The 144,179-nt window shown below is 43.1% G+C and overlaps 1 protein-coding gene across 1 annotated transcript; it reads left to right on the plus strand.

The window, feature by feature from the left end:
• The first annotated feature begins 20,921 nt into the window (after positions 1–20,921).
• Positions 20,922–112,412, plus strand: LOC126335110 (uncharacterized). Its single transcript, XM_049998053.1, has 5 exons — positions 20,922–21,592; positions 45,318–45,622; positions 66,639–66,783; positions 101,563–101,861; positions 108,736–112,412. The coding sequence occupies exons 1-5, from the start codon at positions 20,956–20,958 to the stop codon at positions 109,153–109,155; spliced, it is 1,806 nt and encodes a 601-aa protein (XP_049854010.1). The 5' UTR covers positions 20,922–20,955; the 3' UTR covers positions 109,156–112,412.
• The last annotated feature ends 31,767 nt before the right edge of the window (positions 112,413–144,179 follow it).

Genomic DNA, 144,179 nt, shown 5'->3' on the forward strand with positions numbered 1-144,179 from the left:
GGTCCGGTCCCAGGTCGACGGGCACGTGCACCTTCCGCCGACCACTGGCGACAACATCGATGTACTGTGGAGACCTCACGCCCCACGTGTTGAGCAATTCGGCGGTACGTCCACCCGGGCTCCCGCATGCCCACTATACGCCCTCGCTCAAAGTCCGTCAACTGCACATACGGTTCACGTCCACGCTGTCGCGGTATGCTACCAGTGTTAAAGACTGCGATGGAGCTCCGTATGCCACGGCAAACTGGCTGACACTGACGGCGGCGGTGCACAAATGCTGCGCAGCTAGCGCCATTCGACGGCCATCACCGCGGTTCCTGGTGTGTCCGCTGTGCCGTGCGTGTGATCATTGCTTGTACAGCCCTCTCGCAGTGTCCGGAGCAAGTATGGTGGGTCTGACACACCGGTGTCAATGTGTTGTTTTTTCCATTTCCAGGAGTGTAGATGGTGCAACAAAACCAGTATCTGACCGAAGCGTGTAGCCAATCTGTACTCATACAGGTTCGAATCCTGCCTCGGGCATGGATGTGTGTGATGTCCTTAGGTTAGTTAGGTTTAAGTAGTTCTAAGTTCTAGGGGACTAATGACCACAGCAGTTGAGTCCCATAGTGCTCAGAGCCATTTGAACCATTTGTACTCATACAGTTATGCATCTCAAAACTTCCACGCGCTCATTACGTGTTTCCCTTCTCACTGGCCAGCAAAAGGAAAGTATTTCAGCATTCAGGGACTTATTGTGATTATTAGGAATTCAGCAATCGGACTACTCATTTGTCAACAAGAACTTTAGTAACAGCAATCCAGGTAACAACTCATTCGGTTACAACGAGCAATCCCGCCATTCCACAACAAGAGAAATAACAGAATTGGTTCCGATAACAATTTTCACGGACATTCTAATAAGAGACAGCATTTTGATAACCAGTATACTCAGCAGCAGCAACAATACCAGAATTTTGACGCCGACAGTCCCAGCATCCAGCCGCAATTCTTGCCGAAACATTCAGCAACAATAAGGTCTACAAGTTCAACCGAACTTCAGTGTGCCGCCGCCCAGCTTTGCCAGTATAGCCCAGTCTAATAATTTTAAGCAACCGCAAGGGAATGATTTCGTCACATCGAATCGTTCAATAGCAAAGTTATTTTCACAGCAGTCTCAGTTCACTCTTAATGAACCTGATGTTCGTTTATATCCACCGTAGCATTCCGCGGACGAAAACAACCGTACATTACAAATAACTGAACTATCACAGCAATCTTCTGCCACCAACGAGCCCAATAGTAATGCATGACTAGAAGCTACCGACGTTGTTCAATTGGACAACGTACAATGCCATCCTGCTACTCATCATACCTTTCAGGAAAACGTCATAGCTTTCCACGACGTTAGGGACACACTAATACAAGAGAGACACCAAACTCAAAAGAATATTTCTCATAGAAAGAAAAGTGGGTACTACAAGAAATTCGATAAATTCTGGATATAAGATAAATCGCACAAATCTAAGGGCTGTCAATTCCACTAAATACCTAGAGATTATAATTACGAGCAACTTAAATTGGAAAGACCACATAGATAATATTGTGTAGAAGGCGAAATAAAGACTGCGCTTTGTTGGCAGAACACTTAGAAGATGTGACAAACCTAATAAACAGACAGCCTACATTACACTTGTCCGTCTACACTTGTCCGTCCTCTGCTGGAATATTGCTGCGCGGTGTGGGATCCTTACCAGGTAGGATTGAAGGAGGACATCGAAAGGGTGCAAAAAAGGGGAGCCCGTTTCGTGTTATCTCGCAGTAGGGGTGAGAGTGTCACTGATATGATACGCGGGTTGTGGCGGCAGTCACTGAAACAAAGGCGATTTTCTTTGTAGCAAGATCTATTTACGAAATTTTAATCACTAACTTTCTCTTCCGAATGCGAAAATATTTTGTTGACAGCTCGAACGGAAAGATTTAGGTGTTCCTTTTTCCTACGCGCCATTCGAGAGTGGAATGATAGAGAAGTAGTATGAAAAGGAGTATGAAAAGGGCTCGATGAACCCTCTGCCAGGCACTTACGTGTGAATTGCAGAGTAACCATGTAGATGTAGATCCCATAGTTGAAATTAAAATAGGCTTGAAGTTATTGTGTGCAGTGATTGACCCTGGATCACCTGTAAAGGTAATAAATGAAACAGCATTTCAAAAATGTAACGCCAACAATACCGGTTCTGCTTTTCCACTTGGTAAAACGAAAGTTCGAGGCGCTGCCTCCAAGAAGAGAGTAGATGTGAAACTGCAAACCCACCCGTATTTTATACCTGCTGCTCACAGATTTCATGCTAACATCTGGATCGTTACCCTCTTGACAAACGACGTCACCATTGGCATGGATTTCCTTGTCGAACGTGACGCTGTTGTCAACTTTAAGAAGTCGTTGCTTATATTTAAATCTGATACGCAACAACTAACTGTTACTTTTCAGAATACTTTTGTCAGCGGAGGAATAGAAATTAATAGAATAGTGGACATTTCGGCATTGAATGGTTCAAATGGCTCTGAGCACTATGGGACGTAACATCTACCCGAGGCAGGATTCGAACCTGCGACCGTAGCAGCAGTGCGGTTCCGGAAGCGCCTAGAACCGCTCGGCCTCAGTGATCGGCTCCAGCATTGAAGAATACCAATTGGCAGACAACATTTTCTTTCTTTTTTTTTTTTTTTTTTTTACAGACACGTATTTCTATAGTAACAACATCCCTAATAAATTTGAGTATGACGTTGTGCATACGATCAAAAATAAGGTAAACGACGGTGAGCGCCAACAGTGTTAGGATATTCTTTCACAGTACTCTGAAGTATTTAACGATGTACCATGTCCAGTTTCGTTTACCAGTTCCAAGTAAAACCGCGTGAAACATTTAAGGAAAAAGATTATTCCATAATGTTCATCTACAGAGATCAAGACATTGTCAACAAGGAAGATGACTTACTTCGTCTTAAGTTGGATTCACCTAAGATCAACGAAATCATCATTACTGAAACCGATGGTCCGCAAACGGTGGATGAGTTCTTGCAAAAATTCCACGTAACGTCAATCTATTCTAGTTTGGGCCTGGCTTCTGGCAAATTCAGCTATATCCTAATTGCAGAAAATACACTGCTTTCCTATGTTTCGGTAACTGCTACCAACTTTGTAAATTGCCTTTTGGTTTAACAATTAGCTTTATTGCTTTCATTCATGCGATGAATACTATTCTTCCAAATGAATTAAAAGACATCATATACATTGACGCTATTCTAATTGCAGAACCTTCTTGGTCGGAACATAATTCTGTACTTCACACGCTGTTGCAAACATTCTTGCGGAGATTGTCACCGTGAACCTTAGTAAATCTCGTTTTCGCAAGGCTTCCATTAAATTACTAGGTCACGTAATTTTGGCAGACAGCATTGACCCGATCCCGACAAACTACAGCCGTCCGTCATATTACAATTCAGTCTACCAAAAAACTACTTGGTAGCTTCCTTGGTTCGATCAACTTTTTTCGCCGTTTCATACACCACTCAGCACTAGGTACCCCTAGATTGTGGTAAAAATACTATCTGCTCGTTGGATGACCAAGCACAATCCAGGTTTCTCGATCTGAAAAATGCTTCACTTAACGCTCCACTTCTTTCACCTCCTGACTCGAAAAAGAATTTTGGGTTTTCTACAGGTAGCTCCATTGTATGCATGTCTTTCAGGAAATAGAAGAAAATGGTACAACTGTTAAGAAGAACATCGCGTTTGCTTGTCGCATCCTCATACCGACTGCAAGAAATTATTCTATCACTGAACTCGAAACATTATGTGTTGTTTGGGCTTTCACTAAATTTCGTCACTTTCTCTACGGGAGACATACAACAGTATAAACAGAGCTATTAAATATCTGTTATCAGCTAAATTCACACATGATAGACTTAGTCGTTGAAAAGTTTATTTTGCAAGAATTTGATTTTATGATTGTCCACATTCCGGGAACCCAGAACACTGTGGCAGATGCACTTTCACGCTCACTGTGCAGTAACCAGCAAGAAATCGCCGCTAATTTCTGTCAAACTAATTTCAACCTTCTTTACATTAAACAAGTAGCTTTTGAAAATTTTATTTCAGCATCATTAAAAGACATTGCCGGAGAGCAGGACAAAGACTACGTCCGGAAAGAGATCAAACTTCTGTAGCGTGACACGAGCCAGACAACAATTACTACACCGTGCACAATAATATTCTGTTTCGCTGCTCTCGCCCTGACATCGGTAATTGGACTCTCTTCATACCTGATTAACTTGTCAGTAAATCAATCTGGTATACACACCTGAGTTACGCCCATTATGGTCCTCGCAAATGCTTTTTGACACTACGACAGAACTGTTATTTCACAAATATTGAAAAGCGTATTCAACGAGCCTTGGCGACTTGCAAAATTTGGCCAACAGCTAATTCTTATACAGGATCTCACTTTGTCCCTCTGTACCCGATTGTACCCATGGAATTAAGACATATGGCAGCTGTTGATCTATTTAGATCCGTTCCAAGGACTAATAAAGGTTTCTGTTACATATTTCTTGCTGTAGAACTAACTTCAATATTTGTATCTTTCACTCCGTTACGAAAAGACACTGCTACAACAGTTTCTAATGCTTTTACTAAACATTTTTTGCCTCATGTTGGACATGTTCAGAAGATTATCTCCGACAATGAACGCTATTTCGATCAGTAATGTGTAAACGCACACTGCATGCTAGAGCTATTACACCCATTTCTATCTCCAGATATCATGTTGCTTCCAGTACAGCATTTTGCACGCGGAAAATATTTCAAGTTCGGTACAATGACGTTATCAACGACGATGTGGGCTGGTGTGGTTCGAGTGATGTGTGCCATCACCAGCCGAAGAGTCCTCCACATGTGTTAATCAGCGCGACATTGGAGGCGGTGTTCCCTGGTAGCAGGCGCGCCACACCTGCCTCATTTGGGAGAGGTAACGATTTGATGTCGGCTAAACGCTGGCTGTTGGGCAGAGTATTTTTGATGACTTTGTACCATAACGCAGACACATCAGATGACAAAACACTGTTACTGATATTTGACCACACTTACTTCCAGTTCACAGTGGGTATACGAAATTCCAATTTATGAACCGGAGGTCATCCCATAAATTCGACGTAGAGTGAATGTGCGGTTCTATGTGGGTCTGTGGCCACACAGAGAACATAACTTCTATTGAAGTATTCTCTGACACAAGACAAGTTGTAAGGGATGTCCGCCACTGATACAGGGGCACGCTCAGATTGTGGCCGGTAGGTTTTCGAAATAGCCATCGTCGACCTATCCAGGCTACTGGCCTGGAGAACGGGTGTGAGGTTTACCAGCAGCGCCGCACATTTGAGATAGAGATCTACCAGTCCAAAACCTCCCAGTGAGGGATCCAAGACACAGATTACCGCTCGCACTTTAAAAATTTCGTGGCGCCTGAGCAGCCAGTAACCTGCTTATGATATGGAGCGTCCCATTAGTTCCGGCTCACTAACCAACTGCGCTATGTACCATGCCTTCGAGAGAATGAAGGAACTGATTTCTGATTTAGCCACCGGAATGTGGGGGCGCGACAAAGGCTCCTAATGGTGGCAAGAAGCGACCTCCAAGTGCGAGCCTGCATGTTCTGTGGCGACGCAGCAACCTTCAGACCTATTATCTTGTGCTGGGAGACGACGCGGAACCATGGTCTTTGACAGCCTGTACCTTGCAGACTGTGAGTTAACGACCATTTCGCTCTCATTTAAGTTATATGGCCGGAAGAGACAGCCTTCCAGGAATTGTGAAACGAACCCTGTCGTCCAGGACCGTGTGCCACAAAGAGCGCAGATTCGCCACAAGATGGGGAAATTCACTGACGTCTATTGCGATGAATTAGGCTTAAGCACTGTAGTGTGCAAGCGAGACAGACGAGAACCTACGTCATAGGGAAACCCCTTAGAAGCTGTCTGTGGCCAGGGAGACGTAGCAGTGTTAAATATGGCGGACCTAAGATCGGCCATAATGGGAAGCATTTCCGAAAACTATTTAATTCTGTAGTAATTCAGGGAATGAAGCCATAGTAATTTTAATCTACCATCCTTCATAAATTTTCAAGGTGATCCCAATAAAACTTGAATATTGATCACATCTATAATAGTTTAGGATTTACTGTTAAAGTGAAATTAACAAGTTTTGTAACAAAGACCTGAATGCTAAAATCTGAATGCTTTGGTCGATCTTAACGACCGACATTTCATTTAAAAGCGCATCATTAAAATGACAAATGTTGTAAATATCAACTCTTTAACTTTATTTGTTTAATGGATATAGAAAATTTAAATTATCAGTACTTTCATTAAAGCATCTAATCATCATTTCCTCCACACAAAACACATTAAACGATGACAGCATGACACCTTATTGAATCATTAGGAAATAGAATATTTGTTGTAAAATTTACTGCACAACAGTTATTTTTGTTCTTTATTTGTTTATCAGAAAGCACACTGGTGCACGGCTACTGGTCGTGACATTCAAAGTTAAGAAGGAAATTGTATTGGTTTTATGTAAAAGAATTTAACGTTTGTTATGTAATCGATATTATTGTTACTTTATTTAGAACGTGAAAGTGGTCAAGCTTGGATTATTTAAATATGTTAAAACGTAAAATAATGTAGAATAAGCTGTAGCCAATCAGATGGACCGCTTAAGGAAACGGAACTGTCAGCTGAGCGAGGATGTTCGGCGCCCGGGAAACGCGGCCGGGGACGGGCTGAGAGACAGTGCTGGGGCAGACGCGAAAGCGGACTGTCGGCCTTTAGGTAGCTGGGAAGTGAAACGATTTAGAAAATTTCGCATTGTGTGGTATCGCGGGACTTAGTCTCTGAGCGGTGCGTAGCGGCGCGCCTGGAATGAACTCCAACTTATACTTAACGACGTGGAGTATTGAACTTTTAATTCGCGATGAGATTGTGAATGACCGAACTGTGTGAAATGGATATGAGCTCGTGTGTAATAGTAATTCTAAATACGACCACTTTCGCTATTAGTTTGCTTCCTGAATAAACATTATTTTAACCAAATCGGAATTGTGTGGCCTACATCTTTATGGGTCGTTAATTTAGCTCCCAATATTATTATTACTGTTGTTATATTAACGTTGTATGTTTCATACAGTTCCGCTGACTTGCCATCAGGCAGACAATTTAACCAAAGGGTCACAAATGTCTAATTTAGGTCGTGTAATTCGACACGTGCGGTTCAACCCCTAGACCAGTTTGAGCCAAGGCATTTCGACAAAGAAGAACCGCATGTGTGAGTCTGAGCATCTTTGGGATGTTAACTCGCAAGACGAAGAGGTGTTGCGGGAATTTAACTGAGCACCGGAAGCACGTTCATACCGGTCCAGTAACGGGCGAACCGTATCAGTGTCCTCTTCATGAGCCACGAAAACGGCAACGTCATCAGCATAGACAGCAAAATTAGGAAATACATCTCCTATTCGCGCTCCGCTGGTTTCGCGAACGAGGGCTCGCAATATCGGATCAATGGCGATCACACAGAAGAACACGGACAACGGGCAGCCCTTCAGAATAGACAGACGGGTTCCAAGAGGCTTTGTCGTCCATAAATTGAGCATTATAACCGATCCTCCTGTCCCCAGTCAGTAAATTCTTTACCACCACCAAAAACGGGAAATCAAATCTCATTCTTCCCATCACTCGAAAAAGGTAATCATGGCTAATACGGTCAAATGCAGTAGCTAAATCAGTGTACAAGATGTCTGCCGACTCTCCAGGGGCTGGCACTGAAGAAATGATGTCCCTGTGCGCAGAGATCGCAGTGAAGATGTTCCGACCCTTGACCCCACATGACTGATAAAGATCGTATCCATGATAAGCTTTAACTTGCCAACAATACGCCTCGAAACAAGTTTGTAATCTGTATTGAGGAGGGTTTTGGCTCGCAGGTCCCGCACACGACGAGCCCCTTTCCTCTTAGGTATGAGCACCCTGCCTTCTAAAAATCGGCTTGGTACCGCCACACCCCAGATTTCGTTTACTATCGTCGTGAACATATCCCCAATTATCACCCAAAAGGCGAGATAAAATTTATTTGGTGAGCCGTCAGGCGCTGGGCACTTCCCTTTGAGGTACATCTTCAGAGCAACTAGTATTTGCTGCGATGTCAAAGTCGCATTCAATTCTGCGCGGTCGCCGAGGGTTTAAAAACACTGAATTTTATTTAAGATGACATCGTTGACCACGTCATCCCCCACGTTTGCAGTGAATAAAGTGGGATAATAAGCAGTGACGTGCACAATAACGTCCTTCCTGACGGTAAGTTGTCCATCGTCATTCTCCCTCGGCAAGTAGTACGTCGTAGTGTCCTTTACATCGAGGACGCACAATGGGCGACTTCTAACAAAGAGACCCTCCGCTCTGTCATGGTAGATTGGAAGGATTTTGCTCTTGATTTTATTCAGTCGTGAACGGGGGGTGTCGTTCTGTCCTAGGTATCTTAGGCAGCCTTAAGAGATTGTTGGTAGAAGACAAGAGCGCAGCTTTTCGCAGCTCAATCTTGGAGAGTTCCGTCCATCAGTTAAAATGCTTTACACTACAGAATTTGAAACGGATGGCTCCCCTTGTTTCTTGGATTTGCAAATAAAAAGAACGGGTAGAAAAGTGAATATTGACATCTTCCGTAAACACACAGCTACAGACTGAATCATTTCGTCACACTTTTGCATCCTGCCGCCCATAAACGAGCACACTTCACTTTCATGTTTTATGCCATCGCAAAACTTGGTTTAGATAGCGATACAGCTGATGGGGAAATTGACTCAATCGTTAAGTTGGGATAGCAAATGCTTTTACCGAAAAAGAAATTCGGAAATTAAGTTCAAAAATATTTTAAAAAGTTGGAGAAGCAGACAGCCAGCGTTAACAATGCAGTTGCCCATTTCTTTCTTTCCTACGTTAGCAAATGTACCGAAAAATTGCAGATGTCTTCAGAAAATCTAATATACAAGTAGGTTTCCAATCAAATAATGAACTAGGACTAATCTTGTGTCACAACCTTGATGAGGATACAGAGAAATGCAGTAATATAAGTGTTTATAAAATAAAGTGCGGGTCTTATTATAGTTTTTGAATTGTCCAGAAGGGTAGAGAATTTAAGACACGGTTTAGAGAGCATAAGTATACCAGCAACAACAGCGGCTTTGCTTGTTACCTTAAAGAACAAAATCACTGATTGACGTCAATCGAAAATAGCCTAAGCATTTTGAATTAAGAACAAAAACGTAGAACACTGGATATCTTTGGAGAGATTGAAATTTACACTGAACGCCGTTTAACACCTCATTTAATAATAATTATCGAACAGGTTACCAGCAGTAGATAATATTTATTTAGCATATTTGACGAGTTGTTGACTGCATTTTCATGCTTCTGTCGGTTAGTTTGTGGTGTACGCTATATGGTTGATTTTGTATTTTTTATCTCACGACAGAGGTTTTAGTTTGATCGTTCTTTTTATTATATAACTTCTACATAAATATAATTAGTGAAAAAGCATGTCACTTTAATATTGTCTCTGTCTCATGGTGCCATTAACTCAAGTTGGCCTTACAATGTAAGAGAAATCTGTATACGTTTTGTGCTGAACACAGTAAGATGTTCGGAGGTTACCAGCTGGCATTATGTGTATTACACGTACGGCACCTTCATGGCATTCTCCATTAAAATGTTAACGTCTGTAAAAAAAGTAATATAAAAATCCCTTTATGTTTTCATAATTTGTCTTTGTCAAAGGTTGGCGTTAACGAAGTTGAGTGTTCAGTCTACCGAAAACAAGGGCTTTTTTCCATAGTTCATATGGGTTGATTGGGAGTCTCCTGCGTTTCTGTTGGTTTACCTATGAACTTTCAACAAGGCTACTAGTTTTTCCTATGTTCTGAAAAAAATGTGTTTTAGTACGAAATCCTGGATATATCACAAATGTGTTCTCGATTAAAGTAGTGGGTACATAATAAAAAATGCCTAATGGCGCATGTAAAAGCTTTTACATATCGACATAGGCTCTGTCTTTCCTTTTTCACTGTATATATTTTAAATAGTTTTATTGCAAATGTATTTAATTTTTTTTGAGCTGCCTGTTCTCATGTTGGCATAATCTAGTACAGTATATTGTTCAATCTAACGTGTTTATAAATTGCAAATTGTAATTACGTGTGAATCGTACTCCACAGCACCTTAGCACTTACGCTAGCCAGAGTTAATAAGAACGCTTTGTGAAATAAAAAGGTAGTTGACTTATGTTTGTCTTCATCCAAGGTTTGCATAAAAGATTTACTATTTATGAAAAAAATTGTATAAATTTGTAATTGATAATATTATTTCAATTTGTAATTATGTATCAGCCAAGTAGTTCTCTTAAGCGCGAACGGCCGCCAGCACACATGTTTAGTTGAGATCTCATTTTGTGTGTGGAATTGTAAAAAGTATTTTGCTTTTGACGTTACTTGACAATTTTGTGAAAGTTGTATGTTCACTTTGTACCAAAGGATACGTATTACGTATTAAATGGGTTATTGCTATGTGGTGCTCTAGTATAGGGGCTCCATTTATATACAGGTGTAATGATGCAAGACTGTGACAAACAATATTTGTCACCAGGTCATCCGAAGATGGGCAGAGCTCGAACCAAGTAATGAATAAAAAAAAGGGTCAAGAACCATCCTGTGACTAATTTCGCGACCGGTCAGCTATTTTAAAGCCATTTTTATTTTTGTGATTACAGTGGTCGCACACACTATCCCCGACTCTCAGTCACGTCTACAACGCCAGTCAAGCGCCGTAGGGTGCTTCCTCCACTTTCTGGATAGAGCATTCCCACTCAGCCAAAACTGTTGAGAGTAGCCGAACCGCTGAGAGATGACTCATGTTGAGCTTCCAGTGGCGCGGTGTGGGCGCCTATCCTGTAGTCACACGTCACAAAGCCACAGCGGTCGCTCTTCGCCATCGGCTGCCCGTCAACATGTTGGAGGACACACGCGAGGTGTCAAAAAACGTAAATACCACCAAGCCTACTGCCAACAGATGGTAAATACGCGTAAATACTGCGATACGAGTGTGAAAGAGACGCCAGGCATCGCACAAATTTCTGACGGTAAGAAGCGCAACAGGTTCTTGGCAAGTAGTGAGCCGCAGCATCCGTAACACAGTTGATGCCACCCCCTACAACAAACGGGCCACCAGTAGCCATAAAGGGGCAGATGTCGTTGCCAAAGAAAACAGAGCGTGCACGCATCTGGTCGGTATCCAGCGGTGCATAAAAGTTCGCAAGACGCACGACCGGTGGGCAACAGCTGGACATTCGCGGCTTCCAGTGTGTTGTCATAAAGGTGCCGCATTTAGTGCCACGATCAATATTATATATGACGTCATAGGCAGCTATGTTACTAAAAACCGTGTCAACCACCTCTTGCAGTAGAACTACGTCGTAATTGCTAAGGTTTAAAATATCGGTGAAGGATAAAATTTTATGCACAGCTGCGATTGTATTGATATTCAAAGTTAAAACCGAAAACATGTTCCTCTGTCTGTGCGTGGAGATAATTAAAGAACTTTGAAAGGGAGCAGTACAGAAAGGTGAATCAGCTGATCGCCCATATACCACAACCGTGAACGAAAAACCACCATAAAGCAACACGTCATAAACAACTCTGAACAGTACAGTAATGCAGACACTGTTGATAGGACATCATTAACGCAAAGCTCACGGCTATATAGCAAAAGCACAGCGCGACATCACGAAAATGTAATACCGTGTATCCAGTTAAAGCGGTCATGAATCAAATTTTGTGAAATGTGGAAGTAGGCTGTTTAGGTTTTTATGTTGGTAACGCTACGTAGCGCTCTGTATGAAAATCACTGACTGTGAGGTGTGCAGTCTGTGGCTGGTTGGCATTGTTGGAATATTCACTATTGTAGTGTTGCGCAGATGGATGTGAACAGCGCGTAGCGTTGTAGAGTTGGAGGTGAGCCGCCAACAGCGGTTGATGTGGAGAGAGAAATGCCAGAGTTTTGAGATGTCACTATAAGCAAACGATCTGGACGTCTGTCCGCCAGAAAAAGGAAATTTGTAAATATGGAGGTCATGAATTGACTTTTCAACATTATTAAGGTAAATACATTGTTTGTTCTCTATCAAAATCTTTCATTTGCTAACTTTACCTATAAGTAGTTAGTGGCTTCAGTAGTTAGAATCTTTTATTTAACTGGCAGTATTGACGCTCGCTGTATTGCAGTAGTTCGAGTAACGAAGATTTTTGTGATGTGCCCTAAGTGATTCATGAAAGGTATAGGTTATTGTTAGTCAGGGCCATTCTTTTGTGGGGATTATTGAATGTCAGACTGCGTTGCGCTAAAAATATTGTGTGTCAGTTTACTGATGATCAGAATAAGTAAAGAGAGAAATGTTTGAGTACGTTTGCTCAGCTGTTTGAAAATCAAATAACGTAAGAGGTTTTCCAGCGCAGTCATTTTTAAATTTTTCTAAGGGGACGTTTCAAACATCGGCAGTGGCAGTTCTTATGCGTAAACCGTTGTTAGTACGATACATTTTTAATGTTAGAAGAAACCACTGGTGCAAGGTGGTGGTGCACATCAGGTCTGTAGTCTTAAAGCACAGCCATCCTCCCAGTGATTGTAAACAGTTTTAAAAAAAATAAATAATAACGCGGCAGCTAAAAAGAGATGAACAGTCACGCAATAAAAGCTTTCGGCTGGCAAACGCTTCCGACCACTTGAAAATACTGCCGTGTAATATGCCACCACACACATCTCAAAGTAAGATCATGCACACTTAGAAACCATGTCACTAATAAAACTTCTTCTGCGGTAGTCAAAGTGAAGAGAAAGTACGTGAAAAATCATAAAACAATAACCCGATACGAATGCTAGCTTCTGTCTGGTAAACCATCCAAGCAAGTACATCATACTGATATGTAACGGAAAATAACAACATTGATACAGAACAGTTGTAAGATACGTATGTGCACAAGCTGCAGCCATGACACAGAAAAAACGCGGACGTTGGAAGTTGCGCTATTGAAGTAACCTGAGTTAATTCCCGCATGAATAATTCGACACAACTGTGAAACTTGTGATAATCAGAATAAACGCGTGCAAGCTACATGATAGTCGCAAACAACCTAAAAACCAGAAGCACAACTACCCGTTTTCTGCTAACCAAATGGATATATAAAACAACAAACCACCGGTCGTCAAAGTGAGTTTTCAGTTTGCAGCTGTAGACAGTATACTACTACCTAAGTAGAGCAGAGGAGGTGGAAGAATAGCACAACAGAATGTCAGAGACGACAAAGCAGCAGAAACTGAGACTAAAGAAGTTACTGCTCTGCGCGCACAGGGCGAAAGGGGGGGGGGGGGGGGTCGTCGCCCAACGCCTACGTGGTCGCTGTAGCATCTGCTATTTGCTCGCTGGCGTGCTCACTTGTGGGCTTGGTGGGTGCCTCACACTGGTTGCCCTGAGTATGCAACAGCATCTTGGAATGCTGTTGCATACTCAGGGCAACCAGTGTGTCTGTCTGCTCTCGGATCTTGCTGTCCCTAAAAACCTTTACACTGCGTCCTGAAGATACGGATTGTGATTCGGACTCGATCCCATTCTACGAAGGAGAGATGGACGGAGCTTCGCCAGATTTCTTGTCCTTATTCTGCTTTTCGCGTTGCAGTTTAGGTTTCACCGAAGTCTTTGATGGCGGGGGCGATGGAGGTAAAACAGCCTCCATTTGCTCAAAACCAACAACAGAATTCTCGGTAGGAAGAGGCACTGTAACGGTTTCCGGCGACAAAAGTGCGGGTTCGGATGTCGGAGATGCTACAACCTGAATTTGTTCAGCCTCATCGCCACTACGTGTTTCAGGAGGAACGGGATCGTCTGTTTCAGGCGCCGGGTCAGGCTGGGGGGTTGTGATTCCATGCCTGCGAAAACTTCACTCATTAGCAGCACAAACTGACCGCTAACGTCAACAGGGCGCTCTCGAGTGCATTCGTTCCTCAAATACTTATCGAAATGGCAAATCGCGCACGTCTGCGGGTGGGCAAAATAATTAACCTGGGGGCGACAGCCTCCGATTACTAGATAAGAAGGAACATGCTTCTTTTAAAATAAGTTTTAGCGCTTCGCACGCAGGTAACTCTTCAGTTGTTAACGAAAGAACAGTTCCTAACTGCATTAGAGCACGGGAAATGCAATCATTTGGACATTCCGACGGAACGTTAAACGACCTAACAGTTCTCACGCCATAGGAATAAGGCACAATTTGGACACCACTAACACTACCGTCAATGTGCCCATATTTGCGAAAGTCATCAAATTTTTCATAAAGTCTCTCATAGCTTTCAGTAGTGGTAAATTTCACAAATAACGAATACTGAGTGAAATATAATTGAAAAGTCTCTAGGGCTTCGTCTGGCAATTTAAGGTAATCCAAACTCCACACGTGGACTTCGAAAGCAGTCGGTCAAGCACGCACTGAGCGCTATTAGCTCTAGTAAATGTCGACACTGTTTCACTTACAGTATGGTGAAAGACGAGAACGTACGCCGCTGCACATGCGGCGTTCGCCTCACCACACCGAACACTGCCCGCTGATGTAAACACTCACGGAGGCGTAACGCCGTTCCGCGTGATGTTCCCAGGCGGGCAGCCAGCCAGCCTCTGGCTAGGCCCGACTTCGCGCTTAGTTGCGGTGTTCGGACGAGAACCTGTGTGCGCAACTTTGTACATCTACATCTACATGGTTACTCTGCAATTCACACTTAAGTGCCTGACAGAGGGTTCATCGAACCATTTTCATACTACTTCCCTATCATTCCACTCTCGAATGGCGTGTGGAAAAAAAAGGAACACCTAAATCTTTCCGTTCGAGCTCCGAATTCTCTTATTTTATTATGATGATCATTTCTCCCTATGTAGGTGGGTGTCAACAAAATATTTTCGCATTCGGAAGAGAAAGTTGGTGATTGAAACTTCGTAAATAGATCTCGCCGCAGAGAAAACAGCCTTTGATTCAGTGACTGACACCCCAAATCGCGTATCATATCAGTGACACTCTCACCGCTATTGCGCATTAACACGGAACGACCTACCTTTCTTTACACTTTCTCGATATCCTCCGTCAATCCCACCTGGTAAGGATCCCGTACCGCGCAGCAATATTCCAGCAGAGGACGGACAAGTGTAATGTATGCTGTCTCTTTAGTGGGTTTGTCGCATCTTTTAACTTTTCTGCCAACAAAGCTCAGTCTTTGTTTCGCCTTCCCCAGAATATTATCTATGTGGTCTTTCGAGTTTAAGTTGCTCGTAATTGTAGTTCCTAGGTATTTAGCAGAATTGACAGCCCTTACATTTGTGCGATTTATCGTATACCCAAAATTTATCGGATTTCTTTTAGTACACATGTGGATGACCTCGCACGTTTCTTTGTTTAGTGCCAATTGCCACATTTTGCACCATACAGAAATTCTCTCTTGATCATTTTGTAATTGGAATTGATCGTCTGATGATTTTACTAGACGGTAAATTACAGCGTCATCTGCAAACAATCTAAGGGGGCTGCTCAGACTATCACCTAGATCATTTATGTAATTCAGGAACAGCAGAGGGCCTATGAAACTACCTTGCGGAACGCCAGATATCTGTTCTACTCGATGATTTACCGTCCATCACTACGAACTGTGACCTCTCTGAGAGGAAATCAAGAATAAAGTCACATAACTGAGACGATACTCCACATGCAAGCATTTGATTGATAGTAGCTTGTGAGGAACGGTATCAAATGCTTTCTTGAAATCTCGGAATATGGTATCCATCTGAGATCCCCTGTCGACAGCATTCATTACTTCATGGAAATAAAGAGCTAGCTGTGTTGCACAAGAACGGTATTATCTGGATCCGTGTTGGTTATGTATCAATAAGTAATTTTCTTCAAGGTGATTCATAGTGTTCTAGTACAGTATATGCTCCAAAATCATACCGCAAATTGAGGTCAGTGATATGGCTCTGTAATTCAATGGGTTACTCCTATTTCCTTTCTTGAATATTGCTGTGACCTGTGCTACTTTCCAGTCTTTAGGAACAGACCTTTCGTCAATATGATTGCTAAGAAAGGCGCTGTTGTGTCTGCATACTCGTAAACGAATCTGATTGGTATACCATCTGGACCAGAAGACTTGCCTTAAGTGATGTGAGATGTTTCGCAACACCAAAGATATCTACTTTTATGTCACTCATGCTAACAGCTGTTCTGGTTTCGAATTCTGGAATATTTACTTCGTCTTCTTTCAAATGGTTCAAATGAGTCTGAGCACTATGGGACTTAACTGCTGAGGTCATCAGTCCCCTATAACTTAGAACAACTTAAACCTAACTAACCTAAGGGCATCACACACATCCATGCCCGATGCAAGATTCGAGCCTGCGACCGTAGCGGTCGCGCTGTTCCAGACTGTAGCGCCTAGAACCGCTCGGCCACCCCTGACGGCTCGCCTTCTTTCGTGAAGGAATTACGAAAAACAGTATTTAGCAACCCCGCTTTGGCGGCACCGTCATCGGTAACATTTCCATCGCTATCGCGCAATGACGGTATTGACTGTGTTATGGCCGCTGGCGAGTGACATTTTGTAGCGCGTCCCGATAAGTCGGTTTCGGGTCATCTGTCAGCTTCCTCACAAACTGCTGACATCGTTGTCCCCATACTTTCAGCAAAAGTCGGCGTTGCCTTTTGGAAATTGTGAAATCATAGTGGCCCGTGGAAAGGATCGAAGCCAAAAAGCTTTGCGTTATTAACACGACGCTATAACCAGCTGAGCTAACGCGCCTCTACAGATTAAGTCGTTCAACGCTAAGCCGGATCACAGCACCTATTGCCATGCAAAATTTCTATGGCAGCAGTCCAATAGTGGACCACGGTCTCTTCTCTCTTTCTACATCTATACTCCGCAAGCCACGTGACAGTGTGTGGCGGAGGGTACCTTGAGTACCTCTATCGGTTTCCCTTCTATTCCACTCCCGTATTGTTCGTGGAAAGAAAGATTGTCGGTAAGCCTCTGAGTGGGCTCTAATCTCTCTGATTTTATCCTCATGGTCTCTTCGCGAGATATACGTAGGAGGGAGCAATATACTGCTTGACTCTTCGGTGAAGGTATGTTCTCGAAACTTTAACAAAAGCCCGTACCGAGCTACTGAGCGTCTCTTCTGGAGTTTATCTATCATCTCCGTAACGCTTTCGCGATTACTAAATGATACTGTAGCGAAGCGCGCTGCTCTCCGTTGGATCTTCTCTATCTCTTCTATCAACCCTATCTGGTACAGATCCCACACCGGTGAGCAGTATTCAAGCAGTGGGCGAACAAGTGTACTGTAACCTACTTCCTTTGTTTTCGGACTGCATTTCCTTCTTCTAAGGAATCTCAGTCTGACATCTGCTTTACCGACGATTAATTTTATATGATCTCTTTATTCCGCTGCTGAGATTAATTTCAATGTGTGCCTGTTTCTCTGACTATTTTCGGCTGACGGTTACGAGCCAGTGACTACACTGCGAGGAGGACGAGAAACGGCATTTCGGAGAGCCCAAACTTGTCGTACGGTAAAAATTCTGTTCCGGTACCGGGAATCGAACCCTGGCCTTCGGGGAGAAAGCCAGGTATCCGAGCCACTAGACGCAGCGGATGCGCACCCTGTTCCGACGGTTTACACGGTCTCCAATCGCATTTCGAATCGAATCTGTCGTCAGCGGTCTTCTCTGTTTACAAGCATCTTTGCGTTGATTGACTGGCAAGGCGCACACTGATAGGCAAGGCACGCACCACAAAAGTCACATTTATTGCTTCTGTCCTCCTGTTTTGCTGGGGGAGGAGGAAAAAGCAAAGTTGTAATTAGTAATAACAGAAAGTGAACATTTTCACACTGAGGCGTAGAGACCTTGTCGAGAACGGACGATATAGGAATTCGTTTCTCAGCAATAGCACCGCTGTCAATTCAGCTGTGAAGTAAAGTAACTGCCCCGGTTGCGGAACGAAATCACGATCTTAAGGTTACGAAACTTACGTGCTGCCGAATGCACGACAGAAACAAGCGTGAGCCGCAGCTTTCGGGATAGTGGTAAGTACCGAATATCACAGAGAGTATGTACTTCCTGTATAATGTGTGCTGTTCCTTGTTTCTGGAGCCACTCTGTAGCAACTCTGCTCGTATGGGGTGTCGCATTGCCCTGCTGAAATTGCCCAAGTCTGTCGGAATTCACAATGGACATGAATGGACACAGGTGATGAGAGGATGCTTACGTAAGCGTCACCTGTCAGAGTCGTATCTAGAAGTATCAGGGCTCTCATATCACTCCAACTGAACCCCCCTCCCCTCACCTCACCATTACAAAGTCTCCACCGTACACGTGCATCCGCTCCGTAAATTTGAAACAAGACTCGTGCGACCAGGCAACATGTTTTCATTCATCAACATTGCAATGTCTGTGTTGACGGGCGCAGGTGAGGCGTAAGGCTTTGTGCCGTGCAGTTATCAAGGATACTCGAGTGAGTGCCTTCGGCTCCGAAAGCCCATATCGATGATGTTTCTTTGAATGGTTTCCACGCTTACACTTGTTGGTGGACCAGCATTGAAATCTGCAGCATTTTGCGGAAGGGTTACACTTCTGTCACACTGAGCCATTCTCTTCAACCGTCGTTGGTCCCGCTCTTGCAGGATCTTTTTCCGGCCGAAGCGATGTCGAAGATTTGATTTTTTACCGTATTCCTGATATTCACGGCGCACTCGTTAAATGGTCGTACGGGAAAATCCCCACTTCATCGCTACCTCGTAAATGCTGTGTCCCATCGCTCGTGTGCCGAACATAACACCACGTTAAGAGTCATTTAAATCTTGATAGCCGGCCGTTGTGGCCGAGTGGTTCTAGGCACTTTAGTCTGGAACCGCGCGACCGCCACGGTCGCAGGTTCGAATCCTGCCTTGGGCATGGGTGTGTGTGATGTCCGTAGGTTAGTTAGGTTTAAGTAGTTCTAAGTTCTAGGGGACTGATGACCTCAGAAGTTAAGTCCCATAGTGCTCAGAGCCATTTGAACCAATCTTGATAACCTGCCATTGTAGGAGCAGTAACCGATCTAACAACTGCGCCAGAAACTTGTTTTATATAGGCGTTGCCGACCGCAGCGCCGTATTCTGCCTGTTTACGTATCTCTGTGTTTGGATATGCATGTGTTTAACAGTTTTTTTAGCGCTTCAATGTATAATGAAAAAAAACCACGTGCATTTCATGAAGTTGTAGTGAATTTCATACTTTGTTTCACTATTTACTACCCGCAATTAAATTTTATAGGATGCTAATGGCAAGGGTAAGGCACAATTACTTATTGGATGTGCTCTCGACATCACACGTTGCAGGATGGTATTTGTCAAGCAGACATGGAAAATTTAAACTGAAACTTCATACAAATACACTTGTTTTATTATTTCATTTTGTTACGTCTCAAATGTCATATAAATTAAAGTGATAAGAAAATATGTCGATAATTAAGTTTGAGCGGTAGTCGACCCGTTGTCTGTTAAACGTTCACCTTACGAACCTTTAAACCCTACTCACTCGACCACAATGACTGATGCCTGGCGCCTACTCACAAATACATAAGCCACTTAATAGACGCGCAAAACTTCTCTTGCAATTTTCTCTTAATCGGAAGGGTAGTGGACCTTACTAATTGCTCATTACGTTGTTGTTGTAATGGCCTACTAAAGGGGTACAAAGTTTTAAGCAAACCTGTGATCCCTTTGTAAGAATCAATTTCCTACGTGGTCTCTCCTTGTAGGAATCAATTTCTTCTGTAACAATGTTGAACAGAGTGCAGAGGTTAACGTAGATTCGTTCCATGTGCATCACCTGTGTTAATGTTGTTGGTAACTCATATCTGTATTCCATGTAGTGTATAGTGTATTTTATACCAAATTTCCACTGCTATGAGCGTGAATTCTGAATCCTTCCATGGTCATGCTGAGAAATGTTTGTGAATTTATTTCTAAAAGTATAGGCAGTGGAAATTAAAACGGCCTGTGGAGCCTCACCTGCTCCAAGTCGGCCCGTTTGACGCCCTACCAGTCTTAAAGGGTACAGTGATCAGTCGCAATTATGTTCATTGCATACCTAGATTTTGACCACCCTGTGGCCATGTAAAGTGCTAAAAATACGAAGAACCAGATACAGTATTAGAACTATTAGAAGCGTTGTATCGTGGATGAAGCATAACATTTTATTATGTGTGTATTAGGCGTACGAAGTCGTTTAGGTTGTATTTCACTCTGCGTCGCTTCACTTCGCTTCACGCGGTCTGTGCTTCCAGGAGGAGAACTCGGGCGCTCTTCGTCATCCCTTAACCACCGAGTGGAGGAGAGTGGTGGTCGCCGGCCGCTGTGGCCGAGCGGTTCTAGGCGCTTCAGTCTGGAACCGCGCGACCGCTACGGTCGCAGGTGCGAATCCTGCCTCGGGCATGGATGTGTGTGATGTCCTTATGTTAGTTAGGTTTAAGTAGTCCTAAGTTCTAGGGGACTGATGACATCAGCTGTTAAGTCCCATAGTTCTCAGAGCCATTTTTTAGAGCGGCGGTCAGTTAATGAGCGACATTTTTCCGAGATGGAAGGCGTGCCCTAGTTTCTACGGGACGACATGCGCGCGCAGCTGGCTACCGACGTAGCGGGTGCCGGGAAGCGGACTGCCAGCCGGCATCCGTCGCCAGTCTGTGTTGCGCATGCGTCGGGTTTGTACGGAGCCCGCCTGCTGTGCCGCGCATGCGCCGTGGCTGCAGTCCGCGATGCGCATGCGCTGTGCCGGCCTGGCCCTGGCGCTGCTGTCTGCTGCCGCCGCCTGCTGGCTGCTGGCATCGCGCGTTCGCAACTCCGCGGCGCCGCCTCCGCCAACGACGCCGTCCCCGCCGCCTCCGCCGGTGCGCACCATTGTGGCGTACTCGCAGCGCCGTCTCCACGAGGTGGCCCGCAGGCCGGCCCTCACCTGCGATTCCGACTTGGGGGCGCCACCCCCAGTGGACCACGTGGGCGACGAATACAGTGCGGAAGGGTGGGAGGAGCTCCTGGCGCCGGGATTCAGCGACGCCGGGTGGCCCCCGGAGGCGTTCGGCGTCTCTGCACGATCGACAGACTGCGAACCACCCACTGACCGCTACGGACGCTCCACAATTACAGAGGAGCGCGTACCAGACGTCCATTTCAGAGGGCAAACGGCAGCTGCAGCCATCGGCGACGATGACGGAGGACAGTTCGAACAGACAGTGGATAAGAGAGAAGTGCTACGAGACAGTGTGTACGATTACAAACGCTTTGCAATCGAAGATGGGGATAATCAGTCCACAGTGGATTCTGACTTCCAGATACACCAGGGACTGTCTCGGAGAGACAGCTTAGTCGACAATGATGGCATCTCCGTCAGCGATGGTAAGTACCGTAAATATAGAAGTTGTGTTTAATGTGAGATAGAAAATCAGAGCCGTTAACTTCAACCAGTATATAAAATACGCGGTGATTCCGTGATGGTGTTATAAATTTGCATGGATCGTGGAAAAGGGTAAGTGTATCAACCTGAGGGAAGGGACGCTGCTCCAGAAACGACCCAGTCGAAATTCCATGAGCAAAAATCGTTCTGATATCTCTGACAGCTGAATATATGTACCAGTACTATTGTTCCATTGTAGAAATGAAGACGAACAAGTGCTCATAGCTCTTAAGGTATGCTTTTTAGACCACATGTTTAGTAGGCATTTTTCTCGTTTTGGTCCATGCTTCCACCTGTCGAATCTGTCTACCATAGAATCTTAGCAACAACAGTACCAGTACATACATTTCACTGTCAGAGGTATCAGAATGACTTTAGATTATAACTTTCGATTCGGTCGTTTCTGTATCAGGGCCCCTTACGTCAAAGTGATACTTTTACCCTTCTCTATCCTCCCTGAAAGCTCGTAAATTCATCATCAAAAAAACCCTGTACGTGAACAATGTCGCTGAGAAGCGTGATTCTGAACTAAAAGATTCGCCTACTGGCTAGTCATGTTTTGATGTAAGAGCACTCTCGCACCGGCCGCGGTGGCCGAGCGGTTCTAGACGCTTCAGTCCAGAACCACGCGGCTGCTACGGACGCAGGTTCGAATCCTGCCTCGGGCATGGATGTGTGTAACGTCCTTAGTTTAGTCAGGTTTAAGTAATTCTAAGTCCCATAGTGCTCAGAGCCATTTGAACCATTTTTGAACCATGACGCCAGCAGGAACTCCGCTGTGACTCAACCAAAACATTTCAAGCACGTGACCCTCTTCCCAGTTCATCGCTGTACTCGTCAATGATGGCCATCCGGGGTAGTGTACAACAGCGATTCGTCGCCGAGCACACTGCGGCACGATTCATCATTAGTCTAGGTGTCCCGTTCACGGAATCACTCGAACGCAGCCGTTTGCGTTGTGGTATTGTAAGTTCGCCACTACGTGTTTCAGTATGAAATTTAGCCGGGATTTACCTGCCACTCTATAAAAAGTCTACGTATTACCAAAACAGCTATCCAACTTAAATTCGTACGCCAACCTTTGACTAAACAGAACCTAATCTGAATTGAACTATAAATGGTCTGAATACAGCTTGTAAAACAATTATCTGGCCCTAACCAAAATTTACACTTACCTCACATCTTGACAAGTTCTCGAAAGCACAAGAGCAAACATCAAATAGGCAGTGGCCAAGCTATAATTTTATTTATAAAGAAAATTTCCAAACAATACTCAAACTGTTGCATATCATAAGATGCAATGTGGTTACGCGCAATGATAAACCTTTTTTTAAACAGTGGGAGGGGGAGAGTAACTATTACTATGAAATGATATTCCAAGCCAACGATTTCAGAACGAAATATGTATTCAAAAAGACAGAGTGAACCTTGGCGTGATCTTCACACAAAACATTGATATGAACAGTACTATGCTTAACAAAGTGGGCAATGATTTAAAATATATACAATGTTAACAGAATTTCTAGAATAACTGAACAGCTGAAGCAGTTAATATGTTAAGGCATGGATCCGCGAAGTAGGGTCGTCTTTCTATCAGTTCCGAGCAAGTGAGCGAAGTTAACTGCCTGACAATAATCGTTCCGATAAAGTAACTGTGCAGCGCTGCAGTCTTAGCGCAAACTTCTTCTCTTAAAAAAATAAAATTATTCAAAATCTGTTTCCTTTTTACCTTTCAATATATACATCATATTCATCTTTGCTGTCTTTACAATAAACCCTGCCGGCCGCAGTGACCGAGCGGTTCTAGGCGCTTCAGTCCGGAACCGCGCTGCTGCTACGGTCGCAGGTTCGAATCCTGCCTCGGGCATGGATGTGAATGATGTCCTTAGGTTAGTTAGGTTTAAGTAGTTCTAAGTCTAGGGGACTGATGACCTCAGATGTTAAGTCCCATAGTGCTTAGAGCCATTTGAACAATTTTTTATAATAAACCTTCCTTCGTCTAACAGATACGATTGCAAGTCAACACAACTATACTGAATACATCCCTCACCTACCACACTTCAACTGAGAAACTGTCAGATTGCACTGAGCCAAAGACTGTATGTACCACCACAAGACCAATGATTGTCTAAGAGTAGCATAACTTGCTCTCTGACGTACACATCGATAACTTACAAAAATCAAAATGACATTCCTAATTTAAATTGTTGAAGGCAGACAACCCATGAGACGGCAATTTCTTAGTCTGGCTGCATCCCGTCTTCAGTCAGTGTTGCGGGATGACACAGAATATTGCAGGGAGCTCATTTCTGGTTGTCGGTTGGCAGGCACGGATGTGAAGGGTCTGCGATATACTTGATGCACAATACGGCCATCCGCCCTTATGGAGGTCAGACGTTATGAATAGAAACATTGACAACGAGTTTACCTACCCTCCTGTTCCCGCGCGTTCTACCATCGGTTAACTGTCGCCTCGGAATGGCCCACAAACCCGAATACTGCACTACTGAACCAGCCGGCAAAATGGCAAAACTCTGTTAGGTGCTGATGACACTGTTCATATGAGTACGTGGCACGTCCGTTTCCTTCGCAGTGATCATTCAACATCTGACGCTGTCCACTTCACTTGTGTACTACAGCAGTCGTCGTAAAAAACGTTAATACAGTTTGGTGGCGTTCTACCTGTCAACTGGAACCGCGCGGCCGCTAGGGTCGCAGGTTCGAATCCTGCCTCGGGCATGGACGTGTGTGATCTCCTTAGGTTAGTTAGGTTTAAGTAGTTCTTAGTTCTACGGGACTCATGACCTCAGAATTTAAGTCCCATAGTGCTCAGAGCCATTTGAACCATTTCTACCTGTCAAATAGAATGGCAACTGTCATCATTTACACATCCACCGAAAGTGTGTTTGAGCAGAAGCTACATTCACATCTCAGAATATATATTTTGCGTGCTTCACCTCTTTCGTCATGCAGTAGTTTTGATAAATCGCTACATCCAATTTGACTGTAGGGAATTTTATATTGTTGACTTCCATTGTATTGTCGTGTGTTACAGTGTTGCACAGGTTCTTAGAAGTTAGCTGAAGTTCGAAACTGGCCGGTTGTACTAAATTTAGTTCATAGCATGCGTCCAGCACCACGTTACGTTATTGTGCAGCTGGTGAATGATCATGAACATGAACGCTATTGCCACACTTTGTAGGGGTACGCTCAGATACTATTGGCTCTTCCTGTCACGTCTCCTCATTCGACGTGACGTACTTAGTACTTTTTGAATGATTTCTTGAAGCCTTCAGGTGCCATTTTCTTTATTTCCTTTACTATTGTACGGTTTCGGCCTTAGGCCACTTTTCAAGTATTTTATGGGTGATTTTTTGGTAAGAGTTTATGTCACATACGACGTTGCTCCTATGACATCGTGTTATGCTCATAAATTAGTTCGAGTTGTTCACGCTGTTTTAGGAGCACGTTACTTTCAAGCTGTTGTTGCAAAGCTCACTTAGTTGTGTCTGATAATTTCTTCAGTCCAACTTTGTCCACTTTTTCCCTCAATCGTGGCGGGCAAATACTGGGGCGGTCTTTAAAATTTTTCTGGGTTTGAGACTTCACTGTCAATATGTAAAACTACCAACGTTTCAATGACTTGCAACAGTGACCGAAACATCGGTATTTTTACATACTGACAATAAGGTTTCAAACCCAGGAAATTTTCATTGACTGTGACAATGGCCTGGGAAGCCTACGTTTATAAATACTGCGACGGTTAGTTTAAAAAGGGCTGACGCGGTGTCTTCATTATGTTTATCTCTATATAACTTACCCTTGTTGTTTTGGAGTCATCTAATGTTGTAATTTTTAATACTAGAAGCCAAGATCGCTTGATGTGAAACAGTTTATTACATGCCCAGTTTCGACAGTAACTAGTTGTCATCTTCAGATTCCCAGAAGTACAATGTACGAGTAGAATAATATTAATGTAGTAATCTCCACGATCGCACAACAACTATACGGAAGGAACCATACTACCCGAATAATAAAAACTGCGTATCTCCCAGAAATATAATTACATATCAGTCTCGACGACATACGGAGAACTTGCTCCAAATATAGTAATATACACTACTGGCCATTAAAATTGCTACACCACGAAGATGACGTGCTACAGACGCGAAATTTAACCGACAGGAAGAAGATGCTGTGATATGCAAATGATTAGCTTTTCAGAGCATTCACACAAGGTTGGGCCGGTGGCGACGATTAGCTTTTCAGAGCATTCACACAAGGTTGGCGGCGGTGGCGAAACCTACAACGTGCTGACTTGAGGAAAGTTTCCAACCGATTTTCTCAAACACAAACAGCAGTTGATCGGCGTTGCCTAGTAAAACGTTGTTGTGATGCCTCGTGTAAGGAGGAGAAATGCGTAACATCACGTTGCCGACTTTGATAAAGGTCGGATTGTAGCCTATCGCGATTGCTGTTTATCGTATCGCGACATTGCTGCTCGCGTTGGTCCAGATCCAATGACTGTTAGCAAAATATGTAATCGGTGGGTTCAGGAGGTTAATGCGGAACACCATGCTGGATCGCAACGGCCTCGTATCACTAGCAGTCGAGATGACAGGCATCTTGTCCGCATGGCTGTAACGGATCGAGCAGCCACGTCTCGATCCCTGAGTCAGCAGATGGGGACGTTTGCAAGACAACAACCATCTGCACGGACAGTTCGACGACGTTTGCAGCAGCATGGACTATCAGCTCGGAGACCATGGCTGCGGTTACCATTGACGCTGCATCACAGACAGGAGCGCCTGCGATGGTGGACTCAACGACGAACGTGGGTGCACGAATCACAAAAATGTCCTTTTTTGGGATGAATCCAGGTTCTGTTTACAGCATCATGATGGGCGCATCCGTGTTTCGTGACATCGCGGTGAACGCATATTGGAAGTGTGTATTCGTCATCGCCATACTGGTGTATCACCCGGCGTGATGGTATGGGGTGCCATTGGTCACGCGTCTCTGACACCTCTTGTTAGCATTGACGGCACTTTGAACAGTGGACGTTACATTTCAGATGTGTTACGACCCGTGACTCTACCCTTCATTCAGTCCCTGCGAAACCCTACGTTTCAGCAGGATAATGCACGACCGCATGTTGCAGGTCCTGTACGCGCCTTTCTGGATACGGAAAATGTTCGACTGCTGCCCTGGCCAGCACATTCTCCAGATCTCTCACCAACTGAAAAAGTCTGGTCAATGGTGGCCCAGCAAGTGGCTCGTCACAATACGTCAGTCACTACTCTTGATGAACTGTGGTATCGTGTTGAAGCTGCATGGGCAGCTGTACCTGTACACGCCATCCAAGGTCTGCTTGACTCAATGCCCAGGCGTATCAAAGCCGTTATTACCGCCAAGGTGCTTATTCTGGGTAGTGATTTCTCAGGATCTATGCAACCAAATTGCTTGAAAATGTAATCTCATGTCAGTTCCAGTATAATATATTTGTCCAGTGAATACCCTTTTATCATCTGCATTTCTTCTTGGTGTAGCAGTTTTAATGGCCAGTAGTGTAAAATTGTGGTTTTAATGCTTCGAGCGTTATACATAGTCTTCCCCCAGTTGATGACAACGCACAACAGAACGTTAATGAAACTGTGTGAAACTATCGTAAATGTCCTTCTTTGGGATGTTATTGAAGACGCACTTTACTTTCGTTTGAATGTCAGTTATGTCGTCAAAGCGCTGCCCCTTCTTATGAATATCTGCACTTTGTCCTTTTGCAGTAGGTCCGTTTCAACAACAACAAGGCTCGTCACCCGCGATGATTTCTACCAGGAAAAAACTGTCCGCGTTTTTCAATGCAGTCAATGCACTGCAGGCATCTACACGTCGTCGCTTTTTTTCAAAAGTCAAGGTGTATGGGACAAGCTTCGCACCCACTTTTCTCCTCTTCGAAACGTTCTGGAGGATGCCTTAAACATTGATTTAGAGACGTAGCTCCTTTACGATATGTCACTTAACAGAGTCCACTACTTAACACTGCCTGTTAGTAACTGACTGGTCTAGCTCGCATCTGTTGTTTACGGTTGTTAGTTCGAGCTACCACCGTAGTTACTGTGCTTGCTGACGTCATGTTAAACCCAGCAATACAATCAGTCTCCGAACTTTCAGGACGGGTGGAGTATCTACTATGTCACCGAAATTTTTCTAGGTGGTATCTTCACGGTCTTTGCACCACCTCTCGAGCTTTCGAAAATTAACACCATCTTATTCTCTACTAGTTTTGTGACGGTTTTATTAACAGTACGAGAGCGTTACATATTTCTTCACAGACCATACCAGTATTCAGTAAAGGTAATAGGAGTTATCTACTCAATTACAAGCCCATATCATTAACGTCGATACGCAGCAGGATTTTGGGAGATATATTGTGTTCAAACATTCTAAATTACCTCGAAGAGAACGGTCTATGACACACAGCCAGCCGGCCGGAGTGACAGAGCGGTTCTAGGCGCTAGTCTGGAACCGTGCGACCGCTGCGGTCGCATATTCGAATCCTGCCTCGGGCCTGAATGTGTGTGGTGTCCTTAGGTTAGTTAGGTTTAAGTAGTTCTAGGGGACTGATGACCTCCGAAGTTAAGTCCCAGAGTGCTCAGAGCAATTTGAACCAACACACAGTCAACACGGATGTAGAAAACATCGTTTTTATGAAACACAACTAGCTCTTTACTCACATGAAGTGCTGAGTGATATTGACAAGAGATTTCAAATTGATTCCGTATTTCTACATTTTAAGAAGGCTTTTGACGCTGTACCACACACGCGGCTTGTAGTGAAATTGCGTGCTAATTGAGTACCGTCTGAGTTGGCTAAATGGCTCTGAGCACTATGGGACTTATCTTCTGAGGTCATCAGTCCCCTAGAACTTAGAACTACTTAAACCTAACTAACCTAAGGACATCACACACATCCATGCCCGAGACGGGATTCGAACCTGCGACAATAGCGGTCTCGCGGTTCCAGACTGTAGCGCCTAGAACAGCACGGCCACCTCGGCCGGCATCGTCTGAGTTATGTTAGTGGATTCGTGATTTGCTGTCAGAGAGGTCACAGTTCTTAGTAATTGACGGAAAGTCATCGAGTAAAACAGAAGTGATATCTGGCGTTGCCCAAGGTAGTGTTACAGACCTTCTGCTGTTCCTTATCTATATAAACGATTTAGGAGACAATCTCAGCAGCCGTCTTAGGTTGTCTGCAGATGATGCTGCCATTTATCATCTAGCAAAGCCATCAAAACATCTAACCAATTTGAAAATGATTTAGAAAAGATATTTTTATGGTACAAAAATTGGAGGTTGACCCTAAATAATGAAAAGTGTGAGGTCATCCATATGAGTGCTAAAAGGAATCATTTAAACTTCGGTTACACGATAAATCAATCGAATCGAAGGACCGTCAATCCAATTAAATACCTATTGATTACAATTAGAAACAACGTAAATTGGAGAGAAAACATAGAAAATGTTGTGGGGAAGACAAACCGAATACTGCGTTTTATTGGCAGAACACTTAGAAAATGTAACAGATCTACTAAAGAGACTGCCTACATTACGCTTTTCCGTCCTCTTTTGGAGTACTTTTGCGCTGTTTGGGATCCTTACCTGGTAGGGTTAACGGAGTACATCGAGAAAATTCGAAGAAGGGCAGCGCCTTTTGTGTTATCGTGAAATAGGGGAGAGAGTGTCACTGATACAGTATTTAGGGTGGACACCATTAAAACAAAGGCGTTTTCCTTTGTTACAGAGGAATCTTCTCACGAAATTTCAATCACTAACTTTCTCCTCCGAATGCGAAAATATTTTGTTGAAGCCGACCTACATAGGGAGAAACGATCATCATAACTAATAAGGGAAATCAGTCGCATGGAAAGACATAGCTATTCTTTTTTCCGAGCGCTTTACGAGATTGGGATACTGAGGAATTATTGTGAAGGTGGTTCGATGAACCAGGCACTTAAGTGTGATTTGCAGAATATGTATGCAGATGTAGATGTTCACTAAATTCCACCGGATGACTCTGTAGCTTCACCCAGTTTCTCACTTGTCAAATATTTAATAACGTATATCGTCAGTGTATCGTGTTCTGCAACAGCGCGTGCGATTCCATATATGAACTGTTAGGCTTAGGGCGGTGAGGCACGTCGGTCGGTGTTACGTCGCAGTGCGAACTCGACTGCCGAGTGCACCTTAATTTTCACCTTCGCATCAAGCCGTAATTTTAGATTTTCACTGTTTCTGTTGAACTTAGAGCATGTTACTACAAGTGGAAAACACTTTACAGATAAAAATATTGCCCACTTAATACCCTGAGTAAGCCTGTACAGAAATTATAGTTAAAGGCAATCGTATATTTACTTCCAAAGCGTTGGGTGTCCAGAGAGTTCGTTTTTTTCTTTTTTTTACTGCTCAGAACACACACATAGAGCAACCTCACTGCTGTACCTACCAATACTATTGTCTTAATACTAGAGTTAAATCCACCAAAGAAACATCGATTACATTAAGCATCAGGATGAGATTATGCAACGCCGAAAATGCAAATGAAATACCTTCTGCACTATTCAAAATTTAATGGGAATGGTTCACATGTTATAGCTTCAGAGATCAGTAGCTACGACCTAGCCAGGCGCCACATACAGTTCATGCATTGACAATTGATCTATATGTGTGAAGCAATCAGAATTGTAATGAAGTATTCGCAGCTCAGTCTATAACTGCACTTGTAAATATTATTGTACAGAGTCAAGATCGACGCTCATCGCTGATGCTGAATTAAAGCTAAGTATTTAATTGTATTCCTGTCTACTAACTTCTAATCACCTAAGATGTTCCAGATAAATCCCGCCATGTATAGTTTATTGATTCTCACGTCAGCCTACGTGATCAACGGGTGCAATAATGGCCACCCCTTGTGATCAGACTAAGAGTCAAATTGCGGTACTCAGCCAGGTCACCCTTTCCCCATAAAGCCATTAGTTTCGCCTCATACACAATAGATACACTACTGACCATTAAAATTGCTACACCACGAAGATGACGTGCTACAGATGCGAAATTTCACAGACAGGAAGAAGATGCTGTGATATCCTAATGAATAGGTTTTCAGAACATTCACACAATGTTGGCGCCGGTGGCTGACATGAGGAAAGTTTCTAACAGATTTCTCATACACAAACAGCAGTTGACCGGCGTTGCCTGGTGAAACGTTGTTGTGATGCCTCGTGTAAGGAGGAGAAATGCGTACCATCACGTTTCCGACTTTGATAAATGTCGGATTGTAGCCTACCGTGAGTGTGATTTATCGTATCGTGACATTGCTACTCGAGTTGGTCGAGATCCAATGAGTGTTATCAGAATATGGAATCGGTGGGTTCAGGAGGGTAATAGGGAACGCCGTGCTGGATCAGAGCGGCCTCGTATCTCTAGCAGTCGAGATGTAAGGCATCTTATCCGCATGGCTGTAATTGATCGTGCAGCCACGTCTCGATCCGTCAGTCAACAGATGGGGACGTTTGCAAGACAACAACCATCTGCACGAACAGTTCGACGACGTTTGCAGCAGCGTGGAATATCAGCTCGTACACCATGCCAGCAGTTACCCTTGACGCTGCATCACAGACCGGAGCGCCTGCGTTGGTGTACTCAATGATAAACCTGGGTACACGAATGGCAAAACGTCATTTTTTCGGATGAATCCAGGTTCTATTTACAGCATCATGATGGTCACATCCGTGTTAGGCGACACCGCGGTGAACGCACATTGGAAATGTGTATTCGTCATCGGTATACTGGCGTATCAACACGCGTGATGGTATGGGGTGCCATTGGTTACACGTCTCGGTCACCTCTTGTTCGCACTGACGGCGCTCTGAACAGTGGACGTTACATTTCAGATGTGTTACGACCCGTGGCTCTACCCTTCATTCGATCCCTGCGAAACCCTACATTTCAGCAGGATAATGCACGACCGCATGTTGCAGGTCCTGTACGGGCCTTTCTGGATACGGAAAATGGTCGACTGCTGCCCTGGCCACCACATTATCCAGATCTCTCACCAACTGAAAACGTCTGGTCAATGGTGGCCGAGCAAGTGGCTCGTCACAATACGGTAGTCACTACTCTTGATGAACTGTGGTATCGTGTTGAAGCTGCGTGGGCAGCCTGACCTGTACACGCCATCCGAGCTCTGTTGGACTCAATGCCCAGGCGTATCAATGCCGTTATTACGGCCAGAGGTGGTTGTGCTGGGTACTGATTTCTCAGGATCTATGCACCCAAATTGCATGAAAATGTAATCACATTTCAGTTCTGGTGTAATTTCTCAAATCAATACCTGTTTATCATCTGCATTTCTTCTTGGTGTGGCAATTTAATGGTCAGTAGTTATAATAATGTATTTATTTATGACTGTATATAATTGATTGTAATTATAATGAAAATATTGTAAATTGTTGGGTGATCGCAAAGGGAACTGTGTTTAAATGTGTCGAAAGTAACGATTAACTGGCAGTAGCTGTGCTGTTGTTTTTCTTTGCTGCGAGTTGAGAGGAGGCAGAGCAGCTTGAGTGATGAAAGAGTGCGGAAGTGTTTGTTGGGCACTTCCGCAGACGCGGTGTGCAGCCGTGATCGCGCCAGTGTAGGCGCGCGTAATTTGTTAACGCTCGAGTACTGAGCGCGCGGTATGAGTGGACGAGTGGAGGAAGCTGCAGTTCTGACCACTGCCTGACCCGTAATTACCCGTATCTCTGGAGGCGACTCATGGTTCGCAACCATCAACAGCAGCAGCAGCAGCTCAGCGTTGTCGTCGGCTACGTTCTTTGTCGTTCTCACAGCTACAATATCGTAAGACTGTTAAGTGAAAAATTGTAATCTTAAGTAGGCGTTACCTAGTGACATTTCCTTCACAACGTATGACCAACTTGAATAATAACCTGCAATAGTTAAAACTTGTAGGGCACCAGTGTTGTCATTGTCCTCAGACGTTTGGCTCTGAGCACTATGGGACTTAACATCTGTGGTCATCAGTCCCCTAGGACTTAGAACTACTTAGACCTGACTAACCAAAGGACACAACACAACACTCAGTCAGCACGAGGCAGAGAAAATCCCTGACCCCGCCGGGAATCGAACCCGGGAACCCGAGCACGACTACGAGCTGCGGGCCCTCAGATATTATTACCAGGAAGGTCCCTTACCCTTCCAATCAATCACCGAGTGTCGTAAGAATATGGAAATTGATTAACTAATTACTGCCAGTTTTTGTGTGTTTCCTAATGACCAGTTTCATTCTAAATTTTCTGCCTCAGTAACTGTTCATTCATGTGTTTCATAACAGAGGCCTAACTAGATTGCAATTTTGAATATTAACTTCATTCACTGAAAGTAACGTAAAACGTCAATGGCAAAACAAATAACTAAAGATGCAGCACAAGTTACGAGTGCACAAATTCATTTATTGTGGATTTAGCTTACCGAATGACTTCTGCTGGCTTGGTAAGTATCTTATTGTTGTTATATTAAAAGTAAAATCAGTTGCTCATTTGCTTAAAGTAAATTCACTTCAGTCTTTCAGTACTCAAAAAGTAAATTCCTCGCTTTTTTTTACGCTACACTGGGGTTACTTAGAGTCGTTTTTAGCATAACAACGTTTAAGTTAAGCCTGCCATTTATTTAACCAGTAATTACATTTAACTTTACAGTCAAAATTTAGTATTTCAGAATAAGTAACAGCAAACTCAGTGCTCTCTGATTCATTTATTTTCTCGTGAACTGTTAGGCTGTGGAAATGAGTGATAACCTTATGTTGCCACGCCAGTGATTATTTGCTTAAATTTCTTTGCCGTTACCTTTCATAAGATTCTGGAAATTCATTGCCCCAGCGGGCTGGCAACCGTTTAATTATCCACTTTTTAGCTAATCAGTGTTTTATTTGTATTATCAGTGAATCTTGTAGTAAATATTATGTGGTGCCCTTTACTCCCTGTCTAGTTCGTTAGCGATTGCACTATATTCCATTAATTTTAAAATTATCATCGGTATTTAGCTTAAGTTTAGAATAGATTCATCCTTCAGCAGAGTCGTTGTACACTGTCCTCCAACTAACAGGTGTTATTTTCCTTCGGTAGTCAGTTATATCGCAATCCAGAAGGCCGATTAGGAAGGGGGAGATTACAAGCAGCAGTTAATTTAACGATAGAATATCTTTCTGAAGTGAACACTAAAAAGAAAATGTCGCAGTCGCCAGACCTAATGGCGTAAATTCTTTATATTGATCTGAAATATACTTAATTACTTCATTGCAAGCTTTTATTTTATTTTGCAAAGTTACTTGTAAGCAGGATGTATGCAGACAGATGCTGTTACTACATGATTTTCTAGTACCATGTTTGCAAATATGACCTGACATAATTATTGAAAATTGTTTACTTTAATCTTAAAATTGATAACTAACGAATTTAACTACAGCAAATTAAAAGGCGACCAATTCCACTTAAACAGTTTCATTAGTTCGGTTAATACCAGTATGTACTTTGTTAAATAAACTTAATATTGAGAATGTAGTAGAAGATAACTACTTTGCACGAAATCTTAGTTTTAGTAAGAAATCAACACTTTTCAGAATGGGAGACGAAACAGGATCGTGAATGTCTGCAGCTGATAATAAATTAACGAACTCCTGAAAACGCACCAACTATACTGTCCACAATTTCAGAATCATAGCACTTGCACTGCCATTATTGTAAGGTTATGAAAAATACGAGAGATAAGATAGATAATATTGTTTATAGAGCGAATCAAAGACTTCTATTTACTGCAGACTATTTATTGCAGAACACTTAGGAAGTGCAACAACTTTACTAAAGAGACTGCTCACACTACGCTTTTTCCACTCTCTTCTGGAATACTGCTGTGCGGTGTGGGATCCGCATCGGGTGGTACTAACGGAAGACTTCGAAAAAGTTCAAAGAAGGGCAGTTCGGTCTGCATCATTGTGAAACAGGGAAGAGAGTCCTACGGCCTTGATATCTGAATTAGGGTGGCAATCGTTAAAACAAAGACGTTTTTCGTTGCGGCAGAATATTCTCCTGAAATTTCAATCACCAGTTTTGTCCTCCAATTGCTAAAATATTCTGTTGGCCCCCACCTACATATGGAGTAATGATAACCATGATAAAATGAGAGAAATGTTCAAATGTCTGTGAATTCCTAAGGAACCAAACTGCTGAGGTCATCGGTCCTTAGACTTACACACGACTTAAACCAACAACACACACACCCATGCCCGAGGGAGGACTCGAAACTCCAGCGCCTTAAACCGCGCGGCCATTCCGCGCAGCAAAATGAGAGAACCCAGAGCTCACACAGAAAAGTTTAAATTCTCGTTTTTGCCACGCGCCTTCCGAGAGCGGAGCGGTAGAGAGGTAAATTGAAGGTGGCTCGATGAACCCCTCTTCCAGGTACTTAATTGTGAATTGCAGAGTAATCACGTACATGTAGATGTAGTTGTAGACATGCTACATAAAAGTTCTTGTCTTGTAGCGGTTTAGTAGTCGTTACATGTGGTGACAAATACGTTACACATTTTCCTCACGCTTCTGATAATGTGGATGAACATGGCTAACTACGATGCCATCCAGACATTGTTTTTGCGATACTTGTGGTAGAATTTGTCTGGTAATTTTTACATCCGTGACAGATACATTTCAGAGACGACATGTAATTGTGCTAAACCTTTCCACACCCCTTCATAGACAATGTAATCAACGTTTAGTCGCATTATAGTGAAAATTTCACCGTGCGCTTGAGAGTATCATCTTCACACCTTCACTGCCTACAAACCAATATCACTCTGCCTTCAGTTCTGTTCTCCCGAAGCCGCTAATCACGCCAGGGTCACCCAAAAACTACGCTAATAGAAATGACAATGTAGTTTCCTGACTTACATATATGATTATTACAAAAGTGAAATTAACAATAACAAAGTTCCCTTGGGAGCCGTGCCGTCATCTATAAGTAACAACTAACTGGCGGGACAATGCTGCTATCGGAGCACAAAAAATATGAATATTTTCCCGTTTATTTAAAAGACTCTGACTGAAAAGTGGGGTACCTCTGCCTCATCCTACCTTCCTCAGCACCTAAACATTTTTCTCATAAATACGGACAAGCGTACATATTCGCGCTTTTTTTTACCATGCAACTCACCTCAAACCCCCATAAGCTACCCTAACTTAACTCACTCACACCCACCAGCCCGTCGCTATAAGTCGCTCGTAGCCATCCACTCCCACTTGAGAATTTACACTCACTCATTCAGCCCAACGCATTGTCGTTATCTCTTTGTCTCTCTCTGTTAGTCTCCTGTGTCATAACCACAGTCTCCTTTGTTCTGTCGTACTACTACAGTCTCCTCTCTCTGTCACTGTCGCCCTCTTGCTCTCTCTTACTGCTTATATCTCATTCATTCCTTCCTTCCTACTGCTGCTGTCTCTTCTCACTGTCACTGTCTCCCTTTTCCTCGTTTTTATCGTCATATACTCTCTCTCATTATCACTTCCTCTTACCCACTTCTACTTCCTTTTTCTTTTTCTCTTTATTCCTCCCTCCCTCAACCGTGTCACTGACTCCTTTACTCCTTTCCTAACAAGGTTCTGTAACTATTTTCCACTGCCACTGTGTTCCTCGTCTTCTCTCGCACTGGCATTGTCTCTTTCGCTCTTTCTGTGACATAACCACGTCTATTGTCTTCCAATATTTGTTACTTTTCTGTCTCTTTGCCACTTGCACTGTCTTCTTCTCTCTCAGCACAAAAAGCGTGGATATGTGAGCATGCCCAAATTTTTGGGAAAATTTGTAAAGATACTGAGGAAGGTACAATGAGGCAGCTGGTACCCGTTTTTCAGCCAGGGTCTCTTAAATATTCGCATTTTTTGTACTCCGATAGGAGCACTTTTTCGCTGGTTTGTTTCTTTTCCCAGTTGCAGCACGTCATGTAACTCATATAAAAAGGAATTTGTTGATCAGTAATATTCAGATAGTCTACTTTTGTGAAACTGAAATAACACAAAACTAATTTTACACCTCAGTCCAGATTTTACGAGGACAAATTTTTGCATGTGCTTCAGTACTACAAAATGAGGTTCCAGATGATAACAGAAACATTTTACAGTATATTGCTCCTTGCTACGTCACTTCATAAATTATGTACAGTCTCGCACCAGATTTTACATGTGTATTTTACGTTTAGAGGTAGGGGAACTTTGAATCTCTGTGTCTTGGAAAAGGATAAACTTATTAAAAAATTCAAGATTGTTCGTGATCGGAACCTTAGGAATATGTCGTAAAAATTTAAGCTTTTTGCTGTGCCTAGTCGTCTTGGAATTCTGTTTGTTTTGGTTCGCTGTTCACAGATAAAATATACATTGGTGTGCAAAATTAAAGCAACAAATCACCATTTCCCCATCTTAAGTCACGATATAATTATACAATCTATCAACTAATGTCTGCACGACCGTGCTCTGCAGAGAAGGCATTCCGGTCAACGAACAATTTTAGACCAATTTCTAGGCCGCCAGTGTTTGCTAAAATTATTGAAAAGGCCATGTATGTAAGGATAATTGATCATTTTATATCACACGATTTGCTATCAAATGTACAGTTCGCCATTATAAGTCATTTAACAACTGAAAATACTATATTCTCTTCTCTGTGAGGTGCTGGATGGGCTAACAAAAAGTTTCGAACGCTTGACATATTTTTTGATATAACTAAGGCATTTGATTGTGCTCATCACAAAATATTGCTCCAGAAGTTGGACCATAACGGAATACGGGGAGTAGCTCACAATTGGTTCTCCTCTTACTTTAGCAACAGGCAGCGAAAAGTCATTATTCACAATGTTGATAACGGCTGTGATGTGGGGTCTGAATGGGATACTGTCAAGTGACGGTCCCAAGGGGTCAGTGTTGGGGCCGCTCCTATTCCTTATTTATGTAAATGATGTGCCCTCTAGTGTACTCTAGTGTACTCTACAATATTTCTGTTTGCTGATGACCCTAGCTTGGTAGTAAAGGATGTTGTGTGAAACATTGGGTAGGTTTCAAATAGTGCATGGCTTGTAGAAAATAAACTACCGCTAAACCACAGTAAGAGTCAGTTTTTAGAGTTTCTAATTCAACCAAACCTGACGTTTTAATTTCACAGAAGGGGCATATGATTAGTGAAACTGAACAGTTCAAATTTCTAGGTGTTCAAATAGATAGTAAGCTGTCGTGGAAAGCCCACGTTCAGGATCTTGTTCAGAGACTTAATACTGCGATTTTTACTATTCGAACGGTATCAGAAGTGAGTGATCCTTCGACACGAAAATTACTCTACTTTGCTTATTTTCATTCGCTTATGTCGTTTTGTAAGTTATTTTGGGGTAACACTTCCCATTCTAAAAGGATATTTTTGGCTCAGAATCGGGCGGTCCGGGAAATAAGTGGTGTAAGTTCACGAACCTCTTGTCGACCCCTTTTCACGAGTCTAGGTATTTTGACATTGGCCTCTAAATACACCCCTGGAAATTTAAAAAAGAACACCGTGAATGCATTGTCCCAGGAAGGGGAAACTTTATTGACACATTCCTGGGGTCACTGGATGCGGATATGGAGGGGCACCGCACTCCGGGCCGTATGTCAGTTTACGAGAACGGAGCCGCTACTTCTCAATCAAGTAGCTCCTCAGTTTTGCCTCACAAGGGCCGAGTGCACCCCGCGTGCCAACAGCGTTAGGCAGACCGTATGGTCACCCATCCAACCGCTAGCACAGCCTGGCAGCGCCTAACTTCGGTGTTCTGACGGGAACCGGTATCACCACAGCGGCAAGGCCGTTGGCACGTCCAAAGCACAGGCGAGTTTATCTGCTTGTTCGGAAGGGGAGGCCGACACTGCCTGCCACCTCTCGGCCAGTCAACGTTCACAGAATCGAGGCACAAGCCCTGCAATCTTTCTCTAACGATTTTGCAGAAACTATTCTTTTACGAAGTTTCACTTTTGTTTTACTTATACACTCCTGGAAATTGAAATAAGAACACCGTGAATTCATTGTCCCAGGAAGGGAAAACTTTACTGACACATTCCTGGGGTCAGATACATCACACTGACAGAACCACAGGCACATAGACACAGGCAACAGAGCATGCACAATGTCGGCACTAGTACAGTGTACATCCACCTTTCGCAGCAATGCAGGCTGCTATTCTCCCATGGAGACGATCGTAGAGATGCTGGATGTAGTCCTGTGGAACGGCTTGCCATGCCATTTCCACCTGGCGCCTCAGTTGGACCAGCGTTCATGCTGGACGTGCAGACCGCGTGAGACGACGCTTCATCCAGTCCCAAACATGCTCAATGGGGGACAGATCCGGAGATCTTTCTGGCCAGGGTAGTTGACTTACACCTTCTAGAGCACGTTGGGTGGCACGGGATACATGCGGACGTGCATTGTCCTGTTTGAACAGCAAGTTCCCTTGCCGGTCTAGGAATGATAGAACGATGGGTTCGATGACGGTTTGGATGTACCGTGCACTATTCAGTGTCCCCTCGACGATCACCAGAGGTGTACGGCCAGTGTAGGAGATCGCTCCCCACACCATGATGCCGGGTGTTGGCCCTGTGTGCCTCGGTCGTATGCAGTCCTGATTGTGGCGCTCACCTGCACGGCGCCAAACACGATTACGACCATCATTGGCACCAAGGCAGAAGCGACTCTCATCGCTGAAGACGACACGTCTCCATTCGTCCCTCCATTCACGCCTGTCGCGACACCACTGGAGGCGGGCTGCACGATGTTGGGGCGTGAGCGGAAGACGGCCTAACGGTGTGCGGGACCGTAGCCCAGCTTCATGGAGACGGTTGCGAATGGTCCTCGCCGATACCCCAGGAGCAACAGTGTCCCTAATTTGCTGGGAAGTGGCGGTGCGGTCCCCTACGGCACTGCGTAGGATCCTACGGTCTTGGCGTGCATCCGTGCGTCGCTGCGGTAGGGTCCCAGGTCGACGGGCACGTGCACCTTCCGCCGACCACTGGCGACAACATCTATGTACTGTGGACACCTCACGCCCCACGTGTTGAGCAATTCGGCGGTACGTCAACCCGGCCTCCCGCATGCCCACTATACGCCCTCGCTCAAAGTCCGTCAACTGCACATACGGTTCACGTCCACGCTGTCGCGGCATGATACCAGTGTTAAAGACTGCGATGGAGCTCCGTATGCCACGGCAAACTGGCTGACACTGACGGCGGCGGTGCACAAATGCTGCACAGCTAGCGCCATTCGACGGCCAACACCGCGGTTCCTGGTGTGTCCGCTGTACCGTGCGTGTGATCATTGCTTGTACAGCCCTCTGGCAGTGTTCGGAGCAAGTATGGTGGGTCTGACACACCGGTGTCAATGTGTTCTTTTTTCCATTTCCAGGAGTGTAGCTTTATGTGTCAAGTTCGTGATGATATGCCCCTCGTTTCGTTAATACTCATAGCTGTTGTGATATTTATGTGGAAGTAAGACACTGCGCTAAATTCGTAAAAATTTGAAATGAAAAGTACAAGTTGCTATGATTTTACGTTTGGTGCATATTACTTAATATGTTGCTGCGTATGAAATTTAGCTAACATTGAATTTTCTTTAGACTTGACTAGAGGTGTCTGTCTGTCACCCATCTCGAGAAAATTGATTTGGCATAGCACACTCATTTGCGATCGCGCAATGCCAGTGATAAAGTCAGAGGGAAATATCCACTATATGTCTCATAATGTATAATTGCTTTCAGATATCAAAACGAGATTTTGGAAAATGATAGCACACAAAGAGGAGAGTATTTTGTCATATCGTTATTATGCAAAACTTGATTATCTACCGTGTTATTCCACTAACTACAGATTTTTTCGATGAAATGATGTAATTTTTAAGAGCCTCAATAGCTGGTGAAAAAAGAAATGCTGTTTATTTTGAAACAACATAAGTGAAGACATTACACTTTTTTTGTACAGAGGATGTGCTTTTTCATAGGCTACTGACGTTATTTTTCCTTAATTCCTCACTTAATAAACTTAATGAACACTGTTTCAGATTTCTCTCGCAGCAAACATGTTAGTGAGGAGAGACTGTGTAAACTCCGCTGTGTTTTGACAAAACAATCAGACTTTAACATGACAACCAGAGAAATGTGTAGGTTGTACCTAAAAAATCACCACTCATGACGCTTCTCTGAAAGTTACAAATGGTTAAGAAGCCAGGCGAAAGTAAATCACTGCATTTTAATCAGAATTCTTTTCAGGTGTTAACCAAAGCAGAGGTGACAGATCTTTTTGAATGGTCACCATGCAAATGTTGGCATGTGAGCGTAGGCTTCAGTTTTGAATGACATTTTCCCTCCGGCGCTCCGCATTTCCCCTACAAACCTTCCCCTAACCCCCACCACTACCATTCTCCCCACAAACACCTTTCTCTCTGGGCATCTACTGGCCACGGTATTCTGTGCAGACTCCAACGTCAAATGACACAGCAACTAGAAACGTTCTACATGGGGCAGTGCGATTCCAGCGAGTAAAACATCTTAATTTCACACAGATTCCCCGTGAAATTCTGGTGTTACATGGGCTAAATGCAATGCCACGTCCAGCCATGAACTGCGCCACCTACGCAAGGTTTTCAGGAATAATGGCTACAGCACCGATCAAGTAAAAGAAGTGATTTCTGGGAAATATCAGAATAAGACCACCGTCGAAGTGCAGGAAAAGAAACTTGCTTTGCTGCCATTCCGTGGCTCTGTGTCGGACAAGATACGTCGCCTGTTGAAAAGACACAAGATAAAATCAATCTTCAGGCCTCCAACGAAAATCCGTCAATTACTGAGACCAGTTAAAGAAGCAGTAGGTCTCAGAACACCTGGAGCCCACGAAATACCTCGTGAGTGTGGCCAGAAGTACATCGGACAAATAGTGCGCACTGTGGAACAACGCAGGAAAGAACATGAGAGGTATTATCGCCTACGCTATCCAGAAAAATCTGCATTAGCTGAACATGCGTTATAAAACGGTCACCACATAAAATTTGACGATACCTCTGTCGTGGCTCGCACTAACGGCTTCTGGGACAATTTAATTAAGGAAGCTATTAAAATAAAAATTACCGCAAATACCCTGAATAGAGACGGTGGCTTGCAGCTCAGCGCTGGGTGGGATACAGCGATCGCGCGTTTGAAGAGGGCACATCGAACGCCGACTCAAAACATGCCCATATATGGCAATGTCACGGGCACCAGTGACGTCACAGCCGGCAGCTAGCGTATATAAGGGCGCACCAACGTCCCAATGGCAGTCATGCCACTTGACAATGGCCAAGGGGTGCTTGGGCGAAAGCTCGTGTCGTTTTAAGCAATTGATGCGGTTGGAAACCTGAGAAAATTTTATTCAACCAATAATGTCCTTCGTACCGTCGAACACTCTACCTACCGCCGTAAAGAACACGAAGCGCGGAAAATGAAGCACAGGCATTGTCCTCCTGTACGAGAATGCAATATTCCGCACGGTGCCCACCACATGAGCTTTGAGTTATCATTTCCGATGGGAGGTCTGGGTGCACCACCACACAGTCCAGATCTTGCACCATGTGATTTCCATATTTCGGGAAGACGAAAGGACATCGAGGGAAACGAGGTTTCCCAATGGTGTAGAGGATAGCACAGCGGTTCTCGAATGGGTCCGTGAGGAAGGAGCGGAATTCTGTCGTCGAGGAACTGTATGATTGTTAGAATGTTATTTATAGAGACTTCATGACGTTACAAAAAAATACTGCGATGCATGTGTGTCATTTAAAATGTCGTGCACTATTCAGTAAAAGCTACTTTCCCTTACATAATAATGTGTAAAATACTTTTTGAAGTCCCTTCGTACCTACAAGCAAACAAAAAATTCGTAGAAAACTCCGCCGGGCTTCCAGTCGCATCAAGTGTATTACAATCCACGAGCTTTCAATCAAGTACTCTCACTCATTGTCAGGTGGTTGCTGCTGCCGTCCTTAGTTAGCGGTGCTACCACCCGTGACGTCACTGGTACCAAGTTAGGCGCTATATATGGTAACGTTTCGGTCACGATACCCACACGTCTGCTACAACCTTCTGACTGCCAAGTCTCAAGTTGTGCGTAACTCCAGACGCTGTGTTCATTGTGTTTACATACATCCTGTATTGCTTCTTTTATGATGCTGTGTTTCTGAAAACATCGTGAATAGAGCTGATGATCTGCACTTAAGCAAAGCTTGGGACCCGCAATTGGGAGGCTGAAATGGGGTTCAGTGTGATTTAAATTACTAATGTCACTGAGTTGCTGCTTTGCCTGACCGTCACCGGCGCTAGCAGTGCGTATCGATGTATCCCCTCTCGTAGTATCTTTGCTCGACTGCTATTACTTCCCGGTCGTTGTCTGTCGTGGTTCAGTTTGGCTTGCGAGTTCGTCTCGCGAGTTCGGGTCTGCCGGTCAGTTGGAACCCGTCTGGAGCACAGTCCGGACCTGCCTGTCGGGGAGTTGCATTGCGGCACTGGTGTGGTCGGGTTCGAGCTGTGAGGTCAGCGTCGATATGGCTCGCCCAACCATTGCCTCCACGCGACACTTGAGCCGGGCCACCGTCTTGGTGGATCGTCAGTCGCTCGTCCTCCTGGACGACGCGTTTTGGCTCTTCGATCGTTCATGAGTCGACTGTGCGTGTGTGTGTATCTACTCCCGATTTGTTTTCGTGCGTCCTTAGTTACAGTTGGGTATCGTTCAGCTCTTCGGGTAAGTGTCTGTCAGGTTGTGTGTGTAGTTGATGTCATTTCCACTGACGACTATTTTAGATGTTGTCGGCATTCTAAGGGGAGTCGGTCGGTTGCTGCGGACCAGGGCAGTTATCTCCGCGAGGTGCAGCGGCTGGATCCGCTGGCGGTCCCTGTGCAGTGTCGGAGCGTGTGTGGAGCTGTCCGATCGCTACGAGCTTCGTGGTTCACCGACCCAAGACGTGAAGTTGAGAAGTGGTTTCAAGTACCCAAGCGACGTCCATTCGTGTTGTGTGGTTCGTTTCGGTGGTTCGCTGTCGGGGAGGTTTTCTTGTGAGCAACACCGAGTGTTTCTATTGCTGAAATTAAGCCTCCATGCGGTGCAGTTAACTATATTGGTTGACTACAATTCAAGTTCACCAGCGGAATTTTCTGCCTTGTGGCCGTTAGTGGTTTTGGTGGTGGTGGTGGTGGTGGTTAGTGTTTAACGTCCCGTCGACAACGAGGTCATTAGAGACGGAGCGCAAGCTCGGGTTCGGGAAGGATTGGGAAGGAAATCGGCCGTGCCCTTTCAAAGGAACCATCCCGGCATTTGCCTGAAGCGATTTAGGGAAATCATGGAAAACCTAAATCAGGATGGCCGGAGACGGGATTGAACGGTCGTCCTCCCGAATGCGAGTCCGTTAGTGGTTTTGTTCCCTGCCCTTGCCACTAACGTAATTTCAGGCACCGTCCTTTCCTCACCTGTAGTTGCTGTCCAACATGGTGCGCAGTTTTAATAGCTAATACATATTTCATTGCGGATAATCACGTTCGTAACTTTTTGTGTTTGAATTCTCATGTACCGATTGGTGGCAAGCAAGTCGATTTGCCTCTCGGTCCGTGGCTGTCCCCTGGTTGTGTTCCGACGGGTCAAGTGTAGTTGGGCTCACCACCTGTCTCACCTAAGTGAACGTGGACAGACCGACCTCCCTGGATGCTTCTGAGTGCCGTTCTCTTTATTGTCTTTATCACCGGTGTTTAATTGTCTGTTTATAATCTATTATAGCCAATGATTTAAAAAATTCTTGTTTTACTGGATTTTATGTATTTTTGAATTTTGGAAAAAAAACATTGCGGCCTTCTCCCTTTGAAAGGTTATGGTAGTTTATTCTAAAATCTTGAAAATTTTACTGTTGGCCTTCAGCCGTTTGTACTGCATCTTATTTATGTTTGTCTATTCGCCCTTGCCTTGAGGCTCTCACTCTCGCTATATATATATATATATATATATATATATATATATATATATGTGTGTGTGTGTGTGTGTGTGTGGGTGTGTGGGTGTAAATTATTTTATTTGCAATTTTAACTCCATGTTTTTACCACTTGAGATGTATCTTGTTGCTTTAAGATTTCTTGTTTCGAGGCCTTCAAACGTGAAATAATTGCCCTTTTGTATCTCGTAGTTCTTAAAGTTCGGCTATATGCCGTTTTGGTTTAAAGATGTTATTAAATTACAATAAATTACAATTTTGAGTGAACCTGATCAACACATAATTTGGCCCTTTCCACAATCATAATCACCTGTTCTGCCCAGCGGGTTTAGCGGGCGTTTCATAGTATCGGATCGAAAGCTCGTGGATTTTAAACCATTTGACGCGGCTGGAACCCCGAGAGAATTTTTAGTGCATATAGCCACGAAACTACGCATTCGCAAGAAATTAATAGCTTCATTGTTGCTGATAATGTGAAACTTTGTGACTACTCCCTTCCTTCCCCCAAGTGGGACGCAGCGGCTGACCTGCAGGAGACGCTGTTGTAACCCTGCTGCAGGCCCTGCGCCATCTGAGTGGCCGCTGACCCGTCAGTGGGCGGCGGTGCCAGGCAGCGGGGCGTGGCTGCTGTCGGCGCACGGCGACCGCCGGCTGCGCGACTTCCAGTACGTGCGGCTGCTGGGGGTCGGCTTCCCTGCCCAGCGGCGCCACTTCTGCCGGCTACGGCTATCTGGGGGCTCCGCCACGGTGCTGCTGGAGGCGCAGCCCACCGTGCTCTGGCCGCCGCAGTGGGGCGGGGGTGACCCCGGCTCCCAGCCCTACCTGCTCTCCTGCTCGCTGCCCACAAACGTCACCGTAGACCAAGTAAGCCCATGTGTCCACTACGGATAGTTGCTACTTCTGAATGAGGCAAAAATCCATTTTTATAACTTTATAAAGTTTTATAGTCTTTCCTGACTACACTGATATACACAGACTGTGGAATGGATAATCACCTATATAAACCAAACCACGTGGGTAACCACCGTTTTCTGGGTCTGTATTTACTCCAGTCTTCTGTTACTCCATCTCCTCCATCCCTCTCTCTCCGTCCATCTCCTCCTCTCCCCTTTCTTTGGTCTGTTGCCTCCTACCCCTATCTCTGTCCATCTCCTTCTGTCCCTTGTATCTGTCTTCCTTGCCCCTCTCTTCATCCATCTCCTCCTTTTTTCCTCCTCTTCTTTCTCTCTGTCCTTTTTTCCTTCTCTGTCCATCTCCTCCTCTCCTTTCCTCTCTGTCTCTGTCCATGTCCTCTTCTTCGCTAAATGTCTATTTCCTCTTTCCCCCCACTCTCTCCATCGCCTCCTCCACCTACCTTCGTCCACCTCCTCCTTGCCCCTAGTTGTCTGTCTATCTCTACCTCACCCTTCTCTCTCCACATTATCGCCCTCGCCCTCGCCAGGACACTGCTGGTTCTTACCCGCAGTGTATTTCTTTCCAAGTAGTAATTAATATCTGTAACAAGTTTGCTGGTTATCGGTCCAGAAGCTTAGGAAGAGCTTTTTACCCATGGCTTTGCTTCCGTATGCATATTGCAAGGGGGCTTAATTAAAAAGAAAAGACTAATATTAATGAATAAATGCAATAATTTTACTAGCTGTGTGACCGGTTACAGAGTCTCGTAACCGGTTGGCCCTGACTATTATTAGCACGCAATCTAACTGCATAAAATAAAAAATTAAGAATGACAACGAATTTCCATTAACACAGTTGATTAATTAAGTCCTCTGCAACTATAAAAGCTACGAAACAACAAAGCACAAGTGTAACTGTTGTGTGTGGTAGTGTGACTCAACGTACATGTGTCTGACTCAGTTCTTTCTCAATACGACAAAATATTTTAAACACCATTTACAATGAACTAACTGAAAAACAAGAAATTCTATAATTGCACATAGAAACCAGAATTACAAGTCTAATAAATGAACACGAGCCAGAAGCTTTGTTGGCAGTACCGGTGAGCAAGAGGGATTGCTATTAAAGAAAACTGTAATACCTTTTTACCTCATTATATATTGACGAAAATATTTCATTACAGCAGTATCATAAATCAAAAGCCCATCTCCTTTCTCAAATATATTCCGACAATTGCATCTTCTTCCATCTATACATTACACCAACCGAACGGTACAACATTTCAGTCAACACCCAGATCGTGTAGTCTCTCGTCCAACGGAACAACGACTGCTCTCGACATCCTCTGAACTACTACTGCGCTCAGTGGAGGCGGCGGAATAATAATCTTTGGTGGAATCTCTGGCGCTGTGACTCAGTGTAGCCACCTTTCAACATGTCACATATATTTCACGAATTTTTTACAGATGTCACACCTATTCGTACACATATTTCACCTGTACCTCTAGCGAATTTCGTCCTGCATTTTCATTTTCATGCAGCTCAAGGTTTATGACGTTCATAGCTTTTGAACCATGTCTCGTACAATTATTTTGCAGCCACATCCAGTGGTATACATGCTAACTGTCAGCATAATTTATTGCGGACAGGGTTAGTAATAAAGATGTAGTAAATTAAAAGCGTCATCCATGATGCAGTATTTTGTCACCCATCTCAGTGTTTGTAACGCCATATCTTGGGAACTATGTCTATAAAATGAAATATTTGTACAAGCACATTCAGCGGCGTATATAAATACTGTCTGAAAAATTTGTTGCAAACAAAATGAGTAGTAAAGGAGCAATAAATTAAAAAGTCGTTCCTGATTCGACAATTCTGTTCGGCGAACTGCGAAAATGTAGTAAGAGGTAAACTTCTTTCCTTTCATCGTTTTGTAGGAGTATCAGCGTGATCAGCGAGAAAAAATCTCATAGAGGTTTGAAAGTGTAAATATGATTGCAACTCGCTAAGTACTTTCATTCCCAAACACTGGATGAGTCTAGTTTGAGTATTTGTACATCGTGAACTAGGCTTGTTTTTCATCCTCACCCCATTCAGAGGTAGATGGTTCTGATTTTGGTTCTTATTTCCACAGGGCTTCTTTCCATAAATTAAGTGTCATTGAAGGAGTACTTTTAGTATGCTCCGTTTGAACAGTTGACATACGAGTAATTTTGGAATGTCACTAGATTCATTATCGTGATGCTGTGTGGCATAACAAAATGTATTTATATTTAGAGTGATGAGAAATGGCCTATAGAAATGCAAATGAATCTGTATGGGTTTTATTTTTTTGTGTCACACTTCCCTCTTCCTATCTATACCCTTCCATGAGTGTGTGATTGTATGAAGTTTGGATGTGATGGGATATAGAAGGTGACGGACTAGTCACAGATAATTAGAGTATAGTAGGCTTGTCCAGAGTACAACCTGTGGAAAAACTAGGCAAAGAGACTGCCGGTAGGCTTCAGAAGAGATCGACAAAGTCGAGAGTAGTGGGCGTCAGGTAACAACAGCCAACAGGAGGGGACCACCTCTGGGCGGTTTGAGCAAGGAGACGCTGTCTCCGAAGTCAGCAATACTTGGGCGTTGGGCTGCCGTGAGTTGTGGACGCTGCTGTTTCGGAGCTGTTGATTATACACTCCTGGAAATGGAAAAAAGAACACATTGACACCGGTGTGTCAGACCCACCATACTTGCTCCGGACACTGCGACAGGGCTGTACAAGCAATGATCACACGCACGGCACAGCGGACACACCAGGAACCGCGGTGTTGGCCGTCGAATGGCGCTAGCTGCGCAGCATTTGTGCACCGTCGCCGTCAGTGTCAGCCAGTTTGCCGTGGCATACGGAGCTCCATCGCAGTCTTTAACACTGGTATCATGCCGCGACAGCGTGGACGTGAACCGTATGTGCAGTTGACGGACTTTGAGCGAGGGCGTATAGTGGGCATGCGGGAGGCCGGGTTGACGTACCGCCGAACTGCTCAACACGTGGGACGTGAGGTCTCCACAGTACATCGATGTTGTCGCCAGTGGTCGGCGGAAGGTGCACGTGCCCGTCGACCTGGGACCGGACCGCAGCGACGCACGGATGCACGCCAAGACCGTAGGATCCTACGCAGTGCCGTAGGGGATCGCACTGCCACTTCCCAGCAAATTAGGGACACTGTTGCTCCTGGGGTATCGGCGAGGACCATTCGCAACCGTCTCCATGAAGCTGGGCTACGGTCCCGCACACCGTTAGGCCGTCTTCCGCTCACGCCCCAACATCGTGCAGCCCGCCTCCAGTGGTGTCGCGACAGGCGTGAATGGAGGGACGAATGGAGACGTGTCGTCTTCAGCGATGAGAGTCGCTTCTGCCTTGGTGCCAATGATGGTCGTAATCGTGTTTGGCGCCGTGCAGGTGAGCGCCACAATCAAGACTGCATACGACCGAGGCACACAGGGCCAACATCCGGCATCATGGTGTGGGGAGCGATCTCCTACACTGGCCGTACACCTCTGGTGATCGTCGAGGGGACACTGAATAGTGCACGGTACATCCAAACCGTCATCAAACCCATCGTTCTACCATTCCTAGACCGGCAAGTGAACTTGCTGTTCCAACAGGACAATGCACGTCCGCATGTATCCCGTGCCACCCAACGTGCTCTAGAAGGTGTAAGTCAACTACCCTGGCCAGCAAGATCTCCGGATCTGTCCCCCATTGAGCATGTTTGGGACTGGATGAAGCGTCGTCTCACGCGGTCTGCACGTCCAGCACGAACGCTGGTCCAACTGAGGCGCCAGGTGGAAATGGCATGGCAAGCCGTTCCACAGGACTACATCCAGCATCTCTACGATCGTCTCCATGGGAGAATAGCAGCCTGCATTGCTGCGAAAGGTGGATATACACTGTACTAGTGCCGACATTGTGCATGCTCTGTTGCCTGTGTCTATGTGCCTGTGGTTCTGTCAGTGTGATCATGTGATGTATCTGACCCCAGGAATGTGTCAATAAAGTTTCCCCTTCCTGGGACAATGAATTCACGGTGTTCTTATTTCAATTTCCAGGAGTGTATTAGATAAAAAATAAAAAAAATTGTTGCATTATCGTGGACAGCATTCGCCATGCATCGTTTCGAGTCAGTTTAGTTGGGGGAGTTCCGGAAAACAATTTGACTGTCATAATTTTGTTGTTATAAAGTAATTGATAAGTTGTGGTCGTGAACAATAAGTATGAGTGTTGGCTACCAGCTGTGCACACTCTTCGTGGAATAACTGTGAGCAAAATCTGTTCACTTAAGATGACATGTCTAGTTATTGCCTAATTAATAAACGTTTGTGGGATAAAGTTAAATTTTATGCCAGTTTTCGTTGTGGTGTGGTCATGAGCACATGTCTGCACCAATTCTGTGAGCGCAGATGTACAACTAGGTGTTTAAGATATTTTGGGTGTTTGGTCGCTAAAGAGAATAGAAGCCGAGGCATAGTATTTTCACTCAGTTATTTTATAAACTTCAGATAGTTTTATGGTGACTTGTGATGCATCTACAGTGCTCGCCACGTGGGAGCGTGGAATTTGTTCTGAGCCCATTGAGGTATCAGGACGCACTAGAGCTTAGTAATGTTTACCGCCTTCTACGAAATCTGATACCCCCTTTCGTGAGAATTATTGTTTGATTTTAATTTATTCTTTGTGAGTGAGGTTTGGCCATGTGTGTAGTAGTAGTAGTAGTAGTAGTAGTAGTTCACGAGGTACATAAGTATGATAATGATCCAGATATTATTTAATTTCTTGGATTACTGTACAGTAATTCTGATGACCATCAGCCACGCTTTAACTAATAATTTAGCAATTTTCGGTGGGTTGCGTTTGTGAATTTTAACAGTTACTCTTTGATGCCACCATTGTGAGTTGGCTACTCCCTGCCTGTGCATGCAGTTTGTTTCAATCCCTTGGTCTGGAATAGTAACCTGTGAAATCTATATTCATTAATTTTTCTCGAATTTTAAACTTCGCGGTAGGCTTTATTTCCTGAGTCCGCCCACAACAATTTGCTTCGCTAAACGATAAAGATACAATGATGTTCTTATACCGTGTAACGTAAATTGTGTGCAATGCCCCTCAGGACTCTGTTTTGTTTTGCTTTCCTACAGTGCAGGATGGTGCAGTTAGTTGCAATATCTACTACGCGCAAACCCTACCTCCTTACCGTAGTTTTTACGTGTTTTTGTGCGATTGTGATTTTGGATGCTCTTACTTGAAATGACATTGAATTTAATCTGCACCCCTTCCGCATAGAGTGACGGAAGGTACCCTTTTGTATGTAGAAGGCCAAATAACGCAAAATTCATAACTACTGTCATTATCCCAAACGTGATCACCATCCTTAGAATCAATGTCATATTTACATCACCTGATGTTGAAGGTAGTGTTTTGATCATTAAATGTAGTTATTATAAAGAACCACATTTTCAAGTCAATCTAACCAGACGTCCACTCCATTTCAACGCTAAATGCAGATTGTGTTGAATCCCATTGCAAAGAATAACTTGAAATATAAAGATTGCAGAAGGATTGATTAAACGTTAATAGAATAATATCAAATAAAATTTCCATTTTGGTCATGATCAGACAGACGGTTACCGTCCTCTGTACAGAACGTGTTGCTTAGTGGTGCAGCTACCGCTATCCGTTGCGTTATTACATTCACTAGATTTCAGACTCCAGGTAGAACCAGCAAAGATCTTAAAATCGGGCTGTTAATGTTAATTAGTATCGCTGTACCAACAACAGCAGTATCCAGGAGAGGGTAAGATGTGCACAGGAAGTATCAGAGAAGAGAATGGTTATAACCTCACATTGAACAATCCTGAAAAAAATAGCACAGATCACGAGACAATTTGCGATCACGTACCATTGAGTTACAGCTAGCCCCACCGATTGTAAGCACACAGTATATTCACATCTTCAACGTTTGTAGTCCTGTCTTCCTCAGTTGCGTGTAATATTACGGTATATTGATAATTTTTACTTTATGGACCGTCTGACAACAGCTGAAGGAAACACAATTTCATGCCATAAGCGTTTCAGCTTTATTTTCTGCAGGGCATCTTCAGTGGCAAGTTGCGTGGACGATTTTCTACATATTACGCTCCTGTTGCATTTTTGGTGTTGTTCGTCTTCTTATAAACGCCCATTTTCGATTTTTTCTCACATTTCACAGCACTATGAACTGAACACTTGTTCATAGTGCTGTGAAATGTGTCCATCCGTCGGATGGAGACGCTAAGCTTTTCGGCCCGCTTGGTGCCATTCGCAATGAGTAGGCTAACTGCCGCCACCGGGTTTCACCTTCTCCCTTCTCATCATCATCATCATCATCATCATCATCATCATCATCATCCAACACAAACCATACACTACACATACACACAAAATACATACATGTAGTTTTACCTGTAGTGTGTATCATGCGCTCACTATATCAAAGCAGGCGTAGGTGGGAGGCCGGCCGCGGTGGCCCAGAGGTTCTAGGCGCTACGGTCTGGAACCGCGCGACCGCTACGGTTCGAATCCTACCTCGGGCATGGATGCGTGTGCTGTCCTTAGGTTAGTTAGGTATAAGTAGTTCTAAGTTCTAGGGGACTGATGACCTCAGAAGTTAAGTCCGTTAGTGCTCAGAGCCATTTTTTGTAGGTGGGGGATGTTTTTAACTGTAGTTGCGTAATATACCGAACCGCAACAAACAACTCCGACGTATCCAGAACCAAATGCTTTGCGTACTCCAATTTGCTTTTTGTTGTGGATTGCTTGTAATTTAATTGTGAATGAAGAGTGTAATCCCGGTGCATACAGGGATTTAAATACGATATCACCACAACAATAAGGCCATCAATCCCTACGACCGTTATGTCAGTTCTGCTTCTGTGGAAGCACGCAACGCAGGCATGGTATGGCACACTTTAGAGAGGAAGACGGGGCGTATTCACCCCCACCGCTACTCTCCCCTCGACCAGTCCTGCAGTAGTAGTAGCAGCAGCAGCAGCAGCAGCTTTATTCATCCGTAGTTCTCTTTATACAAGGATATAGGACATGTCAAAGTATTTACAAGTTTAGACCTATTTAAAATTAGCTAATTCGTACACACATACATTTACAGACAATCATTAGATTTACTCCTGGTATACAATACTTTTTTTTTACAAATTGAACAATGTAATGCCACACTTTTCACTCGTATCTCACTCTCAGTCACTGCACGCACTATACACACTTTGTTTCATAACACTTCACTCACTACACACACACACACACACACACACACACACACACACACTGGTGATCTCTGGGCTATTTTCTGTACCACAACTTTTCATTTGCTATTTTGAAAAACTGAGTCAGCATCCCCCTATAATGAGATGTTGTGCTCAGAAAGAGGAAGAGGTGTTAGTATTGTGCAATGCATAGCTCGAGGGTAAGTTCTTCTAGAGAAGGAAAAAAGACGAAAAAAAAACAGTGTGAATGTGTTATCAGGAATGTTAGATGTTTTATGATCATCATTATTATTTATTTGTATAACTTTTTTTTTTACCAAGCCCCTACTCTGTTTTATCAGTGTATAAAATGTATTGCATAACGGCTACTTTTTAATGCCTTTTTAAATAAGTGTGTTTTTGCAATTTCTTTTAGCTCTTTTGGTAATTTACTGTACTGTAAAGAACACAAGCGGCATGACGCAGTCAATACCTTCGCCGCGCAGTGCCGATGGTACTGTTACCTACGGCTGTGCCGCTAAAGCGGAGTTATTGAACGCAGTTTTCTGAAATTCCTTCACCAGGGAAGACGAATGGATTATTCCAGGATTTGAAACGCGAACAGCTGCTGGCATGAGTTTCCTAGAAGTAGATTCCTTAGGGGTTGCAAAGCAACTTAAATCGCTTGATACGGGCAAGTCTTCAGGTCCAGATTGTATACTGATTAGGTTCCTTTCAGATTACGCTGATACAATAGCTCCCTACGTAGCAATCATTTACAATCGCTCGCTCACCAATAGATCTGTACCTATAGATTGGAAAATTGCGCAGGTCGCACCAGTGTTTAAGAAGGGTAGTAGGAGTAATCCATCGAACTACAGACCTATATCATTGACGTCGGGTTGCAGTAGGGTTTTGGAGCATATACTGTATTAAAACATTATGAATCACCTCGAAGGGAACGATCTATTGATACGTAATCAGCATGGTTTCAGAAAACATCGTTCTTGTGCAATGCAGCTAGCTCTTTATTTGCACGAAGTAATGGCCGCTATCGACAGGGGATCTCAAGTTGATTCCGTATTTCTAGATTTCCGGAAAGCTTTTGACACCGTTCCTCACAAGCTGCTTCTAATCAAGCTGCGGGCATATGGGGTATCGTCTCAGTTGTGCGACTGGATTCGTGATTTCCTGTCACGAAGTTCGCAGTTCGTAGTAATAGACGGTAAATCATCGAGTAAAACTGAAGTGATGTCAGATGTTCCCCAGGGAAGCGTCCTGGGACCTTTGCTGTTCCTGATCTATATAAATGGCCAGGGTGACAATCTGAGCAGTTCTCTTAGGTTGTTCGCAGATGATGCTGTAATTTACCGTCTAGTAAGGTCATCAGAAGACCAGTATCAGTTGCAAAGCGATTTAGAAAATATTGCTGTATGGTGTGGCAATTGGCAGTTGACGCTAAATAACGAAAAGTTTGAGGCGATCCACATGAGTTCCAAAAGAAATCCGTTGGAATTCGATTACTCCTTAAATAGTACAATCCTCAAGGTTGTCAATTCAACCAAGTACCTGGGTGTTAAAATTACGAACAACTTCAGTTGGAAAGACCACACAGATAATATTGTGGGGAAGGCGAGCCAAAGGTTGCCTTTCATTGGCAGGACACTTAGAAGATGCAACAAGCCCACTAAAGAGACAGCTAACACTACACTCGTTCGTCCTCTGTTAGAATACTGCTGCGCGGTGTGGGATCCTTACCAGGTGGGATTGACGGAGGACATCGAAAGGGTGCAAAAAAGGGCAGCTCGTTTTGTATTATCACGTAATAGGGGAGAGAGTTTGGCAGATATGATACGCGAGTTGGGATGGAAGTCATTAAGGCAATGACGTTTTTTGTCGCGGCGAGATGCGAAAATATTTTGTTGAGCCCAACCTACATAGGTAGGAATGATCATCAAAATAAAATAAGAGAAATCAGAGCTCGAACAGAAAGGTTTAGGTGTTCGTTTTTCCCGCGCGCTGTTCGGGAGTGGAATGGTAGAGAGATAGTATGATTGTGGTTCGATGAAACCTCTGCCAAGCACTTAAATGTGAATTGCAGAGTAATCATGTAGATGTAGATGTAGATGTAATTTTATTCCTTGATAGAGAATGCTGTTTTGAGTTTTATGCTTATCTTTTCTTGGCTAATGTAAGTTGAGTCTAGCTCATGGACAGAACTGTTTCTGCAGTAATTACCAATGTTATTTTTTATACATACAACTGAATATACTGATATTGATACGGAGCAGTTAAAATCCCAAGTGTTTTGAATAATTCTTTACAATGAGCTCGACTATCGTTTTTGGTTATGATTCTTATAGCTCTTTTCTGGAGTTTGAAAATTGTGTTCATATTTTCTGCGTTTGGTCCCCAAAACAGAATGGCATAGCTAAGAATTGAGTGTACGTATAACAGTATGTAACTAAAAGGCACTGCATGTTACATACTGACGGTAGGATTCTAAGGGCATAACATGCTGATGACGTTCTGTTTGCAAGTACCATCGTGTGTTCTCATTTATTTACGGATACGGTCTAATGCCACGACACACAGTCCGCATTATAATGGGGCATATTGTAAATAGACAGACAGTAATACAAGGTAAGGTGTTATTCTTTTCCTCGCGCTTTGATGTGTTATGGTGTTATGCAGATGATTAGGTTTTCCTATGAACCGTGCAGCAGAGCCACTGTCTGAGATGAATACACAGCATTTTGTTTACGTTTGTGTCCCATGTTTAGCGCGCAATCGAGAGTTAGTAAGTCGTTGTTTAATACTCCAGATTAGTAACATTTCTGCTTTTTTTTTTTTTTTTTTTTTAATGTTGCTGATACAGGCATCGAGCATCTTAACTGTAGCAGATGGTTCGTATTTCAGTAATTTGTGAGGTTTTGTCACAGCATATTTTCTAATAAATAAGTTCTTTGAAGTTTCTATTTTCATTACCTTAGTCACATTAATATTCCCGTATGATACCTTTCTGAAGTAATAACAAATAAACATTTTGTTATTAAGACTAGCCGAGATTTTTATTTTATTTCTGCCGAAGTGAGATGGTCTTTGAGGCGTCACTATTGTGGAATAGGGTCACTTTTGTAAACGCATGGTAAATTACGCTGCATAAGAATGAAGCTGCGCCTGCGCTAACATCTTACGATATTCTTTTCAGGTGGTGTGGCATTGTCAGCCCTGTTTGAGTAAACTTATCTACCATTCAGTTCCGTTGTCGCCTGTACAAGGACAGTAACTGGGCATTAGCGGCATACAGAGGTTCTTTGATGTTTGAGCCATTGCAGAATGTCTTCAAAGTAACGACAGATAATACCATTGTAAAATATACGTATCAGCGCCTGTTTAAACATGCTTGGATATAGTCAGATGCTTATCGAGACAATTGTTAGACGAGCACACTTGCCCCTAACTATTAACAGACACTGTACGACGTCTACTAGGACGTGTTGGAATTTGACAGGAGGAGGATCATGGCGTATCGAGATGATGTAGATGCTGATGTTTTGTTTGTTGGGCGCGCCCAGCTGCGTCTACTAGGACGTGTTGGAATTTGACAGGAGGAGGATCATGGCGTATCGAGATGATGTAGATGCTGATGTTTTGTTTGTTGGGCGCGCCCAGCTGCGCGGTTATCAGCGCTCGTACGATTTCCCAATTTTTGCACAGTCCAGTCTCGCCAGTTTCCCCTAATGAGATGAATTAATGTGAAGGACAATGAAACAATTTAAAATTAGATATATTAAAGTTGTGTTTATTAAACTAAGTGAAAGTCTAAATCCGCAATAGCTGTTTGTTGAGTCTTTCCCTGTATGACGACCAGTTTGATACTATGGAGGTATATGTTCAGGTCATATTACACTAATACTTCCTGTGCCATGACTTCCAAGGTGCAGGTGTTGCCCACCTGCCGTTTCATCCAAGGTTTTACAATGACATGAGATGTTTGTATCCGGACTTGCGCCTTGGAAGTCGTGGCACATGAAATATTAGTTGTGTATGACCTGAAGATATACCTCCATGGTATGAACCGGTCGTCATATACGGAAAAACAGCAGATGGGCATCCGCGCTGTTTGAGCATGTGGCTAGCGCTGCAACGTGCAGTTCTTCTTGACGCCTGCAAGTATACACCGAAGCACCAAAAAAACTAGTATAGGCATGCATATTAAAATACAGAGATATGTAAATAGGCGAATATGGCGCTGCGATCGGAAACGGCTGTATAAGACGACAAGTGTCTAGCGCAGTTGTTAGATAGGTTACTGCTACTACAATGGCAGGTTATCAAGATTTAAGTGAGCTTGAATTTGGTGTTATAGTCGACGCACAAGCTATGGGACACAGCATCTACGAGGTAGCGATGAAGTGGGGATTCTTCCGTGAGACCATTTCACCAGTGTACCGTGAATATCAGGAATCCAGTAAAACATCATATTTCCGACATCGCTGCAGTCGGTGAAAGACCCTGCAAGGAAGGGAAAAACGACGACTGAAGAGTATCGTTCAACGTGGCAGAAGTGCAACCGTTCCGCAGATTGCTGCCCATTTCAGTGCTGGGCCATCAAGAAGTGTCAGCGTTTGAATCATTCAATGAAACATTGTCGATATGGGCTTTCGGAGCCGAAGGCCTACTCGTGTAGCCTTGATAATTGCACGACACGAGGCTTTAGGCCTCCCCTGGGACCGTCCACACTGACATTTGGCTGTTGATGACTAGGAACATTTTGCCTGGTCGAACGAGTCTCATTTCAAATTGTATCGAGTGGATGGACTTGTACGGGTATGGAGACAACATCATGAATCCATGGACCCTGCATCTCAGCAGGTGACTTTTCAGTCTGCGGGAGGCTCTGTAATGGTGCGTTGGAGTAATATGGGACCCCTGATATGTCTAGATACGAGGCTGACAGGTGACAAGTACGTAATTATCCTGTCTGACCACCTGCATCCATTCATCCCCAATGTGCATTCCAGATGTAAACTTTATTCAGCGTATCTGGGATGCCTTGTAACGTGCTGTTCAGAAGAGATCTCCACCCTCTCGTACTCTTACGCATTTATGGACAGCCCTGCAGGATTCATGGTGTGAGTTCCCTCCAGCGCGACTTCAGACATTAGTCGAGTTCATGCTATGTTGTGTTGCGGCACTTCTGCGCGCTCGCGAGTGTCTACACGATATTAGGCAGGTGTTCCAGTTTCTTTGGCTCTTCAGTGTATTTTAGTATGTTGAGGATTCACAAGGATTGGGTGTCTTTTAATTCTTCGTTTTCCCCGCTGACTTTGAGGATTGTGTTTTATTGATCATGCGCAGTTCGAATTGAATGCCCACCTGCCGTTTCATCCAAGGTTTTATAATGAAATTGAGATGCTTCTATCGGGACTTCCACCTTGGAAGTCGTGGCTCATGAAATATTAGTTTTGTATGACCTGAAGATATACATTCATGGTATGAAACCGGCCGTCATATCGGAAAAACTCAATAAACAGCTATTGCGCATTCGGACTTTCAGTCAGTTTAATATACACTGTTTTGCCATTGCTGATTTTAAATTGCTTGATTGTCTTTCACATTACGTACAAGTTCCTTAGCTGTGATTGCCCGACATATAAGTTCATTTGTTGATGAAGAAATGATGAGGCCAGGAATCCAACCCGGGTTCTCTTGACCAGAAGGCAGCAACGTTAACCAGTAGAGCATATCGAGACTGTGGTTGCTGCTCGCATTGATCAAAGTCCCAAGACTGCCAGGTGAGTATGGAATTGATGGTATCGGGAGGGCCATACTCATGCAGGACCTCAATGGCCCCAAGCCACTAGCGCCCGAGAGGACAGACGTAGAGCTCGTTTGGCTGTGCAGGATATACAGCCTAGAATTAGGAAATGGACTTGTTTGCAGCAAGAGAAGGGCTGGTGTGTATCCACACAGCAAGCGCGGTGGCGTACGGAGCATAGCAGACTGCCAGCACGGCGATCGTTGTTGGCCTTTGTCGCGTAACGCCTTCACATTGCTGCAGTTTCAGTGGCCAGCAGTGTTGATCTTTAACTGTTTCTTAGAAATGAATACCCTTCAGCTATGAACCACGGCTTGCTCTCACATTAAAGTAATTTAAAAATATAGGGTGCGCCAGAAAGAATTTACCTATTTTCGGAATGAATAAAAACAAAACCTTGCGAGGTACCAATAATTTTCTGTTGAAAAATTCTGTTGATGGAAACAGTCTACATTAACGGGTTTTAAACAATACATCACTCAAATGGTGGCCTCCATTGTTGATGTACTGATTGAGTCTCTCTCGGCAGGTTACCATGACTCAGCATTATCTCGGGCGGAATGCAGTAACCCCGTTTGTTACAACTTCCTTAAAAGCTTCCATGATTTGGGGCGACACTCAAACATCTTGAATTATAGAGTACACCCACAGGAAAAGGTCGCAGAGTGCCAAGTATGATCTTCGTGAATGACACTCAGTATCATCTCGTAAGGTATGAACGTGCTCGCGAAACATGTCTCTCAGTATTTCAGGTGAACGACGAGATGTGTGGGATATTGCACCATCATCATCATCAACCTCTAGGATTGGGCATTTTCGCCTCCTCTGCATCATAAATGTTCATGCCACCTCTTTAAGGAACGTCTAAAGTTCTTCTTGCCTGTTTGGTTATGTTGTATTGTAGCTTAAGTTATTCTGCCCAACATACGTCGTGAGGCGTAGCGCCTTACATCTTGATTGTTGACAGACATGCAGTAAGAGTCACGCACAGGACAGGTGTCCGCTTGTACGTAGTTACTGTGCGGTTTGGTAAAGGTCACTAGCTGGCAGACGCTGTTTGAACTGCAGTCACAATTTTTCATTTTTATTTGCATTTCTGTTTGTTTAATTTTCTAATTGTTTATTAAATATATTTATAATTGCACTTAGTGGTGAGAGTGAATGAAGGTGTGAAAGTAAAATAATCTTTTACGTAAACTTTTATACTATACATTGTAGCAGCTGGTCTCGTGAGGAATGTTGGAGAATATCGTGTGTGTTAGTCAGTCGTAACGGGGAATTTGTTATAAACTACTCGTATTCCGTCAGTTTATGGTTCCCTGGAAATGAGATTACAGTTTCGCTAAAGTAGTTTCGTCAAGAGAGAGTTAATTTCATGTTTATGAATTTTCAAAATTTGTTCACGTTAATTTAATGATTCAGTGACAAATTTTGATTGGTTCTGTACATTTGCGCGAGTTGAGCGGGTTTACTGCTGCTTCCCGACTGGCTGTAATGTTCCTCTGGCAACCAAAAATTATCACATTCGCGCGTGTTTTGGGGCACTAGAAACTTCTTTTGTGTAGAGAGACCAGTAGAGTCGGGGCTTAGACATCACAGTGATCAGACGTATTGGTAGGTACTCCGATGAAAATTATTAATAGTGTGATATTCCGGTATCAAAATGTTAAAGAAGTGTCTTAAAGTGTGGAAAATAGTTAGATTTAATGCAACGTGTGAAATATAGAGCACTAAATTCCGTGCGGCGTGTTCCTTACTCGCGAACGTGAACATTTTGTCACGTGAGATTGATTATAGCAACATTTGAACTAGCTATTCTAAAAGAAACAACCAGTTTGTAAATTCTATGTGAAGGTTAACTAATAAACACCACAAACAGGGTTCGTTTATGAATTATGTGTGCGTGTGGATTTTTCAGACTTTATACAGCTTAGCGTGAGGCTTGGTAGTAACTGGTGTATGCAAGGTTACGATAGTAGAGTGAAATTTTACGCACATAAATCCTTTCTTTTAACTGTTACTCACCTTCCACCGAAAAAAACGATTTTCAGTGCGGCTTGTGGTTACGAGGTGTACAGATGTTTTTTCTATGGCTTTTTCCGGCTGAGAACTTTTAATATTTTTTGTGGAATCTAATACTTGAAAAGCTCTCTCACACCGGCCTGATTTAGCTTCACTGATCTGGATAGTAAAAAACGTGCGTGTATTAAGGGAATTTTCATTCACAAAGCAGGCTTATCGCATTCACACAGTTCAATACTGTTCTATCCTGATTAAATTGAGCTTAACTTAAATTCCATAAGGTAGTGAAGCAATTTCGAAGTCTCGGTGGGGAAGTTTTCAGACCAGTATCAAAAATTTTGTTTATTTACTGCACACTAAAGATTAAAATTGGCTTCGTCTGTAAAGAGAATGACACCTGTGCAGTGCACATTTGGAAGAATGTCCTGGTATAATTTGGTACCAGTTTTCAAAACCTTTGATACTCAATTTTTGAGTCACCACAACATTATAATAATACATCTTTAGATCGTGGTGAAGAGTTTCGCGAGCACTTTGGTCCGATAAGTATGGGGCCGTCGCGTGTGTTAGTGTTGAGAGACTGTTGAATGGTTAGCGTTACTACAGTCACATTTTCCTGCTCTGCTGCAGTGGGAGGGCGACAGAAGATTTCTTTTTCAAAGCACACCTAATTTCTCTGAAATTCCGAGTGCAAGAGTAAATCGTTTTATGGACCGGCACGGGATCATGTTAACCAAGCCCATAGTGGACGCGGGAAGATCGCTGTGTCGCTATCGGCGATCTGCCATTTTTAATAATTCCTCAACGACATATGCACGACATTCACTAGAGAAAGACGTGATTCACACTGAAAATGACACAACCGCAGTAGCTGAATGACACTACTCCATCCTCTTTACACCATTCCCTTGCGAAGCTGTCTGGTATCAGAATCTTGGAGTTCATTTGGCCGCACCTTACACGCTGAAGAGCCAAAGAAACTGGTACACCTGCCTGATATCGTGTAGGACGCCCGCGAGCGTGCAGAAGTTCCGTAAGACGACGTGGCATGAACTCGACTAATGTCTGAAGTTGTGTTGGAGTGAAGTGACATCATGAATCCTGCAGAGCTGTCCATAAATCCGGAAGAGTACGAGAGGATGGGGATCTCTTCTGAATAGCGCGTTGTAAGGCACCCCAGATATGCTCAATAATGTTCACGTTTGGGGAGTCTGGTGGCCAGCGGAAGTGATTAAGCTCCGAAGAGTGTATCTGGAGCCATCCTGTAGCAATGCTGGACGTGCCGGGTGTCGCATTGTCCTGATGGAATTGTCTAAGTCCGCTGGAATGCGCAATGGACACGAATGGCTGCAACGATCAGGCAGGACGCCTACGTACGCGTCACCTGCCAGAGTCGTATGTAGACGTATCAGGGGCCCATATCACTCCAAGTGTCGACGACCTACATCATTAAAGAGCCTCCACCAGCTTCAACAGTCCCCTGCTGACAAGCAGGGTGCATGGATTCATGAGGTTGTCTCCATACCCGTACATGTCCATCATATCGATACAGTTTGAAACGAGACTCGTTCGACCAGGCAACATGTTTCCAGTCACCAACAATCAAATGTAGTTTTTGACGGCGAGGCATAAAGCTTTGTGTCGTGCAGTCATTAAGGGTACACGAGTGGACCTTCGGCCCCGAAAACCCATGTCGACGATGTTTCCTTGAATGGTTCGGACGCTGACAATTGTTGATGGCTCAGCACTGAAATCTGCAGAAGGGTTGCACTTCTGTCATGCTGAAGGATTCTCTTCAGTCGTTGTTTATCCTGTTCTTGCAGCAGATTCGATGTTTTACGGGATTTCTGATATTCACGGTGCACTTGTGAAATGGTAATACAGGAAAATCCCCACTTCATAGCTACCTCGGGAAAGATGTGTCCCATCGCTTGTGCGCCAACTATAACAGTACTTTCAACTCATTTAAATCTTGGTAACCTGCTACTGAAGCAGCAGTAACCGATCTAACAACTGCGTCAGACACTTGTTGTCTTATATAGGCGATGCCGACTGCACCGCCGTATTATGCCTATTTACATATCTCTGCATTTGAATACGCTTGATATACCAGTTCCTTTGTCGCTTAATGTAGTATACAACCTCGTGAAACGGCGTAACAAAGAGGATCATATGTACTGCGTCCGTCTCGCCAGCCTGCGACATCGGCATCACGCATGACAAAACAGAGATCCGGGGTGCCCTCATCACAGCAAGTGAAACCAAAGCAGATGTTTACGATGCGATCGAGGCCGCTGCCGGTGACGAAAACACAGCTTCGTGTCTCAGCCAAAGGTCGCCAGGGCCCGCTAGCCGAGCAGCGCAGGTAAAGCTCCGTATAAAGGAAAGTAGGGCCATCCTTTTCCCCTGCGTTTGCCGCCTCCGCACTTCAGGATTGGCTGAAACCACGTCACGTGACATTAGCAGCCATCGTGGGCCTATGTGTTACGTTTCAAACATAGGAAGTGTTGTGTATCTTCGAAGTTTTAAGTAGAATAATGCCTCAGTCCTCTGCTTTTGGTTGTTAATTTCGAAGCGAAAAGGAAGGAAAACTGTGCAGAATTCCTTTCGTAGTGAGAGATGCAACAAGAAGGAGAATATTGGTCGCAATGTTAAAGGTTGAAGAAACTCGACTTAACCATTCAGTTAATTTTATTCATTTCCAGACTTTCGTGTTTGTCTCCTTTTTGCATTTCTGTTACTTAATTTCCAGTCCATTCGAACAGCATAAAAAAAAGTCAGGAGAACTGACAAGATGGTTTAACGGTAATTTAATTACAAAATAGAAATCTTAGAGGTAAAACTGCCACTGTTAGCACATAAAACGAAAAATAGTCAGTGGGTACCGTACAAAGTTGACTGTTAAAAATTTGACCTGATTGACTGTACAGTATGGTTTAATCTTATATTTACGATGCTCACAATAATAAATTGTACTTTGTTCCACATAATGTAATGTACAAAAAAGAAAAAAAAATTGCAGTAGGTAAGTACCTAACCTACCTTCATTCAGTAACCATTAATGTTACCAGGAGATTACTATTACTTTTACAACAGAGCCGCAAATATACAGTATATTAATATAAATTGAGTTGTTACTGTTTGCTACAGCATACTTTTGATCATAGTAAGTGTAGTTTTATTCGTACACATTTTAGAAATATTCTAATGTACTTTTAATAATTCTCTTAATGACATAGAACGATTTGCAGATAGATCTGACAAAAATATGAAGCATGCGTAATCACATAGGCATGCAGTTCTATTTACTAATGTACCGCGCATACATATCTGAATCCAAGGCATTATTTCGTATAAAAAAAAGAGACATTGGGCGAATTTTCGTAGTACCGAAAGAAGTAAGCCGATACAGAGCTTTAAATTAGCGATGGATTTTTCCTTGCACTTGCGAACTAATATTGGTTTCCTCCCGTCCTGCTGTCTGTTGGACAGGACCAATTTGAAGCTAATTACGAAAACAGGTGTTCAAACTCTATACCGCAACAAGAACTGCGAAATCTGCTTTTGCCATCAATAAAGGGTAGCAGAGAAAAAACTGTGTTTCATGCTCGCCACAACAAGTGATTTTCGACCTATTTAGTTTACATTTGTTGAGAGTTTTTGTTGCTAAATATCTGACGTGTTCCATTTGAAGCCACTGATCAATTTTAATAGTGAAATAGACGGTTGAGCCCACTCTATTAATATACAAGGTTAAATATGCCGCAGAAGTCAATGTATCAACATTGGCGCAATGGGTCCAAAATGGCGGACACTGGCAAGTTGGCCGTACTTTTCCTACACAGAGCTTTAACCGCAGGTTGACAGCAGCGTCAGAGGTCGCGACGTACAAGCGGTCTAGTTTACCCACGCCACTCAAGCGATCGAAAATAGTCCCAGAAAATCCACCCGCCAACCAGCATTATAAGCTGGAACACCACCGGTCAGACTTGTAGGGATCTCCCATCTCGGCCACAATATCAACTCGTCTCGTCTGCTGGTAGTCCCGCATCGAATTGCGTGGTAGCTTCTGACTGTCTCAAGAGTGTCATGTAATGCTGGTGTGACCAACCTGGACAGCTTTGTGGTACTGCTGTGCCGACCACTCTCTAGTACTATTGTTTCCGTCGTTCCTTTGGTTGACTTTCTCGAGCGAGAGACTTGTGAAGAAACCTTTTTTTCTATTATAAGATCTGAAGTGGCATCCATACTTTGTTTTTTGCTCAAATTGTATTTTGCTTCTACTGGCTTGTCGATATCCGCAATGTTGTTTATTACACTACTGGCCATTAAAATTGATACACCACGAAGATGACGTGCTACAGACGCGAAATTTAACCGACAGGAAGAAGATGCTGTGACATACAAATGATTAGCTTTTCAGAGCATTTACACAAGGTTGGCGCCGGTGGCGACACCTACAACGTGCTGACATGAGGAAAGTTTCCAACAGATTTCTCATACACAAACAGCAGTTGACCGGCGTTGCCTGGTGAAACGTTGTTGTGATGCCTCGTGTAAGGAGGAGAAATGCGCACTATCACGTTTCCGACTTTGATGAAGGTCCGATTGTAGCCTATCGCGATTGCGGTTTATCGTATCGCGGCACTGCTGCTGACGTTGGTCGAGATCCAATGACTGTTAGCAGAATATGGAATCGGTGGGTTCAGGAGGGTAATAAGGAACGTCGTGCTGGATCCCAACGGCCTCGTATCACTAGCAGTCGAGATGACAGGCATCTTATCCTCATGGCTGAAAAGTATCGTGCAGCCACATCTCATTCCCTGAGTCAACTGATGGGGACTTTTTCAAGACAACAACCATCTCAACGAACAGTTCGCCGACGTTTGCAGCAGCATGGACTATCAGCTCGGAGACCATGGCTGCAGTTGCCCTTGGCGTTGCATGACAGACAGGAGCGCCTACGTTGGCGTACTCAACGACGAACCTGGGTGCACGAATGGCAAAACGTCATTTTTTAGGATGAATCCAGGTTCTGTTTTCAGCATCATGATGGTTGCATCTGTGTTTGGAGACCCCGCGGTGAACGCACATTGGAAGCGTGTATTCGTCATTGCCATACTAGCGTATCACCCGGCGTGATGGTATGGGGTGCCATTGGTTACACGTCTCGGTCACCTCATGTTCGTATTGACGGCACTTTGAACAGTGGACGTTACATTTCAGATGTGTTACGACCCGTGGCTCTACCCTTCATTCCATCCCTGCGAAACCCTACATTTCAGCAGGATAATGCACGACCGCATCTTGCAGGTCCTGTACGGGCCTTTCTGGATACAGAAAATGTTCGAGTGCTGCCCTGGCCAGCACATTCTCCACACCTCTCACCAACTGAAGACGTCTGATCAGTGGTGGCCGAACAACTGGCTCATCACAATACGCCAGTCACTGCTCTTGATGAACTGTGGTATCGTGTTGACGGTGCGTGGGCAGCTGTACCTGTACACGCCATCCAAGCTCTGTTTGACTCAATGCCCAGGCGTATCAAGGCCGTTATTACGGCCAGACGTGGTTGTTGTGGGTACTGATTTCTCAGAATCTGTGCACCCAAATTGCGTGAAAATGTAATCAGATGTCAGTTCTAGTATAATATATTTGTCCAATGAATACCTGTTTGTCATCTGCATTTCTTCTTGATGTAGCAATTTTAATGGCCAGTAGTGTAGTTTTTTCCCAATAAAAGCAGATGAGGAACATCGTTCGCGTTTTATCTCTGCTACGGCAGATACAGCAGTTGCATAAGCGCTGTTTCGACTGGTGTGCAGTGGGGACAGTGATGGCGCTGGCGCTGTGCTGCAGGTGGAGACGGTGTCGGTGTCTGCGGACGCGCCCTGCGGCCCCGCTAGCCGAGATCTGCCGCTGGAGCCCCGCCTCGCCCCGGAAGAACACCCCGGCGCCAGCAGGAGGGACTTCGCCGTCTGTCTGAAGGCACTCCACTTCCCAGGTGAGAGCAGCACGTCGTGCCGGAAGGGCCCTGCGCATCCCCCACCACTGAATGCCAGCAGCCTGATTTAGTGTTCTCTCTGGCGCCATATCTCCCATAGCACTTCACGGTGACAACTGCTCATCCCCAATCTGCGACGTGGCCACACTTCCGTGGCGATGCAGTTTTAAACCGGGTTCCCACACGCAACAAAGCTATCGCCACAACTAGTGGCATACTGCAGTTGCAAGTGGTTCAAAGCACTATGGGACTTAACATCTGATGTCTTCAGTCCCCTACACTTAGAACTACTTAAAACTAACTAACCTAAGGATATCAGACACATCCATGCCAGAGGCAGGATTCGAGCACGCGGCCGCAGCAGCAGCGTGGTTCCGGACTGAAGCTCCTAGAACCGCTCGACCACAACGGCCGCCAGTTGCATTGCACTTACGTTTGTGAACTTCCAGTTATTAGTGGCGCAACGTAACAGACGCAACTTTTGCCACGCCACAGAAAGTTCATCTTGGCTGTTCTTTGTTGCGCCACTTTCCTACCATCGCTGCTCCCTGGTGCAGTATTTTGAAACTTGAGCTTTCCGTCGCAGTTACCTTGGAGTAATCGTTGCTGTATTCCATGCGAATTCAGTGATTTTTTTTTTAAATTTTGTTTCTGAAAAAAGTTAAAACAATGGTCGGCAAAAACAGCAACCTATGTTTGATTTTCTGCAGCTGTGTGTGTGTGTGTGTGTGTGTGTGTGTGTGTGTTGTGTGTGTATGTGTGTGTGCGCAGTGTATTTGCAAATCAGTGACGTGTCCCATACTCTTAAAAGATTTTTGAATGAATAAAGAAACTTAATACATGTAAGCAAAAAAAAAAGCGAGTCACATAAACTTAATAATTTGTCAGACGAAGAATCGTATAAATTGTTGATTATATGCAGGAAATAGTTCCAAAGGGTGATGTGGCAGCTGTTAAACTAAAAATTAGTTATTAGAAATGCCTATTTGAACGAACACAATAAGACTCTAAAATACTGGAAGAGTGGCGTGTCTGCTGATGATATTTTATTCCAGCTGTTGGTTAGTTAGCCATTGGAGACAGCAATTTCTTCTCTGAGAGTTATTTCTTTTATAAAGACTTTTCTTTCCCCTGATTTATTCCTATGTGAAATCTACTTTCGTATCCAGCATTTGGGTTTTGTCTTGCTTGTACTTAACCCTTGTGACAGCTCCAACCTGATAACCTGCGCTATAACATTCATACCCACCCATATGATTTCAATTGACTCCATATTGCCGGTCACTGTGGCCGAGAGGTTCTAGGCGCTTGTCTGGAACCGAGCTGCTGCTACGGTCGCAGGTTCGAGTCCTGCCTCGGGCATGCATTTGTGTAATGCCCTTAGGTTAGTTAGGTTTAAGTAGTTCTAAGTCTAGGGCATTGATGACCTCAGATGTTAAATCCCATACTGCTTAGAGTCATTTGAACCAATTGGCGCCATATTGAAAGCTGTGCAAATGCGTAGAATCTGTGGCGTCTTGTGTGAATGGTAGCTCACGATGCCACTACAGCAAGCCACAAGCTGTGGGGCCACATTACTTGTATGTCTGAACCCCGCTCTATTTATAGTTTATTGTAGCCACACTTGTAATGCTTGTCAAAAGGAAAGACATCTTCTGCCTTTCAGTGAACGGCAGAACAGAAAATCCCATCTGCACCGCAGTTTCCTATCGCTTTCTATAGTTCTACGAGACATCCTTTCATTACTGTGAACTTCAAAGCGTACAGTACTCTGCTCTACAGCATGTCACTGTCTCATCAAACGATCCGTTATTAGTCTCAGAGTTACATTAACGTTACTTACGAAAATCCCACCTCAATGAACAACAGAAAAAGCAAGAACTGGCATCATGTTAGAGGGTGGTTCAAAAAGTAACGTAGCAATTTCCCTGTGACAAAAAAGTTTACTTCGTGTATCAAAGAGATGTTGCCAGGCTATAGTATTGCAGTCATCATGATTTTTAACCATTTGTTCGTGCAGTAAACCAGTCTGTCGTAACCGGCGTTATCGAAAATAAGGTCCACGTCTGCGAACCACTTAACAGGCTCCTCAATCTCGGATCTGCAAGTGGAGACCGGGCAAGTACTTTGACACTGGGTGGGAGATCTGGGCTGTACGGAATGTGTTCTAACAGAGCCCACTGGAAACTGTGAAGCAAACCACGCGTAACTGAGGCCAATTCCGGTCTGAAGTTACTCAACAACATGACACCTTGCAGTGATACATCCCATTCCTTGAAGGAGAGGTATCACGTCCGTAAATACACATGTCAGAGAAAAGATGTCCGTCGATAAGTGGTGAGCGCCCTACTGTTGGGAGGTGTTTTAAACCGTAGCTGCTGGCTGCTGTGGCCGAGCGGTTCTAGGCGCCTCAGTCTGGAACCGAGCTGCTGCTACGGTCGCAGGTTCGAATCCTCTCTCGCGCATGGATGTGTGTGATGTCCTTAGGTTAGTTAGGTTTAAGTAGTTCTTAGAGTACGAGACTAATGACCTCAGATGTTAAGTCGCATAGTGCTCAGAGCCATTTGAATCATTTTGCTAAAGTGGAGAAAAGTGTTCCACGAAGCGGACAGTGAGGAAGAAAGAGCTCCCTGAAATCTAAGAACACGAAATGTCAAAGATAATAAACGTACTGTAATTGTTAATTATCGAGTTGAATATTATATCCGTTGGGTATGTAGTACAAATGGTTCAAATGGGTCTGAGCACTATGGGACTTAACTTATAAGGTCATCAGTCCCCTAGAACTTAGAACTACTTAAACCTAACTAACCTAAGGACATCACACACATCCATGCCCGAGGCAGGATTCGGACCTGCGACCGTAGCGGTCACACGGTTCCAAACTGTAGCACTTAGAACCTCACGGCCACTCCGGCCGGCTACGTAGTACAGGGAGGCAGTATACGAATTGGTAGCTATCCTCATTTTTCATGCATTGCGTTGTGATTTTGCAGAATGTATAAGAAGATGAGTTGAATGTCGCTTCATATTTATATGGTGAAGTGAATGAGAAGCAGAAGTAAATTTTCAGCAGCTTTATCTGCAGGCTGTAAGGAGGCGGAGTTTGAGCCAAATTGGAGGAAGAAGGCACACGGATTCAGGACACAGACTAGGTGGATCCTGATTAATGTTGCTTAACGGCGACCGAATATTCATTAAACAACATTCCTCTTATATAAAGGCGTGTTCAGGTGGCAACTCATTTAAGTGTTTGGTTCATGAGGTGATGTACAACAAACCACCGTGCAGCCCAAACCTACTTGGAACACTTCTACCATTCGAAAGCAATCGCAACTGTTTCGTCTGACTCACCTTCTGCAGCCACTCCAGCGAGGTGCAGTAACTGCCAGCATTCGCTGCCTCTCCAGGGGTGAAGAAAAGAAATTAATCATAAACACACCTTAAATATTCCAAGAGACTTATGGCCTCACCTTCTTTGTAGATACCTTTGTTGTCGCTTTGTATCAATGGGACACGACATGACATTGATACCTTCCTCGCCTCTGGTGTCAGACGATGTGCCCACTGCTACATGACGCAACCACGTTTCGTCCAGATCTCATTCATTTTAACTTCCTATGACGGAGAGACGACTTGGTACTAACACTTGCATTATTTAACGTGACACATGATTCAGGCACATTTTGTCCCCTCTGGCAGTATAGTGCACAAGTGGCACACTCTCTCTCTGGTACTACATTAAGTGATGGACAAACAACCCCATTCGTTGTGATTCACTGTCTTCTGAGAGCTGCTGATGTACCCATAATTCACATGGTGGAGCAGAGTGCTAGGCGCTCGTTCACCATCACTCGCTCTCCACACGGCTTAGCTCCTCTTGCGTGGAAGTTCCCACATTTGCCTTCACGCCGGCCATCGCACGCCGAGGGCCACCCGCAAGCACATGATCCTCACACGTGTCTAAGGAAACGACGGTGTTCGATACGACACATGTGTCAGGGTGAGGAAAGCAGGTGCATCGCACTAGCTCACTCTACAACTTCGCTAACCTACACACCTATACACATGGCCATACATGTCGAGCACATGGATGAATCATTCTACGAGGCAGCACTGGTCGCCTTTAATAAAGCCTACTTAGATGAATTTGATCCGGTCTCTCTCTCTCTCTCTCTCTCCCTCTCTCTCTCTCTCTCTCTCTCTCTCTCTCTCTCTATCTCTATCTCTCTATCTCTATCCGTCCACCCGTCTATCTATCTATCTTTCCAGCGAGTAAAGACCCCGCCGCTCAGCCACGCATCTGAAGTCCTTTGTCCATTATCCGTTTGTAATTAACCATGGGACCAGCAAAGGAATTTCAGGGCATAATACTGGGGCAGTTTGTCAGTAGTAACATTGTGGTTGCCTCCCGTAAAGCTGGAGCATATCAAAGGGACGTGCCTGCTGAAAGCCCATTTTGCTTTTGTGGTATGTAGCCCCTTCCATACACTGCCATCTAAATATTATTGTACTAGAAATTGCACCAGGCATTGCAGCCACTTACTCTGTCAATAACTTTTACATAGTCTGATATGAGAGGCACAAACTTCTGACTGCACTCTTCACGTTATGAATAGTTCACTTGCTTTATTTACAATGTCATATGGTTACACAAATGGTTGAATTTATGGTCTTTATTTGCATTTCTGCAATTTCAGCTGTTATCATATTCCGACATTTGAACTGAAGTTTGGGTCAACACACTAGTTTGTTCATATTTCTCAGTGTCAGAAATTTAAAAAGCTATACTTCGTAATTATGAGAATACTGCTCATCTAAATAATGAAATAACTAAAAGGTTTTTTTCAACGTACAGTCGTGATAATGACGCAATGCAGTGTTTGCGGGTCTTAGTTCAGATCAACACATAAACGTTGTGTATCTCATTAACATGACTGTATTCTGTATTCCTTCGAGTCGTCACGGTTTACTGCATGGACTGTGCATGTTTGTAATTTACGCAGATCTGTTTGTTGACGAAACATCCTTCCCTTCAGGTGATTAAAAATAGCTTAACACGTAACGTGGAGTACCAGATGGAGAGGGGAGGGGGCGGGGCAGAAAGTACCTTATCCCTACCCGAAAAAATTAAAAAAAGCAAGTTTGATAATTGTTCCATTGTACAATTATAGTACATTTATACAGGATGAACATAAATAAAACTGACAAACTGCAGGAGCGAATTCCTTACTGGAAATGGAGGACAAAAGGTCTTGCGGACATGTTTCCGGAAATGCATCGCTGCCACAGTAGATGGCACTGACGAATGAAAGTTTCTCTGACCACGTTCCGTGTGTTCCTTGTGTGTTGCAGGCTGTGTGATTGACGCAGCTTACTCGTAGCAGCACAAGGGTCCGGTATTCGCGTCGGGAACAAGCCGATTTGGTGTTTGTGTACGGCCAAGCAGATGGAAGCTTTCGAGGGGCAGTACGGCTATACCAAATCAAGTACCCTCACAGACACCAATCAGATCACGACATTTCAACCCCTTTTTGGGTGTTTGTGAGATCATAGACCCTTTCAGATAAAAGAACGTGCAGGGAGACTGCAGGCTGTGCTTGCATCAGATTTGGATGACTGGGTTCTACAGAATATTGAGACGAACCCTAGTAAAAGTTCCCCGCCAGCAGAGTGTAAGCCAAAGTACGCTTACGTGTATTCTGCATAACATCCGCTACTTTACCTATCACCTGCAACGAGAGCAACAGCGGATTTCTCTCTACGGGAAAGATATTGTCGATGGTTTTTGCACCAGACCATCACAGTTATGGGATTTCTGTCATCAGTACTCTTTACCGACGAAGAAACCTTTACCAGAACTGGCATCATCAATCTGCATAATCGTCATCTGTGGGCTACAGATAATGCTCGGAGATTGGTTGAGGCTTCTCAACAGCATCGGTTCAGCATCACTGTAAGGGCAAGAATTATTCCACAACTCCTCGACTGAGGAAGGTACCTGGACTTCCTGCAGAATACCCTGCCTGGGCTGCTTGAAAATGTACCTTTGACAATCGATAGGTCACAGAGTACCATCCCAAACAGCATTACAGTTCACTGACACCTTAACAACATTTTTCCTGGATGTTGGATAGGACACGGAGGTCCTGTCGCATTGTCTGCTAGATTACTGGACTTAAACAACGTGAATTTTTACCTCTAGGGGCATCTCAAAAGCGTTGTGTACGGCTTGTTCAAGATGCCTGTGACGCTATTGGAAGAGAGGCCAGGACGTGCGAAACAGTGCGGCAGTCCACGATGCGACGTGTGGAAGCGTGCACTGCATCCCATGGAGGTCACTTTGAACATCTGCTGCGACGTGGATGGGATGCAGCTCTGTACTTTGCTCCGGGACGATCTGTTGTCATTGTATGTACACCGTCCATTTCCGAACACCTGTTCATAGGACTTCATTTCCCCCAACAGCCAGGACTCTGTCCCTGTAGCATGTAGATTTTATCAATGTTCACCCTTTATTAACAACAGATTTTTTAAAGAGATGTCGATTTGTAAGTAAAGCCCTGAACCTGGAAACACCACAACGGAGACTTAAATTTTTGGGTTAAGTTTAAGTAAAAGTTTAAGACATATAGGTGATCTGGTAGAAGAATTCATTAAAAACAATACATTTTTTCAAAATTTTATAATCTAAAGTAAGTGATTAAATACTTCCAAGATGTGGGCATAAAGTACTACCCCCTCCCCTCCCCTTGGAATTGTGAGGATTAATAGCCTAAACTGCGATGACAGAGATAAAGGTTAGACTTTCAGCGAGTGGTGGAACAATGTAGTAATTTAGAGAAATCTTATTTGCTGAATCCACAAGCAGTGACTTAGATCTTCTCTTGATAATACCTCTGTTTTTATTTGTTGCATTTTCAGCTGTTAAATATTGTATGAGACGGGCTAAGACAATTATTCTCTTATTACTTAGTCTCAACTCAGCAGTTCCTTGTTGTTGGCCGCGGAGGGTAGTCGTGCGGTCTGAGGCGCCTTGTCACGGTCCTCGCGGCTCCCCTCGTCGGAGGTTCGAGTCCTCCCTCTGGCATGGGTGTGTGTGTTGTCCATAGCGTAAGTTAGTTTAAGTTAGATTAAGTAGTGTGTAAGCTTAGGAACCGATGACCTTACCACAAATTTCCAATTCTTTTCTTGTTGTCTGTTTGCGATAGATTATGAAGAATTTTCGGAAACAGTAGCTTTGTAACTGATGTCGCATATCATCAAAAACTCGGGATAGCATAACGTAGCATCCTGTGGTGTGACAGCTACACGTAGTACGGTACGATGCTTGTATTCAGTAACCCTGTGTAGTTTGGGTAGTGAATTACATCGATTAACAAGATAAAGTTGCTTTAAATAAAACCTCAGAGCTTCAAAATCCATCCTAAATAGAGAAATAATAATAATCACAGCTGTATGGAGGTAAAATGATGAGAGACTAGACTGTGTATATTCTCTATAGTAACATTAGTGTGTTTAGTTCCTTTCAGTATGCAGCCAGATAAGGTGGGTTTACTGTACGGTACGCACAATGTACACATAAAATAACGTGGCCCGTACCTGAGGAAATGGCTTGGCAGGGAAGGGACAACGGCAGTGGTGCGAGCTCCATTGTGAACGAACATTGTCCAGTAAGGCAGGCGCAGTTCGAGAACTGAAGCCTATGCACAACTCAGTTTCTCTTATAATTCGTAAGCGACACTTAGTGTGTCTGCACACGTCCACATTAACAGGTTGTGTTAGTAAGACCGATAATTCCACAAATACACTCTCTAAGACAAAAAAACGGTACACACTCTAGGACGAGAAAAAGATGCACTACAAAGGAATTATCCAAATGGCACGCGAATTAGCAGATATGATGTATGTGCACAACCAGCAAATGATTACAGTCTCAGAAAAATTCGATCAACAGTAACAGCTTCCCAAATGGTTCAAATGGCTCTGAGCACCATGGGACTTAACATCTGAGGTCATCAGTCCCCTAGAACATAGAACTACTTAAACCTAACTAACCTAAGGACATCACACACATCCATGCCCGAGGCAGGTTTCGAACCTGCGACCGTAGCGGTCGCGCGGTTCCAGACTGAAGCGTCTAGAACCGCTCGGCCACAACGGCCGGCCAGCTTCTTAAATTCAGCAAATAAATAAGGTGTTTGTCCACCTCTGGCTCTTAAGAAAGTAGTTTTTTGGCTTGGCAGTGATTGATAGAGTCGTTGGATCGTCTCGTGAAGGATATCGTGCCAAATTGTGTCCAATTTTCGTGTTAAATCGTCAAAATCCCGAGATGGTTGGAGGTTGCACCAACCGTCCCTCAAGTGGTGAAAGATCCGTGGACCTTGCTGGCCAAGGTAGGGCTTGGCAAGCACGTACACAAGCAGTAGAAACTCTCGCTGTGTGCGGATGGGTATTATCCTACTGAAATCTAAGCCCAGGATGTAGAATATCGTAGACGTACCGCTGTGCTACAAGGGTGCTGCGGATGACAGCCAAAAGGGTCCTAGAATGTAAAGAAATGGCACTCCAGACCATCACTCCTGATTGTCGGGCCATATGGTGGGCAACATTGAGGTTGGTATCCTACTATGTTCTGGGGCATCTCCATGGACATCTTTGGACAGTAATTTCATTGACTAGAGTATTACTGTGTTCAGTGATGAATCCCACTTCAAACTGAACCCTATGACAGGCGAAGACATGTGTCGCCCGAAATACAGTCTGACAACCAGGAGTCGTGGTCATCAGTACCTCGAAGATATTCTGTGGCCCTTTTGTTGCCCTTAACGGCAAGCCGTCATGGGCTTATATTTCAGTAAAATAACGCTCGTCCGCACGTGGCGAGAGTTACTACTCCGTGTCTTCATGCATGCCAAACTGTACCTTGGGCAGCAAGGTCGCCGGACCACTCCCCAGTAAGCAAAGTTCATTCTACACTACTTTGCGTTGTTGCCAAATTTATTCAATATGACGGTTCTTCTTGGGTGGTGCCCCTACTTCCTCTCCATGGGGATAGATGTGGCAATGTTTCATTGTTGACATCATCACCCCTACTTCTCCCTCCTCCCTCACTTCTGCTCCCTCCCCCACACCTCTCCCTCCCTCCATATTCCCTCCGCCGGCCGCGGTGGTCTAGCGGTTCTAGGCGCTCAGTCCGGAACCCCGCGATTGCTACGGTCGCAGGTTCGAATCCTGCCTCTGGCATGGTTGTGTGAGATGTCCTTAGGTTAGTTAGGTTTAAGTAGTTCTAAGTTCTAGGGGACTGATGACCACAGATGTTCAGTCCCATAGTGCTCTGAGCCTTCTGAACCATTTTTTGAACATCCCTTCCCCACCACTCCACCACTTGTGAATTTGCGGGAAAAAGAAGCGGTCTGTGCTGAGAGGAAGGATGGAAGGTACTGTCTTGGGAATTGTGTACATTTATTTTTGTGTGTATTATCCTGCTGGAAGAATTTCCTAAATTTGATGAGGAAACCGAACTGACAATTACCCCATAGTCTTGATGCTTGAAATTCAAATAAATACAACTTTCTAAAATTGGAAGGATGATAGAAAAACGGTCTCATGAATAAGTGTATCTCATGACACGAATTGCACAATAAAATCTAGCAAAATTTCGTTTATTAATTTGAATATTAATTGAATTGCTGAGAAATGTATTCTATTAATGAGATGTTGGTATTGGACATAAAGGAGTTTAATAAGTGTATTACCTGTAATCATACAAATGAGGAATGCGTCCATAACCTTCTACACAAGATATAGGAGGACTGACAATGGATGAACGTATGGGGATTACTCCTAAACAAATAATGGTGATGTAGCAGGGTGGATTGAGGATTCATTTCACAACTCATAGAGACTACTGCTTGTGATGTCGCTGCTCACATTTTTTGAAATAGCCAGTCAGTCCACAGTGCAGAAGACAGACTCATCCTATTCTATTATATCAGACTGAATGAACCAGAGGTGCTCGCCTTAGCGTATGCGGATCAACTGAGGCCTTGGTACGTGTTTAGTTCCTTTTCCGATCGCAAGTGTGTATATGTTCACCGTGTTGTGTGCTCTAGTCCACAATACCACTCGAAATTGGAGGGGAACTGTCCTACAGCCGTTGCTGGAAGAATATCCTCCCACTGATATACAAGTGTATAGCTGCTGAGGAACTTTCACAAGCATACATGGAGATACGTGGTAAGGAGGGATGGGACAGCAAACTATCAGTGAAGTGTAAGAAGAGTTGCCTCCTACCGATCTACAAGTGTATAGCTGCTGAAGAACATATATGCATACATACATGGTAAGAAAGGATATGGCAGCAAACTATCACTGAAGTGTAGGAAGGCCAGTACACACAAGCACAACTGACAGAAAATGTTTCACTGCTATAATTACACATCGAAATTATCATGAACAAATCACCACTTGTAAACAGTGGACAGTGTCATTCATGTCGTTCCAGAGTGTGTGCAATACATGCGAAAACGTGAAATATGGCGATGTTATTACCATATGCGCAAAAATAGGACCAACGCGCTGTTGTACTTTCCTTGCCTGCCGAAAGACAAACCGCGCTAGACATCCACCGTAGACTGGAGATTTTATAAAAGGCAGCATGTCTGTTGATAACCACCGTTGTGGAATAGTGCGCCAAGTTCCGTGCTGGTCGCAACACGAAACAAGGTGCTGGACGATCTAGCAGGCTACCCTCATCCATTACAAACAACCAGCGGCCGTTTGATGATGCGATTAGGGCGGACCTGCACATAACCAGTCGTTTTCTATCAAAGGATCTCTGCATCAGCTACGGTAGCGTGCAATATTCTACCTGGTAGGAGTTAGCCTACTGTAAGGTTCAAAATGGTTCAAATGGCTCTGAGAACTATGGGACTTAACATCTTAGGTCATCAGTCCCCTAGAACATAGAACTACTTAAACCTAACTAACCTAAGGACATCACACACATCCATGCCCGAGGCAGGATTCGAACCTGCGACCGTAGCACTCCCGCGGTTACGGACTGCAGTGCCTAGAACCGCACGGCCACCGCGGCCGGCTACTGTAAGGTCTGCAGCCAGTAAATATCGATCTTTCCAACGTGCGTGCGGTAAAAGCGGAAACATAAACTATGGCGACGTTATTATCAAATTCGCGAAAACATGCCTGAAGCGTGTAATGCGTTTCACTGTCGAAGACCAGACGTTCCTTGATCGCATTTTTTTGCAAGCGACAAAAGCTGGTAGCACCACTGGGAACTGGAGTCGAAAGCGTTGACGATGCAGTGGTAACATCCATCGTGTCCTCGTCCCAGGAAGTTCAAGAGCGAGCCACCTGATGTGATGTTCATACTGTTCTACATCTACATATATACTCTGCTAGCCACCAAGAGGTGTGTGGCGGAGGGCACAAATCGCGCTAAAGTCATATTCACGCCCCCCCCTCCCCCCCTCTTTTCCACTCGCGGATCGCGCGAGGGAAAAACGACTGTCTGAACGCCTCAGTACAAGCTCTAATTTCCCTTATCTTCGAATGGTGATGATTGCGCTATTTGGAAGATGGTAATTATATACGCTCTACATCCTCGGTGAAGATCGAATTTCGGAATTTAGTGAGCAGCCCCTTCCGTTTAGCTCGCCTCTATCTGCAAGGCTAAATGTACCAGTCACGAATCTTGCCGCTCTTCTTTGGACCTTCTCAATGTCTGGAATCAGACCCCACTGGTAAGGATGCCATACAGACGAACAATACTCTAAGACTGGACGAACTAACGTATTGTAAACTATTTCCTTTGTTGAAGAACTGGATTGCTTCAGGATTCTACCAATAAACCACAATCTAGAGTTCGCCTTACCCGTTACTTGTTTAATCTGATCATTCCATTTGAGATTATTTCAAATTGAGAAAATTTTTGTAATAACACAACTGCAATTGAGTTCGCCTTGATGCATGCACCCACCTCCTCCTTCCCTCTACGCTCTCCTTAGGTAGGGATACCGATTTTCAAGGCATATTCTAATCTGGTACTGATGGTACACAAAGAGATCCATCTGCTGGCAGGGATAAACTGTTTCCGGTCTGCAGAAATCAGCCACATATGGAGACTCAAGAACCAGGAAGACTGCCACCCTGGAAGAATAACGAAATACCTGACTATTCGTCATGGATGACGAACTGAATGGTTAACAGTGGTGCGCTTCATGCACCCATGCTGACTGTTGTTCATTGGCCATGAAGGCTGGAATTTGTACGCCAGTACTGCCTCTGGACGTCCACTGAATGACCACTTATGACCTTTTCAGATTAGTCATGTTTTATGCTCCACCAGACAGATGGCTATTGGCAAATAAGGCCCTGCAACCATCTTCTGAAGTGTACAAACCACAGAAGGGAGCTTTGTGGTCTGCGAAATGTTTTTGTGGCATTATTTCGGTTTGCTGATTATTCTAGGAGGCACAATGGATCAACACAAATATGCAGCTTTCTTTTGGGGCCCATATCACCATTATATGCAGTTTGATTTTCCTCGACAAGATGGCATCTACCGGCAAGACAACGTAACGTGTCGCACAGCTCGCAGTGTAAGCGCGTGCTTCGAAAAGCACCAGGATGAGTTTACAGTACTCCTCTCGCCACTAGACTCCCTGAATTTAAATCTAATCGAAAATATTTGGGACCATCTCAAGTGGCAGTTGGTACCATGTATTCTGAACCGAGAAACCGAATTTATCTGGCCAACGCACTCCACATCCCTGTCGGTACCTTCCGGAACCTCACTGACACACTTCCTTCTCGTTCACGCTGCAAAAGGTGGTTATTCAGGCTTTAGGTGGTCACATTAATGTGACTGGACCGTGCATATTCCATTTACTGTCAATATATTATACAAAACTTAAACGTGTAGAAAATGAAACACTGACTAATGCTGTAAAAACACAACTTCATGTCTAACAACAACCAAAATGGAAACTTCCTAGCAGATTAAAACTGTGTGCCGGACCGAGACTCGAACTCGGGACCTTTGCCTTTCGCGGGCAGTGCACACTCCGCTGCACAGTGAAAATCTCATTCTGGAAACATCCCCTAGGCTGTGGCCATGTCTCCGCAATATCCTTTCTTTTAGGAGTGCTAGTTGTGCAAGTTTCGCAGGAGAGCTTCTGTTAAGTTTGGAAGGTAGGAGACGAGGTACTGGCAGAAGTAAAGCTGTTAGGAGGGGGCGAGGGGGCGTGAATCGTGCTTGGGTAGCTCAGTTGGTAGAGCACTTGCCCGCGAAAGGCAAAGGTCCCGAGTTCGAGTCTCGGTCCGGCACACAGTTTTAATCTGCCAGGAAGTTGCATATCAGAGCACTCTCCGCTGCAGAGTGAAAATCTCGTCCTGTAAACAACCAAAATTATAGAAAATTACGGGAACTGCTTATGACGGTTTCTAGTTCCAATCCTTCATGTGATTCTAAAATCAGCCGGAAGATGCAGGCATCGACAAAAGCACATCGTGATTTCCTAGGTACGCTAAACTCTGGATACAACACTCTCCAATAGAATGTTTGATTATATGTAATACAGGCCTTAATCTTGATTACTTGAACAAGTAAATACTAAGCAGTCCACTTAATTAGTTAGGGAACAGGACTTACGATGCAACAGTGAATTCACGAAAGACAGTTAAAAGTGAATGCCTCGTTAACAACTGGGTAGACAGTAGTTTCAAAGACCAATCAAGAAATCTATGCGAGTTATTGTTCCTAGATGCTTATTCAAGCAGCCATCCAATACACCTACACACACACACACACACACACACACACACACACACACACACACAACCACACACACCGCCTGCGTACGGAAATTTCCAGTCACAGCTAACGATTGCCTGCTATCCTCAAATTTAGATAAATACATAACACGAGGACCTACGCGCAACGACGAAACATCGTGTAGTTAGTGGCCACAGCACAGCAACAGAAGCAATCAAGTACAATCAATATACAATCAACGATCAGCTTTTGTGGGCCTTTCAGCTGCAGAGTATAGCAATCTCGGACAGCGATTTTCACCTGACGCTAAACGCGAAATGTTATATTCACGCCAGATAAATTGCAGCAGTAAGCACAGACCAAAGATGGAGATAATAATTCACTCTATCACAAAAACTGGTGCTAATCATGTGCCTCGGCTCACAGATAGCACTGGCTTTGATAATTTACACTTTTAAGAGACGAAATCGGTCGTGAATATACTGTGTTAAGCTTTTATTGGCCCTCGCGAATATGTCTGTAATTGCGATGTAAGGCCTTTTTGGTCGTGTATTTTATTTTATATGAACCAGAAACTAAATAACAGTCTTCGTTACTCATATAGGTTATTAACGACAGTTGATATGACCGTATAGGTTATATATGAGCCATGTTTTTCCGCATCTCTCTCTCTCTCTCTCTCTCTCTCTCTCTCTCTCTCTCTCTCTCTGTGTGTGTGTGTGTGTGTGTGTGTGTGTGTATGTGTGTGTGTGTGTGAGGGGGGTGGGGGATGCGGGGGGATAGGGGGTGGATTTGCTTGGTGCGTGACTCTGCATGATTATGTGATATCTACTGCCCTTTTATTGATAATGATACTGTAGTTGAAAGTTTCCTTTTAGTGCACTGACGGGAATTAGTATAAGCCTTTCAACCATAGAATCTTCAGTCTGACAGTCAGCATACCACAGTAGTGCTATGTAGTTGGTGCAGTGCGTAGTGTTTCGGGTTGGCAGGCGGAAGGTCGAGGGTTCGATTCTGGATCGAGGCGAATTTGTTCTTATTTGCTAAAGGTAGTCTGCGCGGTACGGTATCTGGCGATTACATTGGTCTTCTACAAAACATTTTGCATTTACATACTACGAATACAGAAATGGAAGTACAATCGTTGTCATTGGTCAGCTTATAAAGAAGCCTTTTGTACGTCGTGGACGCGAATTGTTTGCTCACTGCATCTACTAGATTCTAAACCTATTTTCTTTTCACCCTCCCCCAATGGTCCGATTGCCTAGTACCAATTATTGCTCTTGCCACATTCAGGTCCGTTACATTCCTTTAGGCGTACACTATGTAAACGTCGAATAAGTGCGGTTTAATAAAAGGTGTATAACACAGTATTATTTGGCAGAATGAAACTGGCAAATAAAAATAAATACGCCTCGACCCAGAATCGAACCTTCGACCTGCTGCATGCTAACCCAAAACGTTATCCACTGCAACACCTGCACACCACTAAACCCCTTCCTGACAGAGGTAGTTTCTGTACATGTGATCATAGAGTTGCCAGCTTGATAAACTTTAACGTCTATTTACTGCTGGAAATATGCGCAGCACCAAATTTTGAGATAAACATTTTTGTATTTGTGCGAATTTTTATTCATCCTGTATGGGGTGAATCGCCTACAACTTGTAAACTTGCGCAGAAAATGTTGCGGAATGGAAAGTGCTATTGATGAGCGTATTTCACAGTATGAATTGCGAGTGAGGAGTAGGTACTACTGTTGACACGCCTCGTTAGCAGAGAGCGCGCCGGCACGATAGCTCAGCGTATTCGATCAGAGGGCTACGTACCCTCTGTAATAAAAAAACTGAGTTAATCAGATGTCTTACGACGTCCGCCCCGAGCAGATACAACGAACAAAAGCGAACAAAATGAGATTAAAAAAAAAGAGCGCTAAAGCGATGCTTTGTGGACTCGAATAGGCGCGCCGGCCCCGGATCGAATGCGCCCGGCGGATTAACGACGACGGCCGGTGTGCCGGCGAGCCTGGTTGTAAATTTTAGGCGGTTTTCCACATCCCCTAGATTGGTTCAAATGGCTCTGAGCACTATGGGACTTAACTACTGAGGTCATCAGTCTCCTAGACCTTAAAACTACTTAAACCTAAGTAACCTAAGGACATCACACACGTCCATGCCCCCGGTAGGATTCGAACCTGCGACCGTAGCGGTTGCGCGGTTCCAGACTGTAGCGCCTAGAACCGCTCGGCCACTGCGGCCGGCTCCCCCTAGGTGAATACCTGGCTGGTCCCCATGTCCCGCCTCAGTTCCACGGCTCGCAGGCACCTGAACACTTTCGCATTAGTCGATAGATTACACTAGTCGCAGACAGTTGGGGTACACTAATTCCTTCCCGGGGGTAATGGGTGGTGGCAGGAAGGGCATCCGACCACCCCGTAATCTAACATTGTCAAGTCCGATTAACCATGCCGAACCTGGGTCCATTCAGGAAAAAGGCCCATGCGAAAGAAAGAAAGTACGTATTTTTGTTAGCCAATAAACAGATTGTAATAACACTCAGAAAGTGTATTTCTTGCAAACGTACACTGTTTTATGTGGAACAATGCCTGTAGGGTAAATCAGAATGTGAATGGTATTTGTTGGAGCTTTCTAGTGCAGGTCATTAACCAGATATATTTTGAAAGGGTCCCACACTGAGACTTGTGCAATACCTGTGGTAGCACACAGTAGTAAACAACACAGGTGCATACACAAGTTATGTGTATTTTGACCATTAACGAGACAGGTAACTATAATAGGTTGTGTTCAAAATGACCACCAGCAGCGGCAGTACACGCTTCCAGGCGGCTATGGAGCGACTGTTGCGCGCGTGCTAGCGTTTTAGCGGAGATATCCGAGCGGGCTGCAGTAATGCGTCGTTGCATATCAGCGTGTGTAGTTGATATGTCCTTGCAGACAGCGTCTTTCTGATTGCCCCGCAGAAAAAAGTCTATAGGCGTCAAACCCGGGGAAAGGGCCGACCACGGTACAGGTCCTCTCCGTTCAGTCCAACGATTTGGAAACAAGACATGCTCTAGTACTTCGTGCACTACGGGCTGAACAGCGATCATTTTGGTACCAAGGGTTCTTTCTAGTGTGCATAGGAACGTCTTCTAGCGTCCGTGGAAGCTGCGATATTTCTGTACGTTCAGTGTTTTTCATCTCTGGAAAACGGGACCTTGAGCTGATGGTTCACTATCCCACACCACGCTTTTAGTCTCCATGGACGCTGACGTTTCAGCTTATGAAGCCAACAGGGATTATCAACGGACTAACAGTGCAGGTTTTGGCGGTTTACCTTGCCATGATTGGTAAATGTGGCCTCACCACTAAACAAGATACACGATATATCTAGAGTATCCTGTCTAATGTCCATGCACAGAAGTTAACACGATTCTCATAATCGTTCCTATGCAGCTCTTTATGGAGAGAGATGTGGTAGTGTTGGGACCTGTGTCGATGGAGAATGCGTAGGACCTTTACCTGACTCAGCCACTTCCTCGTGCGATTGCGTGGAAGCTAACGAGCGGGTCACCTGCAACAGCAACAAGAACATCAGTTCCCCCCCCCCCCCCCCCCCTTTCTGCCGTCACTTGTTTTCTTCCGTTACGTTTTCTAGATGTTACACTACCACTTTCTCGTAACTGGTTGAAGAGGATGATAAATAACTGCCAAGATGTTTGACGTCTATTGGGATATCTTGATGCGTACACCGTACAAAAACTAACTGCATTCTTTATGTGCTCTCCATACACCGTGAGCAAGTCGGCTTTTTCTATGTTGGTAAATCCCATCGTCCACTGATGACCTACTGCTCATACTGTCCCACATTAATTGACTAGCAAAGTCGCAATGTAATCAAGGAACACACAAGCACATTATAAGCAAACATAACAACATCATACGTAGCAACTACGCAGGCTGAAGGCGCAAACGAGTGTCGGTGTGGAAACTTCAAAGTACGATATCTCGTAAACTACTGACACTAGAATCCTGCAACAAACACCATTTATTCTAATTTATTTTATTTTTAATTTGTTAATGTCAATAGGCGTTGTTCTATTTGAAGAAGCATGTTTGCGCAAAAAACACCAAGTATCATTACAATGTATTTATTGGTTTACAGTACGAGCCATTCTGTTACAACCGCCTATCAGTAGCACTTTCCATTCCCGCAATATCTGCAGTGCAAGTCTTAGATGATTCACTGAGAGAGAGAGAGAGAGAGAGAGAGAGAGAGAGAGAGGAATGTGCATAAACTGGACTTCCCCTTGCCTAAAGTGGATCCTCTGGTCCTTTGGCACTGCATTCTCCTGAAGAGCCTCTACCATTTTTAACGGATTCCACAGGTCACCTACTTCACTTGTTAGTTACCATTTCGCAATTAAATGTTCGGTCAACGTAAAAAGATGTTATATGGTGCTACATTTTTCATTTTATCTCTTACATATTGGCAGGTAAGCCTTTCAACCCATATGTATTACTAAAAAGTCAGGGTTAAGGTTAATGTTTACGATTAAACCGATTCGTGTAGACGTTTCGTCCAATATTTATTAAGTTAACAAATGATCGTCTACGGCTGCATAACCTTAATCCACTTGAGGTGTTTAAACCGGACGCCTTACTTTTTCATGTTTTAAGTCTGCCTGTATTTGTCACAGACTTACTTCCTAAGAATTCTCTTGCAAATTCCAAGAGGAAAATGGGGAATGCTGATTAAAGAAAGTGGAGCCCTTCTAAAGTGACTTAAGCTTTTGATACAATTCAGAAGGAAGAACATGGGTTAGAAGAAAGCCAGTAAAGAGTTTAACGCTCCAAAGACAATACTTATGATGGTATCCAGCACGAAGTAAAGTATACAGGCGGAAGCTGGAGAAACAAAAAGATGAATATCTACAATATTAGGTACTGACTTTGAAGAAGAACTGGTTTAGTATTTTCTTCTTATGGAAAGTTCTTTCTGTGGCCCATTGGTAAAGAGTTGTGAAGAATGGCCATACACTTACTAGAGAGAGACAACATTGAATAGCCTTGAAAGATTGGTTTGCTGAGAGAAAGTGGGTTAGACTTTTCCTTAAGCACCACTAAACCAAACTCTCAGAGGGGAAGTCCAGAGTATCACCCTACAGCAGTGCTGTTATGCTCAACAAAGAAACAGAGAAAGTCTATAACCCTAATGAAAATGTTTCACTGTTCTACTTTTGAAACTAGATTCTGTCTTCTTTGACTTAATATCTTTTCTAATTTCGATTACTGTTATTTTGATTGTTTTTACAAGGAGTCCGATTTTGAAAATATTTTTCAGATTTACAAAATGTAAGGTTTCTGAACTTAATTTCCTTTCGTAATAACCGTTAATTATGTTTTCTAAGAGTAATACGTAAATGGTGCATAACATTCTAAATTAAGTATTACAAGCTTTTAAAACATAGCTTGTACTGTTTGCTATTTTCTTTTCAAAAACAGAAAAGGGTACGGTGCTGCGTACGTTACTCTAAATACACGGTGCAAACGACAACTGTTTATAATGTACCATAGTGGAGTCGGGGGAAGTAGAAACGAGCAATTTCATGAAAGTCCCTGGCGGTCTATCAAACTCTGTAACAACCCCAAATTGGCCTTCGATGGCCACCTAAGCTACAGTGCATGCGCGTATATGTGTTGCTTGCTGCTAGCACAACACATACATAGATGTGATTCAGTTATTGTAAATTGTCAAACACTGTTTAAAATAACCACATATCATAAGTAAATTTCTTAACATACGATGGCATTATCCTTCTATGAAGATGTTGACGTCTGCTAAACTAAGCTTCTGAAGATGACTAATTTGTCGAAACCAGTAAAGCATAATAAATTTCATGTGCAGTTGATTACTGAAATTAACCTTGCTAAAAAATTGACCTTTGTGTAAATTTTATGTCACAATGTTCTGAATTTTGAGGGCGTAAAATTAACAGTTGAGTCGTTTTGGTTATGTGGTCTTCTTACGACTGTGATTGTAATGCTTAAGCTTAGATCCAGACAGGAGTGTAACTACTTTTTGCATAACCTGTTCAAAAGTTTGTTTTCTTTTATTACCCTCACAGGAAAGATAACTTGCTATAGACCGATCCACAGACGGTGGAGGTTCGCTCAGGTCGAGAAACGGGTAGGAACTGCATTGTTGACGATTCCAAGCGACAGTTGCGGTACGCGCAACACGTGCATTCTGCCTGATGCAAGCAGAGCGCTCAGAACGCGACTCAACGCTCATTGTATTTCGGAGAAAACGTGACGCAGGTGCGCAGAACAAGTCTACTAAGCTCGACCGCCATCGTTTGTGACTAAGCTTCAGTGTTGACGAAAACCATTGGGATAGTAGGGCGAGAGATTACTCAACATTTCACGCGGCCCAGATGCACTTTAGCTTAAGTCGCTTTTGTAGGTCGACCAGCGAACCTGACAATGCTCTGAAATTGCAAGATACGTACAGGAGCCGCGTATGTGTCACGATCTCCTACGCCGTCCTCTCACTGTCCATCTCTTCCTCCCCCTTCTCTTTGACTATGTCCACATCTCTGTCCTCCCAATCTCTGTCTGTCTCCTCTTCGCCCTTTTATATGACCTTGACCTTTATTCAGTGGTCGTCAAACTGCGGTCCGCGGGCCGCGTGCGACCCAGATCATGTTTTCGTGCGGCCCGCGACCCTCCTCGGCTTCGCACGGGTAGCATTAGTTATCTACTTGTCTGGCGTAGCGGTGTTTTGATTACGGAAACTGCGCGTAGAATTGTGATTAAAGTCGGGAAGTAATTAGGTAACTGAAAACCATCCACGACTTTCATTTAAAGCGCCACTTGCCGGTGTTCCGCAGCGCTAAGGGCGTGAGCGGCCTGCTAACCAACAATGTGGGCCGTGCATCAAACGCGCCACGTGTCCACGGCCGCTCGTTTGTCGGCGGCGGGCTTTACCTGCAGCCGACACATTGTTAGCTTTGTCTTGTCAGTCGTGAACTAAGTTTCGTTGTCCCTGAGCGTTCGTCGCGTATTGAGTGTATTTGTGGTCGTATTTGGTGATGTAATTATTATTGGAATTAATAATGTCTGATGTACCCTCAAGAACAGTGACTAAGAGGAAAATATGTGAAGAGAAAAGTAGTTTCCAAGAAATATGGGAAGAAGTGTTTGCTTTATAAGTGGACACAAAGAAGCTACTGCTACTTGCTTAATATGCTGGGGTACGATTGTGGGACTGAAGAGATACAATTTATTTCGCCACCTGACAAAGTAAGCACAATTCATTTACAGTAGCTTTTCCTTTGAATTCAAATGAAAGAAAACAAAAAATTGCTGATCTAAAATCCACCATTCGTCGTCAACAAAACGTTATGTTAGTAGCAGTGTGGCAAAGTGAGGCCGTCACAAGAGCATCATACCAAGTGTGTACTATTCTGGGAAAAAAATATGAAAGCTTTCACTGATGCTGAATTAGTGAAGCAATGTATGATGACTGTTTCTGAAACTTCGTTTCAAAATTTCTCCAACAGTAAACAAATATCAGATGAAACAAATAAGGTCACACTTTCATAATCTATCTGTCGACGTCGTATAGAAGATATTTCAAAATATAAGTTTGAGGCAGTATTTAATAAAGTTAAACCATGCAAATACTTAAGTCTTGCGTGTGATTCCAGTACAGGTTTAACTTCGATGGCTCAGTTTTCATCATTTTTGCGTTCCTGCACAAATGAAGGGGTAATAGAGGAAGATTTTTTAGCAATTATAAACATGAAAGGTCAGACAAAAGGATGTGATTTTGTGGATGCAATTAAAGAATTTGTAAAAAAAAATCTATGAGCAAATTAATATCAATATCTACAGATGGTTGTCGTCAGTGATGGGTGTCAACAGTGGTTTGATAGCACTGATCAAGAAGGAATGGAATTTGCCAAATTTACTCTCCATTCACTCCTTACTGCGTCAAATTTCAAATACCAAATTGAAGAATGTTGTGCAAACGGTTATAAGCATTACAAATTTCATTCGTACCCGTGAACTTAATCACCGAAAATTTAAAGAATTTCTGCAGGAACTGCAAGCTTGTTACAGTGATGTTCTCCTACATACTGCTATCAGGTGGCTAAGCAAAGGAAAAGTGCTGGAACGGTTTGCCAATTTGAAATTTGAAATTATTTTATTCTTACAACAAAGTGGCAAAAATTATCCTTAACTGGGTGATGATGAGTGGTGGATACTTACCTGCTTTTTTGACCGATATTACACAAATTTCAACACATTTAACTTGGAATTACAAGGACCAAACAAGATAACTGGACAAATGACTAACAAAATATTTGCATTTGAAGCCAAACTGCGATTGTATGTAAATGAACACAAAGTAAAAGATCTGTCTAATTTTCCAACTGATGCTATTCTCCAATCAGGCTTAACTATCGCCCAAAACTGTTTACCAGATCATGAAAGAATATTTGGAAGCCTATTTGGAAGAAGTAAAAAACAGGTTTGCAGATGTTAGAAATATTCGTACCTGTTTCTTTCTCGTAGAGAACCTTTGGCATGTTGGACATGATGATCTCAAATTATTCTGCCAATTTGGATTTAATAAAACTAATTGGCTAAATGAAATAATCGGACTTCAGCATAACACACAGCTTAAAGCTCTATTTATAGAACATCGTGAAACCCAAGAGTGCACTGAATTTTGGAAATGTGTGCCAAACAATTATAAAAATTTACGAGACTGTACACAGTTCATTTTAACACTATTTCCTTCAACTTTCTTTTGTGAATCTTCATTTTCAGTAATGAAGTACCTGAAAAATAAATATCGTAATCGGTTGTCCAGTCATTTAGAACACACAATGAGGATTGCATGCTGCCCAAACGACGCAGATATAGACGACATAGCCAAAAAGTTCAGCATTGGAATATTAATGAAAAATTGTATATTTGTACTTACGTTTGTTTTGCAATTGTAATGAATAAAAACCAGATTCAATAAGAGACCTGTAGCTTTCTTATATAGCCTGTTGCATGCGCAGTGCATCTGTCATTTTCTTGTTTTTTAAATTTATTATTTATGTCTACATTTTTTGAAAGTCTGAGTTTAATGCAGTTATAATAAAGTTTTTGTGGCCATGTGAATAATGTAATATAATATTTTAATAATACATCCACTCATCCAGCTTGAAAGTACTCTAAAATAAATTTCAGGAAAAGGTTTGTTTTTGGTAGGGGCTCAATATTACTAATGATTCAGTGCCTTCCCATCACCCTTCATATGCTCCAGCCTAGCTACATGAATATTGTAAGATTATGCAAGTCATGTGAATTTTATTTTCACAGATATAAGTAAACTGGAATGAATTAGTCAGATGCTCTATATGATTTTTTCTAGTTTATTGAAATTTGATCATCAGCATTTTATGCACTTTTCAACACTCGTAAACATGGTGACAGACATTCTGTGAAAATGTGAATGACACATGTCGTCATTGACTCATACTATCACAACGATTATTTCAGCCGGTCTCAACATTCGACTCCCGTGAAGACTGACTAAAAATGTAATTGGTGACAATGTGACACAACTACTCGTAAGTCTCCTACGAATATATCCCTCATAATCTAATAGTTGTCAAACCGGCGGTCGGGTATTTAAAAATCTTTTTCCTTTTATTGCAGAAGTGCAGTGTCATAAACATAGCTTACTGTTGTCAGCAACTGCACAACAATGTTATTTGGCGGAGTCACATACATCCAACAGTTGCGAGTGGTTTGTTTCCGAAAGTACTATCTCCTTTTAACAGGTGCTAATGTTAACAGTTTCTAAAGAACGATAAATCATATATATCCAAATCTGGTAAAGAATAAATGGTTTACAGCTGTCGGCTGTACCTGTCTCCTTCGTCAGATGAAAAATGTACTGGAAGAATTGTAAGTAGGAGCGCGTAATATTGTTCTGTCACCTTTACAGGTGTCACTTGATACAGGGGCAGATAGATTTGTCGTTACGGTGGGAGGGGACGTAGTAATGGAAATGTTTTCTTGTTTATTTCTCAGTGCTGACAACAAAATGGCTCTGAGCACTATGGGACGTAACTGCTGAGGTCATCAGTCCCCTAGAACTTAGAACTACTTAAACCTAACTAACCTAAGGACATCACACACATCCATGCTCGAGGCAGGATTCGAATCTGCGACCGTAGCGGTCGCGCGGTTCCAGACGGTAGCGCCTAGAACCGCTCGGGAACTTCGACCAGCACTGACAACAAATGGGTGCGTGTGCCTCGTACTAATTATCTGCTATTGTATCAATCTTAAATGAAAGTAAGTTGGATTCATGAATACGCATTATAGAGACGGTCATATGCAGGACAGATTTGTTAAAAGAAATAATTAGTCATTAGCTCTTAAAATGTACGTGTGTGTGTGTGTGTGTGTGTGTGTGTGTGTGTGTGTGTGTGTGTGTGCGCGTGTGTGTGTGTGTGTGTGTTTGTGTGTGTGTGTGTGTGTGTGTGTGTGTGTGTGTGTTTGTGTGTGTGTGTGTTTATCCTCCACTTCTCCTCCCAAACCCTCGGATCGATTTCAACCACGCTGATACATATATTATTTTCAGTCTGTAAATAAATATTGCAAAGACATCGTCTTATTGGGGTGGGGGATGGCAATGTGGAGGGAGAAGGGGGAGGAGGACATGGACACATACAGGGGGAGATAAAGGGGTGAAGAGATGGCGAGTGAAGGGAAATTCGAGGTGGACGGCAGAGAGTGAGGGAAGGAAGAGACAGAATAACATAAGATTGGAATAAATACATATCTCGCCAATGCCAGGTACCTCACCTACGTAGTATCATATAAAATTAAGCCTGTCGTAGTTCAGTCAAGTGAGATGAAGAAAAATGATTCTCTAAATATCTAGAAAACAGTTGTGATTGTGTGTCATGTTACGTAATACATTGCTTAAGTCCAATTGCTGCTATTAATCATTTGTTCACAAAGATAACACATCAACATTTCGTCGGGCAAATACAGTGTTAGAATTTACGGGTTATTGAGGGTGGCAACAATCTGAAACAGAACATTCTACACGTAGTGGTCCGAATGGTATCGACTTTAACGATAAGTGTTAGAAAGTCAGTGGTAAACCTCTCGCTTCTTTACTATAGCTAGTCTATTGGAGGTTCATAACACATCCTTTACGTGGTTTGCCAGCTAATAAAAAGACCTGGAAATCTACTGCCTGAAGTGCCACATCGTGATGTTAGTTTTGGCCCTTGAGCGAAAAAGTTTGACGACCACTGCCCTAGTGGTATTCTAATCATAAGTCGAAAAGCTTTACACAAAACTTTCCTGTTGTCTGTTGAAATCGAATGCAAAAAAGAATACGAAACAGCACATAGTTCTGTATTAAATTTTTGTTTAAAATTACGTGATTATAAGGAGAAAGATTATACGTAGGGCAGCCGCGCGGGGTTAGCCGAGCGGTGTAAGGGCGCTGCAGTCATGGACTGTGCGGCTGGTGCCAGCGGAGGTTCGAGTCCTCCCTCGGGCATGGGTGTGTGTGTTTGTCCTTAGCATAATTTAGTTTAAGTAGTGTGTAAGCTTAGGGACTGATGACCTTAGCAGTTAAGTCCTATAAGATTTCACACACATTTGAACATACGTAGGACAAACAATTGGTCTAATGGTTTAAATGCCCTGCTATTGTAGTTAAAACTTGACTGCAAGAAAGAAAACGAAACTGCATGTTCTACAGCTCAGTGTTTCCTTTCTCGCAGTCAGTTCTAACAGAAAACGTGTAGATTGTTTTTTAGTAAAAGCCTACATCCGTCTGAATGTTTATTAATGTATCGTGTAAAAGGTTTGAATAAAGCCAGTCAATAACTTTTGGATATTGTTTTCTAACAATATTTCCTCTCTCTCTCTCTCTCTTTCTATATACTTCTCGATATACGCTATCTATAATACGGCGTATATCGAGAAGTTCTTGACCGATTTACTTCACATTCAAACAAGATTCTCTCATAAACATTCAGACTAACATACGTATGTAAGATTTGGAAAGAGCGGAAAATTTTACGTATAAGATGATGCATTATTGAAGGTCATGGCAACGTTCAGTGAAGCTCAAGTAAGCAAATATGTTTTAGTTCTAGTAGGAGCTAACTCGGAATCGACAAGGGATATAGCAAAATAAAATGTTAGCTACAGATTGGAAGGCGCTTAAGGGGTCACGTATCATTACCAATAACCGTAATCTTAAGTTAATTATCAAAGGTCATTCGAAATTTGAGTTTCGATTCATGGAAACCTCTATTTGTGATATCATATTTGGGAAGAGCGAAGAGAGATTTGAACATTCTGTTTTAAGTAACGTGTTTATTGGCAAGAAAAATACACAACGAATAAATGTTACTTTGACATTTCCAAAACAGAACAAACATAAATAAAACGTAAATCGTTGATTTGCAAGTCGCTGAGTGAGTCCCCCGCCTTTCATTTCTCGGTATACGCCTTCCAGTCGGTTGCACAATTTTTTTCGTCAAATTGGCCATGGTTTCGACTGCACTGAGGCAATCTTCATCAGAATAAAAATTACATGGATTACCTAGAAAATATAGCGACATGGATTGAAATAAGAGCTATTTATATAAGATTCAAGGAATACTTTCTAGGCAAAAAAGACGCCAATGTTCACAATTCAACTTTCGATGATCATTTGTTAACCACAGAGCACAATCCTAAAGACGTGAAAGACGTCCGGATATTTCACTCGGAGAAAATGGCCATAGGCTTAACATCTTAGAAGAGCTAGAAATTTTTAAACAGCTGTCTCTGAAGGACGGTCTCATCCTTAACGAACAGTTGCAATTGCGCAACAAAAACTTTATTCAACGTATTGAGCCGCTAATCAGAATTATCTGAATGCTAATACTCTGCTCAATGTAGTCCCTTAAACAACGTTTTTCCTTTCAACTTCCACGTTTTCTCTGTACATTACTTGAGCTGTATTTTCTTTTGTAATGAAGACTGTTACGTGATGTTGTAACTTCCATTCACTGGTTCCTGTTTGTTACCTGTAATGTTTAAAGTTGTCTTTGCAGTGCCTTATTTGCTCTCGCCTGTAATTCTATTACTTCTTGCTAAGTGGCGCGAATCTTTTTTCGTGTCCACCTCCTCGGCCTGTTAGCGTTTAGTCGCGGCAGCGGCTGTGTTGATGCCGCACTAGGCCCTAAGAGATCTTGCGGCTGCCATTGTATTTCCATGGAATATTTTATCCAGTTGACAAACATGTTACATTTTTCCATTTTAGTTTCTGTTCTTGTGATATTTTCTATTTGACGGGAGCACTTTAGCTCAGAGGTTTTTTTACGCATGGTGTGATTATATCTAAGTACATTCTGTCTGTCCGTAATTTATAGAAGTAATCCTATTAAGCATATTGTATTTCAAGCCATGTCATTATATTTTCTAGGTAATCCATATAATTTTTATTCTGATGAATATTGCCTTAGTTCAGTCGAAACCGTGATCAGTTTGACCAAACATTTGTGCAACCGATGTTGCTATAGAAGCGCCTATCATTGTAAACTTTTACTTTATCTATAAATAAGCAACCGCTGCTCTTGTTCTTGTATTGTTGACTACGCATCTCCTACACCTCGCTGCTGTAATCTTTAGGTAAATTGTTCACCTTGTTCGCACATTTAACAAGATCATTTTGTCTACATTTTCTTTTTTTATATCTTATGATGATTGTAAAGTGGGACCGGTAATCAGTTTTGACAAAGTAGTACCTGACCAAGAGTAGTACCTGACCAAGGCACTGACTTTTATAACCTAATTCGTAATTAAATAGTTGCAGAGCTTAGACGTTAACATGTAATTTCAAGTTCTGGTTTGTATCTAGATAAACACACATGAATCTAGAGTAATGTATTTCATTCCAGAATGAGATATTCACTCTGCATTGGAGTGTGTGCTGATATGAAACTTCCTGGCAGATTAAAACTGTGTGCCGGACCGAGACTCGATGGCAAAGGTCCGAGTTCGAGCCTCGGTCCGGCACACAGTTTTAATCTGCTAGGAAGTTTCATGTATTCCAGTCATTAATTTCTTCTCATACGTGATTTCCATTGGCGTGCAATACGTAATGTTTGTATTACTTTCTTATAATACGGCTTCACAGCTTCTATAAATTTTTGTATGATCTCCTCCTATTTTCAGCTCTTGGTGTTTTATTTTACGATTTCATTTTCGGAGTTAAGCAATATAAAGCGTAAGATTTTTCCGTATTTTACGATAGCAATTTCGGCTTTAAGCTGTTTTCAAGGGTAAAATTTTGACTCGCACGTTAAAATCTTATACTTGAAAATGGCTTAATGCCGCAAATGCAATTGTAAAATAAAACACTAACATCTGAAAGCAAGATGACATCATTTAAATAATTGTTTGTGTGATGTTTCATGAATGTTCAGTGACAGCCCATTTGTAAAGAACGAAATAATAACTGTCGAGAAAAATTTATTTATTCCATGAAATTTAGGGCGAACTGCTGGATGTCGGTAACTTGCTGCCACGATGTTTCGGCGTCTTCTAGCCATCTTCAGGTGATAACAGGGGAAAATTCAACGAGCTCCCTTATTTTCAGCCCCGCCGGCACATGCGCGGTGTACCCCTTTGCCCACTTCTGCTGCAATTGAAAGCACTACGCCGCGCGCCCTCCGTGCTGAAAGCTCGCCTCATCGACATCAGATCAGTCGTCTTTACCCAATAAAATCGTAAAACGACACCTGCTACCCAGAGCCGAAGCTTTTCTACGACAGGTTTCCATTTAGAATCCACCTGGAAGCGGCCGTCCTGTTGATGTAGGACAGTCATTTTTCCACTTATTCTTTGATAATGGAGCTCCAGATGCTAGTTGTATCGGCCACAGTTCTTATTACAGTGCATTTCATCAAATGACCATTAGAAATACAGTGTTTGGCGACTGTGACTTGGAGGAGGCGAGTATGACGCTCGTGTTCAACGAAGCAATCTCGAATAGTAAATGTTTTTTGTCTCATGCAGTATTTGCCACACTCGTGCAGAAGCTTATAAACATCTCTCTTGTACAGCTCTGTGCCGCCATTGACGGATCTAAAAACCGAAGACATTTTTGATGGAGGACGAAAGATCAATTTAACGTTACGTCTTCTTAATACTCGGCGTATTTTCGAGGACACATTTGCTATATGTGGTAGATAGGCTGTCATTTTTAAGGCCTCATCTGCCGTTTGTACATCTGTAGCGGTCTACGCACTAGCTGAAAAGAATATCAGTTGTTCATGAACACGATTTGTACGTGTTCCACTTCCGCTTATCGGTTATCGGCGTCTGAGACCGTATGGGATCGATGGATAAAGGTCTTCGGGGCTGTATGAGTGGGCTTTCGAAGCTCCGAATGTCCAAGTGTTCCATCGCTCTTTCATAGCACCAAGGCGACCAAAAACAACAGCGAACAACCTTCTTTAGTGGTTAGATACTGGACTCGCATTCGGGAGGACTACGGTTCAATCCCGCGTCCGGCCATCCTGATTTAGGTTTTCCGTGATTTCCCTAAATCACTCCAGGCAAATGCTGGGATGGTTCCTCTAAAAGGACACGGCTGACTTCCTTCCCCATCCTTCCCTAATCCGATGAGGCCGATGACCACACTGTCTGGTCTCCTTCCCCAAACAACCAACCAACCAATCAACAACTTTCTTTGTCCACTTCCAAAGGGAATTTTATACTTTCATATACGGAGTTCAGATGATAAAGCAACTTTCGAGGACTGCCCTCATCATGAGGCCAAACTATAAAAGCATCATCAATGTATCGTCAAAAAGCTGTTGCTTTTAAAACAGTTCAGTCGCTTGTGCGCTCCTCAAAATCTTCTATAAATAGGTTAGTTGCAAGGGTAGACAAAGGACTCCCCGTGGCGACAATGTCAGAATGTTCGAAAAACTCGTTGTTAAATAAAAAGTACGTGAGCAGAGGGAGTGCTCGAATAAGTTGTAATATCAGACCCAAACCTTTTGCCGAAGACAGCGAATCCACCGAAGGTAAATTTGTAAAAAGCGAACTGGCGTCAAAGCTGACCAATACGTCGTTGCCTTGCAGCTTAAGTGACTGACCTCTGCTAATGGAATCAGTAGAATTTCTTATATGATGTGGACACTTGTGTAAAATGGGTTTCAGTAAAGACGCCAAGTAATGGGCCAAATCATACGTGGCTACCCAGATACTGCTCACAGTAATCTTACAGGCAAATATTCTTTAAGGATCTTAGTGTAGTTCAGTTTTGGCTTTACGGACTGCCTATGTGGTCTCCGTCTCTTAATGATCTCCTTTTGCTAAAGAGTATGTAGTCAAAGGTTGCGCTGTTTTCCCGATCGTGCAGTATGTTGCATCATTGATCTTATTAATATACTCCATCCGTGACTTGAGCTCGGTGGTGTGATCTTTATCCACTTTAAGTAGCCTACTACTGCATCCACGTCTGCTCCAGAATTACGGAGGGCAGCCCTCTCGACAGGCAAAATGTTGCCCTTCAGCGGTGCAGCTCTCGTCAGCACACGTCAAGACTCCCGATCAATTTCCTCTGCCGCATCAGTTTCAAGACAGTGAACGGCCTCTTTGATGGAGCTGAGAAAGTCCGTTAGTAGTGGGGAAGCAGGGATAGTTGTTAGCGGAGCCATTTTACCAGCATACACACAGTTGTGTCATCTGTATATTTCTCCATCAAGTTGACAACAGATCGTCGCGTAGGAACTTCTTATGCCAACCCATACATATGCAAATTAAAAAAAAAACTTTTAATTTATGTACTAAATAACAAATAATGGACTTGTGGATCCAGGTTGCCACGGTTCACGCCACATCATCTACCTATCCCAAAGACAACGAAGATAGTACGGTGAGATTTGTAAATGCTGATAATACACGTCCCTGGACACACAATCCAGTTCACGCCGACTAAAACGGACCATATCTTGTACAAGAGCCACTCCTGCTTAGCATCTGTTGTTATTCGCAGTGGTGGTGTTAGTACATTTTAGGGAACTTTTGAATAATGCTCTTGTGTCTGCAACTTAATGAAAGCATCAGTGAGCTTAGTAACCTCACTTTTTCGTGTAACAATCTATATGCTGCGATTGTTTCAAATTTTTCAAAAATTATTTGTATATTGAAATGATAAAATTTACTCATTAGTATTTATTATAATACTTCCATTGTCAACAAAGAGATCTATTTCAGTTTCTTGGATATATTATAGTAGATCATTTACTTATAACAAGAATAACAATGGAGCTAAAATAAATCCCAATGGTAGACCTATAGTGATAATTACACACATTGAGGATGTTGATTCATTCTGTAGCCTCCTTTGCTTTCTTTATGTGACTCCTTCCTCCATTTTATTTTGTTAGACAGAATAAAAATCCGTTGTTAGCAAGAGCTCTCATGTCGTAATGAATTGACTTGTCTTTGAGGATGAAATACTTTTGACTAGAGTTGCTCTCTACTGCAGTTCTGCAGTACTGCAGTTCGGTAGTTTGATGCACTACATAAATGACGTAACAAATGATAGGACTAACGGTAGTATTGGTAACATTGGTAGGGAAAGGAATGTGTAAGAGAGAAACTGGGAATCTGTGACATTTCTTTGCTTTTTTATTTGTTTGGTTGTTTGTTTTGCACATAATTAAAACTGCACATCATTCATTATTAGTCCACTGTGTATATTATATCCAAATAGAACATGAACTGCATTTTATAAGTAATAAAACTTAGTTGATTGCGAAACTTCTGCACTTTAATGTAACCAAAGTAATTACTTTTAATGCAAGTACAGTTTACAAGCAGAAACATACGACATACATATAGTTATTCTTTTTAAGTTGTACTCAATAAAACGTTCTTCACCATGATCAAAGGCAAGAACATCCTGTTATCATTGATAAATGTGGAAGTAGTCTATGAATAATAGAAATATATTATGTAAGGTCGATATAGTATTGAAGTTTGATATATTTTGTTTCGTGTTTTTTATTAAGGGAACTACGTTTTCTAGCGCTAAATAATAATATAATATCTTTTTGTTTTACATTACAGATTAACAATTTTCGAATAAAACCCGAATTAAACATTGACAGTTTCAATTTTGCTACAAAAACTGTTTACTTTTAAGTAAAAGACGGGGGAATAACTATGGGGAACAAAAATGTTTCATAGGTTACCCAGTCCTTTATACATCCTTACTCAGTTTCTAGACGTTCGCTACTTCCAGCTTTTAGGGGAACGTAGTAAGCATCCGTAAAGAAAGCGATCGCTATAAGGTAACGCACGACAGGTGTGCAACACACATAACGGGCAGGTAATGTGAGTACGACTTTAATTGACCAAAACTACTAGCAAACTACCGTAGTCTACGATCACTTATGATAGTCTACAGTAGACTACAATACCTCATCATAAAAAACACGTGGTGTAAACAAACACAAACGTCACGATTGGTCATCAGCTGTAGCTCTCGTACCCTGGTGTTGGCTCCTCACTCTGCGGCGGAGTGTCCGCTGATATGAAAGTTCCTGGCAGATTAAAACTGCGTTCCAGAGCAGAGGTCCCGAGTTCGAGTCTCGGTCCGGCACACAGTGTTGATGTGCCAGAAAGTTTCAGTTCGTAGATTGCCAGACGACTGACTAATACCTTCAGTGCCTTCAATATTTTACTACATGGCGAAATCCCAGCAGTGCTCTTTTACGCCGTACATAACTCACACAAAGAAATTGCCCTTATTAAAGTCAGGAATTTTCATCACTCTTGTTTTTAATTATAATACTATGTTAGCTATGATCGAGATTATCTTAGGTTTTCCATCCGATCACCTAAGGGGCGTATCGCCCGAGCTTTCCTATTATTTCCTTCTATTTAAAAATTGAATACATTCAAAGCTACATAGCTCTCTGCCTGTTTCTTTTTATGTCTGTACTGCAACTGTTCACATCAATGCACTTTAGTTAGATCACTTGCATGGCCAGTGATGTCTAAGTTATATGCGCCGGTACAGCTGCTGCGCCGTATTATCTCTGAGCCGATGTACGCGTAACATACAGCATAAAACGTGTCCATAAAACGTGTCCTCATCATCGTACTTGACTGCACTCGAGACAGCTTGGCTTCCACCCCATGTGGAACGGAACCCAATGAGGTTCCAGCAAACGCGGACGAATACAATGTGTAATGTTTACATGAGGTTTATTCTTATGATGAACGGAGTTGTTGTTGTTGTTGTTGTTGTGGTCTTCAGTCCTGAGACTGGTTTGACGCAGCTCTCCATGCTACCCTATCCTGTGCAAGCTTCTTCATCTCCCAGTACCTACTGCAGCCTACATCCTTCTGAATCTGTTTAGTGTAATCATCTCTTGGTCTCCCTCTACCATTTTTACCCTCCACGCTGCTCTCCAAAACTAAATTGATGATCCCTTGATGCCTCAGAATATGCCCTACCAACCGACCCTTTCTTCTAGTCAAGTTATGCCACAAATTTCTCTTCTCTCCAATTCTATTCAATACCTTCTCATTAGTTATCGGATCTACCCATCTAATCTTAAGCATTGTTCTGTAGCACCACTTTTCGAAAGCTTCTGTTCCCTTCTTGTCTAAACTATCTATCGTCCACGTTTCATTTCCATGCATGGCTACACTGCAACAGAAACGGCTTCCTGACACTTAAATCTATACTCGATGTTAACAAATTTCTCTTCTTCAGAAACGCTTTTCTATCCATTGCCAGTCTACATTTTAAATCATCTCTACTTCGATTATCTTCAGTTATTTTGCTCCCCAAATAGCAAAACTCGTTTACTACTTTAAGCGTCCCATTTCCCAGTCTAATTCCCGTAGCATCACCCGATTAATTCGACTACATTCCATTATCTTCGTTTTGCTTTTGTTGATGTTCTTCTTATGTCCACCTTTCAAGACCCTGTCCATTCCGTTCAGCTGCTCTTCCAGGTCCTTCGCTGTCTCTGACAGAATTACAATGTCATCGGCGAACCTCAATGTTTTTATTTTTTCTCCATGGATTTTAATTCCTACTCCGAATTTTTCTTTTGTTTCCTTTACTGCTTGCTCAATATACAGTTTGAATAACATCGGGGAAAGGCTACAACCCTGTCTCACTCCCTTCCCAACCGCTGCTTCCCTTTCATGTCCCTCGACTCTTATAACTGCCATCTGGCTTCTGTACAAATTCTAAATAGCCTTTTGGTCCCTGTGTTATACCCCTGCCACCTTCAGAATTTGAAAGAGAGTATTCCAGTCAACATTGTCAAACGCTTTCTCTAAGTCTACAAATGCTAGATACGTAGGTTTGCCTTTCCTTAATCTATTTTGTAAGATAAGTCGTAGGGTCAGTATTGCCTCACGTGTTCCAACATTTCTACGGAATCCAAACTGATCTTCCCCGAGGGATATGCGCGTAACCTGCAGCATAAAACGTGTTCTCATCATCTTACTTGAAAATACTCGAGACAACTTGGCTTCCGCTCCATGTGAAATGAAACACAATGAGGATCCAGTAAACGCGGAAGAATACAAAGTGTAATGTTTACATGAGGTTTGTTCTTATGATGAACGGAGTATAGTCGTACAAAATGCCAGATGGCAAAGTTTTGCCGGCCAGTGTGGCCGAGCGGTTCTAGGCGCTTCAGTCTGGAACCGCGCGTCCGCTACGGTCGCAGGTTCGAATCCTGCCTCGGACATGGATGTGTGTGATGTGCTTAGGTTAGTTAGGTTTCAGTAGTTCTAAGTTCTAGGGGACTGATGATCTCAGATAGTCTTATAGTGCTCAGAGCGATTTGGACCATTTTTTGGCAAAGTTTTAGTTGGGTGATCCTTTCGTCGTCGTTTTGCAGACAGGGAGGTGTCGGGCCGGCTGGCGTGGTGGGTGGAGGCCCTGCGGCTGCTGGGGGCGCAGCACGTGCTGGCCCACGTGTCGGAGGTGGGCGTGGCCGCGCGCCGCGTGTTACGTCACTACGAGGCGCGGGGCCTGCTGTCGGCGCTGCGGCTCACTCTGCCCGGCGACGCCGGGGGCGCCACCTCCGCCACGGCGACGCTGCTGCCCAAGCGGCGCATGGAAGTGCTCGCCTACAACCACTGCCTCTACTCCAGTCTCGAGCGCTTCCGCTTTATTGCACCACTCGATATAGATGAGGTACCGCACTTTACGTCACAGTAGTTTGTAACCAATACCGTTAACGTATTTTATTTATTTGGTTCCGTTTTGATCCTTCGTCTTTTTACGCTGATACCTATTGATCTAAAGCAGTGGGTACCAACCTTCCTGAAACAATTACACAATTACAGCATGTGGAAGAGCGGGAGATGTAGGCTATAGCGAGAGGGAATTTCGTGTGTATTGTTAAGTCCCTTTCCTGGAAAATTACCGCAGATTGCAGTTCAAGCGAGGTGCCTCGCTGCTTCCACCGTTCTGAGTGGAATGCATAACTTCTGAATACCATTCACCAACCTGCAGTCCTCTATAGTTGTTGTTCCTTGCGCAGAAAACAGCAAGTAGGTCGTGAATCCGTTATCTTGAAACTGTAATAAACTCTTAGCGAAGAACTATTAATCTATAAACAATTAAATTTTCAATTGATTTGTTTAAACGGGATTCCACTCGCTTTTTATTAGGAAAATACCAGAAATTGTACAACTGTAGTTTACTTTATGAATCGCAAACAATTTCCATTTGTCATACCTTTACAGAGAATAAATAAAATAATGGACTGCGTGTTTTCGTATTTACTATCAAACTAGTTCTCATTTACATGTCCAGAAAGCCAGAGATTGCTAATTAAGTTCTTAATCAAAACCGACCACAGCAGACAATATGTCTGTCCACTGAGACTGCCAGTCCAGCTCTAATCTGACAGTTGAACCACCTCACCCGCCATCCAAGTTAGGCGCTATCCGAAGACCTCCACGTGTTTCGACTGTCTTTTCGTTTGGCAACTGTCTATTAGTCTACTAGTAATTAGCACTTTTCAGACAATGGAATAATTGCCTGCAATTGAGAGATGCTTTCGTATGAAATACAAGTAAATTCACTGTTTCGTTTTGCTAATGTTAATAACAGAAGTTTATCATTTTAGTGCGCCACTTCCGAACACACCAACCAATTGCGTGGAGTGGCCACAATTTGGGCGGCCTTTCTCACGATATACGTACCGAATAAACCATCTGTCACTGGTAGCTCACATCAGACTACGTCATCTTGCCACTACTGCCTTCTCTACTGCTCTAAGCACAGCTTCTTGCTGCTGAATATGACGGTTGTAAAGCAATATTGCAGCATAACCCCTTAAAGAGAACAGGTATCACCCAACGTCTACGGCCTAAGTTTTCACCTAAGTACGCTCCTATTTTTAAAGTGATAGCGTTTCATTGGCTGACCACTTCTTATATGCAATCCTCTTACCAATTGAGCTATCCGGTAACGAATCACGATCTCTTCTCACAGTTTTACTTCTGCTAGTACGCCTCACCTACTTTGCAAAACATGTAGAAGTTTTAAGAGATTTTAAAAAATCTGCCAACCAGTTGCAAAACAACTGTTTATTACCCCTTGACCTAGGATTCGATATTTCTGAAAATATCTCCTTCAACTCGTTGGTTGATTTTTTTCAACTCTTCAGATTTACACAGTTGCCGATTGGCAGTTATTTTTAAGATCTGTCAGAAGTTCTCCTGCATGCCATGATGCACTAGCATGTGTGTATGTAACGCGAGTAAGTGCAGATATATCTATTGGCGCCTGAGGACGGTGTTCTGAGCATTACATCAGTATTTCCGGCATTTGAAGACTAATAATTACAATCCTTGCAAGTCGTACGTTTTCACATTGGTTATTACTTCCAAGTACACATGGAAAAAGCAAGCTATTAATGTTTCTTTCCCCTGGGCAGCAGGTCGGGTGTTGAACTGTGGACACGAACCAGTTGGTCTATACTGACAGATTTAGTTCTCTTAGTGGTGTAGTATGACCGTGCAGAAAACAACAGGTGGTGATGTTTTCGGCATATTTATGGGAAGACTGTTCGACTCAGAGAAAAAAGAACCATCACACTGATGTGTGCACATTTTAAGGTACCACATATAAAAAAAATATCCGTTACACCCTGTATATACGCTACAAGCCAATCCACGTTGGCAGGTCCTCATGAAAGCAATTGAAAAACGAAAAACATCATGTCTAAAATGAAACATGCGATACATATAAATATTGAAAATGTTACCGTCTATGCTACTTTACTCCCTAAAAGATAGCTGTGAAATTTGGGAATTGATACATTTCCATTAAAATGTGTATTTTTTTGTGGGGGGGGGGGGGGCCTCATGACTACACCTTCAGCTTGGTTTCTCGCGTAGCAATAGGTGAGACAATCCATACACTGTCGAATTGCTCTACTGAACATGAACTCCACACTAGTCCAGAAACGTAGAGAAGTCATCGAAGCCGAACCTATCCTCGTTGAAGGGCATAATATTAACTTCGTAGATGAAGAACTTACCTCAGCCTTTGTCTCAGCATTCCGTTTTTCTGGCGCACAGGTTAGGGTGGGAGGATGGTTTCTGTTCACTGGCCATTTTCACTGTTTTCGCATGAAATCCCGCCTGAAGTGATGTCACTAGGGCTGTGAAATAATCGACACACACTAGGATTAACACTGTTAAAATTGATAGAGAAATCTAACTAAAACCTGGGGCCAGGTCTTGGAGGTTTCACACAAAAAATTCGTTTCAAAGAGAAGCAGTATTGCCGTGTGCAGTATCTATTCTCCTTCTATTCTATTTAAACGTCCTGGAGCTTAATGGTGGGACGGGGGTGGGACTGTGTTCCATTCACTGTCCATCTTCCCTATTTTCCCACAAATCACGCCCAAGTGACGTCACTCCCCCAACAATAAGCAAGAGCACTATTGCTTAAATGTAAACATCTGTCCCCGAAGTTCCTGTAGTCAGCCCATGACGATGAATACGGCAAATATACAGGACGTCCCAGGAGGAATGACCAGTATTCTGGTATATTACGGGAATTATCATTCGAAGCAAAAAAATCTAGTAAATACGGCCTCTCAAACGCATACGAGATAGAAGCAATCAGGTTTTCTTTAAATATACGCTGCAACGGTCGTGAGCGATAGTCACTTTTGAGATTAAACTTGGTGAGTTGAAGAATGCCTAATGGTGACAAAGACGCCATTGTCAACAATTCACAGTTTGAACTAGGCCGCGTAATGGGGCTAAGAGAACCTGGATGCTCCTTCTATGATATTGCGGAAAGACTTAGCAAGAATATAGGCACTTTACATGATTGGTGACAGTGGGTCACGGGAATGTACGGTCGCAGGAAGATTGGACTCCAAACGGTCATGTGGCGCTACCGAGCCGGCCGCGGTGGTCTCTCGGTTAAGGCTCTCAGTCCGGAACCGCGCGACTGCTACGGTCGCAGGTTCGAATCCTGCCTCGGGCATGGATGTGTGTGATGTCCTTAGGTTAGTTAGGTTTAAGTAGTTCTAAGTTCTAGGTGACTGATGACCAAAGATGTTAAGTCCCATAGTGCTCAGAGCCATTTGAACCATTTGGCGCTACCGAGAGAGAAGTCCGTGGTGTTCGGGTATGGCTCTGGCGCATCGTACTGCATCTGCAGCAGCCGTTTGAGCAGTAGTTTGCACCACGGTGACACAACGAACTGCTACGAATCGGTTACTTCAAGGGCAGCTCCGAGCCAGACGCCCTGCAGCGTGCGTTCCACTGACCACAAACCACCGCCTTTGGCGACTTCAGTGGTGTCAAGCTAGACCTCAGAGGAGGGCAGTGTGTCTTGTGTTTTCCGATGAAAGCTGCTATTGCCTCGGCGCTAGTGATGGCCATGTGTTGGTTAGAAGGAGGAAAGTTGAGGGCCTCCAACCAACCTGTCTGGTTGCTAGGCACCAGGTCCTACACCTGGAGTTATGGTCAGGGGTGCAACATCGTATGACAGTAGGAGCACTCCCGTGGTTATTCTCCGCGCTCTGAGTGCACATTTGCACTTTGATCTGGTGATTCGACCTGTTGTGCTGCCATTCATAAACAGTCTTGCAGGGGCTATTTTTCAACAGGATAAAGCTCGACCACTTACCACTGTTGTAACCCAACATGCTCTACAGAGTGTCGACGTGTTACCTCGGCCTGCTCGATCACCAAATCTGTCTCCAATCAATCACATATGAGACATCATCGGACGACAACTCCAGTGTCATCCACAAACAGCATTAAACGTCCCTGTACTGATCGACAAAGTGCAACAGCCATGAAACTCCATCCCACAAACTCACATCCGGCACCTGTATAACACAATGCATGCAAATTTGCATGCTTGCATTCAACAGTCTGACGGTTACACGGGTTATTAACGTATCAGTGATTCACATTTGCAATGGCTTAGCTCGCGTTTACATTAACCTGTGATCTTGCATTGGTAATCACTTATACGAGGGCTATTCAGACAGTAGGGAACGTTTCCGTCTGACTCCGCTAGTCGCGCCGATCGCGTATATTTTGGTATGTGCGTGCTCGGCAGCTCAGTCGACATCCATCCGTGACAGCGGAAACGTCTCTCTGCGTCTGTTTGGATATTCGAATTTGAAATGTGCGCTGCAGTCGAAAAACCCGCCAGTTGTGAGGTGCGGTTTGTAATACTGTTTTTGTTGGCAAAAAACCTAAAACCTATAGAAATTTATCGTGAACTGTGTGAAGTTTACGGAAACAAAGTAATGAGTGAACGCTCCGTCGGGAAATGGTGCATTCTATTTAAAAATGGGCGAACCAACGTTTATGATGAAGAGAAGAGTGGATGCCCGAGAAATATGACTGACGACCTAGTCGCTAAAGTTGATGCAACTATTCGTGAAAACCGTCGCTTCACAATAACGCAGCTTTCGCTTTCTTTTCCACAAGTTTCATGGACTCTGTTGTTTGAAATTGTCACTCAAAAGCTAGGCTACCACAAATTTCGTGCACGATTGGTACCCAAAATGCTTACAGAGCACCATAAAGAACAGCGACTGGGGGCAACGTTGACATTTATGGAGGCCTAGCACAAACATGGTGATTCATTACTGGATAGAATCGTAACCGGTGACGAGACTTGGGTAAAAGACGTCAGTTGCGAGACAAAATGGAGTGGGAGCACACAAGGTCCCCCCTAAAACCAATAAAATGCCTGCAAACTTTCTTAGCAAGTAAGTTGATGGCGACAGTGTTTTGGGATAGGGAAGGTGTATTTCTTCTTAATTTTCTCGAACGTGGAGCAACCGTAAATTCTGCCCGGTACCGTCAAACTTTGCACAGCCTTAAAAGAGCAGTTCAAAACAAACGCCGAGGAAAGCTGGCGTCCAAAATGCTTCACCTCGCACGACAAACTGCACCAAAGAACTTCTTAATTCATTGAAATGACAAATTTTCCCTCACCCGCCCTACAGCCCCGATCTTGCATCAAGCGACTTCCACTTGTTTCCCAAGATGAAGAACTGGGTTGAAACGCAGTGCTTTGATGACGACGCGGAACTCCAGGCGGGCGTGACTCACTGGCTGAAGTCTCAGGCGGCAGATTTTACGACGAAGGTCTTTCAGAGCTTGTCCACTGCTATGATAAGTGCCTCAATGTATTTGGTGACTATGTCGAAAAGTAGTATGCCAGTCGCTGTTTCAGATATACAGGGTGTTACAAAAAGGCACGGCCAAACTTTCAGGAAACATTCCTCACACACAAATAAAGAAAAGATGTTATGTGGACATGTGTCTGGAAACGCTTACTTTCCATGTTAGAGCTCATTTTATTACTTATCTTCAAATCACATTAATCATGGAATGGAAACACACAGCAACAGAACGTACCAGCGTGACTTCAAACACTTTGTTACAGGAAATGTTCAAAATGTCCTCCGTTAGCGGGAATACATGCATCCACCCTCCGTCGCACGGAATCCCTGATGCGCTGATGCTGCCCTGGAAAATGGCGTATTGTATCACAGCCGTCCACAATACGAGCACGAAGAGTCTCTACGTTTGGTACCGGGGTTGCGTAGACAAGAGCTTTCAAATGCTTTCATAAATGAAAGTGAAGGGCGTGGAGGCCATGTAATTGGTCCGCCTCTACCAATCTACAAATCTGTTGTTGAGAAGCGTACGAACACTTCGACTGAAATGTGCAGGAGCTCCATCGTGCATGAACCACATGTTGTGTCGTACTTGTCAAGGCACATGTTCTAGCAGCACAGGTAGAGTATCCCGTATGAAATCATGATAACGTGCTCCATTGAGAGTAGGTGGGAGATGAAGACATCACCAACAATGCCTGCCCAAACGTTCACAGATAATCTGTGTTGATGACGTGCTAATCCATACATCGAATGGGCATCTGCCAACTCCGCGTTTGTAAACATTGCACTGACTGCAAAACCACGTTCGTGATGAACACTAACCTGTTGATGCTACGTACTGATGTGCTTGATGCTAGTACTGTAGAGCAATGAGTCGCATGTCAAGCACCGAAGTCAACATTACCTTCCTTCAATTGGGCCAACTGGCGGTGAATCGAGGAAGTACAGTACATACTGACGAAACTAAAATGAGCTCTAACATGGAAATTAAGCGTTTCCTGACACATGTTCACATAACATCTTTTATTTATTTGTGTGTGAGGAATATTTCCTGAAAGTTTGGCCGTACCTTTTTGTAACACCCTGTATACAATAAAATGTATTTCTTGTACTTAGATTTTTTTTAAATGCCAAAACGTTCTCTACTTTCTGAATAGCCCTCGTATGTGGTACCTAGACAAATGTATTCTCGAAATTTCTTTACATTAGTCATTTTTCGGTGTTGAAATTTTTTTTCGGTCAGTGTACTCCACAATTCGAACACTTGATGCTTCGATGGCGCCACGGCAGACTGAAAGGGGATTGTGTTAAAGAGAAACGCTAAGTGAGTAGCTGGAACAGCTAGGAAGCCAGTCAACTTTAGACATGTGGTGTCGCCGGCAGGTGTTGGTGCCCAGGCGCAGCCGCTCGTGGCGCGGGATGCTGGCCCAGCTGGTGTCCGAACAGAGGGACGCGCTGGTGCGCCACGCGTCGCTGTCGGCGCGCAACGTCTACCTGGTGGGGGGCGGCGCCTTCTGGTCCGCGGGGGCGGCGGCCGCCAAGAGCCTGGTGCGCACCGCCGCCGCGCTGGCCGTGGCGCACCACGCCGCCTCCCGGCCCGCCTCCAGACTGCTGCTGCCCCCGCAGCGCGCCGCGCTCGCGCACTTCCGCGCCGCCTGCCCCCTCCACGAGGCTCCAGAGTGTCGCTCTCCAGCTGCGGGGCTCCAGCAGCCGCCGGCGCCCAGCCTCGCCCGCTGGCAGCCTAGACTCCGTCGCGCCGTCAGACGAACGCTGCGGCGTGCTCTCTCCCGAGACCCGTCCTAATTCCGATCGTAGTCGGTGAGGTGTAGCGACTGAGCCACAGCCAGTCTGCACCAACACTGAACGACATCCGGCTTTGGCCATTGGCAGCACAGGCTCCAGTCCACTGCTAGAACAACACTGTGTAATCAAAATTCCCGGGAGCTGTTCAAATCCTGTGATTTCCAGGTCTTGGAATACCGAGGCTGTCTACCATCATCAGCTCCATATGATATCTACATCTACATCCATACTCCGCAAGGTGGCGGAGGGTACCCTGAGTACCTCTACCGGTTCTCCCTTCTATTCCAGTCTCGTATTGCTCGTGGAAAGGATTGTCGGTATACTTCTGTGTGGGATCTAATATCTCTGATTTTATCCTCACGGTCTCTTCGCGAGATATACGTAGGAGGGAGCAATAGACTGCTTGACTCTTCGGTGAAGGTATGTTCTCGAAACTTTAACAAAAGCTCGTACCGAGCTACTGAGCGTCTCTCCTGCAGAGTCTTCCACTGGAGTTTATCTGTCATCTCCGTAACGCTTTCGCGATTACTAAATGATCCTGTAACGAAGCGAGCTGCTCTCCGTTGGATCTTCTCTATCTCTTCTATCAACCCTATCTGGTACGGATCGCACACTGCTGAGCAGTATTCAAGCAGTGGGCGAACAAGCGTACTGTAACCTACCTGCATTTACTCACGAACAATACTGGACAGAAAAGGGGTCCCACTGATCATGAATCCAAAAGTTACACTAATGAACGAAAAGGAAATAATTAACAGTCGCCAGCCCACTAGGGTAATTTACATACGAATTACTGTACAAGAAGCTGGGAAAGAAAAAGATGTATTATTAAACAATGACGTGGCAACTGAAGGTAGTCACGTTTATTAACACTAATTTTAAGTGAGTATGTAATGATAAAGAAAACTGAGAAGTCACTCTTACGTAATGTTTGTCACTAATTTTGAAAATAAAATAAAATTGAGTAATGATTTGAAAACATGCAATTAAACTGATTGTTAGTATTGAACTTCGTTAGGCCTCCATGAAAAATGACTTTCAGTGGCTTCAACGTAACGTCATCAAAGGCATTTAGAAAAAAAGCGCTTTTACTTTGCAATTACTTATTTTGCAAATTGGATTTCAAATTCTGTCTGAACAACTGAGCCTTTTTTTACAGACTTGAACAGAAATAAATAATAGAATATGTACCAAGTCAGACAGCCATGTGCTCCAAGCTATATGTAAAATAAATAAAACTCCCACTCTCTTAATTTGTGCATTTCTTTATATTTGGATTTTTTCCAGTGATTGATTCTCAAACTTGAAAAATGGAATTGCTTTACTTTACTCTTAATACTGAAGCATTTGTTATACAACTGTTAATTGGAAGTAGACTGAAGCTAAAAATCTTAAAAGTGAAATTATTCCTTAATAAACTGGCTTTAACTATTCAGTTTGTTTCTTATGATACTCGGTTAGCATATAAGGAAAAAAAAGGAAGAAGGACCCTGCTTGGTAACAATGTCTGAGGTCAAGGAGGACACAATCGCCCTGGGTTTAACTGATTATTATTTAAATAAATTTTATCAAACAAATCACATTTAGTTTGTTAGCCGTTAACACTTTCTACCAATGAACAGTCTTACTTCAGTGCTGTGCATACGACGAAACTTGGAGCCGGCGACGAATCTGTGTTGCTGGAACTGCTGGTGTTATTGACTTAGCATATTGTGAAGCCACGGATAATTACGGGAACGGGCCCTCATAATTAATACAGCCCCTTCCGCCAGTCCACTGTCCTTACTCCTGGTACTAGACATCCGGCCGGCATGCGTACATGATGCCGCCGAAATGGTACACTCTACTGCGAGAGCATTAACACCACACTTCCGCACACTACAAGTGCTGGAACCCGTCTGCCTCTCTCCGCGCGCTCCGCCCAACAACTCCCAACCCAAAGATTTTACAACGCTCAGGCACCGCTACTATCGTTGCTAGTCGATGCAAATAACAATTATTTTGGCTTTTCCCCAGAGCTTGTACGTTTCACAGTAAGACAGATAAATACAATGAAATGTCAACAGACTTATACCTAAATTTAGACATACAGTGAAGCAATGTCCTTACTTATTAAAAGAAAGCATTTAAATTACAAATATTTACATAAAATTCAGCGCAAAATGTATATATCGGTAGCAGGATCCATGCATCCTGCATTTTCGATATTTCAAAGTGACGAATGCAAGTCACAGGAATGTATCATCTGTTAAATGCGCCTACGGCATGTTAATGGTTTTTAACTGTGCCCATTGTCAGTCATATTGTGTATCCTTGATATGTATTCATATCCAGTAATACGACAAGGGATTTATAAAACCAGAAACTTGTTTTTTCGTCGATGACATGTCACAGAGAGGTCAGACATATCTTAACATTTCAAGATGCACTTGAGAACGGCTGTAAAGCCGAAATCATGATTGTGTAAAATAATTGAATGATTAGCAGTCAAATGGTGGAAATTTCTTTCACAAATTGTGTAACACTGTGGTCCCCCACAATGAAAGATCGTTACTGGGCTTTTTTTTTGTGGTACACCTGATATGTTAGAAGCTCTCTGAGTTGCAAAAGAAGAAAAGAAACCACTTTCAGTCAAGTGAACATCTGGTTTGCATTTCAGTAAATGAAGTGATAATATTACACCATTCTTAACTGTACACATACTAATTTAACAATGTTCCTTAATGAAACTATTTCCATGACGATAATCTTCTCATGCATTGGCTGTCGTCGATTTCATCGAAGTGTCCTTTTACTCCTGATTCACCATTACTTTGCGACTTAGATTGCGTAGCCACTTTCAAATGATTTTACAATACAACCTATCAGATGAACATTCTTGGATTAGAGTCTAAGCGTTCGTCAACTCACATAACAATAAAAAAACTGTAGAGGAATGGAAGAGATTTAACCAGTGAAAACATGAGATCAAGTGTTTCGTGAACAGATCATAGCAAGTATGACAAACTGTTATTACTCAGCAAATTTCTTTTAACTGTGAGGTCTATTGCAAATGAAAAACTATTTTGAGTTCTGTCTTAATTGTATTTAATGACAGTATGTGTTTTTTAAGAATTATTTTAACTGCTTTAGGTGCACTTTGTAAATTCTGTACACTGGAATTCTCTGTTTTTGCTAAGAAAATGACTCTGTATAATTAAGATCCACTGCAAACTATTTCTATTTTTATAAATAAATGAAAAATTGTCATAAGAAAATTCATATTTTTCTTTCCAACAATCCTTTTCACAGGTGTTACAGTTTCTCTGGACCTGTCAGTGATCATTAGCGTCGTGTTTAGCTTACGGTGTCATCCTTTTGCAAATGACTTTCAAATCGTTCTTAGAAGTAATAACACAACTGTGTTTTAACTTAATATGTTGCGTTAATTTCCTTACCAGCCAATATTTCAATATTTCGCAAACGAAAGTGTGCATATATTTGTGGACGTAGTGTTATAGTGATGCATTTGCCTCTCAGTCCAGTAGTACACTTAAAACTAATGAAAGTTATTCAGACAATGTTCTGGTGAGTTGAGTGGACGCAATGTCAGACGAATCCAGGTAGCTAAAGAAGTGATCTGGTTTGGCCTGAAACAGCTGCACCGTTTCCACTGTTGTATAAAATTAGTTACCGCACGCTGATCGATATTGTAGATGAAGACCAAGAGACGAACAGAGACGCAGTTCAAGTAAATGTAGGTTGCAATAGTTATTCGTAGACGAAGATGCTTGTACAGGGTAAACTACTGTGGGGCGCTGCATCAAATTAGTCTTTGGAATTAACACCACAACAACGACGGCGACAACCACTCTTTAACAGTGGGCTGAGCCATTTTTGTCTCGGATAACCTAGTTGGATGCTGCTTTATGCAACGCTGGGGTTTAAGCGTTTATCTGAACTGCAGACACATACCTGACAACAAACAAGAAAGTAATTAACCAACTTTATTTTTGTGAGGCGATAGTTAGATCTTTCTGGTTACCACCCGTCTCTTTCTCTACGCAACTTCACACGAACGGTATAATTTTTTTTCTTAGAAGCACGACAGTGCCAATACAAACCACGAGATGTTGGGACCTATTAAGTAAGCTACAGACCAAAACAAACTTTGGGAAATCCTAGCAAAATTATACGTTTTGGTCGCCAAAACAACTGTGGCATCTAGCGCAAATTATAGCACGGAGTGAAACTCCTAACACGGGAAGTAGTTGCGGTCCAAAGTGGCTTGCTAGCACTCTTGCAACTAGTTCGGTCACAGGAAATTTAATTCTAACACTGATGATACGCGCAAAACAATGATAAACAAGTAAGTGGCATTTAATCAAATAATTTACAGTGAAACACTCAACTTTGACCAATGCATGATGTGTGGCTCTATAGCTGAAGTCGGACATGCAAATCTAACCTAAACACTATGAAAGAGTACAACCTAAGATATAGAAATTCAGTCAGACTGCTGTAACTAGCAGCTTCTTCTTGAGGCTCGAATCTGAATAACACTTTGACAATCAACATTTACTGTCCAACGAGCCCTCATCGCTAGCGGCTGGCTACAATGATGACCACTGGAACTGGTTGGTGACTGATTGAATAACTGCAACTTTTGCTAGCGATGAACTGCCTGAGCAGCAAGCCATAGTGATTAGGTGCTCCCTACTAGACTTCACGGCGCAGTGTATTGCCAGAGGGGGCAGTTCATTAAGTAAAGGGCTAGTGATGAGGACGGGGCAGGCGCTTTCCTGCGAGGGAGGAGATGAAGGGTCTTCCGGACTCCCTCATTGCTGATGGTCTCTAATTCCAAGGCGTCGTCCCCAGGGTCTGTGGAGAGATAGACCCGAAGTGTGTCCTCAGCCAGATGAGCACGGGAGAGCTTGAAGGGCTACGTCGTGGGCGTGAAAATGTGTTCCAACACAGTAGTTAAGGCATTTACCTTGACTACCGGAGTGTATACACACCCGTCCGGGATTGTTTGTGTCGGCATTGTGCATCTCTAGCTCGCAAAGAGGTGAACACAGCAGCCTCTGGAGGAAGCGAGGCCAGTTGTCCACCCACTGCTGACTCCAGTACTCGATGAGAGCTGCCTTAATTCTCCACTGGAGGAGGCTAACCCTGGCTTTAACTTCTAGAGTTCGCCTTCCCGTTACTTGTGTAATCTGATCATTCCATTTGACATCATTTCGAATAGTCATACCCAGATACTTTACGGATGTTACCGCTTCCAAAGATTGGGAATTTATTTTGTACTCGTTCATTAATTGGAATTTTCTCCTTGTTACATGCAGTAGGTTACACTTACTGTTCACAAATCAACGAGGATTTGCAGAAAATAAATGCGTGGTGTAATGACTGCCAGTTATCTCTCAATATTAGTAAGTGTAACCTACTGCGCATAACAAGACGAAAATCCCCATTAATGTAGAAGTACAAAATAAATGCTCAATCTTTGGAAGCAGTAACATCCGTCAAGTTTCTGGGTGTGACTATTCGAACCGATCTCAAATGGGATTATCAGAGTACACAAGTAACGGGCAAGGCGAGCTCTATATTGCAGTTTATTGATCGAATCCTGAAGCGATAACATCCTTCAACAAAGGAAACTGCTTACAATACGTTAGTTCGTCCAGTCTTAGAGTATTGTTCATGTGTATGGGACCCTTACCAGTAGGGTCTGATTCAGAAGATTGAGAAGGTCCAAGGAAGAGCGGCAAGATTAGTGACTGGTACATTTAGCCATCGCGAGAGAGTTACAAATCTTATAGAAAGTTTGAAGTGGGACACACCTACAGATAGACGACGCGCTAAACGAAAGGGGCTGCTCACTAAATTCCGAAATCCGATCTTCACCGAGGATGTAGAGCGTATATTATTAACACTATCTTTCAAATCGCGCAATGATCACCATTCAAAGATAAGAGAAATTAGAGCTCGTACTAATGCGTTCAGATAGTCGTTTTTCCTCGTGTGATCCGCGAGTGGAACAGCGGGGGTGGGGCGGGGGGTGGGGGGAGGGAATATGACTGTGACTTTGCCGCGAATTGTGCCCTCCACCACACACCGCTTGGTGGCTAGCGGAGTATATACGTAGATGGTGGATGTACTGTCGAATGAGACACCACTACTTCCTTAGCCTATTCTTTTCCGTGAAAAGGTGGAGAATCTGCGGGATTCCAATGACATCTTGTGTCCGAGGTGGGTGGCCTGGCGGTGGAGGTGGTGGTTGCAAGTGTGATGGCCACAGTGATGTGACAGGCTCATCGAGGCTGGTGCGATCCTTGGGAGGATGTTCGACGATGGAATGGTACAGCTGTCAGTGATATCCACCCCAATCAGTTCTGGAAGTGCTAAGGCGAAATGATGTGGGTGTGAGCTGCCTCCAGGAAAAATGCCACCGTGAGCTGGTCAGAGGAACGTTTTGGCACAACTTTGACTACGATGAATCGTGTGATTCCTTTGATGATGCATGCATCTAGAACATCAGATTAAGTGCCATTGGCTGGGCAGGTGGGAGGTTTATTGGAAGTACACACGTGAGCCTGTAAATGGTCTGCTGTTCAAGGCAAAGCTAGGCCACAGCAGTTGATTGTCCGGAAGTGGTACACCGTACGCTTTGCGTTAAGGTACTTACGAATGTTCTTGCCCCTGGTTTGGAAGAGATTGAAGATCTCCCAGCACGTGGCCTTTACGTGGTCCGTAAATGGTGGTGGATGCGGCAGTGATGTGACTGCTCTCCACCGCAACAGAAGTCGATTTCATGGTGCAGAGCTGCATAATGACGGAGTAAGTTTTTCACATAAACAACCGTTTCGCGTCCGGCTGTAGGGCGTCACTGCACTAGCACGTAAACTTCAGACTGTAGTGCTGGGTTGAGGCGGATCTCTGACTCTAAACAAGTATACACATTCTTATCTCACACAAAGAGCTCGCATTCCTTCCGGCGATAGGATACACCTAAGTGACGAAAATCATGAGATGTCGGTATGCAGATATACAGATGGCAGTGGTACTGCGTACACACGGAATAAAAGGGCAGTGTATTGGTGTAGCTGTCATTTGTACTCAGATGATTCTTGTGAAAACGTGCTCGTCATGATTACAGCTGCAGACGCGAATTACCAGACACTAAACGTAGAGTGGTAGTTCCGGTTAGACACGTGAGACAAACCATTTCTGACATCGTTAGGGAATACAGTATTCGGAGATCCAGAGTGTCAAATGTGCGCCGATAATACTAAATTTCAAGTATTGTGTCTCACCATGGACAAAGTGACGACCGAGAGCAGCGACGTATGCGTAGAGCTTCAGTACTGACAGACAAGCAACTCAGCGTGAAATAACAGCAGAAAACAATGTGAAACGTACGGCGAACGTACGCGTTAGGACAGAGTATCGTAATTTGGCGTTAATGGGATATGGCAGTAGATGACCGACGCGAGTGTATTTTGTAACAGCAGCAACATCTCCTTCAGCACCTCTCCTGGGCTCGTGACCATACCGGTTGCACGCTAGAGGACTGGATAACCATTACCTGGCCAGATGAGTCCCGATTTCAGCTGCTAAGAGGTAATGGTAGGGTTCGAGGGTGGCGCAGACCCCACGAAGCCGTGGACCCAAGTTTTCAACAAGACACTGTGCAAGCTGGTGGTGCCTCCATAAAGGCGTAGGCTGTGTTTACTTGGAATGGACTGGGTTATCTGGTCCATATGAACCGATCCTTAAATGGAAATGGTTATGTTCGGCTACTTGGAGATCATTTGCAGCCGTTCATGGACTTCATGTTGCGAAACAACGATGGAATTTTGATGGATGACACTGCGCCATTTGACTGGGCTGTAATTATGCTCGACTGGATTGAACATTCCGGAAAATTCGAACAAATGGTTTAGCCACCCAGATCCCCCGAAATGAATCTTATTGATCAGTTATGGGACATAATCGAGAGGTCAGTTCATGCCCAACATCACGCACCGGCAACACTTTCGCGATCGGTTCACTATTTCAGCAGGGGACTTACAGCGACTGGTTGAGTCCATTCCACGTCGAGTTGCTGCGGTACGCCGGTCAAAAGAAGGTCCGAAACGATATTAGGAGGTAAACAATGACTTTTGTCACCTCAGTGCAAGCCACTGATGTTACAGGTCGCAAAGATGATGTCGACAGATCGCCTAGTCCTGGACATGTCCATTCTGAGTGGTTCTACCTGAAGGAAGAAACAAGCTTCTGCCGGCCTGCTGCACAGCGGCGTTAATGATTGTTGGAAGGGTGTCAAGGGCGGAAATAGTGTCCTTTCCATTTTCCAGTTAGAAATTAAAGAAAAGTGTTTCGCTATGTGACTGTAGGCTTTCCCGGCGTAAACTATTGATGAAGGTGTTGTGGTTGGCAGGAGATCCAACCCGTATAACTAAAGGAGGCCGAAATGTACGCGTTTTATCTCACGCAGGCTGGCGTGAGGTCTGGAACATGACAAGGGAATTAGAATTGAGAAAAACGGACGTAGCTGGTGGAATACTTAACTTTAATCCATTAATGGAGAACGTCGCTCTTTATGGTACATGATTCACAATATCAATAGTACGGATAATGGCGCCTTGCTAGGTCGTAGCAAATAAAGTAGCTGAAGGCTATGCTAACTATCGTCTCGGCAAATGAGAGCGTAGAAGTCAGTGAACCATCGCTAGCAAAGTCAGCTGTACAACTGGGGTCAGTGCTATGAAGTCTTTTTAGACCTGCCGTGTGGAGGCGCTCGGTCTGCAATCACTGATAGTGGCGACACGCGGGTCCGACGTATACTACCGGACCGCGGCCGATTTAAAGGCTACCACCTAGCAAGTGTGGTGTCTGGCGGTGACACCACAGAAGGTTTCTCGGGTCTCCAGCCGGGTGGTAGCGTTGATATCTCGCGACGTTTTGGGTAATCTCATACTACCCATCTTCTGGCGAAGATACTACCCATCTTCGCCAGAAGAAGATATCACGAGATATCAACGCTACCACCCGGCTGCAGGCCCAAAAAACTTTCATCAAAGTGTTTCGGATTTTCTGGAAATTCAACCTCTAAGGGAGTGCAATAGGAGATGAAAATTTTTAAGAAAATATTTCTTTACATTAACAAAATTTTTTAACTAAATTTATGAAAACTGGTATTTCACTTCTCGGTTAGATATAAAGAAATAATTGTGAGGGGAACAAAGTTGCAATGAAATATCTCTAGAAGAACTCAAAAGGCATAATTAACAAAAACTTTGGACTGCAGCTATCAGAATCGCTTTTTGGTCAGAAGTAAATTCGGAAAAGACCATGCTTATATGGCCTTAATTAGAGTGAAAAGCTTAGGAGGAGTTGTAATTTGTGAATAACATAAAAATTCGATTAAACAAAAACAAAACAAAAATACCTTTGTAGGTTATACAGTCTATGAGAGAGAAGCAGCGGGCGCTAAGATAGTTGGTAATAAATGTCATTTTTTCCTGTAAAGTTATTGGTATGGCCAACACTAATCTTCTCATATTGTGATGGATTATGTATGACGATTTTCACTGGAGAGTATATGTATCGCCGCGCGAGATTAGCCGAGCGGTCTCAGGCGCTGCAGTCATAGACTGTGCGGCTCGTCCCGGCTGAGGTTCGAGTCCTCCCTCGAGCATGGGTGTGTGTGTTTGTCCTTAGAATAATTTAGGTTAATTAATATGTAAGCTTAGGGACTGATGACCTTAGCAGTTAAGTTCCATATGATTTGACACACATTTCATTTCAGTATATGTATTGTGATGGGCGCAGTTAAAATGCCTGGCGCCTTGAAGAGGTGCCTACATGTCCATGGCTGATAACCACAAATTATTCTTATTGCTCTCTTTTGTGCAATCAGAGCTTTCTTTTTAAGCGATGAGTTACCTAAGAAAATTATTGGGAATGAGGTTGCTGAATGGAAATATGCAAAATACGTCAGGAGGTTGATACGTTTGTTTCAAGATTAGTAATTATACGAGGAGCAAAACTAGCTGAACTTAATGTTTTTAGAAGTCTACGTAATATGCTTCTTCCAGTTCAAGCTTTCATCAATATGTACATCCAAAAATATAGATCGTTCTATCCTATTTACTAACTCCAGCTTATGTGAAACATCAACTCTTCGCATGATTCTATTTGTTGTACAGAATGTGATGCGTTTTTTCAATGCGTAGGAAGAGACCATTGTCAGAGAACCACTTAATTTTTTTAAAAACATATCTCTTATCAACTATTCTCTTCTTTCTCTCTAATAGCATTCATTATAACATTAGTATCGTGTGCAAAAAGTACCAATTTTGTTTGTTGAATGTTACGTGGAATGTCATTCACACATACAAGAAATAGGAATGGACCCAAAATTGACCCCTGTACGACCCCATTTGCGATTTTGTTTCCCCAGTCACTAAAATTTTCTACCTTTCCTACATTGTCTGGACGCACGAGTGATACAAAACGTCTTTAAAGACGAGAGCCATTTGTGCATCAGAAAGGACGTGACCATGTGATGAGGCTCAGAGCAGAAAAAAAGTTGCCAGATTGAACTTCTGATCATCATATGGGCCTATCGTATGGCTCAGTCTTAAGAGGTGCCATTGTGTACACAACAAGATCACCTCTCGTTCACAAATCCGATAATTTGGAAGGTAGCTGTTATCTGATGATTTTAGACCAGTGGCTGTGCCATATTTGGGAGGTCTCTGTTACATTATGTTCCAACAAGATAACGCACGACGGCAAGATGCCCGTGCTGTTCTGACCAACCTCTATACAGAGAAAGTGTGACTGTTCCTCTGGACAGTACCTCCTCCGTATCTCTCGTCAACTAAAAATATCTGGCTACCTGTTTCCGAGAGACTGACATGCCACCAGTCGTCAGTAACTACGATTGACAGACTCTCGCAGACAATTGGAGCAGCATGGAATGACGTACCCTCATTTGTAACCCAAGCGCAGTCGGCTCGATGTGCAACAAGAGATGGAAACTCTGTTTACTGAATTACACAACCCACAAATCTGATCGCATATTCCCTTTACTATACTGTATACGCCCAAGTTCAATTTTGTTAATTGTTACCCTTCTTTGTGTTGCAATTTACAAGGACAGCAGTGTATTTATTCGTAGCCCAGGGTATTCTAAGTATTCTCACGAGATGGAGAGCTGTTCATAACTCGATCTGTTCCCACTGGTTCACGTGCCACATTGCCACAAGAAGCGATGACGTGCCCACGTGGGCCGGAAGCCGTGCGTCCGTGCGTAAGACTGCCCGCCTCCTGCCCATACCGCGGCATTGAAATGACCCCTTCGGCTCCTCTGTTGGAGGCGGGGAGAGTCGTGACCAGCGGTCACGCGTGGAGACGGCCAACGGGACTACACAGAGGCTATAAATCTGCGACTCCTGCCGCAGCTATTTCACGCTTGTTATTGTACCTCCTTAGTTCTGTTATTGTGCAACCTAACAGTTTATTCATTTTAATCTTTAATATTACGGCATTCAGTTTTTGTACCACGCTCACAGCACCATGACACATCATGATTTATTTTTTATTTGTGCATTTATTTCACCTGGGAAGAGTATAGTATTTTGGGTCTCACTTTCATCTTACAAGACATCCTTTGTAAGACCACATTACAATTTGTCCAGTACCGTACCAATACAGACAGAGAATAATGATGATGCTAATAACAATAGATCTATGCAGTAAATTTAAATATCTGACCGAAATCATGTTGCTATGTTCAAAGACTGGTTTGATGGAGATCTACATGCTACTCTATCCTGTGCAAGCCTCTTCATCTCCGAATAACCACTGCAACCTACATTCTTTTGAAATTGTCTACTGTAGCCATCTCTTGATCTACCCCTACAATTTTTGTCCCACACACTTCTCTCTAATACTAAATTGGTGATCCCTTCATGTCTCAGAACATGTCCTAGCAACCTATCCCTTCTTCTAGTCGGGTTCGCCAGAAATTTCTTTTCTCCTCAATTTTATTCAGTACCTCCTCATTACTTACGTGATCTACCCACCTAAAACTTAAGCATTCTTCTGTAGCACCATGTTTAAAAGCTTCTATTCTCTTCTTGTGAAACTGCCTATCGTCCACGTTTCACTTGCATACAAGGTTACACTCCAGACAAATACCTTCAGAAAAGACTTTCTAACATGTAAATCTATATTCGATGGCAACAAATTTTCTCACTCTGAAACGCTTTTCTTACCATTACCATTCTACATTTTATATCCACTCTACTTCGGCCGTCAACAAATATTTTACTGCCTAAATAGCAAACTTCATCTACTACTTTTAGAGTCTCGTTTCCTGATGTAATTCCTTCAGCTTCGCCTAATTTAATTCGACTATATTCGATTTCCCCTGTTTTGCTTTCGTTGATACTCGTCGTATATCTTCCTTTCAAGACATTGTCCATTCCATTCAACAGCTCTGTCAAATCTTTTGCTCTGTCCGACACAATTATAACGTCATCGGTAAACCTCAAAGTTTTTATTTCTTGTCCCTGAACTTTAATTCCTACTGCAAATTTTTCTTTGCTTCCTCTCACTGTTTGCTCAATGTACATATTGAATAACAACGGGGATAGGCTATAACGCTGTCTCACTCCCTCCTCAACCACACCTTCCCTTTCATTACTAAACTAATTTTCCGTAATATTCACACCCGTCAACACCTGCTTTCTTGGTGTTATTACATTCTTCTTTAAGTCTGAAGTTATTTCGCCTGCCTGATGCATCTTGTGCCCCAGATGGAATATATTAGTCATGGCGTGGCATGCCACGGCACTGTATCAGTAGTTCTGAGGGAATGCACAACAAAATTGCAATACACGCAAGAGTTAATAAAATGGAAAGCGTATAAGATTTGATTAAGAAAACCTCTACAACAATAAATACATTTATGGAAGTACCAAACTAAAGCAATAAACCAAAGTCGTAAGACTAGAAAGTGAATTATTAACGAACTGCTATAAGCTGGTCGAAATAAAGCTGCTTGAAAGACAAATTACTAGAAAAATAATCGCTGAAATACAAACTACAGACGGTTGGAAAATGAGAAATAATGAACAAATCATTCAAAATGTACAGAAAGTACAAGGAGCAATGCCAAATTGAAGGTTAACGCTCTTTGAACAACGCTACCGAAAGAACGAGAACGCGCTAACGACACAAATATTCCTATATTTCTGGAAGATGTCAACAATTGAACGGATTTCGAAAATAGCACGTGCAGAAGACTAAGTAGTATTGGAAAAATGGGAAACAACAAAGAAAGAAATGGAATTGAAATTATCGCGTAATCCTAGCTGTTAAGTACGAAGGTAAAAACAGTAATTATAATATAAACAGTATTGAATGTCAGAAATTTAAGAATTGTCAGTCATTAAAATTGTGCTTATTGATTTCTCCATTACGTTCTTGTAGAATGCGAGTAATGACCTGTAACAGAAATGTGCGGCAGCATTGCAGATAAAATCAAAGTATGGAAGAATGTGACTAGTTAGAGGAAGACAGAGAATTAATAAGGTAACATTATCAGATGAGATGGAAGGAACGAATCAGAAACGGAAGGGAATGAGAAGAGCAAAGATAGTTTCCAATATGACAAAGATGCTGCTTTCTTGTATAAGTCTGGAGGCTTTCGTGGCCTTTGTCATCGATTAGAAAATACCGTCATATTCCTATTTAAACTTGTCCACTGCTCGACATTTCGATTCCTCTGCTCCGATATTCTTCAGGCTTCCAACGGTGTCTCCAGATGGCTGAGCACTGACGAAACATAGAGGTGCGTTCCCTCACCAAACGCGATTTACCCATTTTTTCACAAGAAGCGGAACTACTGTGTAAAATCCATCCGACTGTTATTGCTGGACCGTCGTCATTGGCTAAATAGAGGAATATAGCCTTTTATAACACAACATCACACCGTCTTTCTATTCGACATTGTTCAGCCATCCAATAGAATCCTGAAGAAGTTCCCATGAGAAGGACTGAAACGACAAGCAAAAAAGTGGTATTAAATCTCTCATCTGACGAACTCGGTGAAGACGCTATTGTAGTGCTGAGCAGTGATCTTAATTTCGCGACCACAACTAAGAGAATACCCACAGAAGAAATCATCAGTGACATGGAAGCCTCTTTGTTTGCTATTCCGAAGCTTTAGTCGGAGGAAATAAGGCACGACGTATGAACAGTTCTGCATAAAAAGAAATCGTCCAAGAATGATATCTTAGCTGAGGAAATGAAAATTCTTAATGAATTCAAGGGAAACGAACGCACCTTGCTCACCAGTACGAATAAAGGAAAAATCTGTACACAGGTGAATACAACAAGAAGATGGAACGTTATTACCGGAGCCGATGTACCTTAAGCTCATATATAATCTGGCTTACAGTTCGGAAGAAAACTGACAGATCTGTTTTCGGACTCCAGATGGATAACTTTATTACCAACAGTCTGACACCACGTTCGTCTGTCTCATCCAGAATAAATGGTCTGCCGTGAGACCTATGTGAAGACCTCGGCTGTTCACAACAATTAGGAAGAGGTTAGTTACGTATTTTGTGGAACGGTGCGGTAACGCATAAACAAAATCTGATAAATAAGATGTTTCAAGTACTTACATGAAATGTTATTTTCTTAAGTTCTGATAAGTCTTTTTTTTTTCAAATACATCTACGATGACAACGTATATTAAAAATGGTAAATTCTACCAAACATTTTTCTCTTTAAAATCCGTCAATGGTTACTCCACCTTGTTTACTTGCAAACTGAGTGCACTTAAACACAGATTAGCGCTGACTCATCACCGTTTATTCAGTGCACTAATTAACGAAAAATTACTACAAAACCTTTCAAAAAAAAAAGAAATGTAGAAGGTTCTTACAGTTTCAGTTTTTGATACTAAGTTTTGCATTAACAATTTTTTGCAATAACGAAGTGTAAAAGTATCGAAAATTTATCTATGATTCAGCATAGTATAAAATCAGCTTTAGCAAGTATTTTACTTCCACATGTAAGCAACGTTAAGGGCGACCCTTAATATTTCTGTCGTCTGTCTGCCACGTAAATACACGTAAACAATGGTAAGGGACGCACATTGTTTGCTTACGTACATAAATAATCACTTTTACTTGACTCGCAACAATTTTTGAATCGTATTTGGGTTCAGGAACATGCTGAAGGTCTTTAACTGAGTCATAGTTATCCACAACAATATCAGATTTGAACCAATCGTCACTGAAAAGTCTTTTTCCTGGCATGAACATCGCACGCGTTATTATGTTTCTGACACTTAGCACTGGTAAAATGCTTCCAGCGTGACAAAGTTGCCATTAGCGAGAATCTGAAGCTACATATCTGCCATTTTTCGATGAATCGTGAAAGTAAAAACTAATATGAAGAAAGCACATTACTTTCCATGTTTTATATATAATAACTCTATTTCTCATGGAGTGTCACTTACCACTCTTTACACATATCGCCAACGGGATTAATTCTCCAACTTACCTTTTAGATAGACATTCATCGGGGAAACTGAAGCCTCTGGTCGTAAAAGCTATCTCCTCTCTGAAGGCTTAAAAATATTTTCTGGAAATATTAATAACAGAAGGAGTATCCACGACTGACGCTCTGGTGAAATCCGAGGTCAGGTCTGTATTTACAAACATCCCAGTTGCAGATACAATGGAAATCACTGGACGTAAAATAGGTCAAAATATATCTATGACCTGGTCGAATTATGCTCGAGGTCACAATACATTTAATAACGTAGAATGCCAGCTGCCAATGTGTGCACCAGACACTGGTCATCAGCAAACCACTTTCCAGTACCTAAGCAGTTTCTGACGATGCCATTTCCCTGTACACAACTGTGAGCTGCGTCCCAGGGCTATGTACGGTTACATCTACACACACGCTATGCAAGTCACCGTACGGTGTATAAGGTAGGGTACTACTTACCACTATTAGCTTCTTTTCCTGTTCCGCTCGCAAATAGAGCGAGGCAAAAACGACTGTCTATAAAACTCCGTACCATTCCTAATTTGTGGCATCTTACCTTCCGCCCTTCGCCGAATGCATGTTGGCGACAGTAGAATCGATCTGCAGTGGGCCTCAAATGCCGTTCTCTAAATTTCCGCAATACTGCCTCGTGAAAAGAGCGTCGTCTTTCCTCCAGGGATCCCCTTGGGTTGCTGAACATCTATGTAGTACTTACGTGCTGATCGAACCTACCGGTAACAAATCTAGCAGCACAGTTCTGAACTGCTTCCAGGTCTCCCTTTAATCCGACCTAGTGAGGCTCCCAAACACCCCAGCAGCATCGAGAACGGGTCGCACTAGCGTTCTGTACGCTGTCTCCCTTATTGATGAGCTACATTTTCCCAAAATTCTCCCAATAAAACTAAGTCAACCATTCGCTTTCCCTACTACCAACCTGAAGAGCTCATTCCATTTCATTTCGGTATACAACGGTACACCTAGACTTTTAATCGATGGGATTGTGTGAAACACTACACTACTAATGCCGTATTTGAGCGTTACATGACTATTTCCCCTCTTCATCTGCATTAGCTTACTTTTTTCTATATTTAGAGCGAGATGCCATTCATCACACCAACTAGAAATTCCGTCTATGTCGCCTTATATCCTCCTACAGTCACTCAGCAAAGCACTTTCTTGTACACCACAGCGTCATCAGCAGAAATTTTAAGTCGCTTTGCACCACCCTACAATCACTCAACGATGACACCTTCCCACACAACACAGCATCTTCAGCGAACTGCAGTAAATTTCTGCTTATCCTGGCGTCAGATCATTCATGTCTACAGAGAATAAGAGCGGCGCTAACACTCTTCACTGGAGCATTCCTGACTATACCCTTGACTCCGATTAACACTCGCCGTCGCAGACGACGATCAGGTGTCGGTTACTTAAGGAGTTTTCGAGCGACTCACATAGCTGGGAACTTAGACCGTACGTTAGGACCTCCGTTAACAGTCTGCATTGGGGCAAAGAGTCATACGCTTTCAAGAAATCTACACTACTGGCCATTAAAATTGCTACACCAAGAAGAAATGCATATGATAAATTGGTATTCATTGGACAAATATATTATACTGGAACTGACATGTGATTACATTTTCACGCAGTTTGGGTGCATAGATCCTGAGAAATCAGTACCCAGTACAACCACCTCTGGCCATAATAACGGCCATGATACTACTGGGCTGCCCATGCAGCTTCAACACGATACCACAGTTCATCAGGAGTAGTGACTGGCGTATTGTGACGAGCCAGTTGCTCGGCCACCATTGACAGACGTTTTCAATTGGCGAGAGATCTGGAGAATGTGCTGGCCAGGGCAGCACTCGAAACATTTTCTGTATCCAGAAAGGCCCGTAAAGGACCTGCAACATGCGGTCGTGCATTATCCTGCTGAAATGTAGGGTTTCGCAGGGAACGAATGAAGGGTAGAGCCACGGGTCGTAACACATCTAAAATGTAACGTCCACTGTTCAAAGAGCCATAAATGCGAAAAAGAGGTGATCGAGATGTGGAACCAATGGCATCCCATACCATCACGCCGGGTGATTCGCCAGAATGGCGATGACGAATACACGCTTCCAATGTGTGTTCACCGCGACGTCGCCAAACACGGATGCGACCATCATGATGCTGTAAACAGAACCTGGATTCATCCGAAAAAATTACTTTTGCCATTCGTGCATCCAGGTTCTTCGTTGAGTACACCATCAGAGGCGCTCCTGTCTGTGATGCAGTGTCAAGGGTAACCACAGCGATGGTCTCCGAGCTGATAGTCCATGCTGCGGCAAACGACGTCGAACTGTTCGTGCAGATGGTTGTTGTCTTGCAAACGTCCCCATCTGTTGACTCAGGGATCGAGACGTGGCTGCACGATCCGTTACAGCCATGCGGAGATGATGCCTTCATCTCAAGTGCAAGTGATACGAGGCCATTGGGATCCAGCCCGGCGTTCCGTATTACTCTTCTGAAACCACAGATTCCATATTTTGCTAACAGTCATTGGATCTCGACCAACGCGAGCAGCAACGTCGCGATACGATAAACCGCAATCCCGCTAGGCTACAATCGGACCTTTATCAAAGTCGGAAACATGATGGTACGCATTTCTCCTCCTTACTCGAGGCATCACAACAACTCTTCACCAGGCAACGCCGGTCAACTGCTGCTTGTGTAAGAGAAATCGGTTGGAAACTTTCCTCGTGTCAGCACGTTGTAGGTGTCGCCACCGATGCCAACCTTGTGTGAATGCTCTGAAAAGCTAATCATTTGTATATAACAGCATTTTCTTCCTGTCGGTTAAATTTCGGGTCTGTAGCACGTCATATTAGTGGTGTAGCAGTTTAAATGGCCACTACTGTAGGAATATGGAATCTCCCCGTTGCCTTCAATAAAATGGTTCAAATGGCTCTGAACACTACGGGACTTAATTTCTGAGGTCATCAGTCCCCTAGAACTTAGAACTAATTGAACCTAACTAACCTAAGCACGTCACACACATCCATGCCCGAGGCAGGATTCGAGCCTGTGACCGTAGAGGTCGCGTGGTTCCAGACTGTAGCGCCTATAACCGCTCGGTCACCGCGGCCGGAACATTTTGCCTTCCATCCATGTTTTGCAGGATATCATGTGAAAAAACGGCTAGCAAAGGCTTCTAAATCCGTGCTGATCTGTGAACAGAAATTTTTCTGTCGAACTCAGAATATGTTCAAACGTACTTTCTTCATCACGTCATTTACATACGTCGTGAAACGCAGAGGCTCCAGCACAGCGCCCTGCGGGACGCCGTCCATTACCTTCGTTTCTGACGATGCTGCTCGTCTAAAAATTACATACTGAGTGTAATCCATAAGAAAAGCATCTGATATGTATGAGGCAAAACTATGGGCCTCATGGAAAAAGGGCGACCCGACTGAGTCTCGCAATTTGACTCTTACTCTGATCACGAGGTTTGTCCATTAATTGCACGCGTTGATCATGTAGGCTGACGTGAGGATCAATGAACTATACTTGACGGAATGTATCCGGAACATCTTAGGTGATTAGAAAGTCAGTAAACAGGAATACAATTAAATACTTAGCTATAATCCAGCATCAGCGGTGAACGTCGATTTTGACTTTGTACAATAATATTTACAAATGCAGTTAGAGACTGAACTACGAATACTTCATTACAATTCTGATTGCTTCACACATATAGATCAATTGCCAATGCATAAACTGTATGTGGCGCCTGGCTAGGTCGTAGCTACTGACGTAGCTGAAGGCTATGCTAACTAGCGTTTCTGCAATTGAGATCTCTGAAGCTATAACAAGTGAACCATTCCTATTAAAGTCGGCTGTAGAACTGGCCAGTGCGCTAGCTTGTTTCGTAAGACCAGCCGAGTGGCGGCGCTCGGTCTGCTAGCGTCGACAGTGGCGACTTGCGGGTCCGATGTGTACTGACGGACCGCGGCCGATTTGAAGCCTACAACCTAGCAGGTGTGCTGCCTTGCGGTGACACCACAGCATCAGTCCAAAACACTCCTGTTCGGAAAGTCACTACGCGCCTACTGCGTCTCTGGCTTTGAGGAAGTCAGCACACTCGGCTTCGACCCGGGATCCGTTATCTTTATGTATTTAACTGTACGCTGGCGACTCTTTACTTGTATCTGGTTACATTCCACTGGTGGAAATTCTTCTTATTAGTGGAATTACAACCGGTTTGCTCGGTCCTCCGCCAGCGCGACACCGATGCGGTGACTTCGACAGCGGAAGCTGGTAATGAACAGTGACGGCACGGCCACAGGGTCTTCGGCTGTGTCCCATGAGAACGGCGCGACCTGCGGCCAGTGATTTTGCACGTCATCCGCTTTAACTGTCTCGAGTGTGAAGAATGCATGCTGAGCCTCTTTCACATAACGGAGCACCCAGCGTCACCATCACTCGACGTTAAAGTCTTGACCGATCAGTTCGGAGAATTTTCGTAGCTTGCTTACATGCTGAATGTCCTTGAAACGTACTAGGCAATTAATTTAAAAGACATGTGTGGAAACATGTGTGTGATGTTTCGTCTCTGACAATAATGGCATTCTAACTGAAAACAGAAGTTGTAACACAAAATTAATTACTCTTCCCACGAATTATAAAGAAATCAGTACTAAACCATCTGACTGCGATTGTTAGAGTATCCTCTAACGTCTCCTAACAACTGTTGTGCAATGCTCCTGTACGCAACAGACACCTTACCTCGTCTTCCAGTTGCAACTGCATGATCAGCAACAAGCAAAAATGTTTCAAAAAGCAATACTGCGATCCGTGCAGAGAGCAATGCATGGACTAAATGCAACAATTACTGCCATACTCTTGTACACAGAATTTCAATGATCAGGAGGGGTTTGGTCAACTAACGTTAAACGGCGTAAAGAAAAATGAAAGAAACCAATAAAAAGTTTTAATTTACTGTGTTCAGAAAATTGATGAGTTAAATGGTGACAAACTTTCCACAGTCTATACTCAATATACACATTTCTGGCCGCAATAAAGAAATGAATATGACTCTGAGTGTACGCGTACATAAATCTGACAAAATCCCTCCAATGCGCAGGCATGTGTGTGTATGTGTGTGTAAGGACAATCTAACGTTTGCACCATTTCAGTGCAGTAATGTGTTCATTGTAAATAAGTATTATAGTAGTTGTATTACATGTTTATTAAATTGTAAATAAATAAAAAAAACTTTTTATTTTTAATTCAGTGCATTAGTATTTGTAAAATGATTCTTTCGTATAGTGTTCACTAAAAATGACAATCATTCAGCTTGGGACCTGTGGAATGGTACATTAGCTTATTTGTTTTAGTTGTATATATTTGTCATGTATTGTTGTTTTTCTGACAAGTTCTACATGCTGGAGGACCACCTCAGTACGGATCAATTGGAATGAAAGTAAATTTAATCTAATCCACCCCACCCTGCGGCCGACCACCTCCGACGCCCCTGGACGACTGCTCTCACACTACTACTCTCGATAATAATAGCTCGGACTCAGAGTTTGTGTATGCACATAACTGAATTATGGACGTCCAACTTCCATAACCCCCAACCTCACTTTTAAGAATTTTGTAGGGTCATTCTTGCCTAAAATGTTGGCAAGGAGCAAACACAAAATTGTTATATAACAAAATTGAGAAGACTAACATCAGATGTTCCACAAAAGTGGTAGACTACATAAACATAAGCATAAGATTACATAAGTTACGTACGTGACAGGAAATAGGTCAGCTTTACAATATAGTCAAGAAAAAATAATATACAAGTATCATCTTGTACATGTAAGCACTCATAACAACCTGACATTGATAGCACTTCATTTGATAGTCTAAAAAACGTTATTTATAGTTCTCCAAAAGTGTAAACAAAATTCTTTCAGTTATGTAGATACAAATCGTACATACAATTGCAAATAGTGCAAACAGTTAGAAAATAAATATACAAGTATGTGACACTGCCGGTAGTTCGTTTCACAAGACGACATAATGCTGTATACAGTTCATCAACAGAATAAAAGTCATTTCGAAACATAAAACCAGGGAAAGAGACATATGTTTTACGTGCAGCAACGAGTTTCAGGCGTAAGCAGACTCAGAGATTCATTACATACATTATGTCCACTGACAACCACACCAAAATGTTTTAGTGTGTCTCTCCTTTTCATCTTGAGGTACAGATGCAGCACAGAATCAGTAGTAATATTACAAGGCACAAGTATACCTTGTTGAGTACCAAAGAATTCATTATGAACGTAAAAGCACTGACGTCATTTCCCTCCGAAAAAATAGGTTCTCATAATTGACATAGGAAAGCAAAAGTCTCGCATATGACACAGCAACAGAAACAAATAATATTGAATAAATGAATAAGTTGTATGCACTTGAATACAAAAGTCAATATTATGTGAATAGGTACATCGGCTCAGTGCTCATTAAATTACCCAAACATGCCTAACCACAGATAATTACTTAAGGGTGGCAAGGTCCTTCAAGTACAGTTATAAATATGAAATTTAGGTCAATCACATAGTAGCAAACTAGATCTGCACAAATTCATTTTCTAATGGTACAGTACACAGCATATCACAAAGTGAATGACTTATGTGACTGACAATGCCACTGAATGATATGCAGATGTGTCCAAAAACATTAATGGTGACATATCTAAAAAAAATGTTACAATTAATCGTAGATCCCAGAGTTGATATATACACAGTAGTTACATGTCATTTAATTTATCAGACAATAGAAAATTAGCATTGCTCGAAGATACAGTTACATACACAGTAAAATTACAGGTAAACAATCAAAATATGAAGTTCATATAATCCAATTTCTGCGGGAGATATTTAAGAAAAAATACATGTGAGTATATACGCAATTCCTTATTATACAGTATATGTGGCTTGAGCTCCAGTCAATGTAAGTTCGCAAAAAAGTCTCATTTCTTCTGACTGCATATTAAGTTTATTTCTCATAACGTATTACACAATCAGTCATTCAGTAACTGGCCTGTGATTATCACAATACTTCCTTGTTGTTACAACATAATTATTTCATTTCTCAAAAATCATACTAATGTTTACATGATAATCATCGAAAAGAAAATAGCACGAAACAACGCAAGGTCGGTATCGTCAGATGTCAAATGTCAACTAGTCTGTATCTGGAGTCAGAATTGTGTGACCACATGTGGTTAGTCACAACAGTAAAATAAATAGGACAACCAAAATACATATCTTATAAAGCAACTAATAATGACAGCGCTTACTCTAAAATGCAACTCCAAAAAGATTTACGCTCTAACTGTTCAGTAGTAGCTGAAAGAAATGGTTTATTAACCGAAAATGAAGTAAATAATTTCTCTCGAGCTGCATTATTGCTTAATGACAAGAGAAAAAAGTCATCACCTCACAATCACTAGCTTAACGTGACAGAATCGGCACTGCGTCACTGCTGTAGCAGAACCATAAGAGAAAGTCTGAAATAAAATTTTTTAAATAGACAGACACTAATGTATTGAACTATCTTATTGTACGCAATTATTTACAACGTGCGTAAAAATGTAGCTCATCAACTTGCATCAGAGCATAAAAATGCTACACGCTGAAAAGAAAATGTTGTCAACATGCATAAAATATTTATATACACGTCATGGTTCAATGTTTTTAGTACGACTGGGTACTTCCGGAATGTCTAGTTCACCAAATCAGACCACTGTAACATTCGTGTTGTTAGAATGTAGCTCGATCGCTACGCACGTTGTACACCGATCCGAAAAACATTGTTTAGATACTACAAGTGCACAGATTTATGTGTTCTTTTTATTACTTCTGCAATAAAAAAAAATTCAATTATGAGCATGTCACACACAAAAAGAAAGTACAATGAGCGTAAACAGTAATAAGTAGAAAAACAAATTTTTTTTATTGAGACAATATCATTCCGCAACTTCACAAAGCTACAAAATTCATTTCATTCATACCTCACATAACTCAGCAGAAGAGAAAAAATATTTGCAAAATTATCCATGTTCATTATCCGAATACATTCACACATGCACTCTTATCTCCAAAAAAAAAAGAAAAGTGTCATCTGCAAGCGCTGGTGTTTTATACGGGTAAACGTTACGTGTTTTCTGGTGTTTGCAATGTTTATATCAGGTATGTTGGTATCTCAAACTGTGATTCGTTTTCTTTTCGTAATCGATAACTTTTAACGTCATAATGCATCTCATCAGTAGCAACAAAACTTCAGTAATACTGTCTTCTCAGAAATCCTTTAATGACAAGATAAATCTCTTATGAAGATATAACTACTGACAGCCTTGGGAGAGCCAGTCTTGACAAAAATCTACCATCTGGTGAGCAAGATGTATGAGACAGGCGAAATACCCGCAGACTTCAAGAAGAATATAATAATTCCAATCCCAAAGAGAACAGGTGTTGACAGATGTGAAAATTACCGAACTATCAGTTTAATAAGTCACAGCTGTAAAATACTAACGCGAATTCTTTAGAGACGAATAGAAAAACTGGTAGAAGCCGACCTCAGGGAAGATCAGTTTGGATTTCGTAGAAATATTGAAACACGTGAGGCCATTGTGACCCTACGACTTATCTTAGAAGAAAGATTAAGGAAAGGCAAACCTACGTTCCTAGCATTTGTAGACTTAGAGAAAGCTTTTGACAATGTTGACTAGAATACTCTCTTTCAAATTGTGAAGGTGACAGGGGTAAAATGCAGGGAGCGGAAGGCTATTTACAATTTGTACAGAAACCAGATGACAGTTATAAGAGTCGAGGGACATGAAAGGGAAGCAGTGGTTGGGAAGGAAGTGAGACAGGGTTGTAGCCTCTCCCCGACGTTATTCAATCTGTATATTGAGCAAGCAGTAAAGGATACAAAAGAAAAATTCGGAGTAGGTATTAAAATCCATGGACAAGAAATAAAATATATGAGGTTCGCCGATGACATTGTAATTCTGTCAGAGGCAACAAAGGACTTGGAAGAGAAGTTGAACGGAATGGACAGTGTCTTGAAAGGAGGATATATGATGAACATCAACAAAAGCAAAACACTGATAACGGAATGTAGTCAAATTAAGTCTGGTGATGCTGAGGGAATTAGATTAGGAAATGAGACACTTAAAGTAGTAAAGGAGTTTTGCTATTTGGGGAGAAAAATAACTGATGATGGTCGAAGTAAAGAGGATATAAGATGTAGACAGGCAATGGCAAGGAAAGCATTTCTGAAGAAGAGAATTTTGTTAACATCGAGTATAGATTTAAGTGTTAGGAAGTATTTTTTGAAAGTATTTGTGTGGAGTATAACCATGTATGGAAGTGAAACATGGACGATAAATAGCTTAGACAAGAAGAGAATAGAAGCTTTCTAAATGTGGTGCGACAAAAGAATGCTGGAGATTAAATGGGTAGATCGCATAACTAATGAGGAGGTATTGAATAGAATTGGGGAGAAGAAGAGTTTGTGGCGCAACTTGACTAGAAGAAGGGATCGGTTGGTAGGACATGTTCTGAGGCATCAAGGGATCACCAGTCTTGTATTGGAGGGCAGCGTGGAGGGTGAAAATCGTAGGGACCAGAGATGAATAAACTAAGGAGATTCAGAAGGATATAGGTTGCAGTAGGTACTGAAAGATGAAGAAGCTTGCACAGGACAGAGTAGCATGGAGAGCTGCATCAAACAAGTCTCAGGACTGAAGACCACAACAACAACAACAACAATACATGAAATCACTGTGACTCTACTCTGGAATAAAGTGTGCACAAATAGAACTTCCATGTATCTAAAACAGCTGCGGGTTACTTCGTTTAAAGAAGATACTTTCGTTACCTTGCCTTCTTCCATAAATAGCTGCAGAATATGCCTCCTCACTAAATCGTATATAATACCTCGTCTGTCTTCCCCAGAACTACATATTTCATTAACCTTCAGCATAATATCCTACGAATCATAATCCACTTCACATAATATACCATAATTGCACCAGAAATATTCAATAGTTGCACCATAATAACCCATATTAGCATCATAAGCCTCACATGGCAATCATAAACCAAAGTTATTCATCGTATTCCATATCCACATCGTACAATATTCTTTAGATACATCATGTGTATGCAGACAACTCTGAAATTATCGCTCTTCAAAAATATTTCATAAACAGCAGAAAAAACATCAGCCAGAAATGTTCCTCGTTAAACTACTACCCATCAGGAATACTTCCTCAATTCAGAACCATACACTGTCTCTCATTCAGAATAAAGTCAGCAGTTATATCTATGCAATTCATGACCTAATTCACAAAATTTGCACCTACAGAAAAGTCATCTCATGCACTTTCCTAAAAAAATAACACAATATTGTGTCTGGTAAAGAAGGTACATCACAAGTTACCAAAAAAACACAAGAAACTTAATTATATGTGCAAACTATCTTAATGAAGAAAAAAATGAGTATCGTAGAACCTCAAAACCAAGGGTACATTGCTATACCAAGATCCCAAAAGAAAAATTCCAAATTCAAGAAATAATACAACAGTATTACAGTTCAATCAGATATGTCAGCAGTAAACTCGGAATAATACCAGCTGAATTCAAATTGTTCACAGTTGGCTTACCATTCCATATTGTCATAGTGAAAGTACAGACGCAAAAAATTTTCTGTCTGTACTGTCTTATCAGCTTGTCAAACTATGCTTAGCAAATTCAGAGTACTTTTCTTCACCAAAAGCAAACTATAATTCATCACTATTCTTTAAAATTCCGTATTAAGTAGATTGACAATAAGAGATACATTAACAGACATACCGATTATTTGAAGAGCACGAAACAATGTTGAAAGCCAAAGTAAGAAAATGCATTGTAACAGCTGGGGCACCTATGCTCTCCGCTGCATATGATTACCACAGTACAGTGAACCCCCTAGGGTACTATTCTTTGTACATTTTGATATTCGATAGATGATGAACATCTCTCGATTTATGTGTGCTAATGGTTTCGAGTTCCACAGTATTTGCATGTGCGATTAGCCGTATGAGAAAAGGATCTTCATACACCATACACTTGTTACTTAAAGTCTTTCCTTTAAGAGATAAACGATGCGATTTCGGCACACTTTCTGACTTACATGTAAACTCTTGATGTTCACTCGTGAATCCTGTAGCTAGTTCCTTTTCTCTGCGGTTTCCTTGATGTATTCCAGTGCCAAATTAATTATTTCACGGTGTCTTATACGTCGTTGTGTCAGGAAGGCTTCTAACTGTTTTATACGGTCTATTGTGGTTTATTCTTTGGTTTAAGGAGTGGAGGAAAAGCTGCAGAATTATTCGGTAGTTCGTTAATGATATATTGAAAATCAGATAGATTTGATTGCTAGTTTCTGTGTTGACAATAGCAATACAGTCTGCAAAGTTTACTTAATTCTTTCATAATGTGTTCTGAGGAGTTACAAGATGGCATAAAAAGTGATATAACTATTGGTCTAATTCTGCTATGACTCAAAGTTTTTAGCAATATGTTAGAACAAAATTGTTGGCTATTATCAAAAATTTTGTCAACATGTCCTACTTCTTTCAGGAAATTCATTCCGAATGGCATAGAAACGAATTTTGCAGTAGCTTTCCGTAAAGATATAAATGACACAAATTTATATTTAAGTTCAACACTAACAAAAACAAATGAATGATAATGTTTAGCTCTCGTAACAGAACCAAGAATGTCAATGGCAAATAATCCTCTTAGTTTCACAGGAATGATCGGACGTAGTGGTGTTCTGTGCGTAATGACAGATGGTCTTGCTTTTTGGCACAGTTTGCTTGTTGCCAGGACGGTACGAATTCGCCTTTCCATATTCTTGGAAACTCAGGTACGCGAGGAACTAAAGTCAGATATCAATAGTCTTGAATCCAGACTTGACAATGTACGGTCTGTTGATATTGTTGCGTTGATACAACAGACGTCACAACAAGAATTTAAAATAGAGGTATTGGCACTAAACTTCGAGTCATTAGAGTTACAGACTAACACCGAAGTTTCAATGAGGCAAAATAAGTTGATGATTGTTGCAAAACGTGTCGAATAATTATCCGAGAGAGAGCGACGCAAACGAACAATGATTCAGACAAATGGTCAGACGACACTCAGCCGGTTCCGTTGACTGATGCCGAAGATTTTCAGTCTCTGCAACGTTTTAAAGAAGGGCAGATGACGATTAATCAGCAGAATAAACATGACGTGAGAAAGATACAGGAATTACGTATTACATAATTTAACTGAAAGAAAATGTTCGTTATCAAAACCATCATTTTTCTGAACGGATGAATTTTCTCTCATACCGTAACTCGCATTCCGGTCATTGTGTCCTACAAAAATATCTCGTTCACGAGAAGAGTGGTTAGCATTTACAAAAATAATGCGTTTCTTGTGATACACAATGTGATAATATTATTGGACCTACTTGTATCGTTATCACGACCGATCCTTTCTTCGGTATTGGCAAGCTGTTCCTATATCTTTCTCATGTCACCTTTGTTTTGCTGATTAATCGTCATCTGTCCTTCTTTAAAACGTTGCTGAGACTGAAATTCTTCGGTATCAGTGAACGGAACCGGCTGAGTGTCGTCTGATCTTTTGTCTGAATCATTGTTCGTTTGCGTCACTCTCTCAGATAATTCTTCGACACGTTTTGCAATGGTCATAAACTGATTTTGCCTCATTGAAACTTCAGTGTTAGTCTGTAACCGTAACGATTCGAAGTTTAGTGCTAATTCCTCTATTTGCAATTCTCGTTGTGACTGTTGTCTCAACTCAACAACATCAACAGACTGTACATGGTCATGGCTAGACTCAAGATTATTAAAATCTGACTTGAGTTCCTCGCGTACCAGAGTTTATAACCGCTCTGACTTTTCCTCTAATATACTATTTAAATTGGCATTAATCTCATCCCTAGATTTTGTAATCTCGCCATGAAGTTCGTCATTCGCTTTTTTTTAATCTCACCAAGTAGAGCTAGTATTAATTGTGTAACGTTATAACTGAAAGAGGGGAAGAGAAAATTACTTTACTCTGTAGAAGGAGAAGCAATGCCTGAATCTATCATACCAAAATCGGTTTGTGTCACGGTATTTTGATCTCCTGAATTGCGTGTGGTTCCCTGCAGTTCATCACGCATGATTGACAAACAATAGTCAACTCTCAGATTATCCACCGTATTTGTTCGAAAGGTGACAGACTTCATTATCGTGAGAAGAATTTTGTACACCATGTCTCAAATTTTCCGAAACTTCATATGACGCTACTTCTACTGTTTTGTCCATTCCTGCCTGTGCTCTAGTTTTCACTGTTGTCGTAGCAATAAAGAAAATGGCACAACAAATGTAAGATGGCTATATTAACACAAAACTGTTACCTTCACTGTTACAAAATAAATACTGAACTAAAAACTTGCCGAAATAAAAGTTTGAGTTAACGCAAAGCAGCGCGCAAGCAACGAAAAATGCTATGCAAAAATTACTGACTAAGCACCATTGCATAAAATTTTTCAAATTCAGTAGGAAGGAGAAGCATCTGTAACTGAAATCATCCAACGAAGGGAAATTGTGAAAGCAGGTCGACAAGTGAAACGTAGTCGCTCCGTCTCTAACGATTATGCAGTTTGTTTCAATATAAAGACAATTGGAACACAAAATAGAGTACTACACCCATGAACGATAAACAAATCAATTCTGAACCATCTGACTGCGAGTTTTAAAATATCCTCTAACGTCTCCTAGCAACTGTTCTGCAATGCTCCTGTACGCAACAGACAACTTACCCGTCTTGCCGCTGCAGCTGCGTCATCAGCAACATGATAAAATATTTCAAAAAACAATACTGCGATCCATGCAGAGTGCAATGCATCGACTAAGTACAATAATCACTGCCATACTTTTACACATAGAAATTGAATGAACATGAGGGGTTCCGTCAACTAACCTTAAACGATGTAAAGAAAATGAAAGAAACCAATAAAAACTTTTAATTTGCTATACTCAATGTTTCTTGTTAATGGGCTCTGAAAAGAACTGAGAACTGTTTCTGCTATTTAGTTGCCAGGAAGACCCTATGAAAAGTATGGCTGCCTGCCTGTAGTCACTGTTGCTCAATTAGCACTACCCAAGTGTCACACGTAGGGTATTTTAAGGGTAAACCAGACGACGTGACAACGCTACTAGCCGTACGACGCCAGGAAATGAAAACAACAGAAGAGATTCTAACCAATGACCTGTGTGCATTAGATAATTACTTCAAAATCCGGAGACTCCGACCCACTGTGAGTAAAACAGAAGTGTGTCGCTTCCATTTAAATGATCGGTTGGCGAACGTAAAACTGGAAGTAAGTTTCAAAGGCAGAATTCTTCTTCATAATTGGAATCCAAAACATCTTGTTGTCATCCTGGACCGTACACTATGCTTCAAACAACACCTTGTTAACTTAGCTCAAAAGTAGACGAGTCGTCACATTATCTGCCGTAAGCTACGTGGAACTGCCTGGGGCCGGCCGGTGTGGCCGAGCGGTTCTAGGCGCTACAGTCTGGAACCGCTCGACCGCTGCGGTCGCAGGTTCGAATGATGCCTCGGGCATGGATGTGTGTAATGTCCATAGGTTAGTTAGGTTTAAGTAGTTCTAAGTTCTAGGGGACTGATGACCTCGGAAGTTAAGTCCCATAGTGCTCAGAGCCATTTGTACCATTTGAACTACCTGGGGATCTTCAGCAACCACCGTGTGAACTTCAGCTCTGGGCTTGGTATACTCAAGTGCTGAGTATTGTGCACCTGTTTGGATGAACAGTCATCGTACAGGACTTCTTGATACTTAGCTGAATACGACAATACGCATAATACCTGGAGCAGTCAGATCTACTCCAGTTTATTGGCTTCCACTGTTAACTGGTATAATGCCTCCTGATCTACGCAGATGTACTGCTCTTATGACAGAATTCCACAAGATCTCCAGGAATTCTAACCTACCCGTGCATAGCGACCTGCCACTTTTAGATCGTAAGAGACTGAAATCACGCCATCCAACTCTGTGCGATGCTGCTGACATGGTTGCTGAGGATTTCAAACCTCTTGAAGAATGGTCGGTAGGAAACAGTGACAGATGTGCGCCTGCATAACATCTCCTCAGGTGCTAAACTTCCAAGTGGATTCGACCTACCACGCAAGACCTGGGCTACTCTCAATAGAATCCGTACCGGCCATGGCGATGCAGGGATGGTCTCTTTAAGTGGAGGAAGCTGCCTAACCTAGAGTGTGAGTGCGGGGGGCCATACCAGACTGTTCACCACATTGGCAGTGAATTCGAGATTCGAGCCTATCACGGTGCTGAAGAGGACTTCCTGCTAGCAACTCCAGATGCAGTGCGCTGGATTGAAGGACTGGATATTTAGTCGTGAAGACAAACTTAAGTTTCTTGTGTGACATTATGTACATATGCATATGTAATTTAATTTTATGATGTGTCTGTATTAGCCATACGCTAAATAATAATAATAAAATGCTATATTCAGAAAATTGATGATTTAAATGCTAACAAACTTTACATAGATTTAATTATTCCACAATGTCTGTTCTCAATAAACACATTTCTGGCCACAACAAAGATACGAATACGACTCTGAGTATATGCATACATAAATGTGAAGAAAGCCCTCCAGTGCGCAAGCACGCGCGGGCTTCTCTCCACTGCACGCTGCGTCCGACCACTTCCGACTCCCCTCGGCGACTGCTCGCTCGCTACTACTCGCGATAATACACTCCTGGAAATTGAAATAAGAACACCGTGAATTCATTGTCCCAGGAAGGGGAAACTTTACTGACACATTCCTGGGGTCAGATACATCACACTGACAGAACCACAGGCACATAGACACAGGCAACAGAGCATGCACAATGTCGGCACTAGTACAGTGTATATCCACCTTTCGCAGCAATGCAGGCTGCTATTCTCCCATGGAGACGATCGTAGAGATGCTGGATGTAGTCCTATGGAACGGCTTGCCATGCCATTTCCACCTGGCGCCTCAGTTGGAGCAGCGTTCGTGCTGGACGTGCAGACCACGTGAGACGACGCTTCATCCAGTCCCAAACATGCTCAATGGGGGACTGATCCGGAGATCTTGCTGGCCAGGTTAGTTGACTTACACCTTCTAGAGCACGTTGGGTGGCACGGGATACATGCGGACGTGCATTGTCCTGTTGGAACAGCAAGTTCCCTTGCCAGTCTAGGAATGGTAGAACTATGGGTTCGATGACGGTTTGGGTGTACCGTGCACTATTTAGTGTCCCCTCGACGATCACCAGAGGTGTACGGCCAGTGTAGGAGATCGCTCCCCACACCATGATGCCGGGTGTTGGCCCTGTGTGCCTCGGTCGTATGCAGTCCTGATTGTGGCGCTCACCTGCACGGCGCCAAACACGCATACGACCATCATTGGCACCAAGGCAGAAGCGACTCTCATCGCTGAAGACGACACGTCTCCATTCGTCCCTGCATTCACGCCTGTCGCGACACCACTGGAGGCGGGCTGCACGATGTTGGGGCGTGAGCGGAAGACGGCCTAACGGTGTGCGGGACCGTAGCCCAGCTTCATGGAGACGGTTGCGAATGGTCCTCGCCGATACCCCAGGAGCAACAGTGTCCCTAATTTGCTGGGAAGTGACGGTGCGGTCCCCTACGGCACTGCGTAGGATCCTACGGTCTTGGCGTGCATCCGTGCGTCGCTGCGGTCCGGTCCCAGGTCGACGGGCACGTGCACCTTCCGCCGACCACTGGCGACAACATCGATGTACTGTGGAGACCTCACGTCCCACGTGTTGAGCAATTCGGCGGTACGTCCACCCGGCCTCCCGCATGCCCACTATACGCCCTCGCTCAAAGTCCGTCAACTGCACATGCGGTTCACGTCCACGCTGTCGCGGCATGCTACCAGTGTTAAAGACTGCGATGGAGCTCCGTATGCCACGGCAATCTGGCTGACACTGACGGCGGCGGTGCACAAATGCTGCGCAGCTAGCGCCATTGGACGGCCAACACCGCGGTTCCTAGTGTGTCCGCTGTGCCTTGCGTGTGATCATTGCTTGTACAGCCCTCTCGCAGTATCCGGAGCAAGTATGGTGGGTCTGACACACCGGTGTCAATGTGTTCTTTTTTCCATTTCCAGGAGTGTAATACCTCACAATAGTTTGTGTACGCACACAACAGAATTATATATGTCCAACTTTCGACCTGAAGTGAAAACGTAGACATATCTGCCCGCTTCCTATATATGAGGTTGGTGCATTAGTTAGTAGCGTTTTTCCGTAAATTTAATAAACACAAGAGATACACATAACTGGCACTTTAGTCATCAAGAGTATATCCTCCTATACAATTTATGCCTCCCAATGCTGGAGAACTTTTCGATTCCGTGACGATACAAAACACGTGGTTTTGAGGTGAAGAACTTGTTGAGTCAGGTTTGGAGCGTATGTTTATCCGGAAAAGAAGTTCCTTGAAGGTTGTTCGATATGGAGCCGAAAACGCGAAAATCGGAGGGCGCAAGTTCAAGTGAGTAGGGTGGGTTTGGAATGACTTACCAACCCTACTCCTGTATAGTGTTTTTTGTCAGTCTATCAGAATGCGGGCGGGCGTTATCGTGGAGTAGAATCGCTTCACGCATTCGACCTGGTCGTTGCTCTTGAGTTGCAAGACGTCTCAGTTCTTGACAATAAATGTCAGCAGTGATGGTTGCACTTCGGGGAAGCAATTGGTAGTACACCATACCGTCGCTGCTCCAGCAGATGTACAACATTATCTTTCGGGAATCCGCATGGATCTTCGTACAGGGAGATGCTATTATGTTTGGACCCAACCACTCCTTTCTTTTTCTTATGTTAACATAAAGAAATCATTTCCCGCCACCAGTCGTGGTACAGGATAGGAATGGTCGAGTGTTGTTCACGAGCCAGTTGATGGCGAGCAAGCAGAGATGCACTTACGGCAAGCCGTTGATTTTTGCGATTTTGGCTTAGAACATGTGGTACCAATACATCCGACTGTTGAACTTTTCACATTGCATGCAAATGTCGCATGCTGGTTGAGTGATCACAGCTCATCACATTTGCCAGTTCTCGAGTACACTGACGTTTAAACGATCTCTATCAAACCTCAAAGGTCTTCCCGAATCTGGAGACTCACTAATGTCCACACGATTCTCCTTAAAACGAGAACACCATTTTCTTGTAGTGCTCCGTCCCCACACACGGCGCAAATGGTGCTGTCTGCATCCGCTGCTGTCAGCCCTCTACTGAACTCAAACAAAATAGTATGCCTGAAATGCTCCGATTTCGCCACATCGCACTCCATATTTTAGCGACCACAACTCCGCTCATTAACTCCAAATGACAAAATAACAATATATAAACTCAGATAGCAACAGTGAACTACAAATAAAAAATGACAATCGATAAATAAACCCATAGCAACCGAAAAACAACAAGCAAAAGAGAAAAAAGCCGCTACGAGCTCATAGTTGCTTATTCGTAGTTGCTGTTTCGGAGATTAGTTAAATGCAGATCTCCATGTTAGTCAATCCCGCGAAACCCTCTACACCTCTACGATCCACATCCACTTAAACCTCTTCCTCCACCCTTTGTAGCTCCTACTTGTTCTTTCATTACCAAATGGAGGATTCCTCGATGCCTTAGAATATTTCCTTTACATCTATTAATTACTCCAATTATGCAAAGAAACACCATTCTTCTCAAAACCACTCGCCACATCTTCACTGATTACCCTACCTGATCCGCATAGCGAGGTAGTACATCCTACATGCCCCTGTCTCTGTTTCAGAACTGACGAGGAGAACACGGCTAGTGCCACAACCTGATTTCCCAAAGACTTCGCTCAGTGGAAGAGGAGCCAAAATAAGCGGACACGTGCCTCAGCTTATCCGTAGACACTCTACGGTTTCTGAGAAAACAGCAGTCCTAGTTTTCGAGGTAGTTTGTGTGCTTTTCAGCGAGTAATTAGTTCAACCGAAGCACTGGAGCAGTTGCCAGCGTCTCGGCTCGACAGTTTGCACACTACGTTAGAAACCTTGTTATTATTTAGCGAATGTGGACGGCATCACATATCTGACAAGGTAATCTGCAGCCTATTTGTGCAGATATACGTACTTCTTGCGAGATTAAGCTGGTTACTTGCGTTTGAATACTTCTCAGATATTCTCTAGGTGGTGTGTTGTAAAGGACACCGCGCGAGGCTTTCTTTAAAATCTGACAAGGACAGCTACCTGTTGCGCTTTTCCTGTGTTTCAGACGCGGTTTTCCCGTCGC

The sequence above is a fragment of the Schistocerca gregaria genome, chromosome 2 (genome assembly GCF_023897955.1).
Source record: "Schistocerca gregaria isolate iqSchGreg1 chromosome 2, iqSchGreg1.2, whole genome shotgun sequence".
NCBI classification, from domain to species: Eukaryota; Metazoa; Arthropoda; class Insecta; order Orthoptera; family Acrididae; genus Schistocerca; species Schistocerca gregaria.

Coding starts and splice junctions, on each gene's coding strand:
- LOC126335110 (XM_049998053.1), top strand. CDS start 20,956: ATGCGCATGCGCTGTGCCGGCCTGGCCCTGGCGCTGCTGTCTGCTGCC. Junction 21,593..45,317: donor TGGCATCTCCGTCAGCGATG/GTAAGTACCGTA, acceptor ACCCTGCTGCAG/GCCCTGCGCCATCTGAGTGG. Junction 45,623..66,638: donor CAAACGTCACCGTAGACCAA/GTAAGCCCATGT, acceptor GCTGTGCTGCAG/GTGGAGACGGTGTCGGTGTC.